This window comes from Heterocephalus glaber, unplaced genomic scaffold (genome assembly GCF_053883595.1).
Source record: "Heterocephalus glaber isolate CG9 unplaced genomic scaffold, H.glaber_assembly_v1.0 deba00001444, whole genome shotgun sequence".
NCBI classification, from domain to species: domain Eukaryota; kingdom Metazoa; phylum Chordata; class Mammalia; order Rodentia; family Bathyergidae; genus Heterocephalus; species Heterocephalus glaber.
The window spans coordinates 2,587,628-2,731,806 of NW_028258297.1; the positions used below are offsets into that span (position 1 = coordinate 2,587,628).

General features: G+C 48.0%; 1 pseudogene; it reads left to right on the forward strand.

Moving 5' to 3' along the window:
• The first annotated feature begins 43,470 nt into the window (after window positions 1-43,470).
• Window positions 43,471-114,912, forward strand: LOC101714485 (sodium-dependent phosphate transport protein 2B-like; annotated as a pseudogene).
• Window positions 114,913-144,179: the final 29,267 nt, after the last annotated feature.

Consider the following 144,179-nt stretch of genomic DNA (forward strand, 5'->3'; position numbering starts at 1 on the left):
CTTCCTCAAAGAGAAAAATAAAAACCAAAAACCAAGCCTAAAAATCTCCACAGGAAACTTACTCCAAACTTTCAAAAATCCTGTCTTGAACCTGATATTCCAGGAGGAGAAAGAAGAGAGAGAGGGAGGGAGCCGAGGACAATTTCATTAATTTTAAATGTCTACAATTCCCTTGGCTCCAAAGCAGGTCAAAAACTCTTCCAAAAGAATCAGATCTTTTCACTTATGAATAGTCTCACATGTATATTCTCTAACTGACTTTAACATTGTTTTAAAATAATATATCATTATCAATCAAGTTTATCAAATTAATGACAATTTAAATCAAAAACCTATAAATAGATTCACTCCTTTAAACTCCTACACTAACCTCAAGAAAGAGATATTGACTTGATGAGCTCTGGCCAAAAAGAAAGCAGTTGACAATATCTAACATATTTCAAATAAAATTATGCATGTCCAGAAAACTGGAAATCAAGGAGCGCTTTCTTTACCTGAAAAATAACTATGCTCCAGTGGAATCCAGTGGTCGTCTCCGGGGTCCCATAGTCCTGGTTAACCAACCCCATAGTTAAGCAACACCACAGTGACTCATCTCTTTAGAACAGACTCCAACCCTAACCACACATCCAGCCAGGAGCTCATCAATGGACTAATGCCCTGACAGGAACAGCATCCCAGATCCGGTCGCCTTCCAAAGCCCCGCCTCTCAACATGGGACCTGTGGGAGATTTTTTTAGAGCTAAATCATAGTGCACACAATGGTGCTTTATCACACCAGCAATTTCTAACTAAGATATATAATAATAAAACAATACAATGTTCATAGTCACAAGAAAAACTATGGTGTATCCAAAGACATCTAATTTTTTCGGGAATGAATTTTGAAGACCTCAGTGATGCTATTCTAACATTCATATGAAAGTAAATGTTTGTGAAAAAGTAAACAATTTCAGAAAAGGGGAGAAGAATGCAGGAGGAACTGTCATAAAATAAGGAAAAATTTTACAACATACTAGTTTTTGAAAAGAAAGTATTGTTTTGGAACAGAAATATAAAATACATAAGTGGAAGAAGACAGAGAGCTCAACGCCAGACTCATGTGTGCTTGGGGACCAGTTTTGTGTGAGAGGTGACCCACTCTGCAGTGAGATTGTTTTAATAGCTGTTATTGAGTACAGCTGCTTCACCCCATGGGCAGAGCTCAACTTAGAGCTCTCTCTCACAGCCTAAAGAAAATGGTCTAGACAGAGATCAGCTAAGAACCTCAGTGCAAAAGGCATGACAATAAACCTAATAGGGTAAATTGTTGGAGAAACGTTTATCTTGAACCAGTTGTGCACTTCTTAAATGCTTTCTAAAAGTGCAGAGTCTGTGGTGAACAACAAATGGATTTCATCCTAACACCACTCCTGATTTGGGATCAGGGAAAGGTGGGATCAATAGACAGTCCAGGCACAGATTGGATGAAACCAATCGGCTTCTTAAAAAAATAATAAAATTGACATGTGGAACATTGAGGTGTTATTAAAAGTTTAAAAGATAAAGAGCACAGATTTTAAAAACTGGTTTAGGTATATTAAAAAGTCTTTCTAGAAAGGAAATGTAAAAGCTAGCATGTGATAAAGAAAGACACAATTTCCTTAGGAATCACATAGATGCGGATTAAAACTATGACATGATTACTCTTTACACTTATCCATTTGACTCACCAAACTTCTAAAGGGTAGAGACATTGGGGGAGATGTAGCCAAATGAAAACCTAGTATACTGCTGATAGGAATGCAGTCTACCACACCAGTCAGGCAAATCGGCTGTACAGAATGAAATTAAGATCCAGCAGTCCCTAGGGACTGGGGATTTAGCTCAGTGGTTCCAGCACCTGCCTCAAAAGTGCAAGGTCCAGAGTTTGATCCCAGGTACAAAAAAAAAAAACAAAAAAAATGTCCAGCAGTCCCAATCCTGGGTAAAAATCCAGGAGCATTCGTGTTATGGTTTAGATTTTAAAAGTACCTCAAAACTCTCATGTGTTCCTAGTTTTTTTGAAGATGATTGGATCACAAAGATACACTTATCAGTGGATTCATCCATTGAAGATTTTGTAGCTGAATGTTTTATTAGGAGGTAGTAACTGGGGCTGTGACCCTGAAGGATGCGTTTTTATGACTGGCTCCTCCTTTTCCTCTCTCTGCTTTCTGGTGAGCAGCTTTCCTCTGCCACTCCCTTCCACCATCCCATTTCTTCTTTGGAGCCACACAACTATGAACTGAACCCTCTGAAACTGTAAGCAAAATCAATCTCTCCTCCTTTAAATTGTAAGTGTTGAAGATTTTGTCTCACTGATGGGAAAGCAGATTAATATAATCTGAAGGTCCCAAGTGTGAGGGAATCACCATGTTTGTGCTGGGACAGCCCCTGAGGTAAGCCAGGTGTCTGAGACAAGGTTAGAGGAGGAAAGATTTGGTTGCCACCTGCCACCATGCAAAGGCTGTGGGCTCGTACAGAGATACAAAGGCTGTGGGCTCATACAGAGATGCTGGTGCTTTTCTAAAAACATTGATGAAAAAATAAGACACAAATGAGGTCTATGACACAATTACATGTATGGAAATTTAAGAGAATACATGACCCTTGCAAATCAGATTTTTTGAAGTTACATAAATATTTGACACATACAAGTGTGTTAGAAAGAATAGCTCTGTCAGATGGAAGGATGGGAGTGAGTTAGGAGCCAAGATGAAGGGAAAACCAAATAAAACAGAAGCGATCATGTAAGGAACAATGATGCTGACAGGCCAAGGAGGTTCTTCATGCTAACAGGAATGAGGGGCCACTTCTTACAAATCTGTCAATCGAAGGTGCTGCAATAATACTAATATCAACCATGGTGTGCGAGCCAATGCACAGACTCTGGAAAGCTGACTAATAATAATAGTAATACTCACTACTACTACTAATAATAATAATAATAACACTCAGTAATACTTAACTGTGGTGTGCAAGCCAAAGCACAAACTTGGGAAAGCTCAATAATAATACTAATATTCAATAATACTCAAAAATACAATAATAATAATATTCAATAATAATAATACTCAGTAATATTCAACCATGGTGTGCAAGTCAGAGCGTAGACTCTGGAAAGCTCAATAGTAATAATACTAATACTCAATACTACTACTACTACTAATAATAATAATAATACTCACCCATGGTGTGCAAGCCAATGCACAGACTCTGGAAAGCTCTAAGTTAAAAACTCACTCGCCACATGGTAAACGCTGGACCCTGGGAGAGCTGCTCACCTGTCTGAGCCTCAGTTTTTTCAAGAATGTAATGCAAATGAGAAATTTCTCCACATCTTTTGAATCAAGTCTACATAAAAATCCAAATTCAAGAAAAGACAACACTGGTTGCTCTAGGGTCATGGCAATAAGTCACTGCCAAGGCTGATTTTAAGCTTGTTCTTCTGGTCTGTTGAGGATGGATTCCCACCAGTAGCCATATTTCCAAGTGACAGCCACCCTTGGCAGCCTCCTTCCCTATCCAGCACCCATGGCCAATGTCATGTAGGCCCTGAGTTCTCCTCTTTCAAACCCTAGCCAGTCTGTGCCCTCCATGCTTCCCCAAGCCCTGTCCGGGATGAGCGGTGTACTTGGGTCAGGTTGACAATGTCCCAGGAGCACAGATCTCCCTTACCTAGCAAGAAACACAGTCAGCTTTTTTGGCTTCAGCATTTTGAGTGGTACTTTCTTGCTTGTACAAGGATGATTAAGCTCATAGTCTGGAGACAATGTGAGGATTAAATGACACCACTCATTAAGAGCTACACAGGAGGAGGCACACCCGGGGGTGCCAGCGCTGCAGGAGGGGTGGGCAGGTCTGCAGCCCCATCTGCAGCCCACAGACAGGAAGAGAGAAGCAGAGAAAAGAATTGATGATTCAGTGAGCTGTGGGGGCTTCCGGTGCCAGACCAAGTCAGGTCAGGTCTGTGCACAGTCACGGATGTGGTCAAAGTCCTAGCTCAAAACAAGTTTTCCGATGTGTTAAACCCAGTGTAATCAGTGACAGATCAATAAGGAATGTGTCTCTAAAACCATACAGGTAGGAATAGGAATAATGATAATCATTTGATTCTCATGATGACATATCCAAAAGAATGTGAAAAGTGAAAATAGGAGACAAAGAATAAGTGGAATAAATAGAAAATAAGTGGTAACATGTAGCTAAGTTTTAAAACACACCAGCAAAAAACAAAACACAAAACAAAACAAAACAAAAGGCCTGGGATTTAGCTCAGTGGTTCTGGTGCCTGCCTTGCAAGTGCAAGTTCCCGAGTTCCATCCCTGGTACCAAAAAAAAAAAAAAAAAAAAACACCAGCAATTATATTAAATGTAATGGGACTGTGTCCTCAAAGTAAGTGGCAAAATTATCAGGCTGAATGATAAACTAGACTGCACTGTGTGTTACTTAAGAAAGATGCATGTTAAAGACAAAGGATATATGACTGGATAAAAATGTTGGGACCAGATAGACCATGTAAGAGCATTAACCAATACAAATCGGGTATATTCATATTAAAGTAGAATTCAAGAAAGGAACTATTTAATAAAGAGTAATGCTTCATAATAACAGTGGAATTTAATTAATAGAAGTATTTAACAGCATGAGCAAGAAGGAAAACATTCAAATGAAAAGGAAATACCACGGTAGACTACACAAAAATTGAACTTTAAAATTCCTTTCAAAGCACAGCTTCCTAAAATTACACAAGAACAACTATAAAATCTGGCCAATGATTTTTTTAGTTAATTTTATTGGTACATTTTAGGTATACAATATAATGACATTTATCATTAGAAATTTGCACCTTTACATAATCTCTCTTGGTTCTTATTTTTTCCCCTTCCCCTGCCCTCCCTTCAACCCCTCCATCCCTCCCTATTTACAAAGACTTTGTTCCCAATTTTTCATTTTCTCATGTTAATTCCATTCCCTTCTTTCCTTTCCCCTACCCCTCCCACTTCCCCTTCCCTTTTCTTCCTATTTCACATTACCTATTATACCTTTAGTCCTTATTTACACTTTTAGTTTCTCACATCAGAGAAACTATTTGGTATTTATACATGTGTGTCCTATTTATTTCACTTAAGAGTATCACCTCAATGGGCATCCACTTAGCTATAAATGTCTCTAATTTCTCATTTTTTATGGCTGAGTAGTACTCCATTTTATAAAAAAATCCCACATGTTCTTTATCCAGTCTCCAGTTGATGGGCAATTGGGCTGCTTCCAAGTTTTAGCTATTACAAACTGTGCTGCTATGAACATGGGTGCACATATATCACTGTGGTATGATTCTTTTAATTCTTTGGGAAAGATCCCCAGCAGGGGAATAGCTGGGTCAAATGGGACTTCCAGTCCTAGTTCTTTGAGGTATCTCCATACTGGCTTCCACAGTGGTTGCACCAGTCTACACTCTCACCAGTAATGGAGCAGTGTTCCTCTTTCCCCACAGCCCCATCAGCATTTGTTATTGGTTGATTTCATGATAGCAGCCATTCTTTCTGGGGTGAGGTGGAATCTCAGTGTTGTTTTCATTTGCATCTCATGAATGATGTTGAACATTTTTTCATGTGCTTATTTGCTATTTCTACATCTTTATGTGAGAAATGTCTGTTCATTTCAGATGCCCATTTTTGGATTGGGTCTTTAAATTTGGGAGGTCTGATTTTTTTAAAAATTATTTTATTGGTACATTTTAGGTATACAATACTTTTACATTTATCATTGGGTGCTTGTACCCGTACATGATGTATCTTAGTTCTTATTTTTCCCCCATTACCTGTGTGCCCTTCACCCCCTCCACCCTTCCCTATTTACATAGATTTCATTTCCATTTTTTTCTTTTCTCATAATTTTTCCTTTCCCTTCTTCTCTTTCCCCTTCCTCTCCTACCACTCCTACACCTTTTGACCTTTTCCTATTTCAAATTATCAATGATTCATTTTAATCATTTTAATCCTTGTTTACACTTTCAATTTCTCACACTAGAGAAACTATTTGGTATTTACACATGTGTGTCCTATTTATTTCACTTAAGAGGATGGCCTCAATATGCATCCATTTAGCTATAAATGTCTCTAGTTTCTAGATTTGAGATAGTAGACCTTTGTCTGAGTAACAGGGGGTGAAAATTTTTTCCCAAATTGTGGGTTGTCTCTTCACACCATTGGTGGTTTCTTTTGCTGTGCAGAAGCTTTCTAGTAAGAAGAGATCCCACTTGTTGATTGTTTGTGCTAGTTCACGGGCAGCTGAGGTTTTGTTCATAAAATCTTTTCCTACACCAATGTCTTCAAGAGTTCTACCTAACCTGTGTTCCAGCCAGTTCAGCGTTTCTATTTTAATATTTAGATCTTTAATTCATTTCAATTTTAGTTTAGTGCATGGTAAGCTAATCCCACCACCCAGGAGGAGGCTCCCCGCTGCCACTCCACCACTCCTAGGGCAGAGGAGGTCAGCCAATCCCAGTGCCCAGGAGGAGGCTCTCCCACCACCACTCCACCACTCCTAGGACAGAGGAGGTGAGCCAATCCCAGAGCACAGGAGGAGGATCCCCTGCCACCATTTCACCCCTCCTAGGAGAGAGGAGGTGAGCCAATCCCAGTGCCCAGGAGAAGACTCCCCTCTGCCACTCCACTTCTCCTAGGGCAGAGGAGGTGAGCCAATCCCAGAGCCCAGGAGGAGGCTCCCCACCGCCACTCCACTGCTCCTAGGGCAGAGGAGGTAAGCCGCATGGGCACCAGCAGCACCCCCCTCCCCGCACCGTGGAAATGAGAAGACATATAAACAAGCCTCAAAAACAGACTTCCAGATCACCTATAGCAACCCCAAAGGGAAACAAGATGGAACAATCTGGTACTCAACCATCTGGACTCCCTGAACTGGCAACAAAAGAGGATCTGGAAAAAATGAAATCAGAAATAATTTCTCAGATAACAGCAAAGATTGTGCCCATAGTGCAAGACATGATTGATGAATCTAGAGAGGACACAGATAAAAAAAAAATAGGGGATCTGAGGAACATGATGGAATCCCAACACAGGAAACAAAAGGAATCCATAAAACAGATGCAAACAGATTTCCAGGAGATTAAAAACTCCATCGAAAGTCTAAGCAGCAGGATGAACCAATGTGAGGACACAATTTCAGATATAGAAGATAAGATTGCGATTAGTGACCAGGAAAAGAAAAATTGCTTTAAAATTGTAAAGGACCATGAGAAATCAATCCAGCAGCTGCTAGATGATGCAAAGAAGAATAACATAAGACTGATCAGAGTCAATGAAGAAACAGGAGAGTGCAGACGACATAAAAAACTGTTCACAGAAGTGATAGCAGAAAACTTCCCAAGCAGGGGAAAAGAACTTGACATAAAGACAAGTGAGGCATATAGGACTCCAACTAGCTTTGATCAAAAAAAATCTACACATAGGCATATTATAGTTAAGATTCCAGAAACCCAACAGAAGAACAAAATTCTACAAGCAGTGAGAGGAAATAAACAAATCACATACAAAAGAAAGCCCATCAGAATCACAGCAGACTTCTCAATGCAAACCCTCAAGGCAAGAAGAGCTTGGAGTGATGTATTTCAAGTCCTAAAGGAAAACAGTCTCCAACCCAGACTGATGTACACTGCAAAACTATCTTTCAAAATTGGTGGAGAAATAAGATACTTTCATGATATAGAGAACCTTAGGAACTTCATGAGTACCAAACCAGCACTCCAAAAAGTTTTAGACAATATCCTCGGAAAAGACAATGAGAATCACAACCCAAGGAAGCACAGCAGAATGAATCCATTGTGCATGACAAATTAAATGCAAAGGGGGAGAATCCAACATCAAAAAAAAGTCATGATAAGGCTTTGAAAACTTTTAACTTCATCTCCCTAATGAGTGTATAATTCAATCTTGTTACTGTACTGATTAGTATTTTTCTGATTCTAGTGTTGCACACCTTTCCTTGTGCTGTCCTGGCTATTTGTCGTCTTGTGTCTACTTTTAAATTGGGTTGTCCATTAATGAGCTGTAAGAGTTCTTCATATATTCTGGTCATAGGTTACATGCATTGTAAATATGGTCTGTTTCAGGACTACTTCTCATTTTAATGATGTCATTTAAAGTTCTAAATTTTGATGGACTCTCATCAATTTTTTTCTTTTATACATCATGTTTTTTGTATCCTAGGAAGTTCTAGCCTACCCTACATTCATAAACATTTTCCCTTATAATTTCTTCTTAAAGTTTTATAGTTTTAGTCTTTCATATTTAGGTTCATAGATCCTTTCAAGTTATTTTTATGTATGGAAATAAAAGATTGAGGTTAATTTTTTACATACAGATACCAGGTGTTCTACTGCCATTTGCTGAAAACACTATTTTTTCCTTGGCTCTTGAATTGAGTTTATAATCTATAAAATGTTAATGATAAATAATCTTTCAAAAGTCAGTGGACCATATATGTGTGGTTCTATTTCTAGATTCTCTTTTATTACAATGATCTATATGTCTTTCCTTACACCAACACTGCCTTGATTACTGTAGCTTTAGAGGAAGTCTTAAAATTAGGTACTATCGACTTCCAACATTATTTTTTTCTTTTCTAGATCCATTATACTACTACATAACTTTTAAATTTCAATATCCAATTCTTCATTTATAGCAAGTATACATAGAACTGAATTTTTATATATACCTTGTGTTTGCTAATCCTGCTAAATTCAAATACAAGTTCTAGGAGTTCCTAGAGATTTCTTGGTATTTTCTCTGTAGATGATCATTTCATCTCCATATGAAGATTTTGCTTTTACCTTGCCAATCCTATCCTAATTGTGTCATTTTATTACCAGACTATTTTGATTTGGGCCTAGGTTTCAAAGTTTAATGGACAGATGAAGAGTAGGCATATCTGTCCTTATTCCCCACCTTAGGGAAAAAACATTGTATCTTCTCCATCCATACAAGGCATTTTTGCTGGAAGTATGGAATGCATGTCTTTAATCTGTTGAGAAGGTTCTGCTCTACTTCTAGTCTCCTGATAGCTTTTACCATGAACAGCTGTAGAATTTAGTCTGATACTTTTCTCCCAACTAGTGACAGGATCATATGCCTTTTTCCTTTCCTCTGTTAAAATGATGACTTCTAGGGGTGGGTCTTCCAATGCTGAGCTAACACTGCCATCCCTATAATAAAACCACTTTCTACATACTGCCAGATCTGACTTCTAATTGTTTTGTTAAACAAATTTCTATCTATGTTCATACTTTTTTCTTCTATTACCTTTATCCAGTTTTAGGATTAGCAAATTGTTGATTTCCTAAAATGAGGGGAGAAGTGTTCCTTTTTTTTCCTGCTTTAAATGTTTGATATAATGTATCAGTTAAAATGTATATGATCCTGTTGTTGTCATATAGGTAGGTTTTCAAACTAGGAATATACTTTCTTTAATAGGTGCTATTCAAATTTTATTTTTCCTCCAGAGTCAATTACATTAATTTGTCTTCCAAGGTATTTCTTAGAAGTTGTCAAATTTATTTCAAAACAGATTTTTGTAATATGCTTTCTATATCCTTTTAAATTATGTGAAATCTTTGGTAATGTCGCCTAGATTTTGATATTGTAATTTTAAAAATGTATAATTGATATTGTGTAACAGGAAGAAAAGGTCTAAAGGAGCAGGGGAAGTTGGAGGGGTAGGGGAAAGGAAAGAAGGGAAAAGAAAAAATATGAGAAAAGGAAAAAAATGGAAACAAAGTCTTTGCAAATAGGGAAGGGTGGAGGGGGTGAAGAGAGGCCAGGGGAAGGGGAAAAAAATAAGACCCAAGATACTCATGTAAGGGTACAAGATCCCAATGATGTATGTAACTGCATTTTATACCTAAAATGTATAAATAAACTTAACGGGAAAAAAAAAAAGAGTTCTACCTAACCTCTCTTCCAGCTGGTTCAGCATTTCTGTTTTAATATTTAGGTCTTTAATCCATTTTGATTTTAGTTAAGTGAATGGTGAGAGGTATAGGTCTAGTTTTAGTCTTTGGCAAGTTGAAACCCAATTTGTCCAGCACCATTTATTAAAGAGGCTATCTTTCCTCCAGTGAGGGTGTTTGCCTCCTTTGTCAAAGACGAGGTGGCTGAGTGTGTCTGGAGTTGTTTCTGCATCTTCTAATCTGTTCCACGGCTCCTCAGGTCTGTTTCTTTGCCAGTACTGGGCTGTTTTTATCACAGTAGCTTTATGATATAGTTTCAAGTTGGGAGTTGTAATACCTCCTGCCATGTCTCTGTTACCTAGAATTGCTTTTGCTATTCTGGTTCTCTTCTTGTTCCAAATATTTTTGGATTGTTTTCTCAAGGTCCATGAAGTATGCTTCTGGGATTTCAATTGGGATTGCATTTAATCTATATAGCAGTTTTAGAAGTATGGCCATTTACATTATGTTGATTCTTTCTAACAAGGAGCAAGGGATGTCTTTCCATTTTCTGATAACCTCTTCAATCTCTTTTTTCAAAGTGCTATAATTTTCAGAGAAGAGGTCTTTGATTTCTTTTGTTAGGTTGATTCTTAGGTATTTCAGTTTTTTGGATGCTATTGTGAAAGGAATTGTTTACCCTATTTCTTCTCAGTGAGTCTGTTGTTCGTGTAGAGGAAATCTATTGATTTTTGCATGTTGACCTTGTATTCAGCTACTTTACTGAATTTGGTTATTAAGTCTAGAAGACTTTCGGTGGAGTTCTTGGGGTCTTTGATATAGAGTATCACGCCATCTGCAAATAATGACAATTTGAGTTCTTCGTTTCCTACCTTTATTTCTTTTATTTCTTTCTCTTGTCTAATTGCTGTGGCTAATGTATTCAAAACTATTTTGAACAAGAGTGATGATAGTGGACATCCTTGTCTTGTTCCTGATTTTAGTGTGAAGGATTTCTGTTTTTGACCATTTAGTATGATATTGGCTGTTGGTCTTTCATAGATGGCTTTTATCAGATTGAGGTAGAGACTGTCTACTCCATTTTGTAGGGTTTTTATCATAAATGCGTGTTGGATTTTGACAAATGCTTTTTCTTCATCTATTGAGATGATCATATGGCTTTTGTCCTTGGCTCTATTGATATAGTGTGTTACATTGATTGATTTGCACATGTTGAACCATCTCTGTATCCCTGGGATGAATCCCACTTGGTCAGGGTGTATGATCTTCTTGATGATCTTCTGCATTCTATTTGCCAGTATCTTATTAAAGATTTTTGCATCTATGTTCATTAGTGAGATTGGCCTTTAGTTCTCTTTTTCAGTTGGGACTTTCTCTGCTTTTGGGATCAAGGTGATGCTTGCTTCCAGGAATGTATTTGGGAGTATTGCTTCCCTTTCAAATTCACTGAAGAGTTTAAACAGTAGTGGCAGTAGTTCCTCTCTAAATGGCTTGTAGAATTCAGCAGTGAAGCCATCAGGACCCGGGCTTTTCTTGGTTGGTAAGTTTTCTATTACATTTTCAATTTCATTGATTGATATGGAGTTGTTTAGAATTTTTAGGTCTTCTTCGTTCAACTTTGGTAATTCATATGAATCTAGGAATGTGTCCATTTCTTCCTTGTTTTCCATCTTACTGGAGTATAGGTTCTGGAAGTAGGTATTGATGATCTTCTGGATTTCTGCTGGGTCCATTGTAATTTCACCCTTTACATTCCTAATTGCATGGATTTGGGTCTTTTCTTTCCTTTTTCTGATATGGTTGGCTAAGGGTTTGTCAATTTTCTTTATTCGTTCAAAGAACCAACTCTTGGCTTCATTGATTTTTTTTGTATCCTCTTATTCTCCATTCCATTGATTTCTGCTCTGATCATTATAATTTCCTCCCTTGTATGAGCTTTGGGTTTGTCCTGCTCTTCTTTTTCTAGAAGCTTGAAGTTCAGCATCAGGTGGTTTAATTGGCTCACTCTGTTTTCCTAATATGAGTATTCACTGCTATGAATTTCCCTCACAAGGCTGCTTTCATTGTATCCCATACATTCCAATATGTTGTATTGTCATTGTCATTTAATTGTAGGAACTCATTTCTTCTTTAATTTCCTCTGTGATCCATTGTTTATTCAGAAAAGTTTTGTTCAATTTCCATGTTTTTATGAAATTTTTGCATTTTCTTTTGCTACTGATCTCCAATTTCATCACACTATTGTCTGATAATATACAAGGGATAACTTCAATTCCTTTACACTTACTTAAACATGTTCTATGAGTGAGTATGTGGTCTATTTTGGAGAATGACTCGTGTGCAGCTGAAAAGAATAGGTATTCTGATTTTGTGGGGTGGAACACGGTAAACATCTCTTAAGCTCATTTGTTCAAGAGTTTGATTGAGTTCTAGTATTTTGTTGCTTAATTTTTGTTTAGTTCACCTATCTACTTGTGACAGTTGGGTATTGAGGTCTGCTCACTACTATTGTATTAGTGCTTATTTGATTTTTCATGTCTGTCAGTACTTATTTTATATAGTTGGGCACATTAGTGTTTGGTGCATCTATGTTTGTGATGTCATCTCTTCCTGTTGGATTGTTCCCTTTACAAGGATGTAGTGTCCTTTTTAGTCTCTCTTACTCAGTGTTGCTTTGAAATCCACTTGATCTACAAAGAGGATAGCTACTCCTGCCTTTTTGGGGTGTTCTTGTCACATGGGGTATTGTTTTCCATCCTTTAACTGTCAGCCTATGAGTTTCTTTTTGAATTAAGTGTATTTCTCATATGCAGCATATTGTTGGATCTTGCTTCTTGACCCATTTTGCCAATCTGTCTCTTTTGACTGGTGAATTGGGACCATTAACATTGATAGTTACAACTGAAACATATTGACTTATCATTGTCATGACCTTTTCTTTCTGTTGGATTTTCCCTCTTTGAGCTTAATGTCCTCTCATGACTGACAGATTCATTCTTCTGGGTTTCCTGGGCTTGTGAACCTTGTTATCTTTTCATAGGCTATTGTCTCAAATTTTTTGGAGTGCTGGTTTGATATTCATGAAGTTCCTGAGGTGCTCTTTGTCATGAAAGTTTCTTATTTCTCCATCAATTTTGAAAGATAGTTTTGCAGGTTTCATCACTCTGGTTTGGAAGCTGTTTTCCTTTAGGGCTTGGAATATGTCACTCCAAGCTCTTCTTGCCTTGAGGGTTTGCATTGAGAAGTCTGCTGTGATTCTGATGGGCTTTCCTTTGTATGTGATTTGTTTCTTTTCTCTAACTGCTTGTAGAATTTTGTTCTTCTCTCGGGTTTCTGGAATCCTAACTATTATATGCCTATGTGTAGATGTTTTTTGATCAAGGCTAGTTGGAGTCCTATATGCCTCCCTTATCTGTATGTCAAGTTCTTTTCCCCTGCTTGGGAAGTTTTCTGCCATCACTTCTGTGAACAGTTTTTTTATGTCATCTGCACTCTCTCCTGTTTCTTCATTGACTCTGATCAGTCTTATGTTATTCTTCTTTGCATCATCTAGCAGCTGCTGGATTAATTTCTCATGGTCCCTTACTTTTTTAAAGAAATTTTTCTTTCCCTGGCCACTAATTGCAATCTTATATTCTATATCTGAAATTCTGTCTTCACGTTGGCTCATTCTGCTGTGTAAACTTTCAGTGGAGTTTTTAATCTCCTGGAAATTTGTTTGCACCTGTTTTATGGATTCCATTTGTTTCCTATGTTGGGATTTCCTCATGTTCCTCAGCTCCTCCATTTTTTATCTAGGTCCTCTCTAGACTTATTAATCATGTCTTGCACTATGCGCACAATCTCTGCTGTTATCTGAGAAATTATTTCTGATTTCATTTTTTCCAGATCCTCTTTTGTTGCCAGTTCAGGGAGTCCAGATGGTTGATTATCAGATTGTTCCATCTTGTTTCCCTTTGGGTTGCCTTAGGTGATCTGGGAGTCTGTTTTTGAGACTTGTTTAAGTGTCTTCTCATTTCCACAGCCAGGGGGGTGAAGGGGATTTATGGTGCTGGGGCCTACTTGGCTCACTTTCTTGGCTGTGGGGGCAGTGCCCTGGCTGCCTGGAAGGTTCACCTCCTCTGCCATGGGGGCAGATCTGCTCCTCAGCACTGGGGGCAGTGGTACAGCAGCCTGGGAAGTTAATCTCCTCTGTGTTGGGGACAGCTCTGCTCCTCTGGCCACTGACTTATTGAAAAACTTTATGGTCTCTAATTTTAAAAGCACCACACACACTTATCAATTCCAGCAGCTTCATGGTAAGTTCTTCAAAACACCTACAGAGGATTAAACACTTCAAGGTATAGAAAGTACAAAGAATAAACAGTAACAGCAATTCATGACACAGCTAGTACCCACTCAAGAGTAGAATGAAACTTACTTATTCTGCAAAAGGATCTCTTTTAAAAGGAAAAAGAACTTCACAGCAAACATCATAGTTTCTAGGCAAATATTGAAAATTTTCTCCTAAGGTCAGAAAGAGAAAATAATTTCTAATATTTTCTGTAATAAAGAAAGAAGTTAAATGCCACAATAACTGGAAAAGAAAAATTAAAAGCATAATATTATGTATGAAAGAAAATCCAAAATAATCAGCAGAAAATGTAGGAGCATTATTAGAATTAATAAAGACCTTAGCAAAAGTCCTTGATTTAGTTCAAACTACCAGTTTTTTTATCCCAACAACAGTAACTAGAAAATAAATTTTTTTTAAAAATCACCATTTATAGTAATGTCAAAAGCTAAAATTCAATACTGTCTCAATCATTTTCTTGTCACTGAGATATAATTTTAGCAAATTAAGGAAGGTGAAGCTTATCTTGGCTCATGCTTCAGTGGATGGTGGACTGGCTTCACTGCAGAATGGCAGAGAGGAGGGTTCTGGCGGTGGATCAGGTGCTCACCTCATGGCGAACAGAAAGCAGAGAGGGCCAGGGAGGAGCCAGGAAGGTAAACACTCAGAGATTTGAAGGGAGTGATGGCTAGGTCAAGTAAAGAGATTGTTCAAGGCAGAGAAGGTGTCTTGTGTGTCCACACGACACACGACATTATGCATTAGCTAAAATCTACAGAGTACATAACAGAAGCATGGACCCTAATGTTAACCGTGGACTTCAGTTAATGACAGTGCATCAAAAGGAATAAGTAAACAAAGAAACAATAAAAGACTGTGGAATAGGCCTAGGCAAAATGGAGATCAGCAGAATAGACCTGAGAGGCCAGAGACTGTCCCTAACCAGGTGTTCTCAGGAAGTCACCTCTGGCCACAGGTCCAAGGTGCTGTCCACCTGTATAAAAGACTGGAAATGTCCTCTAAGGTCACATTTGGTTTCAGATAAGGCCTCCAGAGAAACTCCAGAGATAGCCCAAATCATGGAGACATGCTGCCCTGCTCCTTTTGGTGGGCTAGAGTAAATACTAATTAATTCATTACTACTGGGTTCTCCACTCACAGGCATTCCGCCCATCATTACGGCAGAGGTGATGAAGGAAAACACATGATGTCAGAATGAGCATGCTCAGATGAGATCGAGCATGTTTAGGGTGGTACGGCCGTAGTAGACTGAGCATGCTCGGGAATGTGCCCACTTCCTGAATGAATATGTCCATAGGAATGTTCCCAGTGAACACCCCTTACTCTGTTTGCTCCTGGGAAGGCATTGCTTTGGGAATTATGTCTGGTGCTTTCGTTGTCTGCTGTAGGTGAGAAGCCTCCCTTCACTCTTTCATCTCCTGGGTGAGATTTGTGGCTGGCTTTGCACTTCCAAAAGGGGAAACTCATTGTGCCTGGTTACAGCACCACACAGTTGATCACATAATTGACACAGGTAAAGTGGCACTGCAGTGACAAAATAACTTCCTCTCTGTGAACTTCGATGATCAGTGGGATAAAGAGGCTTGACATTTACCTCACTCCAAGCACAAACGTCAGCTTAGATGGTTCCCAAACCAACATGTGAATGCAAAACACTAAATCTAGAAGATGAGATAAAATATGTCATCATGCCCCAATCCTACTTTATTAAAGACCTTAAGCATTAAATCAGAGCATCTTGCCCCAACAGGTAACATGAAAAGAGTGACACAGTGAGCCAGGGGCAAGGAGGACATTTTTGCCATCTGTTTGCAATATAGATGGCTAACATGCAAAAACAGCATTCACTGTTTTCTTAGTACGAGACAAGAGAATGGAAAATAGGCATAAGACTTGAACAAGTACTTCAAAAAATAATAAAATAAGCTAAATAGGATATCAAAATGGCCCGTAACTACAAAGGTGTCCGGCATTAGTCATCAGGTAAGTGCAGCTTAAAGCCCCGAAGAACCACAGCTGTGCTCTCCCTTAAGCGGCTGCGATTTTAGAAGCCACTGACCCAAGGCCATGGAAAGGCCAAGTAGCAGCAGAGATGCGAGCCAGAGCTGCGGGGAGGAGCCCACAGTGTCAGGACACTGCAGATACCTTCCGGCCAAAACAAAGCCTCCAGTAGGAGCAAGTTCCCTCCCTGGTCACACTCCCACATCCTCCAAGCAGGGATCTAATGAGCAGATGCAGGAAACAACCAACAGACCAATGCTCTTGCTTCCTGCAAGCAGCCCAAGTATCCATTGGAAGGACAAATCAGTGCCTTGCAGTGGGTACTTCCTTTGGGACACTATCTGGTGATGGGTAGACTGGAGGACAGACGAAAGCCCCAGACACCCTTTTCCAATTCGGGGGGCTCAGATGGACATAGGTAGCCACCTTCCCTGGCAACTTCCCTGCTTTGATCTGATTCACAGCAAAGACAAATCTCAGGCACCATCTGATGTTCAGCTGGATCATTCGGGAAGCTCTTCCAAGACTGACCAGAGCAGACCCAGACACAGGCTGGGTCCCTTGCCACCTGGCCCAAAGGCTGGAGCTCAGAAACGTGCTCTGAGTTGGGACAATCTTTTCCCCACCACAAAGCCAAGGTCCTTTCACATGGGAGCTTAAACTATTCTTGAAAGGGGGGCTTTAAGGTTCAGGAAACTTGAAACTTGGCCTCTGTGTTGAGTGGCCTTGTTTCTAGGGCAACCAGGGGTTGTCATGGAGACTGGGTAATCCCTAGGCCAGGGATGGAAATCCCCGGGCCAGGGTACATCATACTGCTAAGTGACACATATTGCAGGGTGAGTGGGCTGTATGGCTCTCGTTAACCTTAGAGCCACGCTCTGTCCCTTATGGCGTACAGCACAGGGCTGTCTGAGACGGCCTCCTCTGAAGGAGTCCTGAGCATGTGGTCCCGTGTTTACAGACGTGTAGAGAAGAAAGTCAATGGAGCTAGAAGTAAGGGCAGCAGAACATTCACGAAAGGGTGGGAGGAAACATGTGGGCAGCCTCTGGGTTATTTTTATCTTGGTAGCCGAGCTCTGCTAGCACACAGCACATTCATTCACTTGAGCTCCACACTTTGAACACTGCTCTTTTAGCCTCTGATTGTTTAAAAGAAAGGTTCTCCTGAGAGGAACAAGATACTGTTACTAAGTTCACAAAGCGAATTGAAACGCAGAGAATTAAAGATGCTCTGTATTTGTTAGCTTAACTTATTAGATTTACAAGCACTGTGGAAATGCTCAGAAGGTCTGTTTGCTAGTCTGACGATTGGAAAGAAACTCAAATATATTACGTATATTGATACCACTTAAATACTTAAGAGAATTTAATCATCTGTGTTAATAAAATGGATCAAACATTAATCAAAGTTGACTCTAAAAGGATAAAGAAGGTTTGCATTTTGTTTTGTTTTGCTTTGTTTGCAGGGCTGGGGCTCAAACCCAGACCGCACTGTTAGGCAGATGCTCCCCACTGAGCTGCACCGCACTCCCAGAAATAGTTTTCTATGTGTGATTCTAGTAAATCGAATTATTGTAAAAGTCAAGGCTCCTCAGTGCCTCCTGAGTCACCTTTTATGTGATGAGAGTGGATTCTCCGGGATCTTGACAGCATCCCATTGGCACTGTGTGACATGACCAGCACAGACCGGCAGGAGGGACACGAGGAACGCAGAGGTCTCCGTCTGCCCATCCAGCTCTGCATGCCCTTCCCATGACCCTGTTGCTTGTCCCTGCTGTCCGCTGCCATCTGCACTGCAGACTCTTTTCTGTGGGTCCTGTCTCTCCTCCCCTGGCTGCCCATTGCAGCCCACAGTACAGACCCTGAGGAGTCATGCACCTGGGGACAGGCAAGGGCACTGTGCCAGGACTCCGGATCCTGGGGGAGGACAAACCCCCACTGGCCTTGGGACAGGCATGTGACATGGCCACATCCACAGACGGCAGTGCTTGGGGAGCCACAGTGGGCCCCTTCCTCACCAGGCCAGTGTCACAGTCAGGGCCACCCCTGTGTCCTTGGGCAGTCATGGGGCAAAACTGGTCTCCTCTACAATGGGGTCTCTTCCCACTCGGCCCCTGCAGGAGTGGGCTGGACCCGACCCTCTCTGAATCCCACAATCCCTGGTGATAGAGGAAATGAAAACCAAAAAGAATGAAAGAATATGGCAGGTAACGTGGGGCTGGCCACACTCAGACAAGATGCATCCCACTCAGGGTGCAGGGAGGATGGGGAGGCTGGACATCCACTCTGGCCTCATCCACTCCCTGGCTGCTGGCAGTACCAGAGACCCCTGTTCCCCGAGCTCTCCTGGATGGAGGGCCTTCCTCCACACCTTTGGACCAGGGTCTCCCTCATGCAGGCTGTGTCCAGGGTGTGGGGTGAGTACTGGCAGGTTCTGCAGACCCGCTGTGGACAGGAGTCCAGGAACCAAGGGGCAGGAAAGTGGAGAGCAGGTGGTCGGCCATGCCTGTGTCTGCTCCTTCCAGGAGAGAATCTGAAGATGGCAGACCCAGGGGTGGAAGCTGACAGCAGTTTCCCTGGATCAGGGACCCAGGAGAGGAGCAGCCCATGTGCCATCCCTGGGAGAGACACATCCCGAGGGCTGTCACCCAGGAGGCCACACAGGGCAGAAGCAGCACTGGCCTCAGGAGCCTCTTTGATAAAGCAGAGACCAGTCCTCCTTGTGTCAAGGAGCCTTGGGGGTGAGTACCAGGGAGCTGGGCTCTGATCTGCTGGCAGGAGTCTGTAGTGAAACAGACATTGGGACATCCCCATGTGTCCCCATACATCCCCACATGTCCCCAGGGCCCTCTGCCTAGTGCTGCTGCTGCAGGCAGTGCTTCCCCCAAAATCCTTTCCAGCATCCTGTTCCATAAACAGTCACGGGATTTGTGCAACAGGAGGATGCCGGTGGTGTTGCTCACCTGCTGGTAAGGGCTCTTTGCCAGGATGGGCCCGCTGTCCTTTGCTGTGTGGAGTCCTCAGAGCCACCAGGCTGAGCTATGCAGGGACACAGACAAGGGGGCAGTAACTATAGGAGCCGGCAAGGAGACCAGACACCTGCTGGAGAATGGATCCCTTGATGAAACCCTCGGCCCTGAGCCCCTCAGGCATGGGGTGTGGGTGTGCTTCATGGAGACCTGGGGTCCAGCAAAGCCCACCAGCAGATGTGGGTGGGGGATAACAGACATCCTGGTTCAGATGCTCCTGCCTCTGCCTCTTGGTCCTGTCTGAGCCTCAGTGGGCTGGTGATGCCCACCCATATTGTGAGACAGCATCCTTACTCAGGCTGAGGATCAAATGCTAGTCCCTCCCAAAAATGCTGGCCTGCACACTCCCAGGAAGTGTTTGGCCATCCGTCTTCGCACCATGCACAGCTGGCTGGGGATGGTAACCCTGCACATCTCCCAGCACCTGTGTCCTCTCTGGAAGAAGCCTCTGCTCTGGAGAAGCCCTAGTCAGGACTTGGCATCCACCACAGGAAGCTTCAGAATGCAACTGGGAGGACAGCAAATAGACAAACGCCATGTTGTATTTCTGGAAAAGGGAGACTGTCCTGCTAAACTCGTGGACTGAGGGCTTCAGAGAAATGTGGGTTCATGGCTGCTCTGGGAAGCAACAGCCACCTGGCTTCAAATGGCTTGAGCCCTGCTGTCCTTGTCTCATAGCAGATGGAGACCCAGAGGCTGGTGTGCACTCCTGTCCACCTGCCTTCCTGTCCTGTGGGGACAAGGACACTGCTGCTCCTCTCGCTGACCCACACAGCTTAATTGCCATGTGCTCTTGGAGTTGTTAGCTGTGGGGGAACAGAGCAATTTTCCTGCAGAATGACTCTCTTAGGGTGGAAAATCTGAAGTGGTTTTTGCTTTTCTTTTTTGTAATAAGTCTAGAGTTACTGTCCCACCCTAAGTGATCAGTAACTTCTTTGCCCTGCTCCCAAGTCCATGCAGTAACCCTTTCCCTACAGCCATCTCAGGGGACCCAGATTGCCTGTGTCTCAGGCTGCCCAGTGTGACACACCTAAGTTGTTCTTTTAATGGTATTTTCCACCATTGAAAAACAAAAATCCCTGATGGCAGACCCCTTCCCTTTAAGCATGAACCTTATGACATCCTATAAACTGGCTCTGTATTGATTAGGCTTCTTAGGGGAACAGGATCAATAGAAAATATATGGGTAATTACGCAAGGGGATTGTTGTGCTTTATATTTAGCTGTCTCCCCAAAGCCCCATGCCCTCATAGGCGGGGCTTTGGGATTGTGACTGGATCATGGGGGCCTGATCTCACCAGTGGATTAGTTCCCTGATGAGTTTATAGCTAACTGTGACATTGGGAGGTGAAGCCTGGTGGTGGAGGTGGCCACTGGGGGCGTGGCTTGGAAGAGTCTATCTCCTCGCTCCTGCCTTGATCTCTCTCTCCTTCCTGTCTGCCTGCCATGAGCTGTTTCTCCTCTGCCATGCCTTCTTGTCTTGGAGTCAGCCAACTATGTTCTGAAACCTCTACAAATTGTGAGCCAAAAAATAAACCTCTCCTCCTTTCAGTTGTGAGTGTTGGGTATTGTGTTCCAGCAATGAGAAAGTAACTAAGACAAGGATTTATTAGTTAGCTCATGGAATTAGAGGAAGGAGAGTCCACAATGGCAGTCTGCCTGCTAAAGAGCCCAATGACCCAGCAGTGGCTGCTCAGCCAAGAAGACAGAAGACACAGAATGAGAAGGGTCAAGGACATAGCATGGGTCTAAGGTTGAAGGCCTGGAAGCTTCCTGGAGAGTCTCCGGTGCAAATCTTCATTCGAAGGCTGAAGAAACTTCATATTGATGTCCAAAGGTGATGGCAAATGCTGAGCTCTTCCCAAACAGGGATGCTCCATTCTTCTTTCCCCTGTTATACCACCCAGGCTAAAAGCCTATTGATTGATGCCACCCACATCCAGTCTGGGTCCCCCCACCTTGTTTGCTGACTTATATGTCAATCATTCAAAGACACACCCAGGACTGTGTCCACTCATCTACTAGGCCTATCTTAACCCATTCAAGTCCATGTGTCATAAGCAGGGGTCACAGCTCCTCCCTGGTCCTGGACAGAATAAAGGCCATGAGGAGATGACCACATGCTCATCCTCAGAATCTGGGACTATTACCTTTCGTGGCAAAAGGGACTTTGAGCGTGTGGTTAAGGATTTTGACATGGGGGGGACTACCCAGGTCATCTGGGCAGCCCTAATGTAGCCACAGGAGTCCTTGTGGGAGGGCAGCAGGGGGTGAGAGAGGGACGTGGGGTGATGGAGGTGTAGGTCAGACCCAGAGCGACCTGACCATGCCATGCTGCTGGCTGTGAAGACAGAGGTGTGACAAGCCACCAAATACAGGTGCCCTCCAGGAACCTTAACGCCGTGGAATGGACTGTCCTCTGAAGCCTGGAAAAGGACCATGACCAAGGACTCTGCACTGTAAGTTAATAAATCCATGTGGTTTTAAACCATGAGGCATGTAGCAATTTCCTACAGCAACAACTGAAATTTAAGGCAACCTTCAGCCACCTTGCCCGTCTCTGCTTCTCAGCCCTGGCCCTGATTCTACCTTCCCTTTGTCCTCACTCTTTGTCTGACTCACTGCTGCCCTGAGAATCCTGTCTGGGAGAGCCCAGCACACTCTCCTGTCTTCTCCATCGGGAACACCACCAGGCCTTGTGTGGCGATGACCAGTGGCTCCATTTGGAACAGTGTCTCTCAGCTGGGGCAACCAGCGTGACAGCTCCCGATCTCACAACCAAGGAAAGGACTGGCAACTCAGCTCCTCCTCTGCAGGGGGCTTCCTGGAATCTTCCAATTAAAGGGATGTTAATCACTCCTGGTCCCAGGCTCCTCAGTCTCCTGCCTCCTGATAAGGCTGCTTGGAGAGCACTCAGGTGGGATTTGTCCTGGACAGGCTCTCGGAGACCTACCTGAGCGCATGTGCTGTGGCTCCCTTCAGAGACCACTGTGATTATGCTGTGCTCCTCGTGACACTTTACATCCAAGCAGGAAATTGTATAATCCCTTTAGTGACAATTAAAAGGAAGGATTTGCCTGCGGGTCATCAGAGAGCACTGGAAACATCCCAGGCTGTTGTTGCCTTTTTCACTTTAATCCCGCTATCTGGCTTCCTCGGGGCCCTTTCTTTATTACTTTCAAAACCTTATCAAGGAGGAAGGAAAACAATCAGAACACCTGCGTGATGGGTATCTGGCGAGAGCTGGGATCCAGCTGAGCTGCGCAGGGAGCTCTACACCCAGAAGGTCCTCCCGTGAAGGACCAGAGGACGTGCCCACCACTGCCTGGCCCTGCAGCAGAGTGGAAATGGTCCCTAATCGATGGATGACATTTGTCAAGGGCAGGGTGGAGAACACCTGGTGCCCAGCCCTCTGGATTCCCAGAGGCCAGGAGAAGCAGCCCAGCTCCCAGACCACAGCAGCTTCAGCATGCTCAGGTAGCCCATTTGAAGGTGTAGGTGTGCTTTACAGAATGCATGGGAAGAGAATTTGGGGGGAGTGGCAGAACATAATTTCCTAAAAGGACAGTTCCAGGGCTGTTCAGAGGACTGGAAGGGGCAGGTATCTGCCTGGGTTCAGAATGAGGATGATGCGTGCTGAGTGGGCACAGTGCCTGCTGTGTGCCTTGAGCACGTCTCTGAGTGACTCCTTTCTCCCTCCCTGCTGGATCAAATGTGCACACTGGTGAGCGCAGCCGCTCCCCAGGGGCCTTGTCCATAAAGTATGGGTGTCAGAGTCATGGTGTCCAAGAGCCCATGAGAGGACCAGGCAGGTGCCCACCTCAGTCTACAGAAAAAGGCCAGGCCTCCCAGGCGGTGGATCCCACTTCCTCCTGCATGCCAGGGTCTGCCCTCTGCACGCCTGCCTTGGGGAGGAGACACTTTCTCACTGGGGCCTGGAGAGAGGAGTGCGAAACCTGGCCCAGCCCCCTCCCTCCTCCAGGGACAGAGCAGCCCCTGCATCCAGCATCCTACAGAGCAGCACCAGAGGGGATGCAGGGCACTGCCCACTGTGAGCATGAGACCCCACGATAGGCTGATGGGAGACTAACCTCAGCTCCTTTCTGGGTCCAACCATTCCTTTGAGATTTCCTATCTCCTGGTGTCTTTTCACTTGAAGTCCAGTGTCATTTGTAAGCCCTGTCAAAGTCCACCTCCAAGGCTTGGTGAGGCCCCTAACACTGGGGCACATCCAGTTTATGGAACCTCAGACCTGGAAGCAGTCAGGCCTCCGGCCTCTCCTGGGCTTGACTGTGGTCTGTCCCCTTTGAAGCTAGTGATGAAATCTACATCACTGTGAGCCAGCAGTAGGCCTTGAACCTGCAAGTAGATGGTGGGGTCAGAGGTTCCTGCAGGTTGAGCCCAGGCATTACCAGTGAGGCCGCTTCTCTGCTTCACCTCCTCCACCAATTCCACCCTGATGTACTCTGATGGGCCCAGGCCTCTCCCTGACACAGCCACCTAAGCCCGGACTTCCAGGCTGCAGAACTGGAGCTAAACAGACCTCTCTCCTTTAGATGTCTGGTTATTCCAGCAGAACATGGATGAAGACACTACTGCTAATGCCTGTTTGGCAGAGGACAGGCTGCCATCACCCAGCCCCGCCCGAACACCTCTTGGTGACCTCACTGGTGGCCATGGGGGCTGGGGCTCCTCCAGGGCTCAGTGAGGCCACATGCACGCTGCTCACCTCCCAAACCCTGCCTCTTGCAGGATCCTATCACCAAGCACCCAGCAGAAAATGAGCAGGTGCCGATGCTGACTCCAGCCAGAGCTTGGTGTGGAAAGAGGCTGGTGGGAATGGTCAGGTCCAGCCCTGAATGGTCAGCAGTTAAGCCCAGTCCTCCCCACAGAGGGCTGAACATGCTGCCTTCCGGAGCCCTTGGGGTTGCCTGGTGACTGTGGGTACAATGATGGGCCCTGAGGGCCCTGTCTCCTTGGTGATGGGGCTGCTGCCCTCCCACAGCTCAGCCCATCACACACAGGGACAGCACGAGGGACACACCTTGGGGGCCTCAGCTTGGTGCCTCAAGGGCAGCCCAGGGGCCACAGATCTGGGAGAGGTGAGAGAGACCTGAGAAAATACCAGTGAATGGTAGAGTTTGTGAAGATAAATCCCTGGGCAGAGGCAGGTAGGCAGGCGAGGAAGAGAGAGGCAGACTGGACATGAGGCGGCTGCATTGTGGGAGGGAGACTGAACTCAACCCATGGAAGCAAAGTGGGGCATTTGCTGTCGGGGTGAGCTGGGGAACAGGTACCAAGAACCTCAGGGGTGAGGCAGTGTGAGGGATCTGTGCTTGCTGCTGCCCTTCCTCAGTGAGAGGCTCCTGCACCTCCAGGGGACAGGGCCCCAGCAGCAGCTTCCTTCCAGTCACAGCACCAGGGACAGCTCCCAAGGTTGGAAGTGATTTGCTGCTCAAGGGGCTGGCACAGAATCTACAATCACCGTCTCTTCCGGTGTCTGCTCTGAGAAAATGGAGATGAGAGCCTCGAGGGAGAAGAACACCTTTGTCAGGGGCCACAAGGACACTCCCCTCTGGGGAGTCACAGGGTCATTAGAAGGGAGGAGACGGAGGCCCAGAGCAAAGGAAGACTGCAACAAGGAGCAGGTGCACTTGAGCACTCAGACTCCATCCCCAAGGCAGATGGAGTGGCTGAGCAGGGCCCTGGGATGAATGGGCCAGGAGGCCATGAAGCCACAGGACACTTCCCCAGGAGGTTCTGTTACTGGGTGGACATGTGGAGCCCTCAGCCTGCTGACCAGGATTGTTGAGCCAGGCTGTTGAGCCATCCAAAAATACAGTGCAGTACAGCAAGATGCAGTGTCGTACTATTACAGCCAGCTAAGTTAGATAGAAATACTATAGGCAGTCAGACAGAGTGAGGTCTTTGAGGGAGGTGGTGCAGAGCATGAGAACACATCACAACTGTGGCCGGAGGTGCATCTGTCAAAGGCCAGGCCTCAAGATAAAGACGGAATGACCAGGCCTACATACTTCCCTGGGGATAAGATAATTGATATCACCTGATCCAATAAAGTCTAGATAGACATCAGTCACCCTGGTGGGTGACCAGGATCTCCTGACCCATCCCTTCCTTAAAATCTCCTTGTTCTTTCCATGTACACCTGCTGCATCACCTGCTTCCCCATTAGATCAATATGACCTAAATGGCTACCTTGTAATCTTATTGGTTGATCATAGTTTTGACCCACATTGTATCTACCTGGTGGTTTTGTAGCCACCTCGTGAGTTTTGCTCTATAAAACTTCCTCTGTGAAGCGTGCTCTTTGGCAACCCTCTTTTGAATCATCTCCTGTCTCTCAGGAGCTATCACTCTCAATACATTCTTCCTACTCTTAACCTCCATTGTTCCTTAGAATTCATTCTTTGATTTCAGGGAACATGAGCTCAGAGTATCTGACACCTAGCAGGTTGGGAGTTCAATTGTTTCCCTATCTAAGTACCATAGGTATTTTCAGAGGAAGAGACCATATTCCCACCACTTTTACTGTAGTCCGTTATTATAATTGTCCTGTTTTATTATTCACTGTTATTATTTTCTTGCTGTGCCTTCTTACATGTTAAGCTGCTCCTCCTGCCTATAAAATACTCCCTACACATGGGCCTCGCCGGTCCCACATCTCCTACCTGCCACCATCATAACACTGCTTCTTCCTCATTATTTCCCACACTCTCCATGCAAAATCCAACAAACAAGTTGCAGATGTCTCATTTAGAGGGGAAGATGGTGGCCCTGCAAGGGTAAGTGACCCATCTACAGTCACACATGGACACATGGCCAAGATAGAATTCAGCTCTGGCCCACCTGCCTCTCAACTCCCAGGTATCCCTGCATTGGGCTGGAGCAGAAGAAAGGGCCATGCATTCCATTCCCACCAGGAAATGCAGCAAGTTGGAGGTGAGGTGTCCCAAGCTTTGCCTAGGAAGGGAATGATGTGCTCCTGGCTCCTCCCTGCAGCCAGGGTTGGGGACCAGGGACTGTCAGTAGGGGATCCTGAGCCATTGGGCCTGGGGGCCTTGGGCATCTGGAGCTGTCAGGACCCCTGGCCCACCCCACTGTCTGAGACTCCAGGGACACAGGATGGAGGAGGCTGGAGCAGCTCCCACCTTGACGGGGCTAAGCCATGGCTGAGACTGGATTTTTGAGCCCGGCCCTCCAGGAAGCCCCCAAGTACGAACCACTCACCAGCCCTCTAGCCCTGTCCAAATCTCATCCCCTCCATGCTTAGAGCAGGTGTGGGGTCCTGACATCAGCAGATGTTGGTCCTGAAGCCACAGCCATTGGCCATCCTACCTGTTGTGTCCCTCCATCCCTAAATTGTGTCACCATAACATGGGTGTCAGGGAGACTGAAAAGGGCTCTCCCAGTCTGGGCTCCAGCCACCCTGGGGGTTAGACATTCTCTCTGAGGGGCTACCCATGACTACCCATGCATGTGTCCCCAGGGCCAGAGTGTGAGCTCAGGAACTAAGTCAGCACCAGGCTTCTCAGACCTCCCTGTGGGTCAGAATTGCCAGGCACATATGTCCCTCAGGACTGAGGGCAGGGACCTGGCCTCTGTGCCATCCCCCTTTCTCTGGATCCCTGAGAGCTAGGGTCTCATTGGACAGAGGCTGGGTCCAGTTTGCTCACAGGGTGAAAGCCAACCCCACTGGGACCCCATGGGCAGGGGCGGCCTTCTGTCTTCAGCATCGTAGAGGTGGATGGACAATGCCAACTAGAGGGACAACAACAGGGAGGGTGGGAGGCGGCCTGAAAGGCAGAGCCATTGACGAACCCCAGACCTGTTCACAACCCCCCTGCAGCCTCAGCAGCCCCAGGTCCCTGGGGTAGAGGCTCAGGCTTTGTCACAAGCCTGCCCTGAGAGCACATCAACTCAGTCAGCAGACACGAGCGCACACCCTCAGCAGCCGCTAGCTCATCCTGTCCTCTCTGTAGTTTCTGCTCTAATTGAACAGATGGATGCATGGATGGAGGGATGGACGGACGGCTGAAGGAGCAGAACCCCGATAGATCAGGACTTGCTCGATCCTCATGTGTACAGCTTTACAAAGCTGTGACTTAGCCTCTAAGTCCCTAAGTAAACTCGAGAGACCTCAGTTTCCCTGGCTGTCAATGGAGAAATAAGCCTGGGTGATGCTCAGTGCCTCTCCCAGCACTCCAAGTCACTGATTCTAATGTACACACTAGACAGACAAATTCATGACCATTTATACACTCCACGGCACTAACCTTAGAAGGGAAAAAAATATTAATGATGTGAAATTCAAAAACAAAGCAAAAACCCCACTGTCAAAATCAGAGTTAGTTCTGTCAGGAAGCAGCAGAAGCCTGGACGGCTGATGGGATGAAATCATCTTTGGGCTCATATTTATTCATAGGGCTGGTTTGGCAGCATAGGAATTCTCTCCCCATCAGCCTGGCTGGAAAGGCCTGGGAGGGGCAGCTTTCAGTGACCTGAGCAGAACTTGACCTTCTGCCTGCTCCTTCCTGGAAGGTATGTGGTGGCCTCAGCCAGCCTGGGCTTCTGTCCTGCAGGGCCAGCCCAAGAGCAGTGCACAAGTGTGCAAGAACCAGAGCATCACACTGACTGCTCCCTGCAAAACCAGGGGAGCCAAGTACTAATATGCCTGCAACTCCATTTGGGAGAGGAGTTACAGTCTTGCTAGAGGAGGGAATTGTTAGGGTGGAGCTAGGGAACCTGCTTCCTAATCCCCGAACATGGCATCTATTCCTTTTTCAATGTGACTGATTTCCAGCCTCTGGGACTCCTGCAGTTCTTTTCTATGGAATTTGCATTGCAATGATTAGAGACTGCAGGGGATTGGAAGCCAATTTTTCAGCTGAGCTTATCATTGCAGAAGTCTACCCAGAATGAACTTCATCTTGTCCCAGGGAAACCTCATTCCACCCTCCCCATGCCAACCTGATACCCACTTCAAAATGAAAAGAAGAAAAGTTAATAAAAATCAAGAGGATCGCCAGAGCCATCACTTAGCATCACTGTGGCAATCAAAAACATGTAAGAATATCTCACAGAAAAGCTCAGATTAAGGAATTACGTCCCTGGGAAAAGGCAGCTTTCTTCTTCAAAGCCTGCTCTATCAAAGTCTCCTGGGAAAGGAAAGAGGGTGGGAGCTGGAAATTGGGGGGTGATGGCGTGGGGAAAAGTCTGGGAAGACAAAGATGTCCTCGCAGTGATGAGGACTCTCCAAGCAAGGCAAGGACGCGTTGAGGTCTGTTCAGAGGCTGCAGCGGGTGGAGAGCAGGGGTGTCCAGCCATCACTGAGTCTCTATGAGGAAACTGAGGCACTGCAGGGAAGGGGAACCAGGGCCAGAGTGAGATCTGCCCAGGTGCCACCTGGTATAAAACTTGCCAAGGCATTAATTTGCTGACGTGACAATTCCACTTGTTAAATGTCACTGAGCTTCAAAGCAAAAGGGAAATCGGTCCACGCGGTCTGTGAAGAACGGTGACTTGCCTGAAGCCTGGCCAGGGTGGATTCCAGGCCATCACACAAGGGGTACGCAGGCTGTGCTACAGGGTCAGGCCCAGCACACCAGGAGACAGAGGGGACCATGAACAAGGTGTCCTCTGAAATGTCTGTGAGATGCCAGCCATCTCACGGGGCCAATGAGGGCTTCGTCGGCCTTCCCCTGCCAGCTTCCTTACGGGACTAGCTTCCCACATACTCATGAAGCACAGAGGAGCTGATGAACTGAGAGTGAGCCCCACATCGACTGCCCTCTGGCACCCTGGTCCCCTCACCCCTCCTCGGCCCAGCACAGCCAACTTTGAAGGAAGCCAGATCAGCTCAATGAGAAGGAGGCTGTGCGGTGCCCTGCTGTTCCCTGGCAGCCATGCTGCACAGGGAGGCCTTCCGTGCTCTCTGGACAGAGACAGGGCCAGCAACTCCATGCTGCAGTGCTCTCCCCAGGCCAGTGTGCACACCCCATCACTGTCACCAAAGTCTCCCTGGGACATTTCTGCAGTGTAGCAGAAGGATACTCACGTCTACCTGGGAAAAGAAACTACCAAGAACAGCCAAGAAATCTCACAAAAAAGGGGAAAAAATGGAAAGGAGATGTTCCATGCCAAACACAAGGTTAGATTTTTGTTTAAAACAATGATGGGAATCTGGCAGGATGGGAGATAGGGTAGTGTTAAGAGGAATGAGACTTAAAACAGATGTAATCCCCATAGAATTCCAAGGGAGGGAAATGGTTTGTGTGATAAATGACCAAGAAAATTTGATGCATGACCATTCAGATAGAAATGAAGCCTAACTCTTACTGCACAACATGTGCCAAAATAAACTTAGAAAGCTTAAAACTTTTAATAGAAAAATCTAAAATAAAATCATGAAACTTCTAGCAGAATAAAATGTATGAGTTCATTTACTTCATCTCAACATGAGTGAGGTCTTTAAGAACCAAAAAGAAGCAAATTTATAGAAAAAGTATACACTGTATACTAAAGTGCATAAAAATACTACAGAATCAACACAAACAGAATTCAGAGGAAAAACAACAAAAGTAAAAATTTCACCATAATCTGTGGTAGTTAAGGTCCTTGATGTGTAAAGTCCTCTTAGAAAATACCAAAAGAGTAAAATAATCACCCAAATTGCACACGATCAAAGAGGGTCTGAAAATTCATAAAATGAAAAGTAAAAATTGCCAAAGCAAACATGTTAAAATACGTTAATAGCCACTGATTTCAAGCAATATGCCACAATGAGCTCATTTTTTTTTATTTTCTTAAAAATGATCACATGCCTTTAAGGAAGCTTCTAGGAGATGCATGTGACTGGTGCCTGAGGGAGAGCCGCAGGGAGGAGGAGCGTCTCCTGCTGGAACAGAGCTGTCATTGCCAGCAGCCCTGCCTGACAATCACTACTTGACTCCGGGTGCGGGTGCTATTTACGCTAAGAACACTGGTGGCAGCTCTGAGGTTCCTGTCCGTGGGCGTCTTCTGCTCCCACTGGCAACCTCCATGTAGGCTCCTGCTCTGCAGTGGCTTCTGCCTGCCACTCCTCCGGGGAGAGAGGCCTCCTTTCTGTTCCAACAAGGGGGCAGAGCTGGGTCTGCAGATTCCAGGGCCAACCAGGACCCACTTACATCCTGGTCCCATCCGGGATCTCAGAGTCCCACCTTCCCTATGGGGGCGCGGCTTGGTGTGAGACTGACAGTGAGACCAGTCTGACGCTCTGGTCTCCTTCCTGCTCTGTTTTGGTAACTTAGTCCCAACCCGCTCTTTTGCCTTTCCTGCCACATAGGCACAGCGTCTTTCAGGGCTTTGGGCATGCATGCTGCCCTAAATGGGTGCCTGATGGACTCCAGTCTGCCTTCTGTCTTCTGCACAGTTCTGTTACTTATATTTCTTTCTTCTCGGAAAGTGACAAAGGTAATACAGGCATTGCTGTGGACCCTTCCCCGATTCCCACCCCTGCTCATGCAGGTGGAATTTTCACCACTGGCAGCTCCTGAACTCCAGGGACTGAGGATTCTCCCTGCCTATGAGGTGGGGTCCTTACGGCCTACCAGCTAGAGAATGATGCCAACTCGGGAACCCACCTTCAACTCTGCTTCCTGGGGCAGCATCAGAAACAGAGGGCTGCGTTCCAGCCAGAGGAGCTGTGGGCTCTGAGTCACACAGCTGGGGCAAGCAGGTGGACCACTAAAAAAGACTTGTGTGGCCCTACTGACCCCACCTACAACCACCTGGGTGACCAGACTCTGCAGCAAGGGAGGCATGTGGTGACAGCCATGCAGGTGTCCACCGACTATGATGGTCCAGGTCATGTTTTGTTTTTCTGAGTGAGAGCAGTGTCATGATTGCTCTGGTTTGAATGATTATGTCCCCCTAAATTCATATGCAGAGCCCCACTCCCCAGTGTGATGGTGTCAGGAGGCGATGGTGTCTGTAAACCAGGAAGTGGACAGTGAATTTGCTGGCCTGGGCGTTGGATTTCCAGCCTTGAGAATTGTGAGACAGAAGCTTCTCTAGTGCAGACAGCTATTAAGCAGGGATGCTGTGTGTCCTTGTCCTTTGCCTTCTGGGTGTTCAAGCGACTGGACTCCAGCCTTATCCTTGAACATCTTCGAAAGCTGGAGAGCAACTTCCTCACACACGCCGATGTCTGAGGTTGCCCCTGTGTGGACACCCACCCCTCATACTGCCCGGTCTCCTATCTGTGCCCAGCAGGGGCTAGAAGCCACCCTTCCCAGATGTGCCACGCATCCTGAGGGGCTCTGGGGATTCTGCCAGTGAGAGCACTCCTGTGAACTTGGGAAGCAGACAGGAAGGGTCTTCCGTGGAGAAAGGCAGTAGGCATGTGGGTAGCGGGAGACTCACTGTCTATGGTGGGCACAGTGGCTTCTGGGAATACCCTCCTGGGCACTCAGCACTCCTGGGAGCCAGAAGATTCTCCCTCGAGCTACAGAACCCCACCCTTCTACCAACTGAGAAGCATCTGGCCCCTGATTTTAAGCATCCTTCTCCAAACTTTCTTAGAAGATTCTGTTTTCTTTCCCGGACCCTGAGAGATATGAGCCCCAACACTCCTCATCATGCCTCCAAAACAATAAGGACACTTAGATGGGTTCAAAGTGGAGACTCTACATCTAAACAAACACTGGTGCCAGCAATATTGGTAGAAAGTGGCCCACCAGAGGTAGCGTGTCATCTATCAAGGGTGGGCCTGTCCCCCCACTAAGGAGCGCAGTCTCAATGTGTTAATTTGAGAGTCACACTCAAACATGGTCCTTGAGGGAGAAGCCCTTTTGGAGTTTGGGGCAAACTAAAAATTATCAGTTACATTGTCAGGGTACAGATACCCAAGATGGTGGCCCTGGCTGCAGCCAGTCCACTCCCCTGAGGAGCTGAAGAATCTGCTCCAGCCCAGACCATATCATTACAAGACTGGAACTACACTCTGCTGAGGTCACTCAGAGTGTAAGTTTTGTAGCATTGCTGGAAAGGGACATGGAGTACTCTCTTTGGGAACTGTGGCAATAGGTCACTGTGGCTCATTGTGGTCCCCAGGTCCCTTCCCCAGCTATAACCCCCATCCACAATGCCTGTGGAGCTCCATGAACCCACCACACAGACAGGGCCAGTAGGGGACAGCACAGGTGGGACCAGACTTCCCTGGCCTATCTGGGTTCCTCGCCATGACAGACAGGTGTGTCTGCTCTGCTGCCTGCCAGAACCACAGATCTGTCTCCCCCAGGCATCAAAAATCCCATGATAGGCTCCCCAGCATGCACTATCACCACCGTTAGTGTCATTTCCTGGAGATAATTTGCCTGGGGGCTCTGTTTCCCCCTGTGAAGTCAGGCAGAGCTGGAAATATGCTCACTGAAAACAGAGGCGCCATAACCTGCACTTTCTAGAGACCAGGAGGGCCAGGGCCGCTACTCCTCCCTCTCCCCATACCCACCCAGCCCTGAGCTAGTCTGCAGCATTCATTTGCTTTTGTCTTTATGTGACCACCAGTTGTGTTCCCTGAGGATCTGAGCCCCAGCCCAAGCACCCTCAGCTCATGCCCTGGTCCTGCCAACCCCCTTCGCTCAGACCCCCATGGGGTTACCGCCCCCGCCCCAGCACCTAGGACAGCAACACAAACCCTAGGAAGCCCTGCACTGCCCCTGGGGAGGAGAAACGGGAACCCCACTGTCTGGATCCCTGTACCTCATCTGCATTTCCAGGGCAATGCACCTGCACATAAATCGCTGTAAAGCAGGAAGCCAATATTTTATAAGGCTCCTGACCTTTCTCCTGGCACAAAACAGACATTAGGTTTATGATGCTGGCATGGCCTGGGTTTTGTTGTCCCCCATTCCCAGGTGACCCTGGCTGGGTTAGGCCCTCTGATCACAGAGCAGATGGTGTGTTTCTCTCATGCTGTGGTCTTTATCCTCAAATTCCATTGCATTCCTGGAAGACAGCACTGAGCATCACCAGCACCATGGTCAACCTCCCACACCACTCATGTTAGGATGCACGAGCCCATGTGAGTGTGTGGCGGGCCACCCAGGAGCTGGCAGAGAACAGAAGGTCTGCATCTGGGTCCTGGAGGTGACAACCCACAGCCAGAGTGTCAAGGACACCACAGAGCATGGCAGTGTTCCCATCTCAGCTCCCCCATCCTCATGGCTGGTTACAAAAGAAAAACAAACCAATTAACCTTCTGAAAACATTCCCCTGATCAATCACTTACTCTACGGCTTCATTAGCTAAGGGGCCAAACTCAACCGGGCGATCACACTTAATCCCTCACAGCTCCTGCTCATTAGCAGCTTGAGGTGGGCTTCCCGCCACAGGCACGTCCTTCCCCTAATGAAGCCACATCCAGACACCAGAGATAGCAGAGAGCCCGGATGTCCTGGGATGGTTTGAGGCCTGCTTTCTCAGCTCCTGTCCTGAGCCATTGCCGGAGGGTCCTCAGAGCTGGCTTCCTCCAGTTGTTTGACTTCATCGGGCTGCAGTGTAGACTTTCAAAGCGGCATGGTTGAGGGTCTCGAAAACGCTTTCACAGATCAGCAAAGTTTCACTGAGGGTGAAGCATGGCTTCAGGGCCACGTGGGACTTAACTCTTCCCAACCTTGACATCCATCACCCGTCGTCGCTGCCATCTGGAGACGCCTGCCCCCGTGACGTTGTCAGCCCCATGCGGCAGTGCACCACTTCTCCTCGCCTCTGAGAGCACAGTCCCCTCTCCCCCTGGCCATCTGCCCTCCAACCCTCCTCACTACAACAGGCAGCAAGCAGGAGTGGTCAGAACTTGAACTGTTAACCAAAGCTTCCCTTGGGCCAGTGTCCCTCAGCTGACCTTCCGTGTCCTGTCAGAGGACACCCACTCAGCAGGAAGTGTTAGCGACTATTTTTAAAAAATGACAAATCATAGTAAATATAAAACATCAAGAGAGTGCCTTTTGGAGTTACAAGAACCGGCTTATTTTAAGTACCAAAAATGTTGGAAAGCATGTGGATGTTGTTAATTTAGAAAGGTAGATAGGTGCTGTAAAAATTAGTTTTCCTACCAAAAAAGAAAATTTATCAACTTAGCAGAAGAAAGAGGAGAAACAAACAGGTAAGAATTGGGGCTCAGAAGCCTGTGAGTCCCTAAGAAAAGGCAGGGCCCCAACTTCCTGTCCCCTTCCCTGGCCCGCTCCACCCCTCCCTGGAGGCTCTCTGGGTGGAGGCAGCATGTCCTGTCCTGGGATGGCCAGCCTTCGGTCTGCCCAGGAGTGAGGGTCTCACAGCTCCAAGATATCTCTGGGCAAATCAGCATGAGAGGAAGCAAAGGGCAGGGGAGAAAGTATCCCTAAGACATCAGGATCCTAGGCAGACCTCTCACCCTAGAACCCCATAGGGGTGAAATGGAGCCGTGAGAGGTGTCAGAGCTGGGTCAGTCCAGGAGAGGAGTGGAGGCAGCTCAAGGGGGAAGGGACCTGTGCTGGTGTTAGGGCAGGAGCTGGGGAGGAAAGGAACATTCATGACCAGAGCCAGCCAGTGCCACTGCAGATGCAGCAAAAGGCACCTGAACATGGGGAGAAGGAAGGCAGGAAAAATCTGAGTGTGAGAGCAACAGAGCTAAGCGGGGTGTGCAGGGTGATTGGAGAGGTAGCAATACATGCAAAGAATAGAAACGACCAGACAGGGATTTAGCTCAGTGGTTCCCACACCTGCCTCGCAAGGGCAAGGTCCTGAGTTCAATCCCTGGTACAAAAAAAAAAAAAACTGTTAACACACACACACACACACACACACACACAGGGTTCTATTTTCACAAATAGAACAAACTTGAATCAAAGGACAAAAAGTCTTGTCACATTCCAGAGAAAGGGATGATCCAGAGCAGGCCACGCCTAGGGAGAGCCTGGCAAAATCACCAGTTAGCACCAAAGAGGCCTCTGAGCATGCAGGGGAAAATAGCAAATATTTATAAACAAAAACCTCAAATCCTACCTAGCCTCAGCCATCTCCAAATTCAATCCCGGGAGACAGAGAAGCCTTGCCCACAAAATCTTCAAAGAGTGCCTGTTTTCCCAGCTGTACTAGCACTTAGCTATCAGATTAAGAGACAAATATGTTTTCTGATTTTTTGGGGGGGTACCAGGGATTGAACACAGGACCTTGTGCTTGCCAGGCAAGTATGGTGCCACTGAGCTAAATCCCCAGCCCATGAGACAAATATGTTTTGATCATGGAAAGACTCAAGGAATAGAGTTTTGCTGCAGAGGGAAAGAAAAAATAAAGATCCAGGTGAGAATGGACTTTTCCACTGCTGTTTTAAGACCAAAATAAGTATAGGAGGGCAGGGGATTTAGCTCAGTGTTTCCTGAGCCTGCCTCACAAGTGCAAGGTCCAGAGTTCGATCCCTGATACCCAAAGAAAAAAATTAGTATAGGAGTTATGGCTGTATAATAGGAGGCAAATATTGTAAATCACACCAACAGAGAAATAATATAACCAATAAAGCTGATAGAGGAACAGACTGAAAAGCCAGAGGGTGGAAATAGCATATTCTAGTGTTTCCATATTACACCGATGGGCTCAAAAGATAACATTTAAACTGACGATAGAAGTAAATATTATAATTAAGGATACGAAATAACAAAGCAACTGAGAAAAGAAAGAAAGAGAGAGAGAGGAAGGAAGGAAGAAAAGAATCAGCTACAGATTATTTCAGAGATGAATTCCAAGCTGGCTCACTGCTATAGTGAATAAAGAAAATGAAGAAAGCATCTAGATTATTTTAGGAAGGTGGAATTATAGTGACATGAAAACACTGTAAACAATATTCACAAACAGAGATATTGACCTTGCTTATGAGTATAGTATTGATATAAAAGGTACTAGGGAATCCCTACATATCAGAAGACAGCATCCAGTGACAAAATAAGAGAACTACTCAACATGAAAACGTGGCACTTACTCCAAGAATTCGGGGATGGTTCAATATTTGGAGAATCAAAAAACATAATTCATCATGTTAATCAAAGAAAATTGAAAACGTTGTATGATTAATTCCAAAAATGCTGACAAACCATTGAAGTTCATTTAATTCCATTTTGGTAAGTAAAACTCCAAATAACACAGAAGTTAATGAATGCTTCTTTGCTTTGCCATGGTTTTTTCCTTTATGTATGTGAACTGACAAAGCATTGAAGGAAAAAGAATACAGAAGAGCTTAGGGAGTATGAGAGAGAAAAACGGTGGAGTGTGTGTGTGTGTGTCTGTGTGTGTGTGTGTCAGCATTGCTGTATTTGCATCAACAGCCTTTGTACATAAACGAGAAACAGGTAGCAAGAGGTGCATGTGAGAACAGAGTTGAGAAACAGGAGTCTGTTAGCTTTTCTGACACTGAGACACGATACCTGACACCAACAGTTTTAAGGAAGAGAGGTTTAACTTGCCTACAGTTTCAGCCCTACAGGATTCAGTCCATCGTCTACTGGGTCTAGGGCAGAAACTTCATGGTGGAAGGGCATGGCACAGCTTAAACTGCTTATTTCACACATTTGCACCCACGTGGTCTACCTCCAGGCCCATCTGTGAATCGAAGCTCGATGCCTTCTCCTCTGGAATACCACAGGAACACAACTATCCCAGAGAGACACATCTGGCCCCAGCGCCCCAGCCAGTGCCCAGCCCCACTGTCCCCCCTACCCATAATTCTCCCTGCCTGGTGCTGGTATCTGCCCTGCCACTGCACCCCGCCTGGCCTCTACTCTGCAGTGCCAGTAGGATTCCTGGTGATGCCCCTAAGCAACTGCTTTGCCTCTGCCAGGTCTTCAAAGGCAACTTTGATGACTCAACAAGGCCTTAGTGGAACAGGCTGAGTGTGGACTGATGTTGCACACAGGGTTTCTGAAACTGCAGGCACTGAAGGGACTGACAGACCAGCATGGCAAGGGAAGGGCAGAGCAAGCCAGGAGCCTTCACAGACAGCACTGTGACTGCCAATCCCTCGGGATGCATGGCACCCTCTGAATGGAGCCAATCACATTTAAACTGCTGGGAAAAAGCTTCTGGGAGCCATGTCATTCTTTATCTCCCTTCACAGTCTCCTCCGACTGGGCAGAGAGAAGAAAGAGAGCAGCCTACATGGGAAAGGTGGAGATGCTGACTTCAGGCAGGACCAAATCCCCAGCCTCAAGGGAAGGAGGGGCTGAGTGCCTACCTTGGCCATTCCCAAGGTCTGTTTAGCACATAAACAGTGACTACTTTTCCAGTAAGAGGGAGAAAAACATGTGGGTTTTAGTTAAATGAAGCAGCTGAAATGTAGGTTTGTGCCCATCAAATTGGTAGCTAGGCAATTATTATTCTTAAAACATATTCTTATAGTTGTTTTTAAATGCTCTGTAAACCCCCATATAATTTTTCATATTCCTGGAAGGCAAGACATAGAAATAAATATCCTGGAGTCCAGACATCTCTGTCTAGAGATACAGTGATATGTCACCATAGCAGGGCAATGATTTGGCACCAATGGATTTTGAAGATACAGAGTGCTACTTTGTGGGACATGGATATTGTTTAGGTGATTACCATTCTCTGTGACCTTGGAACAAGCCCACAAAGCCACCAGGTCCTCTTTGTCTGATTCCTGTCAAGTATGGAAACTTCCTGTGTCAAAGCTAGTGACTGTTTGGCAGTATCAGAGCCCCTTCTGTGACCTAAAAGCAGATGCTGTGTTCAGCATTCAGACTCCACACTGTGTAGTGCGACCCCTGAAAGTACCTGCAGATGTAATATCGGAAGACACTTACCGTTAAAGTACACACAATAAAGTCAGTGAAGAATATAGAGGCCATCTAGACATCTTCATCAGACAGTGAAATTAAATTAGATCTCCCTGATAAGCAGTGTTAGCAAGCCCATTTACATTGTGAGTGTGAGACTAGAAATGGAACAATTTGGTGGTGAAGTCACTCTCAGAACCTCTGAGAGTGAATTTGGGCTACACGAAGTCTCCCTTCTCAATTTGGAATCCTAAAACTTGAGCTACGTGGTGGACTTGGAAGTCGTGCCATCCAAATCACCAGGCTTCTTCCAAATGCCACCCAGTCAGGGTCTTCCAAAGCAGCCCACCTGGCCCCTGGGATAGGAAGCCTACAGTCTCAGTCACTTCCTCCTTGCTGGGACTCAACACCCAACACCTGCAACCTAGAGGAGGAGAGAGTTATTTGGGGGCATGCTTTTTGTCTACAGTTGGTGGCTCTGAGGCAGGAAGGCATGGTAGAAGGGCCTAGTAGAGGAAAGCTGCTCACACTGTGGCAGACAGGAAGCAGAGAGAGAAGGGAGGAGAAGGAAGGGAGCTGCACCCTTCCAGGTCACTCCCTAGTGACCTACCTCTAGCCAGATCCCACCTCCTACCAGCAAGTCAGCTGTAGCACCCCCAGGATTCAGTCACCTTTCAAAAGCCCCATCCATGTGCATGCGAGGCTCTTGAGGGGGACATCTAGACACCAACCATATTGCCCACCATGGCCCAAAGCACCCTATCCCACATGAGGTGAACCCCAAGAGGTGAAATACATACTGATCCCTGTGTCGAGGCAAAATCCACGAAAGCAACTTCTCCTTGTCTTGCTTTCGTTCTTCACAAAACTAATCCATCTGCCACCTGACAGCACCATAAACTCTTGAAGGTTCCACCCTCCCCCTGGACTTCTAAACCTTCCAGTTCCCACTAGCTGACTTCCACCTGCTTTGGAGTAGCCTGACCTCAATGAATGGGAGCAGACAGGTTTGTTCTATCCTGGATTCAAGACTGCACATCAGGTCAGGGTGGAGAAACTTCTAATAATGGTGCTTATCCACAGGCTGATGCGGGGACTAGACAGAGTGGAGAGCAACAGCCAAGAGCACAAACTAAGGTCAGAATACTCGAGTCAAATCACATCTTGCGGCTGAGTTTGGCAGCAAGTCTAGAATTAAAATGAGTTCTGTGACTGTGGCAATGTGGATGGGGATGCAGCAGGCCCACGGCCATGTCCCAGATCTGGCAGTCCCGGGGCCTCAGTCCGTCCCTGCCACATCCCTAGGGACAGGAGCCCTCCATTGACTCTCCTCACCTCCGCTGGACAACTGCCACCACTCCCTACCAACTTTCTCCTGATACTTCTGTCACCAGTTAATCACGTGGATCTTGCTGAAGTGCTCTCCTGTGCATAACCAAAGGGAGGAGGACAGGGAGGCAGACCGTGGGGAAGATAGGAGGGAGGAAGAAGAGACGAAGGCACTGAAGAAGATGAAGATGAAGGGGGAAAGAAAGGAAATAAAGACAAAGAGAAAAAGGATATAAAGGATGAGATGGAGGAAGTGAAGAGAATCATTAGAAGAGGAAGAGTCCACATCCAACCACCCTTACTCAGGGGACACTGAGTGGCCACAGCAGTTCACCCATATCCTGAGTGATCCCTGATGGAAAAAGGTGGAGAATAGGGGGCCAGGCCTTTGTGGTCCACTGGAGTGCAGCAGGGCAAATGCCTCCATCCAGACTACATTCGCCAGCGAGCTGCACCCTAGAGCTCCTCCTGCTCAGAGCAGGACAAGCAGTGCCCCGACGTCCAGAGTGCAGCTCTGGCCAGCAGAACCAGCGAGAAAATGAGCTTGGGAGGATCTTCTCTCTTCAAATAGGCACACCTTCTGCACACACGGAAGAGACAGGCTCAGCATGCATTCAGTAGAGAAGATAAATGCAAAACTCAGCCAGAACGGAGTCCCAAGTCACAACCTCGACATCGTCATAGCAGTCAATTAGGACCCACCAGACGATGGACGATCACAGCCTGTGCAGATAAGTGTGCTCTCTGGACCCACTGCTGCTCTTTTTTGTGCTGATCCTTTTTGTGCCAGCCCAGTGCTAATTCCCTAAGGGAGGATGAGGACTGGACTATGCAGCTCTTCTGGGGTCATCGCTCCTCCTGACCGGTGCCATGGTGACTGTGAGACACCCAGATGCCCTGATTTCAGGGACAAAGGACAGAGGGCTGCTGGGGTCCAGACAGAAGCATCTGTGTAGCTGTGGGGTTTATCCATGCTGCGGAGCAATCTCAGGAGCTGGGACACAGAGCATTTATAAATGACAATGGCAGCCATGGACATTGTTGCCAGCGCCCAGCCCCGGGTTCAGGTGCTGTCCCAGCTCCCAGTGCTCAGTCTCCTAGAGTCCTGACAGCCCTGAGAGTCTGTGACAGGAACAGTGACCACTTCTGCCCACAGATGTGTGGATGTGGAATCTAAGGAGACCTTCCCAAAGGAGCAGACAGTGGCTGTGCACAGGGCTGAAGCCATGACCAGCAGAGGGGCAGCCTGCTTGTAGGCCTACAGATGTCAGTAAGGAACCCACTCAGCCTGAACTGATGCAGCCCCAACCTGTGTGCCACCTTGGGCCTAGACTGCCAGGCCCTACCCCTGGCATCACCACAGAGATCATGGCTATATGACTGTGTCCACTAGGCAGGGAGTAGAAATAATGCACATCAGCATCTGTCAGAGTAGGCACAGTTCATACGCTCCGTAGAGGTGTTTCCAGCTACATTGTTCTGCCCACCCAGGATGGGAGAAACAACCAAGGTGTAGACATCTTCAAGGAGCTGAGGCAGCCGTGTTCGTGTGAATCTGTGCAGTCATCGTTAGTAGCAGCCTCGCCCTCTGACCAATGTCCTCCCCTCTGTCTGATATTGTACACAGTGGCAAAGGTGCATGTTGTCCTTATGGAGTGGGCAGGAGACCAGGGCAGGAGGGGCTCCTGTGGACAGATTAATTTCCTGTCCAGACACTGTGCTCCACTTAGAAGTCGTCATGTGTCTACAGGTAGAAGCACCCTTTAAATATAGCCAGTAAACAGAGAGGATGCTGTGCCTGGATATTAATAGCCAGCCTCAGTTTATTGCCAGAAAAGACAGAGACAATCACAAAAAGAGAAGAAAGGACTCACAGGCAGCATCCTGCCCTGCATCTGTTTTTCCAGGATCCCAGCCTTGGTCCTTCACTCCCTCTGCCTCCTTCTTACCCTTTTTCACCCAGGCCTCCAGCAGAAAGCCATGTCTCCCTCCTCAAGACCCCAGGACAGCCACTTTGGGTGGGATATGGGTTGTTTCCTGCTGTCCTTCCCAGTGTAGCTGTGTGGAACCAGACAGCTCAGACAGCTCAAAGGTAGGACTTCTGCTCAGCCTGGGTTGCTCCAGTGAAAGATCTCCAGGATGAAGGATTTCCAGCTATAAAACCAAGAAAGCCACAGCAGACTCAGCCCCCAGGCATGGTGTGTCCACTGGGACTCAGATCACGGACACTCTCCTACCCCTTCCCCTCAGACTCCCCTGAACTCTCTTCTGTGACCTCTGCCAGACTCAACCTGCAGAGAGCTGAGTGTTATCTCTCTGCTCTGTTCAAATCTGTCCTGGCAATAGCAGAGGAGTGCTCTGCTATTCAATTCAGTGAGAAAAACAAAAATCTGAGAAAGCCTTTGTTTTGCAATGAGGAGGTTAAAGCTCTAAATGATTCTCTGACTCAGCCTCCTACCCACTGCATCCCACCTGGACCATTGCAGCCAGCCAACCAGCCACACCTGGTCTCAGCCACAGTCGCCTCCCTGCCCCACTCACTCACCCCATTTCCTTAACTCTGGGCACTCAGCACTTCACAGGCCACTCTTCTCTGAGGTCCTGTGGCACAGACAGTCCATATACACATGCGGGTGTGTTAGCATGTCAATTTTCCATGTGAACGTACTTGGTTTTGGTTAGATAGTGATGACAATGATTATGATGTTGCTCATGACGGCGATGGTGATGATGACAATAATAATAATGTAATAATGGTGATAAATAAACTCTACAGAGTTATGTGCGGTCACTATTCAGAGCTCTACTTACATATCTTATTTAAGAACATAGATTTGATTTTCACTTTCAAGGGTTCTTCATTTAAAATTTTATTTGAAAAAATATGTTGAAAAGCATGAATAACTTTTTATGAGAATTTAAAATATCATTGGAAAACCAGGCATCATCAGAGACCCATTAGAGATCTGTCCCCATTGCCTGGGTATCTTGAAAAACCAAGTTAGTACATTGCAGAATGTGCTTTCACTTATCCAGGGGTGTGTGCCTGTGTGTGCATGTGTGTGTGTGTGTGTGTGTGTGTGTTCTCAAGTGTGAGCACCAAGCCACACACCTGCACTCAGATCTGGGCACAAGTGCCTCTTTTGGGTGGGTGGCTCAGAGCCCTGATCTGCCTGGAAGCCCTTCTTTCATCAACTTTTCTCCTCTTCCTGGCAAGGAGGGAGGGATGGGGCCTTTTTCTGCTCTGGAAGGACAATTTGAAACAGTGCTGGCAGAACAAAACCCGGGCCTAATACCTTTCCAAAAAGCATATTGCTTTTTGTAGCTGTAGCAGCTGGGAGTCCAACAGTTATTCCCAAGACAGCCCAGCCAGAGCTGACTATTTTTAGACTGTATCACACCTAAGAATCTGTGCAGAAGAGATAGTGCCAAGCCAACATGTTCTTGCTTCCTCCACAGCCACTTAGCCTCATGCAGAAGTAGCAGCCCGCCGGCATGTTTTCTTCATGTATCAGATTCCAGCAACAATATGCCATTCTCTCTGAATTCTTTTCAAGTGTCTGGTACACATTCGTGCCTCTTGATAGCTATTATTACAGTGCCCAATGCAGTCCAATGCCAGATGACAGAATGAAAACTGGAAAAAAAATCACCATCCCATATACTTAACTTCGTGGGCAGAATAACACTGCATCTGGATGTCTGAATGTGTTCCGTTGTTTGACTGAATTTTCAGTTTTCACTGAGATGTTTGGCATCAAGGAGAATAGTCACACTCAAAATAACATTAACATGGGCAAGCTCTTATATTATAAAGTAAAAAGCACTAGCACTTTTGAAATGTAACCACTCTACAGTTTTCCTAGGGCTAAGGTACACTTGCCAACGAGTTTGTTTGGGTTAGCTTTATCACCTTCATCACTATCATCATCATCACTGCTATCACCATGACCATCACCATCACAGCCACCATCATCATCATCGTCAACATCATCATCACCATCACTGCCACCATCACTACCACCGTGACCATGATGACGACCGACTATCACTATCAACATCACCACCACCACTGTCACCATCGTCACCATCATGACCAGCAGATGACCATCATCATCACTGTCTGCAACCATCTGTAACTAGACACACAATTCTATGCCCAGCGTGTTCTACAGATTACCTTTAATTTCTGCAAACTTGTGTCCCAAGCACTAGATTGTTTTATTTATTTATTTCAAATAAGTCTTGGAGATGTAAGTGACTTTTCAAAACTAAATAGCAGTAAACTGTAGGGTTGGACCCAGATATCTGAAACACTCCAGCCCTTTCCATCGCGCCAATGCCCTCCTCTGTGTGCTCAAGTGCCTGAAAATTGTGACCTGCTGCAGTGACAAAGGAACCTAGCAGCCAGCTCCCTGCCCTCTTGGATGGCTGAGAAAACTGCTTGTGCTCTGAGTTCTTCTTCCAGCCTTGTTGGTGTCTCCCCTCCATGAGACGACCTCCTATGAATAGCCCTGCAAAGGCCACACCTCCATCTGAGACCTTGAGCTGAGACCTCCCCAGCTCCCCATGTGCTCCTGCTCCCTTTTGGGGACCCAAGAAGTGTTTACAGTCATGGGCACTGTGTGGACCTCACCTCAAGAAGAGACATGCTTTGTATGAGGAAAGAGGGGCTCAGAGCCACCAACAACCTATGCCCAGGCCATACTCCACCACCCAGCCACCAGGGGGCCTCAGAAAGGCCTCAGAGCCCGAGACATCCTGGGAGTTAGTCTGCCTCTCTACTTCCTTTCTGACCTGCACTCAACACCTCCCAACCCTACTGGATTTGCCATCAAAACATTTCTTTACTTCCTCTCTCCTTCTCCCCATCCAACCCTGCCACCCGGGTGCACTTAGCTTTCCCTCTATGGGATGGTCTTGCTGAGGCCCCAAGGGCTCAGAGGATCAAACACATGAGACCCTGCAGTTGCCCTTGACTCCCGCCACTTTCCAGAGCCCTGTGCCCAGGATCCACCAGGTACCATACCCTGTGGAGTCACTGCTTCTCTTACCTTCACCTGCTGTAGTAGTCTGGGCCTCCCTACCCCTTGGGCCTCTGCAGTAGATGTCAGACCAGCTGCCAGTCCTGCATCCGCATTTCCACTAGCACAACATTCATGCTTGAAACCTTCAGTGCATCCCTACTGTGTGTCGTGTTTTGTCCATGACAGTGAGTGTGGCCTCCATGGTCCCTCCAAGTCCAGCTGTTTGGTCTTCTCCAGGTTCACCTTGGCCACACTCCCCTCCCACCTGCTGCAAACCCCAATGTACAACTCAGGCCCTAAACATTCTTTCCCAGTCACACTGCTTCCTGGCCTCACCCCTAGGGTGCCTAGCTTCTTCAGAAGAGCTTGTCAGGCTCCTCCTTCCCCTATCTGGCTGAGTACCCCGTGGGCCGTTGGCAACGCCTGTGTCCTGCAGGAAGCACCAGCATCTACAGAGCTGAAATCAGGTTGTTCACTTTCCTGTCTCCTCCTCCCCCTCCACCCCCAGTGGAAGGTTCCCTGGCCCCCAGTCAAGTGTCCTCTCTGTGGCAGCACTCAGCACCCAGCAGTGCCCAGCAGCATCCAAATGTGCTGACTTCATGGCACAGGACTGCAGGCTCTGAGGCCCACACAGCAGGTGGGCACAGCTGTTTCTTGGTTTCAATGGGAGGTGCTGAGCCGCAGGCATCAACACAAGAGGCATGGACGGATCCTCCCACCGAGTTAAAGAGGGGAACTGAAATCTGCCATACACCAGGAATCAGTTACCTGACTTAATGCTCTCAGCAGCATCTGAGAGGCCTTTGTACCAGTGTACAGGTGGGACAGTGAGGCTGGGTGACAGTGTGCCTGGGATGACGTCCAACAGGATTTCTGGAGGTGCAGTCCTCAACCCCTGCCACACTCACCATGTACCATGCTCTTCCCAAACTGTCTCCTTCAGCACGCAGAGAAACAGCCTCCCATGGCCCCAGCCCCCATCACAACAAGAACCTGATGACCAACAGCACGCAGAAACCCAGTGGCTTCACTGTGACATCACTGCAGCTTAGCAGCCACCCCATTAAGGCAGCTCTGTCCCCTCTCACTCACTTCCCTGCCTCACTGGAGCTGGACGGTTCTGTTTGAGGGGCTCCCAGTCTGCCCCTCCCCACTCCACCCAGCTGCCAGGCCCTACAGCCACTGTGTCTGCTGAGGGACAGTGCCTGTGCATCACCCAGGATCCTCCAGTTGGAGTTGGACAGCTTTCAGGCAGACGGCTCTTCCCTGTGGCCGTTCCCTTGGCAAGACAGGGAGACGAGCAAAGGGGTGGCATAGAGTGGATGATGGACGGGCCCTTGTCAGCCCACACTTCCTGCTCCACAGACGCAGCCTGTGTGTAGAGCAGGGCTGCCACTGAGGAGGAAGCCAGGGGCTCAGGGTCTGCCCTTTGCCCACAGTGACAGACAGCTAGGGGTCCCACACGCTGCTTCTTCCAGCTCCTCTTGGGGCCACTACATCAGGCGCTGCACTCAGTGACTTCTTTAAGTGCATTTTAGGGAGTGAGAGCGCAAACATGTATGTAAGAAGTTAAGAAGTATAGGGGCAGGCATGGTGTGGGAACATCACTTACAAACACAGTGGCGCCTCTTAATTCTGGAAGCCCAGGTCCTGGAGTGTGGGCTTGGCCCAGAGTGTGCGGGAGAGGATAAAGAGGGTGCTGGTGGTGCTAATGGTGATGATGGTGAGGACTTCAGCTCTGGGCTTTGCTTGCAAATTGTAAGATAGCAATAGTGTAAGTACTGGCCTCAAGGGAGGTTTCAGAGACTGCAGGGAAGCGTATGAACACAAAGAAAGAACCCAATATACATTAGCTGTGAATATTTTCTCCTGAAAGACAAAGACTCTTGCTCCCAGAGAGGTTTAAAATGCATGGCCTGGGCCTGAGCTCTTAACAGAGGAAGGATGTGATGGATGAGCTGTTTCCTCCCATCTGTCCTCCACTTATGACCGAAGACCCAAGCACACAGTTTCCAAAGCATCCACACACAAACTCCTATCAGAACTTGGAAAATAGAATGTGATGATGGGTGGAAGAATAGGATTGGGGAGGACCCACTTCCAGACTATGGTCCCTGCCATGGAAGAGGGACGTCCAGGCACATTTGCTAATGGTAGGAGGCAGGGTGGATAACAGCAGTGACCCCACAAACTCCAAGCGTGCCTGGTTCCAATGTCCAGGGCCATGGCGGGTGCACTGAAGGTCTCCAGGATCCTCAGTCCCTGCTTATCATCCCACAGGGTCCCCTCCAGTGCATGTGAGCTGGCCTGACCCTCCCCCTGCCTCTGATGTGACCTAGCAGGACAGGAAGCCATGATCCAATACTGCCTGGCTGTGCCCTCTAACCCGCAGCACCAACCAGCCTCTGCTGCCCCTACAGAGGACACTACACTCTGCTATCTTGCTCCAGTTCTTCTGCATCTGGGAGAGATCGATTTCGTAGCACATTCTGCCTCCCATCCCAAATTCAAGGGCAAGGGCACATTCACCACTCTGGTGAGCATCAGCATCGAAGCAGGCTACTCCAGTGCCCTTTCTCAGTGTCAGCTCCAGCCTAGCCCTCCATGGAGCAGCAGGTGCTGCCAGAGAGCCACACACCTGCCCCTGTGCACGAGGACCAGCGCTCAGGTGGCACTGGGGACCTGGCACCTTGGATTCTGAGGCAGGTATCCTCAAGCTAGAAGAAGCAAGTGCTTGTCTTTGAGCCTTTTTTCGAATCACTCCATTTAAATACACAGAAAAGTGATTGGCTGATAGAGAAGACAGAAGCCAGGTGTGACGGTGCATACTTATAATCATAGCAATTTTGGAGGCTGAGGCAGGAGGATCCAAATTTGAGTCTCATCTGGGTAATTTAAAGACTTAATGAGACCGTATCTCAAAATATAAAGTAAAAAAAAGAGCTGGGATGTAGGTTACTTGGTTTCAATGCCCCTAAAAAGGAGATAGATGAATAGATAGATAGATAGATGATAGAACAAATGTAAGTCATTAAGATAGGTAGACAAATGTGATTGATCAACAAATCAATATGAATAGTGACTAGTGAATAGACAGGTTGATACATAGACAGGCAGGCCGTCCACACACCACTAGACTAGCCCACCACTCCCACCCCTCCCAGCAGCCCTGACCCCCGAGCCTGCTCCCCATCCTCAGTCCCTTCTCCCCCAGCTCACACTGGACACTGCCACCCCCCACCACCCCATTGCTCCCCTGAAGTCCCTGCTGTGAAGCCCCACGGCCTCTGGATTTCCTTCCTTGGTCTCTTGCTCCTCAGGCACGGGCTCTGGCAGGCTCCTCACAGAGACCCTGCCTGCTGGACCTGGGCCCCGGCCCCACCCTGGGTCACTGTGTTCCCTGCTCCTCCACATGGACAGGAATGGATTTCAGTGGATGCTCACTGAAGATGTTCAAGATTTCTTCCTCCAATTTCTTGTAAGAAGTCCAGAAAACCATCTCAGGAGACTAAAACTGTGGTGAGACAGGAAAGATGTGGCTAGTTCTCTGCAGAAACAGCTGTGAGCGATGTCATCGGCAACACCAGTCACCGTGACATGGTATCATCAGTGACCCCAGCATTCCATCCAGTGCTGTTATTACAGCCAGCAAGGAGGTGCCAGACAAAGGCCCAGAGTGGTCAAAGGTGTTGCCACGATCACACAGAACCTGTCTCAGACTGCAGTGCCCACTGTGCTGGGTCACTGGCCTTCACCAGCTCCTGGTCTTCACCCTCGGGAGTGGTGAGTCTGTCTGAACACAGCATCCCTCTGCCACACTCACCGTTGAGCTCTGGGCAGCCAGTGCCACCTCCTTCCTTCTGCCCAGCACAGAGAGCCCTGCCTGCAAGGCCAGTGGGGTCTCAGAGCAGGGGCAGAGATGGCTCGGGTCACCAGAGCCCGGGACCTAGGTCTGGGGCAGAGAGTCGGACTGGAGAAGGTGGATAGGGCTCCTCCTTTCTTCCTTTACTCCTTTCTTTCTTGTTTCTTTTCTCCTCTTCTAAAGCAGCACTTAGTAAACTATGTCAAGTGTAGATTGTATCTAGAAGCATTTATCTGTGAAGATTTTGGTATGCATCTCCAAAGGAAGCCTGTTTTAAGCATATCCACAATTTCAACAAATATCCAAAAATACTAAGCTTTGCCAACTAAATTTTTAATTTTTGTTAGTTTGAATGTGAATCCAAGTAAAACTCATATTTTAAAACTGGTTTTTGTCTCCAAAAACTTTTTTTAAGTCTCCAAGTCTTAACCCTCACCTCCTCTTCCTGTGCAGCATGTAGTATCCCAGAAAGAACTGAGTTGTTCTCCCAGTGCTCCAGAATCTGCGGTTTGCACGGTCCGGCCCTCACGGTGTCTGCAGATTTGAGGTCTCTGGCTGAACTTGATCAGATTTCATTGTTTGGGTGTGGACTCTGCGCTCTGCTTCCAGCAGGGACACATGACAGCTGGAGATGTGATGTCCCCGTCTCTGAAGGTCACTCTAAGCCTGTTAGCACAGTAAGGTGGCTCATGGTGACACTCCAATCCTGACACTAGGTCGTCATTTAGCAGCTGGACTATTTATGTGAGAAGGAACCTCTTGTTTCCAAGATCCATTTACCCGGAAGTAAGGTTCTTATATGCAGAGCCAGAATAGCTGCTTATTTCTTTCCCTGTCCTAATTTTCAAAATAATTAGAAAAATACATAGATTCACTAACAGTCTGTAGTATAATAGTGATCTTTTTGTCTCACTTTTACTTTTAATACAAACTTAAGGATTTAAACAAATTCAGTGGCTTGTATCTGTTGAAGAGTCTAATGATGCTAATTTTGCCTGTCTCTGGTTGTAAGAACCTTTTCAAGTTTGACTGAATCTTCACACCCTTGTTTATTGCCTTCTTCCTCTTTCTTTAGGATTTTTATGACTGTAGCAAAGTACACACAATGTACATTGCACACTGTCTCATGGTGTACAATTCCGTGGCATTAAGCACATTCACAGGTCTTGAAACCAGCACTAGTACCAGTTTCACAATTTTTCATCACCTCCCAGGAAACTCTGCACACACCTGTCCACAGAAGCATTATTCACTGTAGTCACAAGTGGGCACAGCCCCACTGCCCATCAGCAGATGTGTGGATACACAGCATGTGACACAGCTGCGCACTAGAGCATTATTCAAACCTGAAGAGAGAACTTCTGACCCAGGCCCCACTGTGGGTGAGCACTGAGGACACACCAGGAAGTGGAAGGAGCTGTGTGGTCTCTGTGTCCTTCAATGTGGCCCCCATACCAGAGTCAACCAACCACAGAGTGGAAATATTTGGAAAAACAATTGTGTCTTCTGCAGCACACACAGACGGTTTCCCCTAAAGCATAAAGTACAACTACTTACAGCACGTGTGGGTTGCAGTGAGTATCTTAAGTCATCTAGAGATGATTTAAAGTATACAGGAGGAGATACATTGGACATAGGCAACCCTAACCTTTTACACCAGGGCCCCGAGCACCCATACACTTAGTGTCCATGGAGGACCCTCAGGGACAGCGTACTGAGGTCACCCCAATAAAGAGTGTGCTGCTCATTCTGTCCTCGATGTGTTCCCCCGTCTCCATTCAGTCAACCAGCCTTTCCCTAAAGCCACTTAAGAGGGTGACTTTGCATCTCTTTGTCACCACTTGACACACAGCTAAGTTCCTATGTTTGTTTCATGTTGCCTCTACATTTAGAAATTCCCCTTTTACATTTATTTTCATGTTAAATTAGGTAAAATTTCAACGTCAAATCTATATTCAAAGCTGTTCAATTTCTTCCCTGTCTCTTTCACCCTATCCTTTTGGAACTCTCTATTTATATATGGTTTCAGTTTATGGTTCATAATTCTATTATTTTAATATATGCATTTACCAATAAAATACCTAGAAATACTATGTATTTTATGTAATATCAGCGACATGACATAGACAACCCAGGTTTATGGAATTCAAAATTTATGCAATTTGAGGTTTCTTCTTCAAGCAAAAAAATAAAGGCAAAAGATTTCTCTTTGGAGAACTTTGTGAAGCAGAGGGCCACGTCTGGTAGGAAGGGCCCTGGAGCTCAGCACCTTTGGCTTCATGGCATTTCCCGGGTCTGCAACTTTCTGTCCTTACCTTCAGCACTGCATCTATGAGTGGACCCCTGGAAGTGTGGTCCCAGGTCCAGCTGTGCTAGACGTCATCAAATCCTCTCCTTCAGAAGCCATTTTGCATTCACAGCATTGACACTTGTAGTGTCTGTGCTGCCCTTCTCTGGGCCTGGCTAGTCCCGTGGTGTCTCTCATGAGGAGTGAGGTTGTGCCTCTTCACTTCTCCACTTCTTTTCAATTGAATTATCCATTCCCATCTCTACCCCCTTTTCCCCCTTTTATCAGATCAGTTTACTGCTGTCTCTCTTGGAAGAAGATAGATGGTACCATTTCATGCAGCCAACTTTCCGTCATTCTTGTTCAAGGTTAGATATTATTCTGAGCTACACTTGCCAATTTGTTCCTCCTAATGAGACATATGACCAGGTAATTCAGATCCAGGGAAAAGGTGCATTTTGATTAAGGTAATTTTTTTCACAGTGCTGGGATCTGAACCCAGGGCCTTTGCACTGAGCTATAACCCTTCCCTGTGTCCTGAAGTTCTCTATTTTTATTTTTGATTTTGAGACCAAGTCTAGATTCTAAACTGCTAAATCACCCAGGTTAGGCTGGAACTTGCCATCCTCCTGCCTTAGCGTCCCAGAGTACTGGAATTACAGGCACGCACCACCATGCCTGGCCAATTGAGATCATTTTAAATTTGTGAAACATTTTAGGGAGATGAATTTACATATTCCTATCTAAAACACAGAGCTTCTTTTCCTTTGTTCAAGTTCATTTTATTGTCTTTAAAAGAGTTTTATAGTTTACTCCATATAACTTATGAATGGTTCTTTTTAAGCTTATTCTTTGGAGATGTGTGTGCATGTGTGTGTGTGTGTGTGTGTGTGTGTGTGTGTGTTTGTGTGGTGTGAGTGAAGATGTGGATTGGCTGGGGATTTAGCTCACTGGTTCTGTCACCTGCCTTGCAAGTGCAAGGTCCCAAGTTTGATCCCTGGTGCCAACAAAAAAAAAAGATGAGGATGGGGCATTTGTATATAAATATGTGTGGTTCTTGTGTGGTATGTTACAAGTGTGTATATTGGGTGTGTGGGTATTGTATGTGGGTGTGTGAGTGTGTGATGTGTGGTATTATAAAGTATAACACTTAGAATATAGGTAACCACATGTTCAAAATGCAGGGTTTCTCCATTACTCAAGGGCTCCTCAAATGACCCACAGTGGCCATAATTCTGGCTTCCTTCAATCTATGCCTTCCTGTGAGCTGGCAACCATTAATCTGCCCTCCACCTTTACAGCTTTGTCAGCTCAGTAATGTTCCATAAGCAGAGTCTTAAGAGTGTGGCACCCCGAGAGAGACTTCGGTCACTTACTCATCTCCCTAACGCTTCACCTAATTGCTACACTATCAATAGTTCCTTCCCTTCCTTTGCTGAGCAGGATTTCGAGGTATGGGCACGAAGTACTGCTGTTATGTCACAGGTCCCCATGCAAGGCTTGTGTGTGGGTCTAGGACTAATAAATAAAGTGGCTTCCACAGGCCTGCATGGGTTCACAGAGGGTGAAACTGCTGGACCTCGTAGCAGTCACAGGTTCGCTGTTGAAAGCCGGACAAGCTGTTCCCCAGAGTGGCTGCGTGTCCTGCCAGCAACATCTGGGTGACTCTGTTGGCCCCCTGCTCACTGGCATTTCTTGTCCTTGGCATTTGTATTTTACCCACTGGTGGATGTGTGGTGATTCCTTTTCGCATGTGTAACTGGCATCCTCCGTGGGGAGCAATGCCGAGCGCCCCTCCTGTGTTTATTTGCCGTCTCTATACCCTCTCTGGTAAAATCTCTCCTCGTATCTCTGGCCCATTTTGGATTTTATGCTAAATCCGGAGAGGCCTTAATATATTTTCCATAATAGTTCTCTGTCAGATACGGGGCTGGCATGTATTTTACCCATTTGATATCTTTTTTCACACTTAGGAAAAGTCTCCCACAAAGCAAAAGTTCTTAATTTAATGAGATTAAACTTATCAATTTTGACCTACAATGGATTGTATTTCCAGTGCTAAGTTAAGAACTCTCTGTCCAGTCTTATATTTTCTCTGCAAGTTTTACAGTTTTACATTCAAGTCCATGATCCATTGTAAGTTAATTTTTATATAAAATGCAAGAATTAGTTCAGGCACTTTGTTTTAATGTGTTTTTTTAATTTTGCCTACAGATATAGAATTGTTTTGGTATAAATTGTTGCGAAGAGTATACTTCTTCCACTACATTGCTTTTGAAGTTTTGGCAAGAATGAGTCTGGCATATTTATAAAGACCTATGCATGGATTTTGGCCCATTGACTTATATAAGTGCCTGCTGATGCTCCACAGCCTTGGTTACAATAGATATATGAAATTCTGAAGACTAGGTAGAGTGCACCAAAAGGCACAATCAGCAGAGTGGGAGACAATCATGGAAAGGGAGAAAATATCTCAAATCGTATAACCAGTAAAGGTTTAGTATGCATAACATATAGAAAACTCCTATAATTTAAACAACAATTAATGAGCTTTTAGAAAATGAGCAAAGGACCTCAGTAGACATCTTCCCAAGATATGCGAAAGACCAATGATCACATGAAAAAAGACCCAACACTAACAGTAAGGAAAATGAAAATTCAAACTGAAAGGAGATACTGCCTGTGCCTCTTGGGGTGACCACTCGACCAATGGAACGGAAGGGCTGGTGCAGACAGGAGGAGTTGGACACCTGTGCAAAACAACACAGCTGCTGTGGACAACAGGATGACAACTCCCCAGAAGTAAAGATAAAATTTCCACAGGATCCAGGATGCCACTTCTAGCTATATACTGAAAAGCACTGAGAAAAATCTCAAAGACTTGTATATTGCCATGTCCGTGGCCACACCAGTCCCCACATTAAGAGGTGAAAGCAGCCCATGTGTGGATTATCAAAGTGGACAAAGCAAACAGGGTCTGTACTCACCATGGCATTCGCTGCATCAGGAGTGAACCTCATGGACATTATTTGAAGTGAAACAATTCAGTCACAAAAGGCAAATGTTATATGGGGTCCCTGAAGTAGTCAGACCCATAAACACAAAAACAGAACAGAGGTTGCCAGGGGCTGGGAAGAGGGGATTGGGTGTTGTTTTTTTTATAGCAACAGAGTTCAGTTTGCAGATTAATTATACAACAATGTGAAAATACTCACCGCTATTGAACTATACACTCAAAATTGGTTAGTCTAGTCAATTTTACATGTATTTACCCCAAATAAAATTTTAAAGTTAGATGTACTGATACTCTCCATTGTATTATCCCTTTCCAAAATCCATGGAGCTATTTTAGTATCCTTTCCTTTCGTATAAACCACGTGACAATCTTGCCTATTGCTCTAAAAATCTTGCTGACTTTGGCAGGCATTGTATTAAACCTATACATCCATTTGGGTAAAACTGGCACTTTACTACAGTCCAGTTTTTAAATTTATGCTCTTGTCTTTATTACTTCCTTCCTTCTGCTTGCTGTGGGCTTATTTGTTGTTCTGTTTTCAGGGTCTTGAGGGGGAAGTTTAGATTCTTGATTTGAGACTTTTCCCCTTCAATAACACATGCATTCAGTGATACAAATTTCCCTCTCAGAGCTGCTTTGGCTGTGTCCCATGTTATGTTTGCATTTTCATTCTGTTCAAAGTACTTTTTAAAACTTCCCCTGAGACTTCTTCGTTAACCCATAGAGTACTTAGAAGCATGCTGTTTTGTTTCCAAGTGTTTAGAGGTTTTTCTGCTATTATTCTATGACTCGCTTCTTGTTAGATTCCGCTGTGATTAGAAAACACACAGTATGGCTTCAGTTCTTGAGTTTATGATTTGTTTCACGGAGAGGATGTGTCCTATCTTGGTACATTTCCATGGACACTCAGAAAGAAATTGGGAGGCAGCCTTGGGTGAGCGCCAATTGGGTCCCACAGGTTGGTGGAGTTTAGGGGTTTCCTCAGCTGTCAAGCGAAGAAAGCTGAGCCCTTCACCTCTAACCGAGGATTTGTCTATTTCTCTTTCATTTTTGCCAATTTTGCAGCTGATTGGTGGGCAAATGTAAATGTAAGATTTCTAAGTCTCCATGATAGATTGACTCTATTACTGTTACATAATTGCCCCTTGCTGTCCCCAGAAGCTTTCTTTAGTCTGAAGTCTATTTTATCTGGCATTAATGCAGCCACTCCTGCTTTCTTTGATCAATGTCTGCATGACACACCTTTCCTCATCCTTTTACTTTCAGTCTGCATATAATATTGCAGATGGAGTAAGTTTCTTAAAGACAAAATATTCTTGAGGCCACTATGCAACCCTCTGCATCTTATGCATCTTAATTGGTGTATTTAGGTCATGTGCATTTATCAGTAAGAGCTTCAGCATTTCAACTTCGTTTCTCTCCCTCTCTCTCTCTCTCTCCTTCCTTCCCATGGGTTATTTGAACATTTCTCAGAATTCTGTTTTGTTTCACCAGTAATGTTTTTGTTATTCATTTTTTTTGTTAGTATGTGTGTCCAGTACATAATGATTACATTCCTCTTGTAGAGTTGGTACAAGCACATGCCACATCTTAATTCCCTTTCTCATACCCATTTCCTTCCCTCCCTCTTTCAGCCCAAAGTATAAATGAAGAACAAGGGCTGGGGATTTAGCTCAGTGGTTTCACCGCCTGCTGCGCAAGGCAAAGGACCCAAGTTCGATCCCCGGTACCAAATAAATAAATGAATAAATAGCAAAATAAAAGATAGATAACAGGAAGTGGGGAGGTAGAGCTTTCTCAGAGGGGTAGGGGATCATCAGGGGTGTTTGGAAGCTCATCTCTGCATAGCACCTTCAGCAGCCATCCTAGGTAAGCACTACAGAGCACATGTGAGCCTGATCACAGACACAGGTGACATCCTTTGCTCACTGCAGTGAGGTATGGGAGCGCCACCTGGCATTATGACTCCCAATCTCCCCAGTTAAGGATTCCCTTAAATATTCCCTCTGTGTATGTCGAGAAGCACTTCAATACACATTGCTTCAAGCTTTCCATGTGAGTGCTGAGGTGGCCAAGGGCCTGGTCAGCACTCTCTGAATGTTCACATGCTTACCTTCATTCCGCTTTGATGCCCTGTGACTCCTTCTTTTCTTGTTGCAAGAATTTCCTTTAGCCATTCTTTTCAGCCAGCTGCGCTAGTGACAGATTCTCCTGGTTTTCTTTCATCTGAGAATGTCTTCATTTCCCCATCACTTGTTTTGTTTTGTTTTGTTTTGTTTTTGGTACTGGGGATCCAACTCGGGACCTTGCACTTTCAAGGCAGGCGGTGGCACCACTGAGCTAAATCTCCAGCTCTCTTTCATTTGTAAAGGGTATTTTCCTGGGTGTAGGATTTTAAATTGACAGATTTTTTTTTTTTTTTTTTTTTTTTTGCTAGTAGCTGAAAAATATTGTGTCATTTCCTCCTGGTCTCCCTGGTTTCTGATGACAAATTCACTGTCATTCAAACTATTTTTCCCCTCTAGGTTACGTGTAGTTTTTCTCTGGCAGCTTTCAATTTTTTTTTCCTTTTTTTTTTTTCCACCTTGCAAAAGTTTAATTATGATGCATCTTGGCATGGATTTCCTTAAGTTTATTCTGTTTGTGATTTTTTTTCCCCAGCTTCTTGAATCTGCAGATTTATATATCTTGCCAAATTGGACAGTTTTCACCCGTGACTTCTCCAGGTCCCTTTCATCCTGACTCTTTGTCTTTTCCTTCAGGGACAAAAGGACACACTGACCAGACCTTCACTGTAATCTCTCAAGCCCCTGGGCTCTGCTTGTCTTCTTCTGTCAGTCTGTCTCCTCTATGTTACCCTGGCTGGGTCATTCCCAACATTCCATCCTCGGCTCCTTGATGCTGCTCTGGGTCCCTCCATCTTCTGTGGGGTCTCATCCACTGTGCTTTCTAATTTCTGCTGCATTTTTCAGTTTGGAAATGCCTGTTTCTCTTTGCCTCTCTCTTTCATTGCTGAAGCTTCCTCTGCTTTCTCCTCTTTCCCATAATTGCTCCCAGAGCCTGGATGCTTCTGCAGAGTCCTGACATCCACCATCTCCCGTGGGTGACCACTGTGTCTTTTGCATGTGGCACAGATACCCTGGTCCTGATCTTGGCCAGGGACGGTCTGCAAAATCCTGGAAGCCTGTATGAGCTTATGGTATGTTGGGTCCTCTGTTTCAGTTACAAAATAGGCTGCTGGTGCAATTACTGTCATTGTCCTTTGGCACTGATGTGGGAGGGACAAGGATTGGACCCTGTCCTGCCCATGTCACTGCCAAATGGAGAGGGGTTTAGGCCTCCAGTGACCATTTTACTACCCACACTCAGGCTCCAGTGTGGGCTGTGCTATTCCTGAGGGAAGGGTTGGTAGTGCTTCTTGCTGCAGGGTCTGTGGTCTTTGCTGGTGTGGCTGGGTGTGGCCATGGGCTCCTGCATGGACTGAGCTATCTGGAAGGTTTGTATCTCTGTGGACCCCCCTCCCTGTTCCTTTGGCTCAAGAGAGCAGGCCTTGGAGTTATTTGTTGGAATACACTGACACCCCAGGTTGTCACTTCCCCAGTTCTGAATTTGGGAACTAAAAAGCAAAAACAGACCCCAGGAGATTCACTGTCTTGTCACCCTTGGGTCCCAGCAACAGCATGTTGTTCCATCCTCACCGTTTACAGAGTCACACAGGGAGCAATCAACAGACCAGAGACAGCCTACAAAATAGGCAGGAATGTTTGCAAACCGTACAGCAGAGGAGGGTTAATATGCAAAATACAGAGTCCACCAAAAAAATGCATACAAACTTCAGGAAAAGAAAAACTTGGATAAATATTTTAATACTAAATTTATTGAGAGATCATGAGGTTAATACGTTTTACCTTTGGCCTCCACAATGACAAGAGGTGGTCAAAGTGGTGGCCGTTCGCTTCCAGACAGTTATTAGTACAGCGAGCTGCTGCTTGGGTGGCCTTGGTCCATTGTGATTGCTGCATTTCCAATTTCTTCTCTAAGGGCCGGCCGTGTAGTGGGTTTTCTGGGATCTACAACAACCTCTAGGGTCCCCCATGCGAGGTTAACACCATCTGTTGAAGAAGTGTGGCATTATTTTTCTTTTTCTGAAGTGTATATATATCTATTCGGTGGACTCTGTGTATAAGGAATTCAGGCAACTCAACAGCAAGAAAACACTCACTTAAAAATGGGGGAAACCTGAAACAGATATTTCTGAAAAGAAGACATACAAGAAAGAACCTGACAGGTGTATGAAAAATGCTCAACATTACCAATTCTCACACAAATGCTAAGTCAACTTCCACGAGCTCTCTCTTTACACCTGTTAGAATAGAACCGCCTTCAAAAGAACAGAACATAACCAGTGCTGGCAAACATGGGGGAAAGGGAAGCCTTGCATGATGTTGATAGGAGTGTTCATACAGCCATTAGAGTGGAAATTCTTCAAAACAGTTAAAAATAGAACTAGCACCATATGACCCACAATCCCACCACTAACTGTATTCCAAAGGCAGTGGCATTGCTGTGCAAAAAAAACAGCTTCACATCACATTCAGAGCATCATCATCCACAGAAGTCAGGGTATGGAGCCAACCTCGGTGCCCGTCAGGGGATGAAAGATTGAGACTTCTTATATTTGCTTCCTATGAAATGTCCAAGAGGCTTAGTTATCCTATGTGGGATAAATAGGATCAAGTATTCCATTTCCCGGAAGTAGAAGTCCTTACTGATTTCTAAATGTTAATTTTATAATATGCCACTTCTGTAAATTCTTATGCCTCCTTATTTTTTGGTAATGATTTCTTCTATTACTTGGAGACTTTTCTCAAGATATACAATTTTCTGATCTATGAACAGATGACTTTATTTTATTTTTCCTGCTTTTCCAGCCCTGTATTAGTCTGTTTTCTGTTACTATAACCAAATACACAAGGCTGCGTACTTTGTAAAGAAGGGTTTCTCGAGCTCACCATTCTGAAAGTTGAATAACATGGTGCTGGCATCTGCTTGGGTCTGCCGAAGGATTCATGCAGATAGCACCATGGTAGGAGCTCACAGGAGTGGTCAAGAGCAGTCAGGCAGTAAGACAAGAAGCAAGGGGAACTCATAACAACTTACTCTCATGGGAACCAACTGGGTCTTGCAAGAACCACATGAATCCCTTCCAAAGGTGGTACCCCAATGACCTAACTTCCTCCTACTAAGCCCCTCCTCTTAAAAGTTCTACCACCTCCTGACACTACTGGCTGGAGAACCAAGCCTGCAACACAGGAATTGGGGGCACACTCAAGCTCTGTCTAAACCATCACAGAGCCTCTGCTCTGCTCCTTCTCTCTCCTCCAATCACATATCTGAAACTCTTCCCACAATTGTGAATTCTGGGAGTGCTGCAGCATCTGTTTCCTTCCTGCCCTTAGTTGGAAGAACACTGTGTCTACCACTGAGTACCATGCTAACTCTTGGATACCTCGATTGCTGTTTTTACTGAGTGTTTTTAACATGTGTCTGTTTAATTATGCAAAATGTCTCTTCTGATTGAAATGATCAGATTATATTTCTGCTCAGCTGTGCTCATTTGATGGATTATATTAATATATTTTCTAATATTGAACACCCTCCTGTTTGTGGCAAAACAGCTACTTGGCCATGATGCATTGTATTGGTGTGCACTGTTCGCTCTTTTTAATGATGTTTTATCTAAGATTTTTGTGCATCTATATTCATCAGTGAGATTGGTCAGTGCTCTTATTTTTCAGTGAAATATCTGTCATGCTGTAGGAGCTTTATGTGCTTCACAGGAAGAATTTGGAAGGTCTCCATCTTTCACTGGACTCTGGACTCATTTAAGTACACTGTTATGAATTGATCTAATTAAACTTGGTGTGCATTCCCTGGAGATATGGGGCTTGGAAGGAGTTAGGCACTGGCCTTCTTGGCCTTTTTCTCTTCAATGGGGTTCAATTTTGTTACCTTAAACTGTTCTAGAAATATTCCCTCATAACAGCATTTGAATTTACTTGTGTATAATTTCACAAAGTAACCTTATACTGAAAAGAATAAGTCCTTCTAGATTGAATGTCTATTTACCTTTTGTCATGTCTAATTGTGTGTATTTGTGCTTTCTTTCTCCCAGTCCCATAGAGCCTTTTATCAGATCCCCTCACAGCTGGGCCATGAACCAGATTTCCGATGCATTTCCTATTTATGCCACTTTTTGCTAACTCCTTAGGGCCCATTCACACTGTTTCTTCTGTTCCCAGCTCTCCTTGGGATTACCTTGTTGTTCCTTTTCTATTTTGGGGTCTGTAGAATATTAATCCATTTGTTTTTGTCTTTTCCTTTTTAATAATACACATTAACTGTATTCTATAGATTTTTGTATTTTTGGTTTTCATGAAATTCTGTAATACTGTCCTTTATTTTGTTTTGTTTCCAAAATTTATTTACTAGCACATTTGGTGGGCAAGTCTTTCTGTTTGTTAGCGCCAATAATTAACTTCTAGTTTTATTGCTTGTGGTAAGAGAATTCCGGTTATATTATTTCTATGCTTTGGATTTAATGAGATTCTCCTTGTAGCATAAGATATGGTCGATTTGGGAGATGTTTCATATACTTTTAAAAAGAAGATGCATTGTCAATTACCAGAGTTCAGAGATCAATATATTATTTGTGAGCTCTGCCTCATTGGTCTTGTCATGGCAGCCTTCTATCTCCTTACTAATAATAGTTTGTCTTGGATGGAGAGTGGTGTGGAGAATTCTCTCATGGTGAGTGTATTGCTGTCTATTTCTCTTACAATTTCCACCATTTGAAAATAGCCTTTGTTATTAGTATGTCTGGGTGCAAATACACTAATGTCCATGGTACCTGCACTGTGAATTCAAGCCCCCGCCCTGCCACAAGGCTTAATTTCAAATCTCTTCTGATGCTAGCTGGTCTCACATAGCCTAGTCAAAGAGCAAGAGTCCTACATGCTTTATTTTCCTTTTCATTTTCCTCGGAATAAGTTTATTTGTACTTGCCTTTCATCTTTTATAATCTGTTTATTTTGGGCAAGTCTTAGGCATACAGCATCACACTGGGCTTTACCTGCTTAGCCAGTCTGAACATTATATGTCTTAGTGGCATGTAGCCTATCTCTCTATATTGTTTATCCATCGAATCAATATCTCTGTCCATATTCTGCCACACTATACGACTATTGCATACATGTGTCAGGTATGTCACACACACACACACACACACACACACACACACACCCCTTCATCCCTGCACATCAGGCTTACTTTGTTCTTTCTGTGTCTGATTTATCTCTAGGCACTCAGCTGGGCTTGAGTCCTTGTCCTAATGGATGCTTATACTCACATTTTATCTTCCACCTGTGCCTCTTCCTAGACCCTGATTCCTGGCCCCATTGCCTCTCTATCTCCTTCTTCTTCTCCCAAAGCAACTTACTTGAAGTTAAAGCTCTTTTCCTCTGTTACTACCTGCAATGCATCAGATTGCTGTACTTTTTACATCTTCTCTCTTCTCCCGCCCCCAGCTAGACAGCCCCCAGATGGTAAGTGGTTAGCACTTGCAGCATCTATGCAGTGCTGCCTCTGTACAGTCACCCTGGCACTGGCACAGCCTGAAACCGCATCCCACCACACCTCTCCATGTCCTTGTCCTACCACCCTGATCCTCCACTATATGCCAGGGTGGGATGGACCAGGAACAGTGTCTCCTGAGTCTTACCTGAATGTCGTCTATCTGATGTCTGGCCGTCTGGCTCATGTCATCTTTTCCTGAATGTTTTCAATGTGTTCCTGCATCTTCTTTGGGTGTAAAGACTTGTCAGATATGATCTTGGCCTGCTTTCCTTCTTCTGGAAGATTCCTGGCCTTCTTGTGTAGATGCTCAGTAAATTTTCTTTCTGCTTAAAGCCCCACAGTTTGACTAGAATTGGTTTTTGGTGTGGACCACTCTGAGTAAATTTTCTAAAACATGGAGTCTGTTGTTTTTCAGTATGTAAATCTCCTTTTATTTCAGCAAGTTGTGTTTCATTTTGTTTTAATATTGATTTTAGAATCTTTTCTGTCTCATGCTTTCATTGCTGACCCTGTGTCTCCAATTGTACATGTATTGAGTCTTCTTTTCCAGTCTTCTATATGTATTACATTCAAGGACTTTTAAGGTCTTTCTTAATTTTCTTTCCTTTGAAACATTTCCTCCTTTACCCTTCTTATTTCTCTGATGATATTACCTATAACAGTGTTTTATTCTTGTAATCCTTCTAAATTCATCTTTTTTCTGAAATTTTTTCTCTTTATGTCTAATTATTTACTAAGTCCTACAAGCTGTGTTTATCTTCTATTCATCCAATCATCTCATTCATGTCATTTTAATTCTGATAAATACTGTTCTTGCACAAATTCTGTTGTTTGCAAAATATTTTAGATTGTTTTGAAATATTAAAATTTTTCATTTTTGTGACCACATCTTACTATTATATTATTGTCTGTAGAATTACGATTTGTGTTCATTGTTCCCTTTGTTCTTATACTAACTTTGCATGTAATTCAAACCCAATCTTTTACTGCCACTAATGTCTAAGTGAAATCATTTTTCAGTTTTGCTACCAGGGAAGTGTGGACTGGAACAGTGTTTGTGGCTCCCCAAGTCCAGGGCCTCCTCTTGTGGTGTTGACAGACAGTCTTCTTCCTCTGAGATCTGACTCCCTCCCTCCCTTAGCCACTTTCCTCTGGACTTTGTCTTTGCTTTTCCCCCAGAGTTTTTTCTCTGTCCCACAAGGCTGCCAGGACAGGACACCCTGGACCAGTGGTAGAACTTATGGCACATGCATTGCTATGGGCTGTTTGTTATCACTGAAAGCTCATTCACTATCACTGCCCTAGACTGAGGGACTTTAGCAACAGAGACTTATTTCTAGCAATTCTGGAGGCTGGAGTCCAAGATCAGGGTGGCACTGGATGCATTCTCTCTCCCTGGTTGTCTTCCTGTTGTACCCTCATACAATGTAGAGGATCCTCTGTTCTTATTGTTCCCTGATGAGGCCACTGATCCCCTCACAGGACTCCATCCTCACAACCTCATCTAAGTCTCACTCTCTCCCTCTGAGGCCCCTCCTATACACAGTCATCCTTGGAGCAGGACCTCAGAGTGTGCATGCAGTGGGGACAGAGGCACAGCAGCTGTCTATGTAAGTGCCGTTATCAGCCAGCTTAGATTCCTCTGTCTTGGTCAGCCCTGAAGCTGCAGCAGGCCACTCCAGCTTTGCTTAAATAACAACTGTTTGTTTCTCACAGTTCAGAAGCCAGAAATCTGAAATGAAAATGCCACAGGACTCCATGTCCAGGGAGGGCCTAGGTCCTGGTCACAGGTGGCTGTCCTCTTGCTGTGTCCTCATACAACAGAAGGAGGCCATTATGGCTTGTGTTTAGATGTCCGCCCAAAACCTCATGCTTTTCCAGAGGTAATTAAATCTAGATCCTGTGTTTGACTCATGATGGGGTTAGCCCCAAGGGCACTAGGATTAAGGATATGTGTGCTATCTGTCCTAAGTAGTCCAAAAAATATAAAAGGGGGAGAAAGATGCTGTTAAGGTCTCTCTCTCTTGTTGCCCTTGTTACCTTTGCTACCTTGTGGGCACCATGTTGTTTCTCCTCTGGGACACCTATCTGCCAACCATCCTGTTTTGAAACCAGCCAATTATGGACTGAAACCTCTATGAACTGTAAGCCAAATAAATCTCTTCCCCTCTCACTTTGGGTGTTGGGTATTTTGTCTCAGTAATGCGAGGAAAGTAACCAACCCAGAGGACAAGAGAGCTCTTGGGGTCTGACTCACCAAGGTTCGATACCATTCCTTGGGACCCACCTTCAGGATGTAATTACCTCCACAGGCCCTATCTTCTCCCACCACCACTATGGGATTGAGGACAACATGTGCTCTCCAGCCAGGAGAGACATGAATACTCAGGCCCAGGCACCTACCAGCAGCCAATCCAAGGCAGAGCCTTCCTTGAGGCTGGCAGGGGGATCAGTATCCTTGCAAGTTTGCCTCTGTTCATCATGCATCTCTCCAGGAGTAAGAAGTCCAGAGGGCAGGGGGACTATGCCACCCAGAACCCCTGTGCCCCGCCCCCCCACCCAGGCCACACTCACACTTCCCTAGACCCTCCCTCCCCTGCCCAGCAAATCCAGGTCCGGCTCTACCACCAGGGAACATGAGCTCAGCTCATGGCACAGATGGGTCACACTGGTGATGCCTCTCAGAGTGTGATGTCCACAGATGCACTCTAGGCTCTGACCTTGAGCCCTTGGCTCACTGCCTCAAATCTACTCCCCAAAGATTGTCTCCTCAGAAGACCTACATCTGAGTAGAGGCTGGGGAAGCCCAGGCCACAAGCTCTGTGACCATTCCTCCCTCCCTCCCCGGGGGTGCCCAAGCTCAGTGGCAATTGACAGGAGGGAGAGGAAAGTGTGTGACACAGCAGGAAATTAACCAAGTACAAATGTGTCCATAAAAGAACCTCTTCTGAGGGGCCAGTGCTTTAGAGGGTGCAGGCAGGGCCCTCTGATCATAACTGGTGGGTCATGCACTCAGTGTTGACCACACATCTGGCCATTCATGAGCATCAGGAGCTGATTGAGTGCTGAGCCATCTGGTAAGGAGGGAAGAAACCTTGTGTTCATGTGGAGAACACCACAGGGAGCAAGTGTCCACCCATGGGACTGACCTGACCCTACCACCTCCGAGCCATGTTGACTCTGGGCAACAGCTGGCTCTCTACAATCAGAATAACTCATTTATTTCCATCAATTTCAGCAGAAATTGAACTGAGCACCCCCTATGTGCCAGGTTCCAGGAGCAGATGTTTGTCTCAGAGATACAAACAAAAGCAATTTAACCAGCGCTGTGGGTTGAATGTGTCCCTTTTGGGGAACTTTTTGTTCAGGTGCTGAAGAGCTGACCCCAAATTCATACACTAATGATACTTGGAGGTGGGAGCTTTGGAAGAGAATTAGGATTAGATAAACTCATAGGGATGGAGCCCCAGGATGGCATTGGTGGCTTTATAAAACATGCAAGAGAGAGCTGAACAGGCACATGCTTGAATCACAACCTAAAGCCAAAAAGGTTTATTTTGGCTCACAGTACCAGAGGTTTCAGTCCATGGTCAGGTGACTCAATTGTTGTGGGCCTGAGTCACAGCAGGGACATCATGGCAGAAGGGATGGCAGAGGAAAACTGCTCACCTCATGGCAGCCAGGAAGCAGAGAGAAGGGGGAAAGGGTTGAAGACAAGATATACATGCCAAAGGCCTCCTCAGTGATCACCTTCTCCTAACGCATTCTACAAACTCATTGATGAATCAATTCACTGGTAATTTAGAACCCTCCTGACCCAGTCACCTCTCCAGGCCATACCTCTGATCTTTTTCCCATGGGGGACCAAGCCCTGAATACATGATCCTTCAGGGACACCTGAGCCAAACCTTAACACTGTGTCATCCAGCAATGCCCTGCATGTCATGATGCCCCATAGGGAGGACAGAGCCCTCTTTCAGAAGGGGCCAAGCAGATCCAGAGCCACACTCTTGGGCTCCGAGGCTCCAGAGCCATGAGCCTGTGACTTCTATTTTTATAAATGACCCGTTTTCCAGTGTGTTATAGCAATAGAACATGAACTGAGATGGCCTGGAGATGCATCCTATTAGAGAGATGGGGAAGGCAGGGCCCGGATGGTGAAGCCTCCACTGAGAGCTTTCCAAACAGCTGTGGCAGATGTGGAGAAAACCTGGGGTAAAGGGCACAGTAAGAATTGCTTCCCATTATTTTATTTTCCCTTCTGGGTCTTCTGTCCTGTGTGGCCTTCAGCGGATGCATAAAATGCTATTCCTTCCAGCTGCCCAATCACAAACACTTCAGCTGACACTACATATTTTTCATTCCTATTTGTCCATGAGTGTGAGTCAGCGTGTTGATCCCATGCCGCCATGGAGGGCAGGGTCCCTGGTAAATGTAGCATGTGCATTTAGCATGCTGTGCACTGTGTCAGCTACATTTGTTTAGTTGGGGATCTCCAGAGAAACAGTACCACAGGATGTGTGTAGGGAGGAATTGGCTAGGGAGATTGCAGAGCTGGACAAGTCCTATGTCTGCAGGACTGGTCAGCAGGTTGCAAATGCCAGCAGGAGTCGCTGTGACAGTTTTGAGTCTGGAAGTAGAGGTCCTTCCTCTTTGCAACCTTAGTCTGTCTTTTCCCTTGGAATCTTCATTGCCTGCTTGACCCAAAGTCTACCACCTTCAATGTCAATCACATCTAAAACAAACAAACAAACTAAAAATATCCCAAGCAGGGTGTGGTGACATATGCCTATAATCCCAGAGCTCTGGGAGGCTGAGGCAGGACTGTGAATTTGAGCCAAGCCTGAGGAGCATAGCAACTTAGCAAGACAGTGTTTCAGAATAAAGCGATGTGGATGTAACCCGGTGAGAGGACCCTATTCCATTCCCACTACTTGGGGCAGGTTGTGGGAGGAGGGCCTTCCCTCCCACAACCAGACTGGTGTTTGACCAGCACCACAGCCCAACCCCACTGACACATCACATTAATCATCACGGCATTTAAAAGGGCTGCAGTCTGAAGCTGGAATGGCATCTAAGTAAGGGGTGAATACAAAGCCAGGCTGCTCACCTGGCTAACATTACACAATCATCTCTCCCCGACTGCAGAATGAGGTCACTCCTGCACTGACAGAGCTGGCATTTGAAGATGTCACTGATCTTACTGGCTGTCCCTACCCCAGCCAGTCTGGGCCAGGTGGGCCACCTCCCAGGCTCTGCAGCAGGCACAGGGACCTATACTTAGAGGCAGAGGCGTGGGAGGAGGTGATTCTCATCCTAAATGTCACAGTGATTTATAGACTATATTTCCTGGGAAAAGTGCAAAGATTTATTTCCCAGAGACAGGCCGTTTGTAAACACACAGCTCACAGGTGCAGCTCCATGGGCTGGCACGTCCCCAGGGCATCAGCCTTCCATAGGGAAGAGGACAGCATCAGGCCCTAGAGATCAGGTCAAAGCCTGGGGTCCACAGAACTGGGGTCCCCAGATGATAGCTCATTTTCTTTAAGTGCCCAGAGAAGTTGAGATCCAGACAACTTGTACCATATAATCACCTTACTGGACAAAAAGTGAAAGAATATTAAATAGGTGAGATAGATATGTATATATAGATACACTTGATGTAATGGTTCTACGGTGTCTACATGGGTCAAAGATCATATTGTACCCCACAAATATATCCCATATTGTCTGTCAACTGAAAATAAAAATTTGAAAAAGTGTTTCACTTAAGTAAAAGGATGAAAAGAATAAGCTTTGTGCTGGGGAGATATAAAAATCATCAATTTGTATGCTCATAATAATCTAGTTTAAAAATATATAAAACAATAATCAACATAAAGGAAGAAGAAACTTACAAATCTACACTTGATCGGGGATATAGGAATGCTCCTCTCCTTAGCTGGAAATTACCCTACAGGAAGCCTGGACTCAGAAGGGCCAGGGAGGGAACTGGAGGTTTGGGAGGACAGAAGGGACACTTCTACAGAGGCCAGCAGTGATGACAAGAGTCTTTCTCAGTACTGGACCTTGGGAGAAGAGAAACTCTACCCAAGGATTTGAGATCCCTGAGTCCCCAATAGACACCAACTAGCCTGACTCATAAGTAAACATCCCACATCATAGAAATGAGCGAGCCAGACAGAGCTCAACTCAGCAGAAACAGAAAACAAATCAAGAAGAAAAGTGGACATATCTGAGTTGTCAGAGACAGAATATAAAATAAAGCAAATGCATGGGGAAGAAAAGAGGGACTCAAAGACATAGGATCCAAGCCTTGCTGGCCACAGATGGATAGATCCAAACAGCCTCTCATGGATCTTCAGTGAATGCAAAAGGCCATCTCTGATGTTAGTCCTCCTGGTTATCTGCAAAGGTTTTGGATCCCTGCATCATCCCACTGCTGATATATGAGGTCACAGGTGGAACTCAAGCTGCCAACCAGGCTCTTTCTGCCTCTCTGGGATCTGGGGAGACTTTGCTCCAGCCCCCACATTCCCAACTGCCTCTGCATACTCACACTCACGTTCAGGGTGTGATGTCCACACAGCCAGCTCTGCGCAAAGCCACAAGTTTCTCCTGGTTCCTCTGCAAACCCAAGCAGGCAGTCTCAGTGGCCTCACAGGCACCAGGAACCACGGGAGGGTGGCACTGTGGGGCTCCAAGCTCTCCCTGCCTCCGCCACCCTCCAGGGGGATGAGTGAGTCTGGTTCTCTTCCCTTCACACCGTGATCTGCAGCATCTGTTCCTGCCTGGGCCCTTCGCGTTCCCAGGCTCTGTCCCCATCAGACTTGCCAACAAACTGGGCAAAAGTGTCACTGCTCCCTCAGCGCCACTGAAAAGCACTTGGGTACTGCACAGAACAGAAGAAAACTCTCTCTGCCTCCTTTCAACAGCTGCCCCAGTGATCCAGGGCTCCCTGCTGTGTCCCCTAGAGGTGTGACCAGAGGCTGGTTTCCCTGTCTGTTGACATGTCCTTCTCCCTGTGACAGGGGCTCCAGGGCCAGGTCTGTGTTCCACTCGCTGCCCATCCACAGGACGACAGAGGTAGTACCAGCTAAAGGAGGGGCAGCTGAGGCTCTCCCTCACTGGCAGAATCTTGGCCTTGGCAAATCGGCTATGCTACCTGCTGGCATTACCCTGCCAGGCTTCAGGGAGGGCAAAGCTCTCCCTTGGTACCATCACACTCCATGAGCAGTTCATCATGTGTATGTAAAATAGTTGCTTTTAAAATCTTTTATGTGCCCATCATATTCAAAGCAATCCTTTGGAAATTACCAAGACATGATACACACCTGCCTGCAATTTATAGTTTCTTTTTTCACAAGCGAAGAAGGGAAAATACTCAAAACAGAGCCTGCTCTTTTCCTTCTGTAATGGTCCTGTAGCTTGCCCAGACTCCATCTTCTAGCCTCTTCCCATCTGCAAGACACTGTCCCCGCTTGAGGCCTCTGTGGCATCCCTGGGTTCATGCTAGGGTTTTCTTCTGCTCAGGTGCTGTAGCTGGCCACTGGCCCTTCTGGTCTTTCTTGCATTGGCCACCAGAAATGAATTCCTCAAGGTCAGCCTTGTGGTGTTGCAGCTCCTGTGTCCTTAGTGCCGCCCAAAGCCAGCCAGCCTGCCACCTGGGCATCCTGTAGACAACAAACAACATCACTCCTTCTTCCAGGCCCTGCCCTCAGCAGCCCTGCAGGCTAAACAGCAGCCCAGAAGGGCCCAGGAGAAGTCTGATGCAGCAGGCAGCCTACAATGCTCCTCTAGGTATTGGCTGCCCTGGAGACATGGAGACTCTTATGCACACACCTCATTTCCAGATCAGACCACACCTTAACTTCTAAGAAGCCGGTGTCAGCTGTAGCCCTGTCCTTTGCCCCATCTGCCTAAGTAACCTGTACCAGAATGGCTCCTCCTGCCTGTGATGCTCCTGACCTCCAGCCACAGAAACCCTGAGGTCTACGCCACAGGTACCCTGCCCTCCTGGGTCCCTAGCCCCCAGGCAGCAGGTGGCCAGGTGGCAGAACTTTGCAGTCTCCACAACTGCAGGAGCATCAGATTCCTCTTCCTGGGTATGGAGATGTGGATGCAGACACTACCTACCAATCACTGTTATCCCAACTAAACCCAGCCCTGGTCCTCCCCACTATGACCCTCCCACAGAGTCCTCCCTCCCCAGCAGTGCTCTGGGTGCTCCTGTCTCCTGCATATTCACCTGCCCTGTTCCAAGGTCTCCTCCTCCTAAAATCAGAACCTTCAGCTCACTCTGCACTCCCTGCACTCACACGCATGCTCACACACACACAAGGCCATCTGTCCCCCAGCCCTGGGGGACCTGACCTCCCCAGGGACCCTGCTCAAAAGACCTCTCATTCAAGACAACCCTCAGGCCCTTTGGGGTTCACAGAAGCAACCAGCTTCTTCCTTTCTTCTCCCAAGCCTCGCAATCCCCAGCCCACCCCAGAGAAGCCCTGCTACATCCCTTTGATTTATGGGTTGAGCTCACATCCTGGAACCCCAACAGGAACATGATGATCCACCCTATCGGGCAGCCTGTCCCAGTCTGTGTTGTCCAGAACCTTCAATGCCAGTGCCGTATGATTGGGGCAAGATAATCTGTGCCCTCTGCTGAAAAATCAAGCACATGACTCAAATCACCATCCCAAGCTAGAGAGAGCCTGGCTGACCTTCCTCCAGGGCTGGAAACAGCTATTATGCCCAGTGGGCACAAGGGAAGCCACCACTCTGCAGGGCCCAGGAGCCTAGGAAGCACCCAAGGACCCAGCCAGTCCTGACTAAGGCCCACAACCTGGCCCATGAGTGACTGTTTCCTGGAGGAAGGCTCAGCAGGCAGGTATAGCTGGAGTTACACAGAAGAGGGTGAACGTGGCCTCCTCAGTCTGCCGGACTATGGTGTAGGCAGCAGGTGCTACTCCGCAGTCCAGCTACTCATGACAAATCCTGGCTGCTCCCTAGCACAGGCGGTGGGATGTACTGGACCAGAGGAGTGAGACCTGCAAGTGAGATCAGGCTTCAGGTACAGCTTGATGGGGCATGTTTCCACTCTCAAGATCAGGGTCCTAAGGGTGTTCCGCCCATTGCTGATGCAATGGCAGCCGACAGCCTGAGGCCGCACATCCTCTCGGTGACATGCTCAGAAGGAAAGCCAGCTCCTGGCATAGGTCTCCATGTGTCCCACAGTGTCCCCTGTCCTCATGGCCATCTCACTGTCATACCTGGAGCCGCTTAGTCTAAAGGACGCCTACCTTCCTCTCCGGGAGACGGAATGTCCCCAACCTCAGGGCTGTGCTGGAGACGGCTGCTCTGGGAACAGAGGGTGTTTGCCGGGTGAGGGGCAACAGGATGCCAGGTGACAGAGACACAGAGCTCCCCGGGCAGGTATCTCTGTGGGACTGGGAGGAACAGGAGGGAAGAGCCAGGTGGCTCTCAAGATTCAGAGGGGCCTGGAGCAGGCAGTAGAAGGGACGGAAAGTGATTCAGGGGATGGGAGGTGAGCACGTCTGAGGGTGACAGCCTGGAGCAGAGGACCAGATGGCAGCCTTGTCCCTCCTGGGGCTTCATGGGCCCGGATGCAGCAGGGGATACAGGCACCATGAGGACTCAGAGGGTGGGGACAGTGTCTTCAGTCCTCTTTCAGGGCCTGCTGCCAGAGGGCTCCAGGAAGCTGCCCCCGAGTCCATGCTGTGTGGCTGTAGAGCACACCTCTCTGCTTCAGTCCTATTTCCCTCCATCCTCAAAATCCAATTTCTTCAGGTCTCAGCCAATCTTTCTCTCTCACCTGTTTTTATTTCTCACAAAGAGCCAATGCAGAATCAGGTCCATCAATGGGTGAGAAATCATGGTGCCTCAGGCTCAAGTTTCTCAGCAACAAGTCATTACTCTGTGCCTGCAGCCATTTCTCAGATCCTACTGCTTGCATTTATCAATCAATACTTAACTGATGGCCATAACGCAGCTCAAAGGCTCAGGTGAGAGACACTCCCAGGTGCTCTCTGCATCTGCATCCCAGCAGCAGGGACAAGCAGCCCAGCCCTGACAGCACCATCTGCATGTGTCCTGCACCGGCCTGCTGCTCCCTGCATCCCAGAGCTGCTGTCTGACTTCCAGCTGTACAGAGCACTCTGGAGCATGCAGCAGCTGAGCAGGCTGAGGATGGCCTAGAAGGAAGGGTTGGCTACCAGTCCAAGAGGAGGCCACGACTGGCATCTCAGATTCACCACCTGGCACAGGTGTGGCCGCAGACAGGTGACCCTCCTTCTTTAGCAGGTGGAAGAGTGGCTTCAGGCCGCAGTCACCATGAGCTCTCCAGGGAACAGGTGGTCCCCTGTGAGCACTGGTGCCAGGCACAGCTCCCTCCCCACTGCCCCATGAGCACCTTGAGAGGCTCAGCCTCAGTGGGTGCCACTGTCCAGGCTGAGGACAGCAGTGCATGTGGACTTTGCCACCTAGGACAGCCCACAGGAAGGCCCAAGGGCCTGGGGAGAGGAGCAATGGGCTCTGTACACACAGCCCACATGATTGTATGCTTCCTGGGCACCGTCCATCTCCGAAATGCCTGCCCTAAGCCTGGCCCTTCCTCAAGCCAGCCGCACTGTGCCCATGACAGATGGGGATGTGGCTGCTATCCCTGCCTTTCCAGCAGCCGGAATGTTGATGGAATGGTCATTTCACTCTCTCCAACAAGCAAGCAACAGTGTAAACCAAGGTCTAATTTATCAAAGGCAGTCGCCAGTATTCTGCACAGCCCGTGTTCCAGCTGAAATATGGCTCCTGCCCAGCTCCCAGCCCACGTGTGTACGATTTTATGATGTTTCAGTTTTATGGGGGACATCTCCCTGATGAATGTCTCTTAGTGAGCGATCATTCTGGAATCTATTTTGCCTTCACAGAGGCTTCTCCTGGAAAGGCCTGAGAGGCCTGGGCCTGGGTTGTGCATAAAGCGTTGCCAGGAGCTCTGAGCAGGGGTGGGAGGCTGCCTGGCCCACAGGAGCCCAGGATAGAACAAGTCTGCAGCCAGGCTGTCCTTGCTGTTTCTGTCCAGCAATTGCTGGGGCAGTGGGTGTGGGTGGGCGGTTGGGGCCTGGCTGCCTGGAGTGACACCCAGCTCTAGCACCGCCTGGGCACCTGCTCCCTCCACACCTCCACATCTTGTGGGGCAACAGTATTTACACAGCCCTGCATTGTTCCATCTTATTCTGGAGCATCACAAGACCCCAGGAAGGTCTGGGAGCAAGGCCAAGCTCCACAATCACAAGGTGACAGCGATAGAGTTGCAGGGCTCCCCAAGGACAAACGTAAGCTCTGTGTCCTGTGAGGCATAGCCCAGACTTCCTAGACCATGGTGTCCTAAGACTAGGGCTACCTGCATCCTCTCCAGGATCCTGACAAAGTCCCTGGAATAGGAGACTGCAGCTCCGGCGCCTCTGCCTATCCATGGGCCCTGGCAAGTCACCACCAGGCTCAGGGCCTGGGCTCAGGGCCGTCAGGAAGCCAGGGAAGGAGATGTCCTGGCAAGGCTCTCTGGCACCTGAGGGACTGAGTGCCCTGCCAGGCTTGGGGGCAGCTGATGCTAGGGCACTGATTCTCCCATTCCCTCAGGGCAGAGCTTTTCCAAGCGGGTCCTCAGAGCAAGAACAACAGTGGACTGGCTAAGATGGGGTGCCCGGCCTCTCTCCAGTGGTGGTGCCTAATCTGTATTTACAAAGCTGTCTTCACCTCCTTGGCTGCAAGAATGATCACCGCACACTCGATGACACCTACCCATAGACGTGGTGGCTTCCCAAGCTGGGGACCTGGCTTCTCCCACCGGTCTGGGATCCAGGTGTTGAGGGCTGGATTTCCTTCTCTAGGGGAGAATCCACAACCCTGAATTTCCCAGGTTCTAGAATCACACACACAACCTCCATGGTTAAGGCCAGCAGCTTGGGGTCTCCTTGGGACCCACGTAAGGACCCACTGGGGAACTGGGGCTACCCTGGGAACCTCCTACCCCAGTGTCCTTAACCCAATCCCACCTGCACAGCCTCCCTCGTGCCATGAGGTCACAGGTCACATGTAGGCCACAGCAGCCCTCCAGGAATCCTGCAACACCATGAGATAGGAGCTGGCTGGTGGTGAGTTCTCAGAACCCTGCAGTGTCCACACGCAGGGGCTAGTCCTGAGCTGCCCACCCTCACCCAGCCTTCCAGTCCTGGAACAAGGTAGATGCTGGGACTGCATGATGCCAGGCAGGATGGCCAGGTCAGTGAAAGCTGTGTGTCAGATAAACAACAGGAAGTTTCAGTTAAGTAAGCCTCTTGCAATACGTCAGCTACAAAAAAGTAATCTGCACTTCCAGTTGATCTGACATGCTGTGTTTTTAATTGCCAAAGCTGTTGCCCCCACCATGAGTCTGACCGTACTCTACACCATGGCACTAGGAATTCATTGGTATCTCCTGAGCCAGGGTCCCTGTCTGATGATATAGCATGTCCTCTTCTCTTGTCCGGTCCATCCACCTGGTCTCCCCAGCGGTGAGAAGCCTCTTTCTTCCTCCCATCCTAAATGAATCTATGCTGCCCACCGGGACTTGGGAGTGTCCTCCTTGGAGAAGGTGACACAGAGGTGACTGGACAGCCCAGACGGTGAGGGACTGAAGGGCAACCTGGAATTCTGTCAAGGACACTGATTGGCTGGTCTCAAGGTCCTGCAGGGCTTCAGATCCACCAGAGAAGCCCTGGTACCCAGGCTGGGGTCAGAACTGCACAGAACAGAGAGGAAGAGCCCAAGGTCACATGCCTGCTCCATGCACAGGGCTGTCACTGCTGCTCTGGTCCCTCCATCCTGAATGACTCGGGATCACTGACACCACTGATATGGATCGTCATGGCCAGGACCAGCATTATTCACCTAATCAGCAAGCTCTGGAAGGCAGGAAGTTACCCCCAAACACCTGTGAACCACATTAAATACAGGGATTAGAGGCTCTTACAGGTTCTAGAAACTTGTACATAGACAGGTACACTTAAGACGAAAAATCTTGATCTCATCTTTGGAGCCATAAATGGAAGAGAAGGCACATAAAAGAGAATCCACTTACCACGTGATCCACTCAAAGGAAGAGAAACCACCCACACACAGACTCATCTGGAGGGTTCTGGAGGACCCACCCTCTCCATTCTTTCCTTGGAGCCTTATTATCCTTTAATCTTCCTAATCATGTATTTCTTTCCTGGTAATAGGTTTTTATCATCCTCCTAGTCTATTGATCAGAAACTTTTTCCTGGGTTTTTAGATACTGGGTAAAATAAGGGACCAAATAATTCAGTGTTGGGTGATGTTTCAAAGGAGGCCTGCTAAACACAATGTCCTTTCCTGGTAGGAGACGATGGCATAGAGAAAGTAGAGGAGCCTGGGAGGAGGCACCACGCCCCCCTGGGGTTGCTTTTCCTCCATCTTCCTGTCTTGGGGAGCAGTGAGACAGCTGTAGGACCAAGCTGGACCTGAGCAGCCCAAGGATCAGGCGAGCTCAAGGAAACAGCAGTGTGGTGGGCATCTCCTCAGTGAGCTTGAGGTGCTGGGGGTGACAGCTGGCACCCTAAGTCCAGGGACACAAGGACGCAGGATCACACATCCCACAGGAAGGAACTTCTGTCCCATACTGTCTTGTCCCATTTCTAGTCCCATCACCACGGGCAACAGACAGAGTGGCACTCACTCCTCACAGTTCTAGAGGCACCAGCCCAAGGTCAAGGCCGGTTCTGTGCATGGGGAATGCTGCATCCTTGTTAACAGCTGTGCCTCTCACTGTGTCCTCGCCAGGCAGAAGGTGCCAGGAGCTGTGAGGCCTCTTCTATGAGGACTCTGATCCCATCCCTGAGGCTCCAACCTCATGGCCAACCATCTCCCAAGGCCCTACATCCCCACACTATCGCCTTGGAGGTTAGGATTTCAACGTACACTTTTCTGGAGGAATAAACATTTGTACCACACAGAGGGGTGAGGTGGTAGTGAGCAGTAGGGGTTGAGAGTGCCAGCTGTGCATAGAGTGTCAGGGATGGCCTGGAAGGTTCTAGAAGAAGGGCCGAGAAGGGCATATGTGACCTGAAGAGCATGAGGCACAGGAGGGAAGGCAGAGGGGCTGTGGGCTGCAGTGGGTCACAAGGCAGATTGGAGACTGGCAGAGGAGCTGGGGTTTAGTCCCTGGTGTTGGGCAATCCATAAGCACAGGCCGGCCATGGCATCCGGGGTTCATGTGTGAGGATGTGCAGCTGCTGAGAGGTGCACGCATGAGGTGAGGGGCAACAAGAACGGACTCTGTGTGGATCTGGGCTGGCCCTGAGGACCACGGCAGCCTTACTTCCTCAGCTCCAGGCAGCCATGGAGCACTGCCTTCCCACAGACACACAGGTGAGCAGCAGGCACTGAGCACAGAAGGGGAAGCCACACTTCCCTCCCTGCAGGTGGCCAACACCAGCCTCCAACCATAAGGCAAATTTGGTCCTTGAGGATACCACATGCGTAACTTTAGAGACCCTGTTTCACGATATTTGGTGAGAGGACACTTGGCCACTACAGCCGAGCACAGGACACGCCGTGCTGCAGCTTCCTTGGGGCGGCCATCCATCACCTTCAGAGGCGCGATGAAACTGTCACAAGTGCAATCAATCACCTTCTTATTGCATTAAGACAAGTGGCTGGTTATTAATAGGCGAGGACTTAATGAAGGAAATGGAGAACGCAGCACAGCAGGAAGGCAGGGAAACAAGTGCAGAGCTTTGGTGCTCTCCGCAGAAACATCTGGAAGGGAATTTTCCATGAGGAGAGCCTGGCTGGACCACCCTGGACACACACCGAGGACTTGGGCCTGGAGCTCAGGAACGGAAACTCCTGTTTTGTCCCCTTCTCCAGAGATCTTTGCAGAGCACTTGGTGCTTGCCCCCTCTGACCTCTGTCTCCTCTGGTGAGGGCATATGGAGCATGCGTGGCTGAGATGGTGCTGGGCACCCTGGGCACAGGATGGGGGCACATTGTCTTGACCTCTGACACTACCTTCTACAGGGGACAATGGCATTCACCACCCCTTCCTAGGGAGCAAGCAGAGGCCACAGCAGGCATCAGGTACAGAGCCAGGGAGGCCACTATGGGGCCCTCTCCAGGAATCTGAAATGAGCTGGGGATGGTTTGGTATCCGGAGTGTGTCCAGGACTAGGCTTGGGAAGCCCGGGGTCTGTTTAGGGCAGCGTTTCTGGAGAACAGACTGTGTTTATATCAGGAAGAGGAGAACACATTTGGGGGCCATCACTGCAGCTGGTTAGATCAAATCCATGCCCGGACCCCAGCAGGGCACCTCATCCCTGGAGCCCATAACCTGAGCCTGGTAGCTGTCACAATCCAGGATGGGAGCCATGCCCAGTCCAAGCGCAGTGAACAGTGGTTTTCCCCTGAAGCAGGTGTCAGGTCCCCCGTGTGGGCTCCCTGGCCCCTGCAGCAAGGTGCAGACAGTCAGTCAGGACACAAAGCAAGGAGCTCCTGGCTCCCAGTATCCAGGGCCGGGTGCAAAGTACACAGGGACTGGGAGCGGAGCGCTGCAGCTAGGCTGGGGCTTGGCAGGGAGAACTCTGGGAGAGAAGCAGAGAGTGGGGGAGGAAAAGACCTCAGAGGGACCCAGTGCTGGTCTGAGGGTCACCAGAGACCTTGGCTTCCTGTGAGTTGGCCCAGTGAGGCCACACAGCGCTACCTCCCTGCCTGTGGCCAGTGCGGTCATGTTGACCAGGTGCTAGGCAGTGAGCCCCCTCTCCCTTGGTGCTGCTCTCTCAGGTTTGCTGCCACATTCCTGGCCATTCGCTTTGGACTCTTCTTCCTGCCCCATCCTGCAGGGCCCATTGGTCCATGCTCAGCCCTCTTCCTGCCCATGCTGCTCTCGGGGGCTCCCACCTGGCTCCCCGTTTCTCTGCATTCATCTGGCTTAAATCCTGCTGTCTGGTCTGCTCAAGGTCTGGGGCGGCAGTGGCCCCACTCTCAGGGAGGTGACAGCCAGGCAGGGAGACTGAAGCCTCATTGTGTGGAAGTCAGACACTCTCAAGCCATGCGGCTCATCTGCGTGGGTCACCCACACCAATACTTCAAGCCCAGATTCCAGCTGCCTGTGGGCCTCCCCTCACCCCCAGGGGGCCCCAACTTCAACCCACCCTGCACATCGAGCCTCAGTGAGCAGAAACCCCTTCCCACTTGCCTCCCCCAAGCCCCTGAAGAATCCACAGAGCCTGCTTCCTGGGTCCCACAGGTGCCCAAGGCTGCTCCTTGTTGCACCGTGCAAGGCAAGTACATTTCAGAAGCTCTGTGTGCCAATGCCAGGCAGAGTGGTGAAGGCCCCTCCCAGGCATCAGGGTCTGGATGGTATGGGTCAGGTGGGATTCCACCTTGTCCAAGTGCATAGCTGAAGGATGATGCTCTGAAGAGAGGACAGAGCCTGGGGAGGTGACTGAGCCCATGTTGTGGAGTGAGACACCAAGGACCTAAGCCACTGAACAGCCTCAAAGAGTGGGGAGACCAGGTCACTCTAACTAGGTCATCCACCGGCTATTACCTGTGCACTGACCTGGAAGATCCTTCCACCTGCACTGTGCACAGGATAAGATGCTGACGCCCCAGCATAGCCTTCGGTCCCTCCTGTGAACCCTGCCTCTCATATCTGTGACCAAATGTGTCCACACCCACCCTGTTGCTGCCCGGCTCCCTGGAAGCCCCTACTGCAACCAAGCTGCTGCCTCCTCAGGGGCAGCTCGGGTCACCCTGTCCGGAGTGGGCAACTGGGAGGCTGTGCCCCAGGCCCTTGACACTCCTCTGGAAAATATTTCTGCACGCCAGGGACCTCTGGCCACAGGGGAGCCCTGCTGAATCTTCCAGGTGCTCCCTCCCACTCCAGACGCAGCAGTCCCAGTGAAAAGAAAGGTTCACCCACAGTAGTGCCACAGATTCTGAAGGGTGAATCCACCCTCTATGAAGAAAACACTTTTGGAGACTACTTGACAATGGGGAGAAATTCTCATCACATGGGAAAAATAAGAGCAAACAGAATACCTTCATGCTGGGCAAAATTGTTATGGATGGTTATCTGGGAAGAGTTACAGGCACTCATGTTTTTCTCCATGTTTGAAAAAAAAATATTCTGAGCTCTACAAGGTAAATGAGTGTTAGAACGCCTAAGGAAAACTGGTCCATTCTATATGGGCTGGATTTTATCTCCCAAAGAAGACATTTTTGGGTCCTGGAGTCCCCAAGGAAGACTGTGGACCTATTTGGAATCAGGGTCATGATGGAGGTCATTAGTTAGTGAAGAAGATGAGGTCACACTGGAGCGGGGACCCCAATCCCAGGTGGCAGGTATGCTCCCTTATAAGAGGAAGGGCCACGTGAAGATACACAGGGAACACACTAGGACAGAGATGGGAGCAACGCAGCCTCAAGCCAAGGAACACGGAGGAGCAAGGCGTGGCCAGGAACGTGCTGATCGATCTTGGGGAGCTGATTGGACCACAAAGACTCTGACTTCACCCTAGATGGATCCATTGATGGATTTATAACCGGACGGCATTATTAGAAGGTGCTGGAAACTGGAATGGGATCCAGTTGAAGGGAGTAGTTTTTAAGGCCATGAGCTTGGGGCTGCATCTTCCCTCAGCCCCTTCCTCTCTGGATCCTTTCCTCTCTCTGCTTCCCAGCTGCCAGGAGGTGAGTGGCTTTCCTCCACCCTGCCCTTTCACCATGATGTTCCTGCTTCCCCACAGGCCTGAAGCCGATGGAGCCAGCATCCAGGCACTGGGACCTCTGAACTCGGCGGCAGCAGCGGTGAACCTTTCCTTGTTGAAGTCGATTTTTTCAGGTATCTGGTCACAGTGCTGGAGCACTGATTTACACAGACACACCCTTGCACGAAAGAACCCTCTTTATTAACTGAGTGACTCTATGAGTGTGCTGGAAATATACACATGGTCAAAACAGACCTCAACTCTCCTCCAATTCGCCTGCTCCTCTACTCACAGCTGGGCCACTTTCCCACAGAACCACTGCCAGCTGAAAGTACCACAAGTCAAAGTGCATTGAATATGCCTGACTGATCCCCCGCATCCCTAAGTTGAGGGCCTTCTGTGCTGTGATAGGGGAGCCTGTGTCCCCTCCCACCCATGCCTGCCCCTCACGTGGCTCTGAGTGGCTCCACCCACCACATTTTGAAAACTACCGCTCCACCTAGGAGCACATGCCAGGGCCCCTTCCCCGGGGCCATAGCAGCTCAATGAGGGCTCCAAGCACCACCCCTCTGACCTCCATGTGTTGACTAAGACCCTGACCCCGCCATACCCTCATCTCATCGGAAGCCAAGTGCCCCATGCACAGAGGGGCCTCCTCACGCTCCTCCCAAGCACTGGGCCCGGCGAACAGAGATGGATGCTGGAGATGCAGATGGATGAATGCCTCAGCCCTTCCCCACAGCCACTGCGACATGTCCTTGTCTCCAGTGAGCCGGAGACCACGGAAGAAATTAGCTCTTTGCGTCTCCCTGGAATGTCTTTCCGGAGGCAGGTCATATTAAGGCAATGCGTTTCCTCCAAACCATTAAATATTGCCCCAGAAATGCAGGCTGGCAGTGAGCAAGCACAGGCTTTAGCCCTGGGTGGGGCGGGGCCATCTTCCATTCCCCTCCAAGCTGATTGGTCAAGGCCTCCATCCACAGAGGGGCTTATTCGTGACTCTTGCCCCTGTCCTGAGGCATGCAGGTCCCCATCCTCCCAGACAGCCCTGGCAAACATCGCAGCGGATCCTGCCCACCCCTGCCCTGCCCTATGGCATCAGAAACCTGCAGCCCGAGTGGGGGCCTTGCCGCTTCCCAGGCTGCACTCCCAGACAGGCGGCTCCCGCTGCCCCAAGCAGGCTTTTTCAGAGCCCACTAACAAGGAGTCTTGGGCTGGATGTGGGAAGCAACAGAACAGTGCTCTCATGTGCCACTTATTCATTTTAGTGCCACTCCGAGAGACCAGATAAATACTTAAAATCCAAATGATCCTGAGAGTGTTTTACAACACAACTGGTATTTAATTAGCCTCAATTCGGGGTGAGGAAGACAAGAGAAATACACCATTAAAGCATGTATGTACCCAGATGACTCCTCCTACAGCAGCCTACCTGCAAGCCTCCCTGCCTGGTGTCCTGGTGGGGAAGGGGGAGGGGCGGAGATGCAGGTGGAGCCAGTGGGTCAAAAGGGCACTGAACCGTCCAGGTCTCTCCCCTCAGGGGCACCAGCAGGTCCTGGGAATCAGCTCCCAAGGCCTGCAGAGGAAGAGCCTGGATCCCCAGAGTCCTTCCCTGCCCGGCTGTCACCCAGGGCCGCGGGGAGCCATGGAAGGTGTTGTCAGGAGCCTTCTGCCTCCATGTGGGGACTCACCACGGCTAGGCTGGCAGCCACGCCCTGTGCCTGCCACTTACCCCACTCACGCCCAGGGGCACAGGAGGCTCTGTCCTCCCTCTTCCCCCGCCCCCGGGGCCTGCAGCTCAGGGAGCTGACTCCAGGTTGACTTCGAGGCCTGGATTATCAGCAGTGTAGACACAGCTTCCACACAAACATCTTCACCTTGGAACTGAGCTGCCATGCAGATCCAGCACCACCCCAGCTCTGTAACTGCCCCTCTGAGCTGCAGCCTGGGGCTCTGCAGAGGGTCAAGAGGGGCCTGGCAGTGCCACTCTTAGTCCAGCCAAAGTTTCCTGTGGGTGTTGTCTGGTCTGAGCACTGCTCAAGTGCCAATGAGAGGAGACCAGAGAGTCAGACTATGGCATGGTATCTAAGAAAGGGGAGAGTTGGGTCAATGGGACATTGTAGTTTTAGGTGCATGCATACCCTTGTTTATAGCAGCAAAACTTGTGATAGCTAAAGTTGGAAGCAGCCTAGATGTCCATCAAAAGATGAATGGATAAAGAAAATGTGTATTTACACACAATGGAGTACTACTCTGCCCTAAAGAAGGGTAACCTTGAGTCATTTGTAGGAAAATGGATGTACCTTGAGACCATCATCATGTTAAGGGAAGTGAATCAGACACACAAACTTAAATATCACTTGGATTCTCTTATATCAGAAACTCAAATTAAAAATAAAGAACAAATTTTAGTTTAGGTTAGTTTAATTGATCAGCGCCTGTGTGTAGCATGCAAGGTTCACATTCCTGAGTGGGGCTGGTGCGTGCTCACAAGACATCTTCATTCCTCTTCCCATCCCCTTTCTCTCCCTTCTCTACCTGCCCCACCTATGTGTTGATCCCTTTTCCTTTGCGGGGGGTGGGGGGTGGGGGGGTACACATTTGCAATATATGATGTTAAACCGAAATTTATGCTGGAATATAAATGTCAACCAATCAGTAAATAGCAAAGTAAAGGACAGGTAGTAGGAAGTGAGGAGAGAAATCTTTCTCAAAGGGAAAGGGATGGAGAGATGGGGGAAGGAAGGCAATGAGAAAAGGGATGTTATGTAGGTGCAGGAGGCCTCAGATTCAGGGCCGTGCTACCCAGTGTCCCCCGCGGTGCCCCACACACGGTGGCCTCCACGTTGGGACTCCCCAAGTTTGCCGACGTTTGCTTTTCTGCTCCCTGCAGATCAGAAGCTCCACGAGACCCAGGACGTGGCTTCCGTCTCTACTAACTCCTCAGCCTCCTGCTGGGCACCCATGGGCACCAGTGTGTGCACGTCGGCTGTTAGAAGGTGAGGAGACCGCCAGTCCCTCCACAAGTCCCCCAAGCCTGTCCCCCGAATCTCTCTTCTGGCTGTCCCCTGGCCAGCCCCCTCCTCCCAGGATCACCCCACAGTGGAGGCCCGTGAACCCTCTGTCCTCGCGATGCCCCTGCTGCTTCTCCGGGGCAGGGCTGTCCAGCGGAGATGGCAGGCCCTTCTTGATTCATGGTTTCCATTTCCTGTGGTCAGCTATGTCAGACATGGCCTGAAAGGGTTAAGTGGGAAATTCCAGAAATGAATTAATCCAGGAATTTTAAATCTCCTCCTTTAAACGATGGGCGTCAGGAATTATGTCCAGTGATGGGTCCTCGCCCATGGTGCGACCTGACCAGGTTCAGAGGCCATGGGGCTCTGACCCCATGAGGGACCCATGATCAAGGCCCGAGCAGCCCTCCTGAGGCCTCCCCATCCACCACGCCCGCTCTGTGGGAGAGCAAACTCAGTCGCAGCTTGGACTCCAGGCCATTCCTGCCCATCACTGGCAACGGCACACGGACTTGGGTACAGAGGAATATCCGGCCCCATCCTACTCACAGAAGGGGGGAGACAGCCCTCCTGTCCCCTGGGTGCCCCCCTACATGACCCCTCCCAGGGTTCCAGGGGCACTGCCTCCCGCAGAGCTGGCTCCTCCCGGCCGCAGGACAGTGGCTTTCAATTGTGCAGGTCCTCTCTTCCCTGACCTTGGCCCTGCCCCAGCAGACAGCCAGAAACCGGAGCTGGAGAGGAGGAGGCAGCCTTCACCCCGCCTGGAGTTAGGGACCTGTGGAGGGTCACACAGCAGAAACCAACCGTAGAGGCGGTGTGAGAACCTGGCTCTCCCGGGGCGCAGCAGGAGGGCTTGTGCCTGTCTCCTGTTAAGATGGGAAGCCCACGGGGGACATGGGGATGCCGGCTGCACACACACGCACAGACTGTCACTGGACGGATGGGAGCGGGCAGAATGAACAAACCCACCGTCCACAGAGCTACAGGCACAGAAAGGCCTTTTCCTGACCTCCCCCATGTAGCAAGTGGCAATTTCTATAGAAAGCCAAGCGTCCCCTGACTCCAGGCCCCTCACGGACAAACCTTATTACTTGAAAGCGTTTGGATTATTGACTTGACTGAGTTCTCACCTTCTCACTCTCAGGAGCTCCACACACAGGGGCAAGTATGCTCCACAGGGAGGCTACAGTCACTCAGGGGAGCGCTGGCCTGGGCCCCTCCTCCCCTCTCCACATCCTCCTTAGTCCAAGTGCCAAGGGTTGGGCCCAGAAGCTGAGTGCTCCATAAACATCTTTCTGCGTTCGGCTGGAAGAGAGTGAGCTCGGTGGAGGTGCTGGCCACACGGCAGGGACACAGCACTGGTACAGAGAGGGGCAGGTGTCCTAATACCCGAAACCTCTGACTATCTACCATCCTTCCTCTCCTCTCTGTGGCCTCCCTGGGCAGCAGTTCGAAGGGACTTGCATACCCAGGTCCCCAAGGGGCTTGTCATCCTCCGTGCGCACCAGGACTCTGGATTCCATGGGGCAGCACTGGGCTCCATGCCCAGCACCGCTGCCTGCCCCGTTGCCCTCCCCAGAGAACCTGCTCTCTCTCCTCTCATTCGAGCTCCAGGGGTTCCTCCTCAGAAGCACCTGGTCTGATCCCCGAAAAGGGCATGACGGGAGGCAACGCCAGCCTGGATCGAGACCTCAGCACCTGCCCAGGGAGGGGGCAGGCAGGGCTGAAGGTAGTCAGGACAGGGGCAAAGCAAGCCAGTGTCTGGGGAGTGCAGAGATTCATCACTATACAGCCACAAGCTGGGCTCTATGAAAGTGCCGGGTGGGCAAGGGGACGGCCCGGCCCCTCCAACTACAGCCTGCTGTAAGCAGACCAGTGGACGCGGCTCAGTGGGAAAGTGACGAGGTGGGGAGTGGCAGCACCCAGGGAGACCAGGAGCCAGACTGCCAGTCTTCCTCAGGGCATGGTCAAGCACCGCACAGGCTGCAGAGGGAGAGGGGAATCCAGGGTCCTCTGGCCGCCACCCCAGTGTGGGTGTGCAGGAGGGGCCACAGCGTGAGGCAGGGTGGGTGAATCAGGTCTCACTGCAGGGCTTGGGAAGCCACCTGAACCTGGGCTGCACACTCTTACAATGGGAAAATGAGGTGGCCTCTAACCTCGCCGTAGCCTGCTTTCTGCGAGAGGCCACGCACGCCATGGGCACCCCATGCATGGCACTGGGCTGCTCCCTCCTGCCTTGGGCGCCTCCTCATACATCCCCACCCTTGGGGGAGCTGACCCAGCAGCTCCTGGGCATGCTTTCCCCACCCTGTGGCTCAGGCCATGTCCCCCAGTGTCCGGGGGGGGGGCAGAGCGGCCCTCAGACCCCAGGGATCAACCTGCATCCTGACTGGCTCCCTTTGACCCTCTGCATCTCAGCTTATTCATCCCTTTCCTTCCCTGAAGGCTCCACCAGAGGGGCTCCTGACCCCTGGACCACCTGTCCTGTGGACATCGCTGCACATGTGGGAGCCCTGGAGTCCTCTGGCTCCTGTGTCTGGAACACACGTGACCTGGTGGGGCTCTGTAATCCTCTGGGTGACAAACGCCCAACAGGAGGCCTGTACCTGTGCCTGGGTGAAGACTGGTTCCCCGCAGACCAAGCCTTGTGTGCCAGAGAGCATGAGCCCTCTGCCTTGCACATGGTGGTGAAAGACGTGTCTGCATCAGTGGGTGCTGGGCAGTGGAGCCATCCATGCCACTGGGTGTGTCTGTTTCCCCTTCATTCCAGTCAGTTCAGGCAGGGCCAATTCCCTGGGCAGAGCGCTGATCATTAATGCAGATTGCATTGTCCCCGGGCCACACCATGAATATTTATTTCCTGCACAAACTCTGCGCTTGCATGTCATTTTCTCATCGGTTTAATTTTGTCAGAGCACCGGTCCTGGTGTTGGTATACGAGGCCTCAGAAGTGGCTGATTCAAGCTCCTGGTTCAGCATGGGGCCTGGGGCCACCTCCCCCCATCATGCTCAACCCTCTGTGCCCCCCACCCCGACTTCTGCCAGACAGTGCAGGGCACAGATTCAGCCCCACCCCATCCCATCCTCTAGGTGGTTCTTAAGGAAAACACCTAGGAGGATTGCTTAGTCACAAGGAATGCCTTTAACTAATATTTATCAATTTCTCCCTGTCTTTATGAGGTACGCCTAGCTTGAGACATCACAGAACTGAGAGAAATAAACAGAACTCAAATCTCACACTAGGGGCCTCCTGAAGTCACTTCTGCTGGCGTGTTAGCAGACTGCTCGTCTTTTTCCATATTCCCACCTCACACGCTTGTGGATTCCCCAGGGCTGTGTACCACATCCTCTTCTCCTAGCCTCTGCCCCAGCCAAGGGAGCAGAGGAGGAGGGAGGGCAACTCAGACCTCAGTCACCTGCAGGGGTGTGGGCGCTCTGCATGGGCAGCTCTGAGGACCTGCAGCCCAGGACCGTGTCCACCCAAGGAGCCCAGGGGAGGGAGGCCTGGCTGTGCCACTCCAGCCACACAGTCACCGGCAGCTGGATTTGGTGCACCCGCCGGTGTGGGCCCAGCGGCAGCTCCTGAAGGCCTCTGCAGTTTGCCCCCCAGCAGCCCCAGGCTATCCCTGGCCTTGTCTTCATCTTCAAAGCTGAGTGCCACCCCTGGATTCTCCTGGGTCCCTGTAGCTGGGTGTCCAGCTAACATGCTTCCTCTGACCTGCCTTGCTTGCTGATTTGGGGTCCAGGGACTGCTATGACCAGTGACCACTGGCAGCTGAAACACTGACATTTCTTCTCTTTCAGGCCGGAGGTCAGGGGTGAGATCCAGGTGTCTGCTGGGCCGGCTCCGTCCAAAGGCTCCAGGCTGCCCCCCTCCCTCCCACAGCTCCTCGTGGCCCAGGCGCTCTGGGCTTGCAGTCAAATCTCTATCCCTGCTCTTGCTGTCACATCACTTCTCCTCTCTCAGAGGAGCCTTGTCACAGTTCAGATCCAGATGTCCCCCAAGTCTCAGAATGGGGCTTTGGGAGGCAACTGGATCATGCGGGGCTCTGCCTACCAGTGGCTTCATCCATGGATGAGTGCGTGGCTGACTGCGCCATGAGAAGGTGGGGCCTGGGTGGAGGAGGTCACTGAGTGTGACCTGGAAGGGTGTGTTCTTGTCCGTGGCTCCCTCTTCATTGCTCTCTGCTTTCTGACCACCATGATGGGAGCAGCTCTCCTCCACCAGGCCCTTCTGCCATACTGTTTCTGCCTTGGAGCCAGCTAACCATGGACTTAACCCACTGAAAGTGTGAGCCAGATAAACTTCTCTTCCCTTACGTTGCAGGTGTCAGGTATTTTGTACCAGTGATGGGAAGCTACTAATACAAAATCTCCTCTTGGGCCAGGGATTTAGCTCAGTGGTTTCACTACCTGCTACACAAGCGCAAAGACCCGAGTTCGATCCCTGGTGCCAAAAAAAAAAAATATCTCCTCTGCCTCCTTCTTACAAGCACCCATGGGATTATTTTTAGGGCCCACACAGGTAATCAGTCACCACATCACCCCAAAACCCATAATTCCAGCATGTCTGCAAAGACCTATTTTGCCATGAAAAAGAACACTCAGAGGTTCCTGGGACAAGGGAGTTGGTATCTTTGAGGGAGGGGATAATTTTTCCCATTAAGTTTCTTGGTACATTTTAGGTATACAATACAGTTACTTTCATCACTGGAAACTTGCACCTTTACATGATAATTTTGGTTCTTATTTTTTCCCCATTGCCCTGCCCTCCCTTCAACCTCTCTACTCCTCCCTCTCTCCAAAGACTTTGTTTCCATTTTTTTTCCTTTTCTCATATTTTTTTCCTTTCCCTTCTTTCTTTTACGGAGGGGACATTTTTGAGCCAATGGCACCAGGAAGCTTTGGGGAACCCCTTCCCTCTGGAGTCTCCTGGATCCCAGGTCCCACAGTGCCTGCAGTGGCCCTTGCAGATGTACACCATGCAGCTGGGACGCTGGGTGGAAATGTGCCCAGAGACCCTCAACCATGTCCTTGCTCTTGTTTATCCCAGGACCCCAGAACTGGGCCTGTGTGGGCCTATGCAGTGGACAGGATTGACTCCCACTCTGGTCAGGAGTGACAAGCAGGCAGATGCCTTGCATGGAGGGGACATGATTACTCACCATCAATACCATAGGAGCCATTGAATGCCTGTGAGTTGTTTGCTGTTTTGACTTAATTTCCAAACAGCAGAGAGTCTCCATGTATTCTTGCTCCCTCAAGACAGCCAGTGCCTTCTCCTGAGTGAAGTTTGTAGGAAAACTCAGAAGAAAGGCTCTACTTCTGGCGAAAAGCCAAGAGAAAGGGCCTGAGCAGTAGCATTACAGGGAGTCACCTGGAACTTCCTCCAGCCAGAGACTCAGAGAGGAAGCTGCCCACAGCTGGACAGAAGGAGGGTACGATTCCCAGCCCTGCCGCTATCCAAGGGAGTATGCTCTGCTCAGAAGTAGATCCTCTGCCTGTGAGAGATCACCTGCCCCTGCCTCTGCTGGGCTCCACACCACAGGCCATCAGCACCCAGAAGTCCCCATTTGTGGGTCCTGGGACACCCACTCAGCTGCCCAAGAGTGAACTTGCAGAGACTGACCTCTGGGCAGCCCCTAGGTCCAAGCTGTTGGTAGCCTTCCTACCTAGAGGATTTCTTCCAACTCAGGGTCTCCCAAGTGGTAAACTGTCACCTGCTGGGACCTGGGGACAGAGGGAAGGGGAAGAAAGCTGTGTACATAAATGCATCCATTTTCACAACAGGATGCTCAGGATGTTAAAGCATTAAACTGTCTTTGAATCTGCATAATTGTACTTAGCATCAAAGTAAGCTGAGCATGTTCATCCGTGAATAGAGCTCTGCTGGCATCACACTGGGGACCCGGGCCTGTGGTCTCTGGGGCTGTGGACAGGAGGTGTGTGTCCCTGCTCCTTACAGCTGTCCAGGCCCCAACCTCCACAGTGAAGGGAATGGGGATGAGGAATGAGGCCCTCGGGGTGTCTGGGCGGCTGAGTGGTGAGGGCCATGTCCTTCCCATGGGACTAATGAGCTCATGCAAAGGGGAAGAAGCTACTGAGCTGAGCGCTTCCCACCAAGTGAGCCCATCTGTGAGCCACGAAGAGAAACTCCCCCAAGCGCTAGCCCCACCTGACCCTGCCTTGGAATTCCAGCCTCCAGAAGAGCCAGAAATGAATTTCCCTGCTCAGCCTCCAGTCCACGGGATGTGGTTATAGCAGTCCAAGTCGACCGAGAAAATTGGTGAGCTATTTTCTTCCTGTTACAAGAAAAAAATAGCTACAAAGCACAGTGACATGAGCAAAGGGGGATATTGCTTTCTCCTGAATGAGTGACAGGTTCACAGACAGGTGGTGGCTAACACTGGATTAGCCACTGTGAGATCTCAAGACTTTTCCCTCCAGGCCTCAAGGGGGTGACTGTGGCTCCAATCATCCCATCTACACTCCAACAGGAGCAAAAGAGAAAACTAAGAGTGCAAAGAAAATTCCTGGAATCCTCCAACGTTATATACTTAACTCTCGTGGGTATGTGTCATGGGGTCATCTCTATCTAGAAATGAAGTCAGGAAGTATATAATCATGCCCAATGGCACACTGCTTCCCCAATATCAAAGTTCTTTTATTAAGAAAGGATAGGAATATGGATATTTGGTAGAAAACTAATAGTATTTCCCACAACGGGTGGATATCCTCAGAAGCTAAATGCAATTCATTGATGGAAAAAATATTTTTCAATATATTTATATACCACATACATTTTGTAAGACATATCAGTATGCATACTTATGGATCTTTACATGCATCTATACATGGATACACATTATGTATAGGTGCTCTTCTTCCTCTTAGGATCAACTGCAAGATCTGATTCCACATGATAAATTCTGCAGCATTTAAGAACTTCTTAATGATTGGCACCATAAGAAAATATATTCAGTGTCTCCCTCCCAAGCCTTGGTACTGAGTAGCACGATTAAGTGTCCCTGTTCAGGAATTTTTTCCAACATATAAATTATTAATTGACAATGAGAAATACCTTTACTTTGCCTGGCTTATAAAATATCTGCTCTACTACAGGGTTTCCTCATTCTAAATACTGATGTCTAATTCTTTTCCTATAGACAGCATTAGAGTTAAAGGCAGGAAGATGAAATTAGGAAAAACCCTCAAACATCATTGGCCACCACATCCTACCAGAAAGACTGGTCAAGACCACAGTGTAGGGAACCTGGAAGCTCCTGGGCCTCGAGAGACATCTGTTGCCTGAATCAGATTCTCTGTTTGACCCAGCGGCTCCTGAGGCCCAGTGGAGCCTAGGGGCATGTGCTGAGCTGCTCACCTGACTAGAATGGAGGAGGAGGCCAGAGGAGGAGCTAGGCCACCCCACAAGGGGCACCATGTGTGCAGGGCCTGGGGCCGAGGGAGACTGGGCCTCCTCACTGAACCCACCACAGCCTCACCATATGCTCCAGCAACCACGCTCTGTGTGTTTTACCCACTTTAGTTGCAAACTTATGTCCACACGGAAAACAGCACACAGATGTTGTAGCAGCTGCATCCACCATGGTGAGAATGCAGGAGGAATCAAGCCATCCTCTGCGGGTGGATAAACAAACTGTGGTCCATCCAGACCATGCAGTGCAGTGTGGTTCAGTAGCTTTAAAGCATGTGCTATTGAGCCCTGAAGACACGGAGGGGCCCAAGATACAGGTCATCAAGGGCAGGGAGCCAATATGCACAGGCTGCATACATCCTGGGCACTGCCACTCAGCAGCACCCTGACGGAGGCACAGCTATAGAGACAGTGGTGACAGACCACGGGGCTGGGGCTGGGGTAAAGAGGCAGAGCGCAGAGGACTTTCAGGCCATGAGCCCACTGTGCATGAGTCCACCATGGTGGACTCTTGTCACTGTTCACCTGTTGGATCCACAGGGTGCACGCAGCAGCAATGGCCCAGTGTAGACCATGGACTGTGGTGACAGTGACGGTCCATGCAGGTTTGTTAGGAAGAACCACCGGATGCGGGTGTCTTTGGGGAGGGGCTGTTCATGCACAGGGACAGCAGGCACATGTGAAATCTCTCTGCCCTACACTCAAGTTTGCAGCAAACCTAAAACTGCTTTACAAAACAAAGTCTTTAAGAAAAAAAGACACAGGAAGCCCATGGCTGTGAAACATGTGAAGTTAATGTTTCCCCACCTGAGCATGGGAGGACCAAGCCATGCTTCCCTCTGAGAAGGCCTCTGCCTGGCAGGCACCAGTGCTGTACATGGGTTGGAGCCTCATGGGGGCATCTCACTCTCTCTCTCCCTGCTAGAGACAAACGGACCTTTCTGTCTTTGGCATCCTTGCAGAGTGGGCTGCAAGGGGCATGAGTTAAAACCCACTTTGTTAGGAGGTGGCGTTTGAGGCCTTGGAGCCCTGGAGCTGAGCTTCAGAGTGTTTTACACTCACATAGGTCTGTCAGTCACAGCGTAACCATGGGAACCAGGAAGCCAGCAAGTCCTAGAGAGTCTGAGAGAAAGGACCCTGGGGAACCAGAGGGGAGAAAGCTGCAGGGCGGTCTTCTTCGGTGACAACAGCTTGACTTGGAGCCTCGCTTGTAGACAAATTTCCTGCAGAGTGAAACATCTTGCTGAAGGACCTAGAGAATTGCAACCAGGAACCATTTAGAGCTAGAAGTGTTTCCCCCAGCACCTGTCTTCCTGGAGCCACAGACTGCCTGGGCTCCTGCTGAGCCGCGAGTCCCCGTGGGTGACCCTGAGACCAGAGTGAGGTCATGAAACCACCCGGGGAGTCCAGGACAGGAGGTCCGAGGCCCAACATTGCCCACAGCCAGCCCCGGGCCAGGGCTGGGCACACAGGTTGTCTTTACGCCTGGCCACCAAAGCTGCAGAAGGGCCTGTGGAGCCCCGAGGCCCCGAAGGGACATGGCAGACGGGGGACAGGGCCCCTGTGTGTCACCGTGAGGGCCTGACTCTCCAGGAGACGAGGTTGCTGAGTGCCCCACCATCATCTGCCCACCCCCATCACCATCCTGGAAACTCAGTGCGCTTTAGAGCCAGGAGGGAAAACTTCCCTGGGCAATGAACAGTGACTCCATCTTCCCCTGATTTTTGCAACAATGCATATTTCCATTATAAAGATAATGCATTGTCAGTACAAAATAGTAATGTCCAAAAATTTTAATGAGGGTAGACATCACCCCAGCACCCAGCAGCAACCTTGGCCTGTGTGATCTGAACCGGGACCCGTGTTTGAAGATCTCAGCTTCCTCCACCACATGATTGGAAGGGGCCGGTACACCTGTGGCTGCGCCATCCTGGGCACTGTAGGATTCCCAGCAGCTCGAAGCATCCCTGGTCTCCACCCACCAGAGAACAGGGCAGAAGGAGCCTCCCCACACACTGAGTCCCCTGGCGCCTGGATCTCGGGCTTCCAGCCTCTAGAACTTGAGAAATAAATTCTTGTTTCTAAGCCACCACGGTATTTTGTCTTAGCAGTCCAAAAGGACTAAGGCAGTGATGGTTAATTTCATGCATCACCTTGCTCAGACTATGGTCATTGTTCTGCATGTGTCTAAGTTTCTAGATGGATGAACATTTGGATCAATGGACGGAGTAAAGTGGATGGCCAGCCCTGATGTGAGTGGCCTCTTCCAGTCCACCTGTGTTAGTCAGATTTTCATTGCCTGAACAAAATTCCTAACACCCACAGCCTAAAGCATGTGAGGTTTATTCCAGCTCATGGTTGCTGGCTTCCAGGCAGAAACAGCATGGCAGAAGGGTGACGTGGAGGAAAGATGCTTCATTCATGGCATCCAGAAAGCAGAGAGCAGGGGAAGAGGTGAGAGGAAGGAGCCAGGAACCAGACGCAGCCCCAAGGCCACACCTTCTGACCCTAGCTGCAACCCAGCCCCAACTTCTACCCACCCATTCGGCCCTGCAGTCACCAATGGGTTACCCCATCCGTGAGGCTGGAGTCCCCATGTTCTAGTCACCTTTCCAGGTGTCTCTTAATCCCGTCAAGGTGGCAATCAAGATTAAGTATCTCATCACTGGAGGCCTGACCAGAACAGAAAGGACGAACAGAGAACCTTTCTGCCCACTGTTTTTGATCTGAGATGTGATCTTCTCCTACCCTCGCATAGGAGCCTGAACCCCACAGTGTTCTGAGTCTGTCTTTGGCCTCAGCCTGGCGCCCACACCCCTGCCTCTCCTGTGCCACCAGTTTGCTGAGGGCAGACTGTGGGGTCCCTTGGCCTCCAGGGTCAAGTGGGCCAATACCTAGGAACATATCCTGTATCGATCCATCCACCCATCTCTCTATATCCATCCATGGCGATGAGTGGTCAGGCGAAGTTAGGGCACACAGCGGCCTCATCCCCTGGAGAGTCAGGACCCCCAGATAGATAGGCAGATCCACCTATCTATACTATCCACCCACCCACTCTGTTTCTCTATCAATCTATCCATCCATCCTATCTATCCATCCATTCATCGTATCTGTCTATCTATCCACCCGTTCATCCATTTATCCATCCCATCCATCCATGTGTCTACCTATCTCCCACTGGTTCTCCTTTCTTAGAGAATGCAGGGAGGTTTGGTAGACACTGGCAGAGGCAGTCCCAGGTGTACTCAAGAAGCCACTGGCGCAGAGCAGATACCACAGCGGTGCAGGTGAGAATGAGGGTCATTTGTCAGTCCCCTGTGCCTGTGCCCCTGCTGTGAGGTGGCAGTGAGGAGCCCCAGTGTCTGCATCCCGGTCTCCAGCCTGGAGGGTGACACTGGGTGCCGGAAGAAAGACAATGCTGACCCTCAGGGATAAGCAGGGGCTGGGGCTCTCCAGGAGCATGGAGCCCAGTACTAGCCCTGAGGCTCTGGGAGGTGCCTCCCAGGGCTCCTTCATCAGCTGGATCCAGCCATCCTCTCCACTCTTGCGCCTGCTGTCACCCAGCCACTAGGGCTGGGTTCACCTGGGCACCCTGGCCTAATGAACATATGGAACGTCCCTGGGGCTGTGCAGGAAGAGGAGCTGGAAATAGGGGATATGGACAGGTGCCCACTGCTGCTCTGTCAAGGGAACAGGAAGCAGGAAGTGAATGCAGACAGTTAATGGAAAATGACAAGGACAGATTTGGGAGCAGATGGCTTGGACCGTCTGGATGCTGCCATGCAGCAGCCTGGTATGTCATGAGCTCACACTGAATGGGAGGGCGTGAGCAGCAAATTAACCAAAGGCTGGCAATCGGGGTTGCTGTGTGGAAGCATGAGCCTTGGAGTCTGGCAGAGTCCTGCATGAGCCTCCTCCGTGCGACCTGGGGTAGCCATGCACCTGACCTTGGAGGACCCTGTCCTTCTCACCTGTAAATAGCTTCTCCTTCAAGGTCATTGTAAGTATTACAAGACAGGAAGCAAAGTGCCCATGCCAGGGTCTGGTGCACAGCGAAAGTGGTGGGCATCGCCATTGAGATGGTTACCAGCGAGGTTGCTGTCAGTTTCTGGTGACCCTAGGATAATGTGGGGAGCCCCGAAGCACCCCACAGCTCTGTTGGTTCTGTAACTATGACTTCTGTGAACGGGGGAGTCAGAGGTCCCTTCTGTGCCCTGGGAACAGTTGGGTCAAAGTCAACAGTGAATATTCTAGGAAGTGATCGTGTCTGCAAAGAAAGGAGAAATGCTGCCCGTGGCTGGAGTTCCACCCCAAAGAAGCAGAGCACTCCCTGCCACAGCCGCTTCAGGAGGTCCCAGGGCTGGTCTGATGGTGAGCAGATGTGGGTAACTTCACCTCTGGGAATCATGCTCTTCGGAGGGCCTGGAGGCTGGGCTGGTCTGCACAGAGAGCCACAGGCAGACTTTGTCCCCAGGTGCCTGAGACAACACCAGAGCCGCAGCCCTTCGGAGGGGTGGGGATGGCTCTGCACCTGCTCTGGACACCAGCTCTCCATGGTCCCCTCAGAGTGTGGCCCCACCTAACATGTCACCATGTGGCCTCCCTGACTTGTCACCCCTGCAACAGAGTGTCACCAGACCGCTGCTACAGACGGAGCAGCCTGCAGAGTAGAGACTTCCTGTCTCATAGCTAGGTGAGCACAGCTCTTTAGCCACCTCTGTAGGTCATGGGATGGCAGTTGGGGGTGAGAGCAGGGACTCCTGATGATAGAGGCTTCTGTACAACATGAGCTGAGCATGGCTTTATTTCCACTGGACCTGACTCAGCTTGAGCGCTTCTGAGGATTAATCTGGAACTTGAATTTCATCACAGGTCCATTGATGGGCAATCCTGTCTACTGCAAATGGTTCCTGGTGGCTACCACAATGTAACATTGGCAAGAGGTCACCAGTATTTGTCCACACACCTCCCAGAGTGGGCTGGAGAACCCAGGCAGCATCCACGCCACAGTGGCAAACCTGTCATTCCTACAGCATGGGTACGACAAAGGCAGAGCGAGGTTCCCCCTCATGTGTGGGCACAGGAGAGGCATCTCAGGACCACTTTCCCCAACTGCTGTAGGGGAACCATCTACATAAGCACAGGGATCCCACCTTGTATAAGGCACCATAGGCCAAGATGTTCCCAAAGGGAAGCTGGAGCCTTTACTGTACATCAGCCGAGCTAGATTCCCCATCACTGTTCAGGCTCCCCCTGGGACACAGGCGTCCTTCCTGGGGGCAGAGGTGGTGCTGATCTGGGATCCAGTGCCTCTCCCTGGCCGGACTGAGGGTGGATCCAGCCCAGCCCACCAGGCCACTGTGACTGGGCTCTGCAATTTCCAGTGATGCCTCCAAGGGCCAGGAAATCCCAGAGTGTGTCTCTCCCATTCCTGCAGCCCCTCGGGGCCCCCATCTGCTCACCCAGCAAGCATGACTGGGCTCAGGGAGATGAGCGGGAACCAGCAGGAGAGAGGAGGAAGCCAGAGAGGGATGCCAGGAAAGAGCCGCAGGGCCCCAGTGCCTAGCTAACAGGGCTCTCAAGATGCCTGGACCTCAACTGTACCTAGGTGTGGCATTCCTCTACACTCTCACCACTGTCTTGCTATGTAGTCCAGATTGGTCTCAAACTCCTGATCCTCCTGCCTCAGCCCCTTGAGTGCTAGACTTACCAGCCTGCACCGCAATGCCTGGCACTTCACCACCTTTTAACATGGGTGTTTAAAGCCTAACTGACTTTGCTTTATCACCTTGGGACCACAGAGGGAGAAGTGTTCTATAATGCTGACTAATTTCCTGGGTCAGGGTGGCCTTGGACAGGTCACCTCCGGTCCCTGACCTACACTTACCCACAGGAAGACCCCCTAGGGCCACCTGCCAGGCTTCTGTGACCCAGCAGGAGACGATCATCCTTGTCAGTTGTGAAACCCTTTTCAGACTTGAGCTGTTCCCATCCTATTCTCCGCGCCCCTCCCCGCTCCCTGGGGAGAAAGGCCTTGCAGAAACTGAAAGAGAAGCTGGAATAAATTGGGCATCGTCTGCTCCTCTACATGTGGAAGTATGGCTGCGTTTCGACAGGAACAGTGGAGCCCTCCTGTGCCCCTTCATTGTTTGGGAAGCACATGACCAGCAGTGCTTCCTGGTCTGCAGAGGTTTGGTGCAGGAAGCCTTGCCCGGCACCGTGCTGGGAGTCTTTGTGCATCCTGAGGGTAAGTATGGTGCCAACTCCAAAGTGGTCAGGACGCTGAGGGAGTCCAGGAGGACACTTAGTTCGGGAGCTACTGGGGTGGGGTCTCTTTGTGCAAGATGCAGGGGCCGCAGAGACACAGGCCCAGGGGCAGGAAGACATCACAGCACCCAAGGGCTTTCTCTTCTCCAAGCTGAGGCCAGAGTGGGGGGCACCTTGAAGCAGCCACTTTCCTTGCATCTCCCAGACCCTGGATGTCCCAGGGCAGCTTGAGAGCCAAGAGCATTGTCTGCAGGGTGTGGAGCCTTGGCTACAGGCCTTGGGGACAGGCACCCTGGTGAGTTGGAGCTGTGGGTGCTGCAGGCGTCTCCAGGTTTCAGCTGCCACTCAGCACCAGGTGGGACTAGAATTTCCCTGGAGAGGGAAGGTGCAGGCTCTAGGACGCCCTCAGGAGAGCAGAAAAGCAACAGGGTTAACCGCACATTTCCAGGCTGTCCTAGAGAAGAGAATAACAAGGGTCACAGGGCTTCAAGATGATCTGGGTCCTTCCTGTACTGCTCGGTGCAGCTGGGGTCACTTTCCCGGCAGGGCACCTTCCTCCCACCTTCTACCACCAACTGGAATTTAAGGAAAACTCAGAAAGAACGTGAGCCCCAGGATTACGTGCAGGATGCAGTGTGCACCTATTCTGCCAAGAAAGCAAAGCTATCAGAGGAGACCAGCGAGGGCTGGGGGATGGAGCAACTTTCTAAAACATGGCTTGGGCAAATGGCTGGCGGCCTATCAAGGTGACTTATTTGCGGCTGGATATTCCCCACTGGCCATCTCTCATGCAACCGAGGGAGGAGTGTGCTGGCGGCCGCCCAGGGCTCCCTCCAGCAGTCTCCCTATCGATCTCTGGAGCTGGGGGCTAATGGGGCCATTTGGCCGTAGGATCCTGGGGGATGGAAGGGATCTCAGGTCCAGTGTTGACTGTGGAGCTGGACCGTGGCTGCCAGAGGAGGATGGGAAGATGGATGTCTTCTCCTCTATGGAAAACCGCTCAGTCCAGGCTGGTGCCTCAGTTTACAGCAGGTGTATTTGTCACAGGAACATTCTAGAAATGTCTGCCTGGGCCATATTAAAAATCTATACACCGGCTGGATCCCTGGCTCCTGGCAGAACTCAGAAAATACCTGGATTTCCTGAGTGGTGGGAATGTCTTATATTTGTGATGAGCCCCTTCCACTGCACCTGAACCCATGCCAGCTGGGTGACTCTGGTTGGTCCCCTGGGGAGGTGACTAAGACGGAGGTGGTCACCTGAACCCCAGTGACTGCAGGATGCAAGCCTGGGACTTTCCGGCCTTCAAGGTGGCAGCAAGGCTGGACAATGTGCCCTGTAAGATGTCTGCCTTTTTTCTTTTGTAGTTGGCAGAAATGGCGTGTGTTTGTGGTGTACACTATGATGTTTTGCAGTAGTATATGTGTGGGGTGGCCACAGTGAGCTCATTTTCATATGTGTTGCAGCACCTGCTTATCATTAAGGCCACAGTGGTCAAAGTCATGGAGGCCCTGTCAGGAGCCTCTCGTAAGAAAGAGGAGAGACAGCAAGTACAGGTGAGGGCATGGGGCAAGGCAGCCTTGCCCACTGTGGGTGGGAATATACCCCAAGATAGCCAGCATGGAAAACTGAAGGGTCTCCAAAAAACTAAAAGTAGAGCTACTATATAATCCAGCTACCCCATTTCTAGGTTCATGGCCAAGGAAATTAATAAGCACCTCAGGGAGACACCTGTATCCCCATGTCCATGGCAGCATTAATCACAGTAGCAGGAAGTGAAAGCAGCCTAAATGTTAGGCCCTTCTGGTGCCAGTGGGTCAACGTTGACTTGGGAACTGTACACTCCAATAGGGCATGGGTCAGCCCAGGAAGAGGCTAGATGGATTTAAAAAGTGTGGTATAACCAGGTATGGTGCTGCACGTCTGTAATCCTAGCACTCAGGAGGCTGAGGCAGGAGGATCACTGTGAGTTGGAGACCAGCTTGAGCCACATAGTGAGTTCAAGGTCAGCCTGAACTACTGAGACCTTGTCTCAAAAAAAAAAAAAAGTGGTATAAAGAATGAGTGGAGTACTACTCAGCCATAAACAAGAAGGGAATCTCATCACCTAGGGCAAGATAGTTGAACCTGGAGGACATTATGTTGAGGGAAATGAACCCAGAACAGAGAAACAAATACTGTGTGACCTCACCAATGTGTAGAATGCAAAATGGGAGCTCATAGCATAGGCATGCTTACCAAGGCTGGGGGAGGATACAAGGAGAGGGCAAACTTTCATCTGCACAGGAGGAAGCCTATAGAAATCTATTGCAGAACATGGTGACTGCAGTTAAAACAAAGTATCCTAGCATAAAAGATTTGAACCAGGAGATCCCATGAGCTGTGACAGCACCATCCAGGGCCTGGGAAGAGCAAGAAGCCATACCTCGTGCACACCTGGCAATACTCACCTCCTCCACATGCCTGGTCCCTGGCTGACCCTCATGGTAACATGGTAGCAGTCGTCAGGGCACACTTGGCCGTCTGCCAGTCCCAGCTAACTACAGAGCCTGCCGAGGTGTCGGGAACCCTGCAGACTGCAGGCACTGGGCGGGGGGGGGGGGCAGATCTCCACTGGGCACTGGGGTGTGAAGTGCAGGAGCCCCTGCCAGTGGGGTCCACAAGTCAGAGCTGGAGTGGGCCAGTGGGGTTGGTAAATCAGAGCTGTGGGGGTCAGTCAGAGAGCTCCGGGGGAGGGGGAGTGGAGACACACGCACACTCACGCATTGCACAGGCACGTGCACCCTGCACATGCATGCACATTCATGCATACCATCACACGAGCATGCAAATATGCACACACATGCGTGCACACTATGTACACCCATACACACCATACAGATGTTCACATACCATAAGTGTGTCTGTGCACACGTTCACATGCACAGAGTCACCCTCGATTTCTGATTGGGCCTGTCTCAGGACTCTGCATGGACCCTCAAGCCCCTCATGAAATTCACCATAGTGTTTCCATGCAATCTACACACTTCTGCCTGTGAACTTTAATCTCCATGTTACTTATAACAACTAATACAGTGCAAAGGCCGTGTAAGGAGTCATTGTTCGGCAGTGTTCAGGGTACATCAACTGGGAGAAGAGTCTGTACATAGTCAGCACAGAAGCAATTCTTTTTAAGTATTTTCAATCTGCAGTTGGAGCCCATGCATATGAGGGCCCACTCTTCACACACATACCACACCCGCAGTCTAACAACACACACATTCAGACACACCGCTCCCCAGCTACCACCAGTCACAACTGCAGCCCATGACTTGGATGCAGAATGTGGACAGGAAAGTAGAGTGTGTGACACCTCCCTCATTGTTAGATTCAGACTCCTTGGCCAGCTGCCAGGGGCACTGACAGGTCTCAGACAAGATCCATTTTTTTTGTCCAAAGTTTCATTTCCAAACTCAGAATTAGAAAATTGAAGTTGGTCCAAAGTGCCTCATCCCTATAAGAAACATGCAAAACTATTCTAAATGTAAAAACATAAGCTGAGAACACACACAACATAACACATTCTGGGGATTAAATAAAGATACGTGGGAGAAAGAGAGCCAGGAAATAAAAATATTTCACACACTTTATATTCATGAGGGACGTCACAGTGGGTCCACACAGACGGAATGGAGTGGGTGGACGGAGAGGTCAGGTGACAGCTGCTGGGGACAGGGTGGACAATGCGAGGGCTACTCTGGGGCTCATAGGAACAGGAGCTGGGATGGGACTTGGGGAGTCCAGTGCATTTGAAAGAAAATGGAAATCTGTGTGGCACAATGCGGAAAACTGTCCCTTGTTAACTAAAAGCACAACTGAACATTCTCTATATTCTGAAGGTGGATGCTCAGCTTTGGAAAGGTAAATTATCACCGATAGCCATGCCAGAATGTGTAAAATATTTCAAAAATAACCTCCCAACATCTAGCCACTTCAGTATTTGGGGCTGCCAGGAAGCCAGAGCAGTCACCGAAGTGAGGTGACAGCCCCATCCTGCATGGCCTGGTGTGGACAGTCCTAGCCAAAGAAACAGGTCTGGGAGCATGCAGTTCCCATGTGAAGAGCAAAGCTGTGCAGGCTAAGGGATGGGTGCTGCCCAAGCTCCAGGATAAGGGCACCACCATGCTGGGTCTGATGGGGGTTGGGGACTTGAGAAAACAGAGGCACTGTGGGGCCAGCAACCCGCTACTTTGACAGGACCCAGCTCCGGGGTCCCATTGTTAGAGGGATAGTTGGGAGATCATTCTGCCACAGTTCTGAAGCAGGGAGTGAGCGTGTTGGAGCCTGGGGAGCAAAAGGAATAAATTCTCAGATCCTTACAGATTGAATCAAGCCATCCCCATAATCAGGGCATCCAAGCACATGGGAGACTCGTGGCACTGACTGGCATCGGGGGCTGGTGGGAACTTTGCATCAGCCACACAAGGACAAGGAGAGGAACATATTGCGGTCCATATAAACAATTATTTTCTCATAAAACAATTAGGGAAATGAACTGGAAGCAGGATGGGAAGATGGACTTTTTATCACATCCAATTATGCTCTGTGCGGGGACAGGGTGGCTGCACGGAGGTTGCCTGGACTTGAATTCAGTCTTGCCATGATGCTGGCAGCCAGGCCTTTTTCCTGATGTAGCAGGAGGGTGGTGGCCAGAGACAGGGGCAGGTTCCAGGCTGAGTATGAGGGCAGTTGGAGTCACCACATAAGGGACACCTGGGACTGGCTGGAATTGGAAGCTGCACAAGCACCCAGCCTACCTCCTGTTCTTCCTTGCAGGGGCAGGCTGAGCCAGGCATATGCAGACACATGGTAGGGCTGCAGGTATCAAGCTGCAGGTTTCTGCTCCTGAACCTCTGCAGAAGGATCTGTGCAGAGCATGGTAGTGGCCAGGCTATGCCATCAGCCCTGCAATGGGTGGCCAGTCCCACCATGGCCCAGCACACCTGCTGTTCTCCTGTGATTGACACTGCAGCCATCAGCTCCTTCCAAGGGGAGAGGAGACACCTCTGGTTCCATCTGGCTTGCAGTGAAGTCACCCAGACAGTCATCTTGGAACAGCCCAACCCCAAGGGCCCAAGAGAAGTCCTCTATTCAAGCATGAAAGAAAAGGAAGAAGCAGGCAGATCCAGGGAGCACAGGAAGTGACGAGAAGGGAGAGGTTGGTCCCTAGCACCTGGAGAGATACAGGTGGAAGTCCACAGGTGCATGAAGGATCTGCACTGGGCATGGTTCCCAGCCATGGCTGATGGCCTCCTGCAAGGACACGTCTGTCACTCCTGGCCCATCATGAGTCCCAGAACACACCAGGGGTCACAGCGGCTGGTGATTTCTTACAGCCACAGAATAGGCAAGAACCATAACCAGAGTGTACACCCAAGTCCTCGAGTTCTAAAGCCAACTTTCTTGAGAGCACCACATAGGGGAGAATGAGTCACACCTTCTCTGGGGCCACAGGGGGGCTGGAAAGGGAAGCAGTGAGAAATGGGGGAATGGCACCAGGCCTTTGGGGCTCGCAGGAGGCTCCCTATAGGAGAGCGTGTGTTGTACACAGAAGGGCTTGCACATGGGGACAGAGAGGGGACTGAAAGTTCCCAGACACGTCTAGTCCAATGACAAAGGTGGACACAGATGGTGGACACTGGAATGATGAAGGTTGCAGGCCTAGACAGCAGGAGGATGTGCAGATAAGGTAACCAGGCCATGTGAGCTGGGCCGGAGACCCCCAGGAGAATAGTGGGGGTGTGCTTCCCCTGAGCTGAATGTTTCCTCATCTGCAGAGCAAGAGGGGCTGGACAAGGAGCACATGTACGACATTTCTGTAATCATTCTGTAATCACTTGAATGGGAGTTTTAGTAACTCCCAAAACAGCGCAAGAGTCATGTGGGCAGCTGTGAAGATGGAGGAGGCCATGAGGACAAAGACCACCACGTGGAGTCATGACCAGCAACAAAGCCACCCAGGGAGCCTGGTGTCTGGCTGGTGGCCACAGCCGGGCCTCTCCTAGCTGTGTGCTCTTTGTGGCACAGGTAAAGTAAAGTGTGGCCACTCTAGCACCAGAAGTTTTCCAGAAGTTCTCAGCTACCCTGTGTCCACCTGGTCCTAGTCTCTGGCTTCTCCTAAGACACCTGTCGTGGCCGCAGTGCCAAGCAGCTGCTGTGTGCTCACTGGGAATCCCACAGCAGTGCTTCCTAGTGCGAGATGACATTTCTTGATGTGGCTTTTCTTGATGTGGCACACTGTTTTTATGACAGCTTCTGATGGAAGGAATCATTCCACAGACATTATTGGTGGCTCATGTGAATCTGCATTAAATGTGTCTGTGATCTGGAAAATGTAATGTGGGAGCTGAGGGGCACCAGGGAGGAGTAAAACACACCTGGATCCAGGCATGGTGGTGCACACCTGTAATCCCAGAGCTCTAGAAAGCTGAGGCAGGGGGATCCCAAGTTGGAGCCCAGCCTGGGGAACTTAGAGACTTAGAAAGATCCTGTCTCCAAATTAAAAATAAAAGGGCTGGGAATGCAGCTCAGTGCAAAGGCCCTGGGTTCAAGCCCCATTATCAAATTTTTAAAAAGATACATACCCTTCTTTATTCCCCACCAACCTCCTCTTCCTGGCCCAGGCTCTGACTCGGGGCACCCACTGTCTTGAGTTGTCTCATCTCTCTGGGTGCTCAGCACCAGGTTGGACTCAATGTGTCTGAGCTTGGTGTGACCATGACAGTTTTAAGTGGTACGGAGCAGGTGTCCTGCAGAATGCTTCACGGGGCCACTACCACCTAGGACCTGTCCTGGTCCTCTCCTTTTAACCCTAATTTGCCTGTAGGCTTGCCTGATGCTTCACCCATGATTCAGCTGCCCAGGGGTCTGGGAATGGAGATCAGGAGGTGAGACCATACCTCAGGGCACCTGGTGTCCAGGATGGCATGGCCCATAGTGACCTTCACCACTCGGCTGAGTGGGAGCTGCTGTTTCTCCTTCTCCATGCCCTGTGCTTGGGAGGCAGGTCTACTCAGCCAGCTGGTCCTCAAGGGAGACAGAAGAAACAGAGCTTCACCTCTTAAAGAGAGAGCATGGACTTCTGTCACCAGGAATTGATGACAGTCACTGGGGACCCAGATCTAGCCACTCCAGATATTCTACTCTACACTTCTGCACTGCATGAGTTGATGTTTTCTTTATCTTAAAAATAAACCAGTACTTTAGGATGCATTACCACAGCCCGTAACTGTGTCATTATAAATACACTTGGATTCCTGATAGCTGTCTCTAGGTCCTTGTATTTGTTAGGACACAGAGTGACTAAAATGCCTAAAAGACACAATATAGGTACCTTACATAAGATAAACCTTTTATCTATTTTCACATAAAAGTGTGAGCTGGTGTTTTGGGGCTGACTTCATGAATTTACTGTCATCAAGTTCCCAGTTCCTTCTGTCTTGGTGAGTAAAAACCATCAACGTGTGGCTTCCAACTCAGGACCTAAGGCAGCTGCCACAGCTCCTGCAAATGCACCCGCTTTCGAGTTCCCAGGACCAAAGCCATAGAAACAGAGAGTGCCATTTGAGAGTTATACATACAGCTTCTCACATCCCACTTTCTAAAACTTGATTGTGGGGTAATGTTTAGTGCCAAAGCCATTTGGTAAGTGGAGTCTTTTAGGAAAGCCATGTGCCTATCCACAAACACCACTGTGATTCCAAGGGTCCCTTCCTGACTCATCCAGTCCCTGCTTCCCTTGCCCTTCCTCAGTCCTCCCAGCATGCAATGTTGTCTCCAGCCCACAGCTTGGCTCACTCCAGGGTTCATCCCCAAAGGTAGGTCCTCGCTGGCAGTGCAAACTGCCCTGCTCTGTGGGTGGCACCCATCTTACTGACCATGAGGCCCCCTAATTGTGGGTGCATCTAGTAAGTCACCACTGGGTCCACCCAAGTGTCCCACCTGCTTCTCAAATTCCATGAGCAATTGATTACCTGCCACCCCAGCTCCCTCAGCCTTCATCCCAAAGTCAGTCATCAAACTGCTGACACAGTCTCTCTGCCTCTACCTCCCCTTCCTGCTGTCCCCAACACTGGCTCCTTTCTCTAGCCCAAGCTGAAGCCCCTGGGCATGATTTCTACCTTAGAATCAGCAGGTTCCCTCTGAAATCCCCAAAGCCATAGCTGAAATGACTGTAGATGTCCTGGGTCTGCCCCAGGCAAGCCTCATGACCTGGGCACTTTCTCTAACCTCTGTACCTCATCTTCCTCATCTGCAAAGTGGGAACCATGGCAGCATCTCCCTGGCAGGCTCCCAAGGTTAACATACTGAATCCATGTGAACCCATGCAGAAGCTGCCAGTGGAAGGAACCAGTACTCATTAGGTTCAGTGGTAACAGTGATTGTTGGTAATTACTGCCGTTCTATGAAACCCTGAGGAGCCCCTCCCTACATGGCCAGCCTCATCTCTCAGCCTTTGAATTTCACTCTCTACCTCAGCCTGGGTGCTCACACTTATGTCCAGGGAGAGTGAGCTACCAGCCAGCTCTCCTCTGTCATCGGTATTCAGGTCACGCCAACCCATGCATCTGTTCTGTGCAAATTCACACATGTGCTCCAACATGCACCAATCTACACACATGGGTGTTCACAGAGCAACCCATCCATGCAGGGAGGGGAGGGATTGGCAAATGGGCTGTACTCTGCAGCCATGGTGCAGACAGCATCAGCCCAGCTATACGCTAGTGGGGGTTCAACAGCAAGTTTCCTGGGAATGGCTTGTAGAGTCTGTGTGAATACTTCCACCAGGACACCGAGCATGCTACCAACATGATGCCCATCAGAGCACCACAGGAGCATGAGTCAGCTCCTGCACAATTGGATGAATGGACCTAGTGACAGGAACCACCTTAAAGGCATGTCACTGAGTACAAAGGGCAAGCTGTGGAACTGTCCATTTGACACAATCATCTTTCCCATCACCGGGACAAAACACCCACACACACACAACTCAAAGGAGAAGAGGTTTAATTTGGCTCATGGTTTCAGAAGGTTCAGTCCATGGTAAGCTGGCTCCAAGGTAGAAACAAAATGGTAAAAGGGCCTGGCAGAGGAAAGCTGCTCATGTCATGGCGGCCAGGAAGCAAAGAGAAAATGGAGGAGCTGGAGATGAAAATATACCCGTCCTGGCCACTCCACCAGGGACCTGCATCTTTCACCCAGGCCCTGTCTTCTAATGGCACATTCAGCCATGAGCTCATCAATGGATGAATCCACTAGTGAGTATAGCACCTCCTTGATCCAGTCACCCTCCAAGGCCCCATCTCTGAACACAGGAGATTTGGGGGGAAAATTCTAGATCTGAACCTTAACAATGATCTCATGAGTGTTTGATCTCAGTTGGGTGGAAATGAGTGAGATGGGGCTTCCATGACAATGAGCAGAGCTTCCTCATTTCGTGCACATCTACTAAGATGACACAGACTCTGGCTCAGGAAGCTCTCTGGGCTCCCACAGAGACCTCTATTTACCTAAATTACCTTTGTCTTTCACCCTCTAGGTCTGCAGGCTTCCTGAGGGCAGGTCTGGGTGGGGTGGGCTGTTTTCTTTCTTACTACTGGATTTCAAAACTACCCAGGGCACAGAGGCATCATAAAATGCTCATGAGACTAGCAGCACTAAACTTACCAACTAGCATCCATTCCCATGGAAAAACAGCATCCACTCACAGCACCAACCCATGGTCAGCTCCCTGCGCTCTCTCTCTCTCTCTCTCTCTCTCTCTCTCTCTCTCTCTCTCTCTCTCTCTCTCTCTCTCTCCTCTCTCCTCTCTTGCCCAGCTTGGCCAACTCCTCTCCCCAGCTGCCTCTACAGCTGCCTGCAAGAGGAAGCCCCACCCCCTAGGGAAACACATCAACACCCCGCCTTCTTTGGTAGCCAATAGGAAACTGTTTTATTGCCACAGTGACCACAGCCCAGCCAATAATAAAATACCAGAAGCCCCGGCCCACAGAAGCCACAGGGTCCCACAGATGTGTCTCTGGCCCTCTCTCCTGGCTGCTTTCTGACAGGATATGGGACACGTGGGGACAGAGAAGGGGATTTGGGGATTGGGAGACTGGCAAACCAGAAACACTGCCTGTGAGACTCACAGGTTGGATACTCCGATGTTGTCACATCTTTGACAGATCACGTCTAATAAGTCATTTTGTCTTCTAAATGAGGACCTGGGGTTGGCTCACAAAACACAGCAGGGGAGTGAACATCCAGAATCCCAGCAGAATTTGGGACCAGTCAGAAGGCAGGCAGGGACCATGCAGCCCCTCACTTGTAGACCAGGACATGGGCTGGGGGGTCGCCGTTCCTCAGATTAGGACCCAGAGGCAGCAGGACACAGTGTGATGCAGAGCAGGGGTGAAGGGAGCTCTACAGGCTTCAAATTCCATGCACTTTGTGCAGACCCTTGCCCAAGCGCTAGCATGACTCCCCAAGCAAAGGATTCTGCGTGTATATTAGTACTCCCAAAACCCGAGACAGGCACGTCCTGGGGTTATTTCCATGTTTTCCGGGCCCAGAGAAGTGAGCCTGAGCTTGGAACTGCAGCCCGGATGCACGCTGGGCTGTGGGGTGCAGGCCTGGCTGTGTGCCTGTCCTGAGCCCTGGGGAGCTCATTTCCCACAGGCCCAACCCCGCAGAGGCAGGGACAGCCGCTTCCTGCAAGCGCCCATCCTTCCTCCGAAGAGCCCTTTTATTCATCATCCCGTGTCGGGATTATTTTGACAGGATAATTTGAAAGATAACTTATTGAATCCTGAGTCACATTTGTCAAATAAACAATGGCAAACAGTCTGCTTCCTCTGTCACTGCGAGGCCGCCCGCAGACAAGGGATCCTGGCAGGCAGAACCGATGCGCTTGCGCGGCCTCCTCAGCGCGCAGGGAGGGAGACGGGTCTGGAGCAAGCACAGTCCTGCGAAGGAGGAGTTTGGGCTGCCCAACATTGGACCCTCTGCAGACGGGAAGGGGAGCATCCACGCCCCTGCCCTCGTCTGTAAGCCCAGCCCCTGGGTCCCTCACCTTCCGCCCAGCTAAGGGACACCCTGGCCTGCCTGTCCCTGGAGTTCAGAGAGGAGCTCATCCCCTGAAGCTCCCTGTGCAGGAAGGGGCTGTCACATTCCCATCCCGGTCCCATCTGCCATCTGCTTCGGCCTCTCTCCCACACTTGTCAGGTGACCCTTGGCCTCTGTGCTGCCCCAGCCCTCACTCTCCCTGCTGAAGCCCATCCCACCTGCACCCTGCAAGTCCTCCCTTGCCTGGTTTCCAGGCCTCTGCTCTCGCTGGTCACTCCTGCCCAGCGTTCACCTCCTCTCCCCTTCACACTGGCCGGTGAGCTGTCCCCTCCCTGCCTGGCGTCCTCTGCTCTGGGCACACTCGCCCTGCAGGCGTGTGCCGGAGGTGCCACAGGGCCAAGGAGTCAGCGGCCCCTGAACTGACACTCACACACGCATGGCCTATCAACCGGGTCCTCACTCTCTTCCTCGGGAAACAGCAGCCCTGCTGCTCCTCTCCACACCGAACTCCCCATCCTCTGTCATGCAGCAAACTGAGGCCTCTGCTTTCCATGCAAGTGAAGAACCTGATCTGTGATCACCCAACCCAACCCAGTCACTGAAGCTTCCAGGGCTCCAGACCGCTCAGCCCTGTCCCAGCATGGAGAGCCCCACAGTGATTCCTGCTCGTGCTCCTGCTCCTATGGGACAGCAGTGTCCCCACGCTGGCCACCCTGACCCTGTCCTGGCTCGGCTGGGCTCCTCAGCTCCCAGAGCCTTGCTGCTTCTCAGACATGCTGGACACTCTCGGGGTCTTCAACATCCTGTCCCCGCCAGCACCACACCCACCTCCCAACGTCAGCTCCTGCACATCTCTGCCCAGTGTCTCCCCTTTAAAATGGTCACCACACCCCAGCAGCCCACCCTCTATGCTTTCTCTTCCTGGAATCCATTGTCCCACAAACACTGCACAATTCATTTACTCTTCTTGTACATAAAGGCAAATGTTTCCTAATCAGTGCCAGACACCTGTTTGTTGAATGAACCACAGAGGGCACGGCCGGGGACCCTGTGGTGACACATTCAGAGAGCAGCTGAGGCAAAGGGTGCTTTGAGGGAGCATGAGGGTGTGACAAGAGAGAACAGGTGACAGCATATGATGCTAGTGCTGGTGAGGGGCCTGAGCTGCATTCTTAGAGCCCAGGGGAACTATGTACCTCCACATTGAGAAAAAGTGGCAATTTGGGCTGTAGTCCCTCTGTGGCAGCACGACACCCTGAAGAAAGAGGAAGAGGCCATTAGGTGTTCAGTAGAACAGCAGAAGAAGACAGAGGAAGGGCAGGGCCAGGGACAGGGACACCAGAGACACCCCTGGGTACCTCAGCCAACGAAGACTGAGTCCTCATCTGCCCATCTCCCCTTCTTCCTCATCAGTAACACAGCCCACCCATTCCATTCCAGTTCCATCCAGCACTAAGTCACTTTCATATTCCCTTTAATATTCTACATCCTGTTCCTCAGAGTGGGAAGAACTCTCCCTTGTCAAGCTTCATGCCTGTGCTTTTGCCGAGATTGATGGTCCATTTCCCTTCAACAACAATGGAGAAGCAGTGGAGCCAGTTTCTTTAGTGCTCCCTCCCTTGGGTTCCCAAAAACACTTTGGACCAACCTCTGCTGTAGCACTTAGCAGGAATTGCAGTGGATTTGTCTGGCTGCTTTCCAGGCCAGGCGTTCACCAGGGGTGGGGCCGTATCCCTGTGTCTAGATGCCCAGTAGCTCGCTCAGACCCTGGCACATTGTAGGAACTTACTGTGTGTTGAGTAAATAAATGATGGATGGATGGATAGATAGAGGGATGGATGGATGGATAGGTGGGTGAGTGAATGGATGGATGGATAGATCGAGGGATTCATGGATGGGTGGATGGATGGATGGATGGATGGATGAAATGATGATGGCTGGCTGGATGCGTAGAAGAGTAAATGAATGGATAGACAGGTGGGTATGTGGATGGATAAATAGATGGGTGGATAGACAGATGGAGGGACAGATGGATAAATGGATTGCGTGGATATTATTCTCATTTTGGATAAATTGTATGCGTATTCTATTCCTGGACCATGAGTCAGATCAAAACAATAGATGGCACAACCTTCCCTGGCTCCATGGAGAAGACATCCAAGTCTGCAGTGATATAGTTCACAGGAAGGGGGAATATAGATTACCCTGAAAATTAATGAAACATATGCAAAAAATTAATGATATGAAAAATGGCTTATGAAAGCAGCAACTAGCTCCTATTGACCGTATGCTATGTAATTCTCTGCCTCCTAAATCAGAATAAACCACTGTGTGAAACATTATATGCCTTTGGTAGGGACCAATTTTGTGCTCCCTGTCTGCCCTGACTCTGCTGCAAGCCCGGCACGCTCTGCCTGAGAGAGTGCTGCAACTTTGCCCCGCACACGGACAGTGCTGGTCTCCAGGGCCACCTTGAAGATGAGGCAAGTAGTACCTTAAATAAGCTGAATGGCCATAGAGATGTAAATTACAATTTTTAGACTCTACAAATTCAATATTTAATTCAGAGGTGAACTAAAACTCACTCAGAATGGGTTTGGCAAAGCTATCTCAAAAGCCACAATCTTCCCGTGACTGTAGACATTCTCCTTAACCCAGGTTCCCTAATTGGGGAAACACAATTCATATCAAATCTTCAACAGCAATCTTTAAATATAATAGGCTAACGACAGAAGATCCTTACCTGGTAAGAACTTTCCATGACTTGACTTGATTTGGAATAATGAAGTTCTTAGTTTAAAAAGTAACAATTTAGATTTATCCTGGACCTTTAGTCCTCCCAAGACACACACACAGACACACACACACACACACACACACACACACACACGCGCACGTTCTCTAGTCCAGGTGGGCAAGAGCAGCAGCTGGAAATCCCTGAGCTCTCCTGAGCAGATCTGTGTCAGTGGCAGCTCTCAGCTTGAAGCTCTAGCTTCCCCTCTGCCTCCTGATCATCACTCCCTGTCTGGGTACTTCAGGGGTCCAGGTGAATTCAGGGGAGGGAGATGATGGCAAACACACAGTGTGATTGTCCCCCTCCCACTGTGGAGCCACAGGTCAGTGCCTGGGCTTAGTTGGTGCCCTTCCTCCCCATTTGCTGGGTAGTGTGAATGTCCCAGGCTGCTCAGGCCCTGCCCCTGGCTCTTCCCAGACACTCAGGAAAGGAAGCTGCATCCTGGGTGATTCCACATAGGCCCCCACTCCCCTTGTCCCAGATGGTGCCCCACCTTCTTTGCTCACAGGGGAAGGAGGCTCAGAGCCACTCCTTTGCCTACCCCACTGCCCTCAGGTCCCCTCAGAGGTGGACATCAACGCTGGTGCTCCCGTGCATGGCTGGCACACCTGCCCCAGGTAGGTGGATTCCTCACATCCGCACCAGGTTAGTGATAATATAGCCAGCCCTGCCCTAAGAGAAATCTGGAGGCGTCTGAACCTGCTTCTCTCTGTCCTACCCACAGAATCCATGGCCAGGTCTGGTGATTGAACACCTTACTTTTGTTGATATTGATTCTCTCGCTCTTGCTCTCTCAAGATTAAGCTTAATTGTCAACTTGATTGGCTGGAGAGCTGCTCACAGGACTAGTAAATTGCACAATTGGGTGTGTCTGGGGATTATGGAGGTGCAACTATGGGTACTGTATCTGCTCCCTGGCCCCTTCCCCTCTGGCTCTGTTTCTCTGCTCTGGTTCCTGGCCCCCACAAACTGAGCATTTTTGCTCCACCACAGCTTTCTATCCTGCCATTTCCGCAGAGCCAGGTAAGCACGGACTGAACCCTCTGACACTGTGAACCTAATTAAACCTCTCCTCCTTTAACTTCTGGTATTTGGTCCCAGCAAGCAGACTAATACAGACTCTCTAGTGTCTCTCTCTCTGTCTCCCTGTCTCTTTCTGCATGTCTTTGTCTCTCTCTGTCTCTCTCTGTGTATCTCTGTCTGTGTCTCTGTGTTTATTTCTGCCTCTCTCTCTCTCTCCCTCCCTCCTCTTTTCTAGCCACTGCTTCTCTCTCTCTCTCTCTCTCTCTCTCTCTCTCTCTCTCTCTCTCTGGACAACTCCAAACACCTCTGTGTGGCTTCATGAGTGTCTCTTCAGGCCTCTCCATCAGGTCATCAGAGTGGCTTTGCTAAAAGGCAGTGACCTCACTACCTACAGGAACCCTTTGACAAATGGACAAATATCAAAACCCTAAGATACTTCCCCTGGCATCGGACACACCTCCACCCGGGCTGCCCTGGCTTCATTCACACACTCCCCAAATTGAGCACCAGCAAACTCAGCTATCCAGGCCATTATCAGGAATGTGCCTCTGAATCCTCACGCTGTCCCCTCTCCCCCAACTGCCCTTTCCTTCCTTATTCACCAGGCTAATTTCTACTCTGGCCTAAAATATTATTTTTTCAAATATCATATCCTGCAGGAAGACTTTGTGTTCTAACAATTTGTTTTCTTAAATGCTTACGCTTACAGGTACACAAACATAATCATTGCATTATTAAGATGTAAAATGAAACTAGAGACTGTAAAAATGCTCACTATTTGTGAGCTGATGGGAAGAAAAATATATACAGTGCATGCAAGTACTGGAATAGTATGCAGCCATTACAAGGGATGAAAAGGAATACTTTACATAGTACATCAATTAAATCTGAATTAAAAAATAATCCCCCAAAAGCATACACAAAAGCAAAATGAAACCACGAATTTAACTATGTACCAGCTGGTATTTAGTCCCAAGAGAAAAATTATTTCAAATTTCAAATTATTTAACACAGGATCTCTCCTGTCCTCCCCCTGTAAGATAAAGTAGGCTCATTATACCTGAAATATTTAACAGTGATTTCTTAAGATGTTCAAATAGACAAGGTTCAAATTGCCCTGGCTAGATGCATCCTAAAGACAAAAGAAAAAATGACAAATTAATCTTAACTATCTCAGAAATCACATTTAATAACATCACTATTATTGTCATTTTGAAGCAGTTACAACACATAAGATAAAGCAAATATGTAATTAGGATAACATCATTAGAAAAGCAGGTCATTGGCATAAGAGAAAAGAGAAACAAATATAAAAGCAAAGATGTTAAATAGTAAAAACTAAATTTGCAAATCTCAATTTGAATTGGAAAGGTCAATATAAATGTACAATATATTTTCTCCTAGAAAAACCCACTCCCTGGCTCTTTGCACTGAAAAGCTTTAGGATCAATGACTGACATAGCATCAAGGAGCTTGAGTCCCAGAAGGACACCCCAATGTCCTGGTCTCCTTCCGTAGAAATGAGAGAGCAGAGAAATGGCTGGGCAGGGAAATGTAACACAAATATCAGAGGACACGGGGAAGCTGACAGGGCTCCCCCAGCCAAAGATGGGGTGACTTGAGCATAAACTTAAAAGTAGTAAGGGATAAAAGGAATATAACACACAAAGAAAAACAGAAATGCAGGTGTATTTTCATGTGAGTGGATGGATGGGTAGATGGATGGATGGGTGGTTGGGAGCAGCTTTTCTCCTCTTGACCCTTCTGCCATCATATTCATGCCTTGGAGCCAACCAACCACGGACTGAATCTCGTGAGACAAACCTCCTTGAGTTGCAGGTGTCAAATATTTTGTCTCATCCATAGAAAGATTGACTGATACAAAAAATTGATGCCCAGAAATAGGGTTGTTGCTTAAGGATAGCTGACCACGTGGTTCAGAAGCCCTTTGAACTGGTTTGCAGCAGCAGTTTAGGAGTGTCTTTATACTGGGCCAGAGAAGCCCTAGAATGCTGCAAGCATACCTCGAGAGTGATTTTGGTTGGAGCTCAGGAGATCGGAATGCTGATCAAAATGTGAGACAGTAAAAGCTGAGCTGTGTCCCGGCACAGATGCCAAAGGCAGACACAGACCAAAATGCCGGTGGGACCTCAGTGGCCAAGATTAGGCTACTGCCTCCTACTCCCCCGTGGCACTGATACAGGAGCCCCCTGAGGAGGACCCCTGGGACCTGCCTGAGCTCTGGGACACTGCCATCAAGTGGTCAGAGAGAGATACCAAAGGGAAGATTCGCTGCATCTTCAAAGGGATTGGGAAGCTCATCTGGCTCCTGGGATTCCTCTACTTTTTCGTGTGCCCCCTGGATGTCCTCGGCCGTGCCTTCCAGCTGGTTGGAGGAAAGATGGCCAGGCAGCTTTTCAGCAACAACTCCATTTTCTCCACCCTCGTGGCGGGGCTGATGACTGGCTTGCTGGTGACCGTCATGGTGCAGAGCTCCAGCACCTCCTTGTCCATCGTCATGAGCATGGTGGCCTCCTCACTGCTGACAGTGAAGGCTGCCTACCCATCATCATGGGGCCAACATTGGGACCTCCATCACCAACACCACTGTGGTGCTCATCCAGGCAGGGACCAGAACAAGTTTAGAAGAGCTTTCGTGGGGGCCGCTGTCCACAACTTCTTCAACTGGCTGTCTGTCTTGGTGCTGCTGCCCTTGGAGGCCATCACCCACTACCTGGAGAGGCTGACCGGGCTCATGGTGAATACCTTCAACTTCCAGAATGGAGAAGATGCCCTGGCCCTTCTGAAAGTCATCACAGACCCCTTCACTAAGCTCACTGTCCAGCTGGACAAAAATGTATCCACCAGATTGCAATGAGTGACCCAGCAGCCCAAAACAAGAGCCTGATCAAGATTTGGTGCAAGTCTGTTACCTACGTGACACAGAAGAATGTAGCTGTCCCCTTAAATGAGAATTGGAACTCCTCTTCATTCTGTTGGACAGATGGTGCCTTCACCTGGACCTTGAAGAATGTGACCCAGCAGGAGGACATTGCTAAGTGCAAGTACATCTTCGTGAATGCCCAGCTCCTGGAACTTGTTGTGGGCATCATTCTGCTCATCATCTCCCTGCTGGTCCTCTGGGGCTGCCTGATCATGATCATCAGGCTCCTGGGCTCCGTGCCCAAGGGCCAGGTGGTGACCATCATCAAGAAGACCATCAACACTGACTTCCCCTTCCCCTTTTCCTGGGTGACCAGCTACCTGGCCATCCTTGTGGGGGCCAGCATGACCTTCATCATGCAGAGCAGCTCCGTGTTCACATCTGCCTTGACTCTGCTGATTGGTATCAGTGTGATAACCATCGAGAGGGTGTATCCACTCATGCTGGGATCCAACATCGGTATCACCACCACCACCATCATGGCCTTCTTGGCCAGCTCAGGCCACACCTTAATGAGCTCACTCCAGATCACCCTGTGCCACTTTTTCTTCAACATCTCTGGCATCTTGCTGTGGTACCCAATCCCATTCACCTGTCTGCCCATCCGCCTTGCCAAGGGCCTGGGCAACATCTCCTCGAAGTACCGCTGGTTTGCCATCATCCACCTCATTATCTTATTCCTCCTGACCCTGCTGGTGGTGTTTGGCCTCTCACTGGCCAGCTGGCTGGTGCTATTGGGGGTGGTGCTCCTGGTGCTGTGCCTGTGGCTGCTGCAGTCCGCTGCCCGAGAGTCCTGCCTCAGAAGCTGCTCTCCTGGAGCTTCCTGCCCTTGTAGCTGTGCTCGCTGGAGCCCTGGGACTGCATCATCTCCCTGCTCACCAGCTGCTGCCAGCAGCACTGGTGCTGCTCCTGCCACATGTGCTGCCGTGTGTGCTACCTCATGTGTGGCTGCACCACGTGCTGCCACTGCAGCAGATGCTGTGAGGACCTGGGGGAGAAGGAGGAGCCAGGGGTCCCCATCAAGAGGCTGGAGACCTTCAGCATAGCCAAGACCCAAGAGGTCAGGGTGAGGGTAAGGCCTACCCCAATGTGATGCCCTGGACACAAAGAGCACCTTCACCGTCACAGCCTTCTAGTGGCAGCCTGAGGCTGGGGACCCCAGGGTCCAGGGCTCCCCCCTTCTGCTCCTGCAGCCTTCCACTGCCTCGTAGCAATGTGTTCCCCATCTGGAAACAGTCACAGGTGTGTCCCAGCTCCTCCCCCGACAGGGTGACACAGGGAGAATTAGAGTGTGACCATGGCCACTCACACACACAGCTACAATAGCACCTGTTTCTAGGCCCAGCCAAGCCTTCCAACTGGGGAGTCGCGCGGAGGGGTCAGGGAAGGCTCCCAGTGAGGCATCTGTCCAGTGTGCGCCCCTGCACATCCCAGATGTCTTCCCTGAGTTTTCCAGAGCCCTTGTTCTGTTCATACCTCGGCTCCTACTCAACTCCTCCCTGGCAAGTGAACTTCAGCCTTATCTAGGAAACCGGAGGGTGCAGCTGTGCCCCAAGACCCTGTCTCCCAGCATCCTCTCCATCCTACCAGGTTGGGGCACCAAACCGAACCCTCCCTGACCCTCCCCAAGTAGATACCAAGCCCCAAACAGCCTTTTATACTCTATATTTATAGTCATGCACTTGTACAGCATTTTTCAAAAGTTATGTAGTGAATAGTCTGGTTTTGGTTTTCAGTGTCTCATTAGGAAATGAGGCAGGGTTCTTCCGTGAAATGTAAAGGCAGAATGAGGACCTTCGTATATTTTGTGATACGACCTTTTAAGCACACCTCCCGGCCATGCCACCCCACACAGTGTGCATGTATAAGTAAAACCTGGGCAGTGGCTGTGGCCATCTTTGTGCTCTTGATTTTTTAAAACTAGGACCCTTGTACATGCATGGATTGTATTTTTTTTATACCAGTTGAGGGAAGGAAGAAATAAAAGGGACAATCAAAAAAAAAAAAAAGCTGGGCTGTGAAGTTCCCAATGGGAACTGAGAATTGGACTAGAGGCCACTCATGTTATATTCTGGCAAAGAACTTGTCTACATTTTGCTTCTGTTCTAAGATTTTGTATAAGGCTAATTTAAAGATGGAAGACTGATCTGGTAAAAGAAATTTAAAAGTGGCCCAATGTTTGGGCTGTGACATGGATCTTTCTGGCCACTTTTAGCCAGATCTACAGTAAGAATCAAGAGCAAAGGACAGAGGTGAAAGATTTGAAAATTTTGCCATTTGGCCTTAAAGGAAGCCATATAAAGCATGGTCACAGAAGATGTGGTTGCTGAACAGATCAGTGTCACTAAATACATGCTGAATACTTTGCACCTGGACCATAGGAAAGTGCCTTGAGGGCATCTCCGGGATTGGCCTGACCCTACCTATCAGAGACTCAAGGGTATGTAAATGCCTTTGAAAGATTTTGCTTTGAGAGGAAATCCCCAGAGTGTCCTGCTTACTCAGGGCCACTGAGAGAACGTTTCCCCAAGCTCACTCACATAAACATTCAGACACTGCTGAAGTTGTGGCTCAAGTGGGTCCAGTTACTGCTCCAGCTAGCAACAGACCTTGGCATCATCCACAAGGTGCTGGTTTTAGAGAATGCAAGCGATGTGGAATCACAGAAGCTCCCACCCAGATTTCACAGGAATGCCCGGAAGATCAAGAGACATGATATGACAGGGTCACAATCCCTGCCAAGGGTTCCTGAGAGGGGAATGGATAAAGCTCTGAGAATGAAACCAAAGTTTTCATGGAGAGCCCAGGAAGCTACAGATGCTAGGAACATGGAACATTTGCTGAGGAAAGCCACCGTGAGTAGAGCCAGCTTGAGAGAGATCGTGTGGGCTGCAACCAGCAAGGTCACAGGAGTGGGGCTGCCTCTGGAGCTCACATCTCACCACCAATTGCCCCAGAAGCTGGTCATGGAGCTACAGGATTTAATGTTCACTGTGCTGGCAAATCACAGCTAAGAATTTGCCTTGACTCTCAGTGAAGACTTTGGACTTGGATTTTTTAATAATGCCAGAATTGTTGAGACTTTGGCAACTCTTGGAGATGAACTGAATATGTTCTCATTATGAGACCTTTTGGGCACCAGGGACAGAATATTTTGGATCTAAAATGTTCCCCAAAAGTCTCATGTGTTCAGAAGTTGAACTTTTCAGTAGCTGTTTGGATAATGGAGACATTGTACACATCAGTAGATTAGTGCATTGATGAGTTCCGAGATAAATGTGTTAGGAGGTGGGGCTCACTTGGAGGGGTGGGTCCCAAGGGCATGTCTTTTAAGAATATCTCTTTCACCCTGGCTCTGCCTGCTCTCTCTGCTTCCTAGCTGCCATAGATTGAGCAGTTTTATGCTACCATGCCTTTCCATCATGCCATTTCTACCTGGGAGCCAGCTGACCATGTACTAAACCTCTGAAAACATGAGCCAAATTAAATGTCTCCTCCTCTAGATTGTGAGTGTTCCATATTTTGTCCTAACTACAAAAAAGTGTCTAATACATACACAGAGATACTTGCACACATATAATGCTATGGATGCACAGAAAATTTCTAGAGAGGTATCGTATGTTAGCAGTTGTTGCTTCTAAAGACCAGAGGTGAAGGGAGAGGTGACTGGTTTTTGTGTACATCTTTCTGCACTATTTGTAATGTTTCCATGACAGGTAATAATTTCACAATTTAAAGTGGATTTACATTTCAAAATAATGATCATATTTTAGAAAGTAGGAAAGCATAAATATCCTACAATAGGAGACTGATTAAGTAAATTAAAATGAAATTAGACAGCTCAACACTCTGACTCAGCCACTTAAAGAGTGATGTGGATCTGGCTTCCTTGTTACTGAACAATGTTAATGAAGATGCAAACAAAGAGATACATTGCAAAATGACCTGGATCTCTAGGTCCCCATCCTTACATGCATCTGAACCTGCATCCACAAAATAATTGTTTCCAGGTAGAGGGCTTACGAGTGACAGCTCTTTTCTTTTTGCCTTCTTCTTTGCTTTTGCCTGTATTTTCAAAACTGTACTCCATGCATACAAGTGAGTTGTCAAATTAAAGAAAATAAAGCTCATCAAATTCTGTTGGCGTGTCTTTTCCCTTGCTCCCTAAGAATAAGAATTAGCTGTAAGTCCCAATCCCTTGTACTATGCTTGGCAGAATTAGGGCTTGGCGAATGATGGCTGGTCTGAATTGGAATGGTTTGTACAAATTAGTGAGGTTTGGACATTTCCAAAGTCTGACAGACACATGGCATGTTCCTAATGAACAGGGCCCATCTGCTTCTTTAGCACAAGCCACACGAATGCAGCCAGCCAGCCCTTCAATGCTGAACACTGCATAGGGGAACTTGGCTGCATTAGGAGATAAAGCACTGCAAAGACAGTAACACTCTGAAGCAGACATGAAACATGGGACAAACACAATAAAGAGAAAACTCCTCCTCATACAGAAACAGCAAGAGCAAGCCTCTAGGAGAACCACAGAGCTGACTACCTGGGGAAAGCAGCGGTGCAGATCTGGGTTGCTGGTCTACCAAGCACAGTGCACTTGGAATGGAACAGATACATATCAGGCAGCTGGAAAAAGCAATGGTAATGATACACATAAGCAATATTTCAAGTGTCTTATTGTCCTAGGGCTGCAATGCTAATCACCAGATACTTGTGGCTTAAAAACAACAGGGAGTTCTTCTCTCATGGTTCTAGAGGCCAGAAGTCTGACCACTAGGTGTGGGCAGGGCCATATTCTTTCTAAGAGATCCAGGGAAGGATCCATTCCTTGCCTCTTTCAGCTCCTGGGGACTCCAGGTGTTCCTTGGCTTGTGGCAGCACCAGCTCCATCTATGCCTCCATTGTCGTATGACTTTGTACCTTCTATAAGTAAAATCTTTTTGCATTTGGACCTCATCCTAATTTCAGTAGAGCTTATCCCTGCCTAATACATCCCAAGCACCTTATTTCCTGACACCCTCACACTGGAGCTTTGAGGACACTACTCAGCCCATCCCATCAGGCCTATGTGCCATGCTGTGGATACCCTCTGGGCACGACCACAATGCCCAGGCCATGGGTGGGCACAGCTATCCTGGAGACAAAGCATGAGAAGCTCGTAGGTGTGGAGTCCCAGAGAGTCCCAGAGACAGGAGATGAGGAAGAGCACATAGGGCCTGTGTACTGGCAAGGGCAACGAGGGCAGTTGGAGTGGAGCACGCAGGATGCCCAGCCTCTGCTGAGGGTGGTTTGGGATGGAACTGGCTGGAAGGAGTTAGAGAGCCCTGCAGCAGCTGAAGAGCCACACGGAGCAGACAGGGAGGGATGCTGGGTGCTGACTCCATAGAGTCTGCCTGGAGGACACCACCGATGGTTCTTCTCCAAACCAGATTAGCCTGGCCTGATAGTGCATCTGTGCTGTGCACCTTTGCAGTGAAGAACTCCTGGGCCTCAGTTTCCTCAATCACAAAATAGAGACAAACCTGACCTCAGTCACCTTCTAGTGCTCTCATGTGAACTGAATAACTGAACTTTGGAAATCTTACAAACATATACCCCTAATCAAACACAAGGAGGCTTTCTCCTAATTATTATTCTTTTCTCTCATCCAGGACAGGAGTGGACCATTTGTTCAATCAGGAAACTGTAAATTCTAAGCAGTTTTTGGAGGATAATACAGACTCAAAATGACTGTGTTGGTTTGGATTGAGGGAACCATAAGTAAGCAAAACAGGGCTCACTGGTGAGGCTCCAGGAGTGTGCAGAGCCCCTGTCCCACACCACCGGGAATCAGGACGCTCTGAGAAGGCAGAGCGGCTAGAAAGCACCCACAGGGCACAGCCACAGCCACAGCTGGACACCCCATAGTGACTCCAAGACACGGTCATCACAGCCAGTCCCTGCCCAGACCCTTCCCTGCCCCCTTCCGAGCCTCAGCCTCGGTGAGGACGGCCCCAGGGCCTCCCCAGAGCCATTCACCTTGAGATGTTTATAAGCCAGTTCAACTGGTAGGTTGGTGTCAACACTCCCTGTTTGCCTCTGTGTATTTCAGCAATCACAAGGTGTTACTGATTGGCAAATTCAAACACATATTGTCCTTAATTTGAGGTTAATTATATATAACATTTCAAAGGAGGTAATCTCATTAATTTTGATTTGCTCCTCACAGTATTAAAGCACGCCATGGAAGACTGCTTCTATTAAAGTACAGCGCAGGTGGGGGAATCAGCTCTTCCAACATTGTGACACCCATTTTATTAGCCATGATGAGCCAAGAAGGATGCTGCTGGACCAGACCTAGGAGCAGCAGTGTGCACATCCCTGAGGCCACCCAGCACACCAAGCGCCCTGTCCTGGGCTAGGTGCACCCTAGAAGTTCTGCAGACATTTGCCGGGCGAATAAGTGAATGAGCTGAAGATGAGCAGGGAAGATGCAGCAGAGTTTGTTTGTTTTTTTAAGGGAGTTGAGGAGCTTCGTGGCTCTTCTAAGTGGAATTGGAGCAGAAGGGATGCTTACTTGCTGGGTGCTGCTTGGGGAAGCCACAGTCACCTGGAACAGGAGAACAGACCAGGGCTCACCCAGAGGGGAGGGTGAGTACCAGAGGCTGCACCCAGCGTGGGTAGGGAGCTTAGCAGGCCTCTCCCATCCTCCCAGCCCTGACACGCTGATGCTGACAGCAAACATACCAGCTTGGTCCTAGCAGGAGGATCTAGGTGTGGCAGAAGAACTCTGTTGCAAGCTGTCCTGACAGGCACCACTGCAGGACAGGAGAGAGGGTCTGGCCATTGAAGAGGACAGCGTCAGCAAAGGCCACAGAGAACTGGGCACCAATCAGGAATGGTGAATGGCCAGGCACGTGGTAGGGCCAGACCTATCCTGGCCCGGGGCTATGAGCTGTGGCCACAGCTTCATCCTGAGCGTCATGAGAGGCCCTGGTCCGGGAGTCCCTGAGGGTACCCTGAGCACATGCTCCTGTGGAGGTTCCCTGCCAGCTGCAGGGGAGCTGGCCACATGCCAAGAAGCTCTAGGCAACACCAAATGGAGCAGCTCAGACAGGGCAGCACCCAGCTTTCCTCGAAAGCTTGACCAGTCTCTGTTGAGGCCCTGACTGCAAAGTGCCCCATCCTACCTACTCCCTAGTAGAGCAGGGGATCTCGGGCAGAGGAACTGGGACACACGTGAAAAGACAGAGGGGAGATATGCCCCCCACACCTGGCTCCCCCAGGCACAGAGGATGGAGGAGCAGGCACTGAAGGGCCCAGCACAGGGAGCAAGGAGCCCAAGGACAGCATGGAGCCCCTGGAGCAAAGCCCAGCCTACCCCGGGGTAGCTGGCCACATAGAAGACAGGCCTGCATCCCCCAGCCTGGCATATGGGAGCACAGGTGGGAGAGGGGCTAGCAGCTACCCCTGCAGGGAGTTGCAGAGGCTTGGAGGGGAACAGAGACCTTCTCCCAACAAGACGGCCCTGACACAGGGGCTCAGGTCCAGCGGTAGAGGGCCCCAAGGCGATGGTTACTGCCCACTCAGGGTATTTGAGGGCCCCGGGGTATTTGAGGCTGGACAATGCTTCCCACAGGCAGAAGCTGGGGTGTTGGGGCTCCTCATGAAGCCAAACACATGGAGGAAGGGACTATGCCCTAGGAAGGGACCTGCCCTGATCCATCAATGAGCACTTGGTCAGTGCTCTGCCATGATCGATGGCAAAGCTTTTCTCTCCTGTGACCCAGTGGATTCTGCTGCCCATGAATCCAGGAGTCCCCTGAGGAAGCCACTCCACGCTGGGCTCAGGCAGGACATCCATTGGCCCAGCCTGACACCTCGGAAGAGGGCCAAGGGAGGAGAGGCCAGGAACACAGGGCTGGGCAGAGCACAGTCTCCCATACCCAGAGGGGCCAGCAGGTCCCCATCCAGAGGCTCCGAGCAGGCAGTCGTGAGCCACACACCACACGGTCACATCCACCTCCTCGCTCTGCCTTTTCCCACCACACAGATGCCGAGAGTGGCAGGCCTTCGGGCCAGGCTAGGACTTCAGATATTTTCGGTAGGCACTGGATGTTCCAGTTTCAATCTAGAAGGTCCCCCACCAGTCTCACGTGCTCTGAGGTGAGGCTTCTGGGAGGTGATTAAATCATGGGGCGCTGTACTCATCAGCAGATTCATCCATGGATGAGTTTATGGCTGAATGTGCTGTTAGGAAGTGGGCCATGGTAGGAAGATGTGAGTCACTGGGAGTGTGTTTTTGGAGGGTCTGTCTCCCTCCCCGGGCCCTGTCTTCATTCTCTGCTTCCTGGCCACCATGAACTGAACACCTTTCCTCCAACAACCCCTTCTGCCCATGCTGTTTCTGCCTTGGAGTCAGCCAACCAAGGACTGAATGTCCTGAAACCTTGAGCCAAAGTAAACCTCTCTCCCTTTAAGTTGAGTGTTGGGTATTGTGTCCAGCAGCAGGAAAGCTGGTACAGTGGAGAAAGTGAGGTTTTCTCCCGTTGTTTTAAAAACACATTACTTGGGCTTGCTGATTGAAAGACCTGCAGAAAGATCTCTGGGATTGCTCCATACCAGTTCCTGCTTTTGGTTGTTAGTCTCCCCATCTGTAAGAAATGCTGAGCAATGGTCTGAGCTTTTAATGTAGTCACATTGCCTTCATGATTGAAATCCGGATTTTCTCGCTAAGGAAGAAGGAAAGAGAGGAGGTCAGGGGTGTTTGCTCCCAGAGCACTTACTGAGCATTTACTGATAAAAACACCTAATTTTTTTTCTTTTTTGTGGAGACAGGGGTCTCACTATGCTTCATAGGGTGGTCTAGAGCTCAAGCAATTCTTGTGTCTCAGCTTCCTGAGTAACTGAATCTACACACCACCATCCAGGCTCTGTATTTTTAATCTCCACGGTGACCTGGCAGTGTAGCCCTGCTGATCTTAGGCTCCAGATAGCAGTAATGAGTGCTGGGCCCCCCGGCACAGAGCATGCCAAAATGAGCTGCAGAACCAGGACCAATACCCACCAGAGGGTGACCACCAGCCCCTCCTCTTGTATCCTGCAGCCCCAGGCCCTGCTTGTGCTGGCACAGGTGGGCCGCAAATCTCCCTCACCTTGCAGGAAGAGTCCTGGTTGGAGTCGCTGCTGAGGGCAGCTGGGTCCAGGGTGGGGACTCAACAGGGTGATGGCCTGGCCCAGTGGCTTCCAAGCTCTGTCTCAGAGAGCAAACCCAGCCATGAACAGAGCCAATTCCTGACAGCCTGAGGAAGAGAGATCGGGTCTCAGAAATTAAGCACCAATCAAGTTATTTGATATGGGGATATATTTGCAACAATAGAAGTAAATCATGCATTGATCTCAAAAGAGAGAAAGTGTATGTGTGTGTGTGTGTGTGTGTGTGTGTGTGTGTGTGTGTGTTTTAAGGTGCAAAATACTCTCTGCCCCAACCAGAAGGAAAAGCCACCAAGAGAAGAGGCCCTAATTGTAGATGGCATGAGAGGCCCTCATGTTGGATCCAGTATTTTCCACTTGGTTTCAACAATGACAGAATCCTTTTCTGCATTATTCTGTTTGCCTCCATGGAACCCAGAGGATTTGGGGTCCAAGGGCCTCATCCAGCGGCCTCCACAGTGGCTCATGGGAACTTGCTGGCCATCTAGGTCCCTTCTGGCTGCTATAACAAATGCTGTGGACTGGGGGCTTATAAACAGGACATTTACCTGACAGTACCAGTCAAGGCCAGCTTGTCCAGGTCCCAGCTGACAGATGGAGGTGTCCTCTCCTTGTGCTCCCTGGGAAGGGTGGGGAGGTCCCTCTGTCCCCACCACAGGGCCCCTGCCCACAACCTCCACACCTCCTGATGCCACCACCTCTGAGCTGAGGGCCCAACACCACATCCGGGAACATGGATGTTCAAACCACAGTGAAGGGAACCATTCTGCTCCACCTGCAGCTTTCTGCTCTTCTTGCTCTCAGCTCTGCTGAGGAGACATGGAGAGTGTCCCCCAAGAAGATGTGGGCTGGAGGGATCACAGCAGGGGGACAGCATGAGTGGAGGGGCGGCTTGGGGATGAGGTGGAGAGAAAGACAGGGCTCTGAGAAGAGGTGCAGAGAGGGAGGTGCTGTGGCTTGTGTCTAGATGTCCCCCCAAAGCCTCATACGATCACACATGGGGCCTTTTGAAGGTGGCTGCATCTGGAGTGTGTGATTGATTCAAGGGGCAATGCTAGGGTCCAAGGGCGCTAAGATGAATGGTCTGAGTGCTACCTGCCCTAAGCACTCTGGATAAGATAAAAGGGGCAGAAAGCCTGTTAAATTCCCTGTTGCTTTTGTTACCCTGTGGATGCCATAAACTGTTTCTCCTCCGCAATGCCCCTCTGCCGTGTGCCACTCTGCCTTGGAGCCAGCTGATTATGGACTGAAATCTTTATGAACTGTAAGCTAAAGAAACCTTTCCCCTTTAACTTTGAGTGTCAGGTACTTGGTCTCAGCAGTGAGAAGAAAGTAACTAAGACAGACATTTGCTACCAGAGAAGTGGGGTCATTCATGGGACATTACCTGGCCACGTGGCTCCAAGAGCTTTTGGAACTGGCTCATGGGAAGGGGAAGAGTTAGGAAAAATTCTGAGGTGCAGGCTGAAAAAGTAGAGCTGGAATTCCTTGGGCTGTTCTGTATGGGAGATTCTGGTTAGAGCTCAGAAAACCGGAAAGCCTATAAAGACCAAGCTCAGGAGGTTTCTGCTGGGAAGAAGGACTGCGTCGGCTGCTGGACTGCAGATGATGTGTGTTATAGCTTGGCGAAAGTTTCTCTGCATTTTTATCATACCCAGAGACTTTGCCTGAGACAGAGATTAAGGATGGCAGACTAATCTTTCAGAAGAAATTTCAAGGTAGGCTAATGTTCAGGTGGTGGCATGGCGACTATTGGGGGATTTTAGACAGAACTATGTTGAGAATCAAAAGCAAAGAGCCCGGCAGAATGATGTAAAATGTTCTGAGTTGAGCCAGAAACGATTCCAGTAAAAGTGTACCCTGAAAAGATATAGAAGAGGAGAACTTGATTGCTGAGAAAGAACAGAAGAGTAGAAAATATAGCCTGAGAGAATCACAAGAAGCAACAAGACTTTGACCCTTTGCAGGCTCAAAATTGTAAAAGTGAAAAACTTTGCTTTGAGAAGAGAGCCCCAGAGCACCATGTTCCAGAGTGGCAGCAGCCTAGGGAAGTTGTTCCTCGGGATTTGGTTTATAGGCATTGGACCCCTACAGCCAAGAGAGAAGGAAACCTGCCTACTGCTCCAACTGGCAGCAGACCTGGGCATCATCCACATGGTGCTTGTGCAAGAGCTGAGAGGTCAGGAAGGCTCCCACCCAGATTTCAGAAAAAGGCCTGGGAGGCCAAGCAGTGTGGCCCTGAGAGGGTGGAGTGTGAAGCTAGGAGCGTAAAGCCAAAGGTGCAGTATAGATCCTAGAAGTTTGGAGAAGCCAGGGCCGTGGATTGTCAGAGGAAAATAGCAAAGAGGGAGGAGACCCAGGCCTAAAGAGAAGCTATGGGAACAACAATCACGGGCAGTGCTGTAGCGAGTGGAACCACAGATTGCCTCCAATGCTGCACATGAAACTGTGGGATTTAATGTTTCCCCTGTTGGATTTTAGGCTTGCTTTGGTCCTATTCCTTTCTATCCCCCTATTTATACCTTTTGGAATAAAAATGTCTATCTTGTGCCATTGAATGTTGGAAGTGTTTAACTTTCCTTTCACTTGTGCAGGGGCTTGCAGCTAAGAGTTTGCCTTAAATCTCAGAGGAGACCAGGGACTTGGACTTTTCTTTTTTTTTAATTAAGTTTATTGGTACATTTTAGGTATACAATATAATGACATTCATCATTAGAGATTTGTACATTTACATAATGTCTCTTGATTCTTATTTTTTTCCCCATTCCCCTGTCATCCCTTTAACCCCTCCACCCCTCTCTATTTACAAAGACTGTTTCCATTTTTCCATTTTCTCATGTTAATCCCATTCCCTTCTTCCCTTTCCCCTACCCCTCCCACTTCCCCCTCCCCTTTGCCCCTTTTCTTCCTATTTCACATTATCTATTATGCCTTTTACTCCTTATTTACACTTTCAGTTTCTCACACTAAGAAACTATTCGGTATTTACACGTGTGTGTCTTATTTATTTCACTTAAGAGTATGGCCTCAATATGCATCCACTTAGCTATAAATGTCTCTAATTTCTCATTCTTTATGGCTGAGTAGTACTCCATTTTATAGAAAAACCACATTTTCTTTATCCAGTCTCCAGTTGATGGGCAACTGGGCTGTTTCCAAGTTTTATCTATTAAAAACCATGCCGTGCCAGGGATTTAGTTCAGTAGTTTAGCCACCTGCTGCACCAGCACAAGGACCCAAGTTCGATCCCCAGTACCAAAAAAAAAAAAAAACCATGTCACTATGAACATGGGTGCACATATATCGCTGTGATATGATTCTTTTAATTCTTTTGAGAAGATACCCAGCAGGGGAAAAGCTGGGTCAAATGAGACCTCTAATCCTAGTTCTTTGAGGTATCTCCATACTGATTTCCACACTGGTTGCACCAGTCTACACTCCCACCAGCAGTAGACAAGTTTCCTCTTTCCCCACAGCCCCACCAGCATTTGTTATTGGTTGATTTCATGATAGCAGCCATTCTTTCTGGGGTGAGGTGGAATCTCAGCATTGTTTTCATTTGCATCTCTCAAATTGACCAGTGATATTGAACATTTTTTCATATGTTTATTTGCTATTTCTACTTCTTTGTCTGAGAAATGTCTGTTCATTTCAGATGCCCATTTTTGGATTGGATCTTTAAATTTGGGAGGTCTGAATTTTTTAAGTTCTTTATATATTCTAGATAGTGGACCTTTGTCTGAGGAATAGCTGGTAAAAAAATTTTCCCACACTGTGGGTTGCCTCTTGACACTGTTGGTTGTTTCTCTTGCTGTGCAGAAGCTTTTTAATAAGACGAGATCCCACTTGTTGATTCATTGTGCTAGTTCACTTGCAACTGAGGTTTTGTTCATGAAATCTTTTCCTACACCAATGCCTTCAAGAGTTCTACCTAACCTCTCTTCCAGCTGGTTTAGTGTTTCTGTTTTAATATTTAGATCTTTAATCCATTTTGATTTTAGTTTACTGTATGGTGAGAGATATAGGTCTAGTTTTAATCTTTGGCAAGTTGAAACCCATTTTTCCAGCACCATTTATTAAAGAGGCTATCTTTCCTCCAGTGAGGCTGTTTGGCTCCTTTATTGAAGATGAGATGGCTGAGTGTGTCTGGCGTTGTTTCTGCATCTTCTAATTGGTTCCACTGATCCTTGGGTTTGTTTCTTTGCCAGTACCATGCTGTTTTTATCACAGTAACTTTGTAGTATAGTTTCAAATTGGAAATTGTGATACCCCCTACCTTGTCTTTGTTGCCTAGAATTGCTTTTGCTATTCTAGATCTCTTCTTGTTCCAAATGAATATTTGTATTGTGTTCCCAAGGTCTGTGAAATATATTGCTGGAATTTCAATTGGGATTCCATTGAATCTATAATCTATATAGCAGTTTTGGAAGTATGGCCATTTTCACTATATTAATCCTTCCTACCCAGGCACAAGGGATGTCTTTCCATTTTCAAATATCCTCTTTGATCACTTTTTGCAGAATGCTATAGTTTTCAGAGTAGAGTTCTTTGATTTCTTTGTTAGGTTGATTTCTAGGTATTTCATTTTTTTGAATGCTATTGTGAAGGGAGTTGTTTCTTCAGTTCTTTTTCAGTGAGACTATTGTTTGTGTACAAAAAAGCTACTGATTTTTGTGTGTTGACCTTGTATCCACCTACTCTACTGAACTTGGTTATTAAATCTAGGACTTTTGGTGGAGTTCTTGGTGTCATCTATATACAGTATCATGTCATCTGCAAATAATGACAATTTGACTTCTTCATTTAGTATCTTTTTTTTTTTTTTTTTGGTACCAGGGATCAAACTCGGGTCCTTGCACTTGTGTAGCAGGCGGCAAAACCACTGAGCTAAATCCCCGGCCCTTCGTTTCCTATCCTTATTCCTTTTATTTCTTTCTCTTGTCTAATTGCTGTGGCTAATGTTTCCAAAACTATATTGAACAGGAGTGGTGATAGTGGACATCCTTGCCTTGTTCCTGATTTTAGTGTGAAGAATTTCAGTTTTTGACCATTTAGGATGATATTGGCTGTTGATTTTTCATAGATGGGTTCTATCAGTTTGAGGTAGAGACAATCTATTCCAATTTTTTGTAGGGTTTTTATCATAAATGCATGTTGGATTTTGTCAAATGCTTTTTCTGCATCTATGGAGATAACCATATGGTTTTTGTCCTTGGATCTATTGATATACTGTATTACATTGATTGATTTTCGTATATTGAACCATCCCTGCATCCCTGGGATGAATCCCACTTGGTCAGGGTGTATGATCTTCTTGATGATCTTCTGCGTTCTGTTTGCCATTATCTTATTAAGGATTTTTACATCTAAGTTCATTAGAGATTGGCCTATAGTTCTCTTTTTCATTGAGTCTTTCTCTGCTTTTGGGATCAAGGTGATGCTTGCTTCTGAGAATGGATTTGGGAGTATTGCTTCCCTTTCAATTTCATTGAAGAGTTTAGACAGCAGTGGCAATAGTTCTTCTCTAAATATCTTGTAGAATTCAGCACTGAAGCTATCAGGGCCCAGGCTTTTCTTAGTTGGTAAATTTTTAATTGCATTGATTGATATTGGGTTGTTTATAATTTTTAGGTCTTCCTTCAACTTTGGTAATTCATACATATCTAGGGATCTGTCCATTTCTTCTGAGTTTTCCATCTTATTGGCATATAGGTTCTAGAAATAGGTATTGATGAACTTCTGGATTTCTGCTGGGTCCTTTATAATCTCACCATTTTCATTCCTAATTGGATGAATTTGAGCCTTTTCTTTCCCTTTTTCTAAGATTGGCTAAGGGTTTGTCAATTTTGTTTATTCTTTCAAAGAACCAACTCTTTGCTTCATTGATTTTTTGTATCATTCTCTTAGTCTCCAGTGCATTGATTTGTACTCTGATATTTATAATTTCCTTCCTTGTATGAGCTTGAGATTTGTCCTGCTCTTCTTTTTGTAGAAGTTTGAGGTTCAGCATCAGGTTGTTTGTTTGAGCTCACTCTATTTTCCCAATATGAGTATTCAGTGCTATGAATTTCCCTCATAAGACTGCTTTCATTGTGTCCCATAGATTCTGATATGTTGTATTGATATTGTCATTTAGTTGTAGAAACTGTCTGATTTCTTCTTTAATTTCCTCTGTGACCCATTGGTTATTCAGAAATGTGTTATTCAATTTCCATATGTTTATAAAATTCTTGCAGTGTCTTTTGCTATTGATCTCCAATTTCATCACACTATCATCTGGTAATACACAGGGGATAACTGCAATTCCTTTGCACTTACTTAAACATGTTCTATAAGCAAGTATGGGGTCTATTTTGGAGAATGGTCCGTGTGCAGGTGAAAAGAATGTGTATTTTGATTTTGTGGGGTAGAACACTCTTCAAACTTCTGTTAAGTTCATTTGATCAAGAGTTTGATTGAGTTCTAGTATTTCTTTGTTGATTTTCTGTCTAGTTGATCTATCTATTTGTGACAGTGGAGTATTGAGTTCCCCCACTACTACTGTATTAGTGCTTATTTGATTTTTCATGTCATTAGTATTTGTTTTATATAGTTGAGTGCATTAATATTTGGTGCATATATGTTTATGATTGTCATCTCTTACTCTTGGATTTTTCCCTTTACAAGGATGTAGTGTTCTTCTTTGTCCCTCTTAATCAGTGTTGGTTTCAAATCCATTTGATCTGCAAATAGAACAGCTACTCCTGCTTTTTTTCAGGTTTCCATCTCATGGAGTATTGTTTTCCACACTTTAACTTTCAGTCTATGAGTTTCCTTTTGAATTAAGTGTGTTTCTTGTATGCAGCATATTGTTGGATCTTGCTTCTTGACCCATTCTGCCAGTCTATTTCTTTTGATTTGTGGATTGAGACCATTAACATTGACGGTTATAAGTGATATGTATTGACTTATCATTTTCATGACATTTTCTTTTTGTTGGATTCTCTCATTTTGCATTTCATTTCTTGTTGTGCCTGACAGATTCATTCTGCTGGGCTTCCTGGTGTTGTGTCCCTCATTGTCTATTCCTAGGATGTTGTTTAAAATTTTTTGGAGTGCTGGTTTGGTATTCATGAAGTATTCAGGTATTGGTATTCAGGTACCCTTCATCATGGAAGTACCTTATTTCTCCATCAATTTTGAAAGATAATTTTGCAGGGTACATCAATCTGGGTTGGAGGTTGTTTTCCTTTTGGACTTGAAATACGTCACTCCAAGCTCTTCTTGTCTTAAGGGTTTGTGTTGAGAAGTCTGCTTTGATTCTGATGGGCTTTCCTTTGTATGTGATTTGTTTCTTTTCTCTAACTCCATGTAGAATTTTATTCTTCTGTTGGGTTTCTGGAATCTTAACTATTATATGCCTAGGTGTAGATTTTTTTTTTGATTATGGTTAGTTGGAGTCCTATATGCCTCACTTATTTATATGTCAAGTTTTTTTCCCCTGCTTGGAAAGTTTTTTGCCATTACTTCTCTGAAAAGGATTTTTATGTCATTTTCACTCTCTTTTGTTCCTTCATTGACTCTGATCAGTCTTACATTATTCTTCTTTATATCATCTAGCAGCTGCTGGATTGATTTTTCATGGTCCCTTACTATTTTTAAGAAATTTTTCTTTTCCTGGTCACTAATTGCAATCCTGTCTTTCATATCTGAAATGCTGTCCTCATATTGGCTCATTCTGCTCCATAAACTTTCAATGGAGTTTTTAATCTCCTGGAAATCTATTTGCATCTGTTTTATGGATTCCATTTGTTCCCTAGGTTGGGATTCCATCATGTTCCTCAGCTCCTCCATTTTTTTTATCTGAATCTGCTCTAGATTTATTAATTATGTCTTGCACTATGGGCACAATCTCTGTTGTTATCTGAGAAATTATTTCTGATTTTATTTTTTCCAGATCCTCTTTTATTGCCAGTTCAGGGAGTTCAGGTGGTTATCAGATTGCTCCATCTCATTGCCCTTTGGGTTTGCCTCAGGTGATGTGGAAGTCTGGTTTTGAGACTCCTTGACATGTCTTCTCATTTCAACAGATGCAGCCTCCTGTGCCTTTATTGAGGGAAATTTTTGCTCACCCAGTGGTCTTCAATTCTCAGCAACCCACTGAGCAGCCTTTTCTCTGCTGTTCACCACTGCATCTATTCCTGGGTTCAGAATTGTAGCTTTCTAGATCCCTGAGCTGTCCTGTTGTGTGGGCAGGGTTCTGGGTGGGGCCTGTGCGGGCTTGGAATTATATCTAGGCATGCCTCTGGCTGGGTTCTGCCCTCCTACAAAGGTGTTGCCTGGGAGGGCCTTTGGCTGGGATCTGTGCACCCCTGTCACTGGTGTCTGGGCAGGCTTCTAGATAGGGCCTGTGCCCACTTACCAATGGTATCAGGGTAGGCCTCTAGCTGTTGCTTGTGTGCCTGTACAGCTCTTTTCCAGGTCGTTCTTTGTCTGGGGCCTGTGGGCCCAAGTGGTCAGGGTCAGGGTGGGGCCCTGGCTGGACCTGCCTGCACCTGCACCACTCTAGACCACACCAGCTTCTCACTGGGATCTGTGCATACCTACCAATTGTATCAGGGTGGGCCTCTGGCTCTTGAACTTTTCAGCAATGCTGAAACTGTCAGGACCTAGCAACTCTTGGAGATGGGCTAAATGCTTTTGTGTAAAGGAATGTGCATAAGTCCTTGGGGGCCTAGAGGTGGACTGTTATAGCTTATGTTTAGGTGCTCCCCCAAAGCCTCATGTAGTCATAGGTGGAGCTTTTTCAGAGGTGAGTGAATCTACAGTGTGTGATTGATACATGGTGCAATGCTAGGTCCAAGATCACTAGGATTAATGGTAGTACCCACCTTAAGTAGTCTGGGTGGGGCAGAAAGGCTATTAAGTTTCTTCATTGCTTTTGCTACCATGTAGGCACCATGAACTGTGTCTCCTCAGCAAAGCCCCTCTGCCATGTGCAACTCTGCCTTGGAGCCAGCCTATTATGGATGAAAATCTCGATGAACTGTAAGCTAAATAAACCTTTTCCCTTTAACTTTGGGTGTTGGGTACTTTATGTCAGTAACAAGAGAAAAGTGACTAAGACAAGAGGCCAGGTGGTCAGTAGGACTTGGACCCATCACTCACCACAAAACCCTCAGTGAATGTTCACTTTGTGCTGAAGGCAGGGTGTGCACCAAGGCTGCCTCATGCATGTCTGTAATAATGAGTTGTGCAAGAGCCATGAAAGGGAAAGCTGATGCCATGGGATAAAGGGTCAGAGCTCACCTGGTCTGCAGTCAGGCAGCACTCTCTGGGGAGGATGAAAGGGGAGTCACACACAGGAGTAAGCCACAGACAGGGAGGCAGGGTGGTGTCTCCACAGCCTTGCCCAGGGCATAGAGGGCAGAGCAGACTGGGCTGAACTGAAAGGAGGTGCTATCCCCACAGATGGTGGGCCAGGGGAAGGAGGCAGAGCCGGGGACTGCACCCACTCTTCAGGGGGAGGGAACTTCTCTCAAAGCCACGATTGCTGAAAGAATGTGACATTAACTTCAGCATGGAAAAGAGAGACAGAGAAAGGGGAGATTATGAGAGAGGCGATATTTCAAATCAAAGGGGAAAGAGAGGAATTATTTCAATCAATATAATTAGTCTAATTAACCATTCGCAAAAACACTGAGACAGGTCGATCTTTTACACTGACACCAAAATAAGCCCCAGATGAATAGAAGATCTGAAATATTTTTCCAAGCTTAATCTGTGAGGCAATATTTACTTTTATAATGTAAAGCAATCATACTTTTACAGTCTTTGGTGAGGAAGGTGTGTCTGTTCCTTTCTACCCTAGCGAGTTTCTAAAGTAGCACAAGAGAGACCCAACCATGGGGTGATAACAACTACGTAAGGAAAATCAAGACCATTAACAAAGCTGAAAGGCAAATAATCAGATGGGTAAAGGGTTCATCTTCTTAATATTGGAAGAGCTTTTACAAATCATTCGTAACAGAAGAAAAATTTTTCTGTAGAAAAACAGAGGCACTGATTTGAATATATGTGTGTGTGTGTGTGTGTGTGTGTGAAGACAAAGTATTATCATGAAAAGGATGTGTGTAGACATCATTTGAAGGTGAGAAGGAAAGTGCAAAATTAAAATGTAGTTTTCATATAGTTTAGTCTACAGGTGTGTTAATTACTTGTCCAGACTCAGGAAAATGTCTCTTTGTGAGCCTGGCTACACATGCTGGTAATCCCAGCACTCAGGAGGCTGAGGCAGGAGGATTGCTGTGAGTTTGAGACCAGCCTGGGCTACATAGCCAGACCCTATCTCAGAAAAACAATTATTTCTTTGTAGGTTTTTAACAGACTCATTTTATGATAAAAGTATAGTTATACCTAAATTTCTTTTACTTCAAAAAGGAAGCATTGTGGCAAAGTCCAAGAGCCAGGCTGGCTCCTAGGTGGAAAGGGAACACACAGCCTGGGAAGGGGACAGTCCAGGACAACAAGGCCACCTGCTCAGAGTCATCTATCATGGGAATCCCATAGAACAGCTGCTGGGCTCCCAGGACACCTCTGAGCCTTCAGCGCAGTCTCCACAGTGACCCCACCTTGCCTACCCTCCCTGCCTCTCCCCTCTCTCTAGCTCTGCAGGAGCCACCTGCCTCCCAGCCCCTCACAATCTGCTCCAGGGCACCCTGCAGGAAGCCGCAGCCTGGCCAGGGCCCAAGGATACTGGCATCCATGCCATCCTTAGGCAGCCCTCAATGAGACCCTCGGAGGAGACTGGCGGTCAGAGCAGCGACAGGTCCAGCACGTCATGTCTGGTCAGTCCTGAGTCCTGGTGAAGGCCCTGCTGGTGTCTGTGCCTGCGGAGGTGGCATGGGCTGCACTGTGTTCCTAAAACTTCAGATGCTGAAGTTAAAACTCCATGACCCCAAACGTAAATATTTGGAAATGGGGTTACTGCAGATATACTAAGTTTAACAGAGGTCACTGCCGAATAGTGTGCACCCCTAATTCAGTATAACAAGTGTCCTTACAGAAAGAAATTTAGACAGGCACAGAAAGGAACAGCAGGAGAATAACATGTGAAGAAGGAGGCAGAGGCGGGGGACACATCTGCAGGCCAAGGGACACTGAGGACCACTGACTCATACCAGAAGCTGGAGAGAGAGAAGACCCCAATTCACAAACAGACTAGCCCTGCCCATGCCTTCTCAGCTTCTGGCCTCTGGAATTGTGTGTCTGCTGTTTGAGCTGCCCAGTTTGTGTGGCTGCTATGAAGCCAGGAAACTGCAGCACAGAGCCACCATCTAATGGCAGAGAAGCTTGGAGCAGAGAGTGCAGTGCCAGCTCCCCAGGAGGGACCCCAGACACAACACCCTTCCCACCCAGGAGAGGGCTCCATTCCTGCCTCCTGCTGAGGACTTGGAGGGGGGGGGGCTGTGAATGAAGCACAGATGGCAGAGACCTCTGAGGTGGCCTTGCCACTCAGGAGGCCCACATGTCCCTAAGAGAAAAATGCTGGACGCGACCCTAGGGAGACATTTTCACCCTGTCTGCAGCCAGCAGCTTACAAAGTTTCATAAGCTGGGAACTCTGGAAACCATAACCCAGCTTCTTGTGCATTGTAAGATTCTTTACATATGCCAGTGTTCTTTCCCCAGCCTGTCTCAGGGAGATGATCCTGTCAACTTCCCTCTCCTCTCCTTGTGACAGCACTGAAAAAGGTCTGAACCTAATCGTCTCCTGTCTTTTCCTCCAGCTCCCCACCCCTGCTGTTGCATGAAAGCAGAGGCATCAGGCATCACGTGTGAGGGACCAGGAGGCTGAGACACCCCGCCCACCTCCGAGGCTCTGCCTGGAGACCTCCTTACAATCTGCTGCTCTTAGAGATGATGAAGGAACAGATAGAGAGCTCCAGCACCCAGGAACTCACCAGACACTCACTGCTGGACAGGACTGGTGATCTCTCTGCTCTTGGCCTGTGCTGAGTGCTGAGCTCAAATGCAACCCCTCAACCACCTGTCACCTTGCTGAATACAGCCTGCTCAGAAACACCAGGTACTGGGACCCTGGAGGGCAGAGGCTCCGTGAGCAGAGGCTGCATGGACAGAGGACTTGTGAGCATGGCAAGGCTGCCAGAAGGCACTTGGACGTGTTCCTTGGGAAGAAGGAAGGTGGAGCTGCTCTCCAGCCCACCACACTGCCACACTCTGGACAGCACTGGCACTTGCTTGGCTGGTGGAGCTGTCTCACTCTCTGTTCACAACCCTCATCTCGCTCGTCCCCTCCAACAGTGCTTCTGCAATCTCCTTGTCACAAGCTAGGACCGGCAAAATGCCACCTTCCATAATGAACATGAAGACCCAGTCCCCCAAAGGCTGCCACTGAGCAGAGTCTCCCGGTGCAGCTGGTTGGTAGCCTGCGGTTCTGATGCACCTTGGGTCCAGCCCCTGCTGGGCCCTCATAGTCTCTGCCACCCATGCAGTGACCTCCAAAGATGGCAAGACCTAGGCCAGTGCAGCCTGGACTCACCCCTGTGGAGAGGATGAGCAAAGGCATTTGCATCTACTGTGACGACCAGCAGACTTGCAAGGAAGGCAGACTGCCTTCCTGTTTTATTCTGACCCCTACATTTATTTCCTTCCTTTAATGTCTTTTTTTACTTCCTCTTACTTAGATGAAAATTTATTTTTTTTCTATCCCTTTAACACTATGCATTAAATTCTTTAAAAAGGGCCACAGTTCTTGTAAATATGCATAATTAAATGTGTACATTTCCTAATGATGCCAAAGATATGCAATAGTTCTTTCCTCTACCTATATTCAATGGTGTTGAGCTCATTTTCCTACTGAACCCATCCTACCTTCCTACACCATAGTCTGGTTATTGTAGCCTGGTGTTTTTAACTTCCAATTTTTCTAGCACAAAAAAGAGTAATTTTATTGATGATGGTTAAATTTGATGACTTATTTTATCCATCTATTTTGCTTTTATGTCTGGCTGCAGGACCTCAGTGTATGGAATTGGGCTCATCCAAGCCCCTAGCTCCTGTCAGGGCCAGATATCATTTTACAAAGGTAACAGCAGGACATATCCCCTCCCCAGGCTTCTACATGTCCTCAGGGTCCCCAACCATGGCTCCTGCTGCAGCCCAGTGGTGAACCTGGTAACTGTGTCACCCACAGGTGATGTGAGGAGCATCCAGGCCTTCAAAGACAACCCAACCCCTCTGTCTTGCTTACTCTTGGATGATGTCTTGGAAGCCCCAGGATCCACCTGTAAGACTCTGCTCAGCGTGGGGTCACCATGCTGGAGGCCACCTGGAGAGTTTGTCCCCACAGGGCCAACCCTGGTTGCCTCCCAGACAAGGCCCCAAGCACTGAGGAAGAAGGGCATGGCCACACTCACTGCCCTTTGTGGCCTAAGACCCACAAACTCAATGAGGATCTAAAACGGCTGTTGGCAGAGGTCACCTAGCAGCCCCCTCTCCTTTCAGGGAGGAGCAGCAGTCCCACCTGGCCCTCACCGTTTAGTTACCTGATCAGTTATCTGTACAGATATGACAGCCTCCTGCATGGTCCCTCCAGAACAAGGCCAGAACTTGACAGCAACTGGCATCTGTGTGGTCCACACACCAGCCAAATTCCTACCAGTTTCAGCACTGCTGAAAAGTCCAAGTCCCTGGTCTCCTCTGAGATTGAAGGCAAACTCTTAGCTGCAGGCCCCTGCACAAGTGAATGGAAAGTCAAACACTTCCAACATTCAATGGCACAGGATAAATATTTCCATTCCAAAAGGTACAAATGGGGATACAAAGGAATGGGAACAAAGCAAGTTCAAAATGCACCAAGGCAAACATTAAGTCCCACAGTTCTACTTCCAGCATCCCCGGCAATGTGTGGCAAGTTCTGGCAATTTATGAACTCAAAATGGCTTATGTGGCTCCTCCCGTATGGTACTGCCAGTGGTTGTAGCCCCCGTAGCTTCTCTCTGGGTCCAGCTCTGCTCCGACCTTGCAGTTTTCCTCAGAAGATCCACGTTCCTGGCTCCTCTAAACTTCTGGAGTCTCCAGTTCACCTTTGGCTTCACACTCACAGCTTTAGACACCACCCTCTCAGGGCCACACTGCTTGGCCTCCTAGGCCTTCTTCTAAAATCTGGATGGAAGCCCTCCTGACCCCACAACGCTTGCATTCTGCATGCACCTAAAACCAGCACCACGTGGATAACACCAAGGTCTGCTTTCAGCTGGAGAAGTAGCCAGGCTCCTTCTCTCTTGGTTGTAGAGGTCAAGTGCCTATGAAGCAAATGTAGAGGAACAACTTCCCTAGGCTGCTACCATTCTGGAACATGGTGCTCTGGGGCTCTCTTCTCAAAGCAAAGTCTTTCACCTTTAAGCCCCCCAAAAAGGTGGAGTCCTGCTGGTTCTTGTGATGCCCTCAGGCCATCTATTCTGTTGTCTTCCGAAATACTTGGCATTTTCTTGCTAGTCTTTTCAGTGACCAATTTCTCCTCTGGTCCATCTTTGCAGGCCACAACTTTACTGGAGCTTCTTTTCTGACCAAACTCAAAACCTTTTAAATCATTCTGACAGCCACTTTGCTCTTGATTCTCAACATAAATCTGGCTAAAAGCCCTCAACAGCAGCCATGCCACAGCCTCAGCATTAGACTGCCTTGAAATTTCTTCTGCCAGATTAATTAGTCCACTGCCCTTTATCTCAGTCTCAAGTAAAGTCTCTGGACATGAGCAAAATGCAGACAAACTTTCTGCCAAGCCATAACATGCATCATCTGGAATCTAGCAGCCAATGCAGTCCTTCTTCCCAGCAGAGACCTCCTGAGCCTGGTCTTTACTGGCAACATTTCTATTAACATTCTGGCCTTCTGAGCTCTGACCAGATTCTTCCATCAAGTACAGCCTAAGGCTTTCTAGGGCTACTTTTTCAGCCATCATCTCCAAACCTTTCCAAACTCTTCCCATAAGCCATTCCCAAAGGCTCCTGAATCACGTGGTCAAGTGTAGTCACAGCAATGACCCCACTTCTCTGGTACCAAATTCTGTTTTTGTTTCTCTTCTTATTGCTGAGAAAAAATACCTGGCACCCAAAGTTAAAGGGGAAAAAGTTTCACTTAGCCTACAGTTTGTCCAGGCTCCAAGACAGGGTGGCATGGCTTGTAGAGGAGAAAGCTCATGGTGAGAAGAAGGTAGCAAAAGCAACAAAGGTGATCACAGCCCTTTCTATCCCTTACATCTTATCCAGACTACTTAGGGCAGGTAGCACTCACGCCCTTCCTCCTAGTGCCCTTGAGCCTAGCACTGTACCATGAATCAATCTGAGCATCACATATTCTAGATCCAGTCATCTCTGAAAAAGCCCCACCTATTACAACATGAAGATTGTGGGGGACATCTAGCCACAAGCCATAATAAGCACCCTCCTTGTGGGCACAGGGAACACCATCATGGGGACCCTGGACCCCTCCTGACATTGCCCCTCTACAAGCGATGCTGTATCCATAGCTGCCCATCATGGGCCTAGGCTTTGCTTTGGGTTGTGTTCAAGTTTATGAAATAACGGCATTCAGTGTGAAATACTTAGGGCCTTTTTTCTTTTACTGTAACAGTAAGATCACCTACATTGCTATTTACTGTAGCTCATTTGTTCTGGCTGCTGTGTGATATTTCATCTCTGAAGAGATCTTGATATATTAATTCACTTTCCAGTGACTGGGGCTGTGGTTTGTTTCCAGGTTTTCCAATAGTGAGCACACGAGTAGTTGTCAGTATTTCTCCCATCACGCCACAATAAAAATGCTCTGGCATTGCACCTAGAAGTCAAATTTCTGGGATGCAGAGTACATGAATATGAATATTCATTCTATACATGTTCTCGCTCTCTCTCTCTCTCTTTTATGCACATATTTGATTCTAATGTTTTATAAATTTTATATAGTAGAAGTATCTCCCAATTTGTAAATTGCTTTTTCATTTTTTAAAAGGGACTTTTTGTAGACAAAGTCCTTAATCTCAATATCATCAAATTGATCCTTCTTTTCCTTCACAGATCTGGTGGGGGTGTATGTTCCAAGTTCCCAGTGGATGCCTGAGACTGCGAATTGTACTAAGCCTGACAAATATACCATGAGGTGCTAACCGTGGGACCCACCTGGGCCACATTCGGTGAAGAAGAATTGTTGTGGGCTGAGTATAAAATATATAATAAAGATAACTTGATTCTTTAATATGACATTCCAGCATTACTGATGCTGTATATACAATTATAACAATATTATAAGCAAAAATATGATGTATGCTTTTACTTCTTGCACCATGGCTGCTAAAATTCTATTTTAGTTTATTAAATTATTTTATAAAATAACACAAGCAGCCCAAGTTTAATACTTAAATAAGAAACCTACATGTCTGTTTAATAACAATAAACACCTGTCTTCCCAGGAACTCACACGTATAAGTAGGTTGAGGGATTGTTATTAATAATCCCTACGTTTTTCTAGGCAAGGTGCACAAGCACGTCTAACACCTGATGCACACACTTTTCAAGCCATTGACTGTGTGCGGCAGATGTCCAAGGCAGAGTCGGCAGGGCACCGTGTCCTCCCCTCCACAGTGTGCTGGTATCACCCATGCAGTCCACGCCAAAGTGCCACACATGGGAGTCAAGGAAATCACATCATAGGATGGAACGCCGCCATCCTGTGGGCCAATGTTGTAGCTGTTGGGGGCCCCAGGGCCCTCAGGCTATACCTGGGACAAGCCTGTCACATACACATTCTTCCCCTGCTCCCTGCGGTGTAGCCACTGGTACCAAAGCTGGTCTGTCCCTCCGTGTGTATGCCTGGGAGTCTCCTCTCCATTGCACTCATGTGGTGTGCTTCACGTTGTTATTAAGTAAAATCAAGGTTATGGGAGATGAGCACAGTGATTCCGTCATAGTCGAGAGGGCCACCGAGGGACCGATGGGAGAGTAGAGTATATGAGGTATGATTGAAATACATGGTGAATGTTTAAGTTTTTCAAAATGTATCATAGTAGGGGCAGACTGCCATGAATCCCTCAAACTCGTCCCCTCACCTTGAACACTCTGCCCACCATTCTTGCTACTTTCTGAAGCAGCTCTGGAGTCCTCTTTCTTGAGTGTCGTAGTTATGCTTTCATGGCTGCCTCAATATCCTGAATCAGTTCAAAATGTTTTCCTTTCATGGCCATTCTGACTTCGAGGAAGAGCCAGAAGTCACAGGGTGCCAGATGCAGTAAACAAGGATCTAGTGAATAAGGGTTACGTGCATGACTGTTTATAGCAGCACAATTCACCATCAAGAAGGTATAGGACCAGCCAAAGTGACCATCCATGCATGAATGGATAAAGAAAATATGGTATATATAGATGATGGAGTATTATTGAGCCATGAAGAAGAATAAAATTATATTATTTGCAACTGAAGACCATCCTGTTTAACAAAGTCAGACTCAGAAAGACAAGTCACACGTTTATCTTAATATGCGAAATCTAAAAGTGTGGCATAAAAGTAGAAGGGAGACTACGATCAGACAAAAGGAAGCGAATACAGCCAAGGGGAGGTGTCGGGGACATAGGAGGGGCTATGATAAAATATAGCCTATACATGTGTGGAAATACCACACTGGAGCCTACTATTTTATAAAATTAATAGGCACTAATAATGTATTTTAAAAACAAAAGGAATAGGGGGTGAAGGGAGGGTAGGGAAATGGGGAAAAAATAAGAACTAAGATACATCATGTAAAGGTACAAGATCCCAATGATGAATATAACTGCATTTTATACCTAAAATATACCAATGAACTTAATGAAAAAAATAAAAATAAAGAAATAAAAGCAATAGTTGAATTGTATCAAGTGCACTTGTGGTATCTATTGAGAAGATGTGTTTTATTTAATCTGGCAATTGACTAAATTATTTTATAAATTTCTCCTATTAAGCCAATTTGCACACCTAGCAAGTCCCCAGCTTGACTGAGGTATGATATCTGTTTAGTCCTTGAGTGCATTTGAATTTCTAATATTTTAAGTCCAACCCATAAATTTTATTTACTTGTAATATCCTAATCTGGTTGTAATATCAGACTTAGATGGATAGCATAAAATAGAATAAGGAATACTCTTTATTCTTTCTCAATTTTAAAATTATGTAAGCCAATTTATTTGTTTCTTTTGGTTTTTGTAGGAAAATTTTTCAGTACTTCAATTTCTTCAATAGTTATATGACTGTTTAAGCTTTTTGTTTTTATTTAGTTGGCTCTGATAAATTAAAATTTTCTATGAATTCATTCATTTTGTCAAAATTATAAAACTAATCACAAAATTATTGAGGGTATTCTTTTTAAAATTTCTATCTATCTGTATTAATTTCTTCTTTATTCTCATGTGATGGTTTACTTGTTCCTTACTCCTTTTGTTAAGTCATAAGAAAATTTTGACTAACTTTTTTTCCTCAAAAAGTGGACAAACTAAAAAAAAAAAAAGTGGACAAACTGTGTATTTCCTCTACAGTATCATTATTTTTTTTTACTTTATTGATTTGCACTCTTATCTCTTTATACCCTACATTTATCCTGCTCTTTTACTTACTTGTTAGTATGCACACAGTTTTTAGATTTTAGAGCTTTCTAATTCTCTGATATAAGGCAATAAACTTCACTGAGAAAAGCACAGAATGTGTAGCTGTAGATACTTTTAATTCTATTGTCAGTTCTTTGGTTCATTAGTTATTTGGCAGTTTATGTGGGTTTTTTATTTAGTCATAGCATCCATATAGAAATATACATAGAATAAATGGCTTACAGTTCAATTAATTATTACAAAATGAGCATACCCAAGTCACCATGCTCAGGTAAACGGAACATTAACATTGCTTCTTAGCCCCCTCACCCCTCATCACAGGGGTTATATTCCTCTCTAAAGGTAAATATTACCTGGCTGCATATCCTATGGGTTAATCATGACTACTCTTCAATGTCACAGGAATGGAACTGTGTGGCACATTTTCTCATGGGCTTGGGTTTCGTCATTCACCATCAGGCGTAGACTTAACTTCATGGAACATTGTGGCTGCAGTTTACATTACTATATTACATTACATTATATTTCTGCTGTGACATCATTCTGTGTGCTTCCACTCTACAGTCAATGAACATTTGTGCTTTTTATGTGTTTTTTGGTAACATATAGATGCGCTTTGGTAGACTATACTTCTAAGAAGAGAGACTCTGGAGCATAGGACACACAGAAATGCCAAGAGTTCAAGAGCCTCAAATCCTTATCCTTAAAGAATTTCATCTTTCACAATTGTAACCATTGCAGTGAGACCAGGATAGCATGTCACTGTAGTGTGAATGATATTTTCCTGATGACAGAAGGCATTGAATTTTTTAAAGCTGAAATGTTTTCTCAAGGCTTTTGTCTATATTCTCATTGGGTTGTTGCTTTTCTTATTTACTTTAGTTAGTTAATTAAGTGGATGTGAGAGCTTTGTTTGAAGTATGTGCTGCAGATGTTTTCCTGATGTGAGACCTGGCTTTTCACTCTCTTCACAATTTCTGGCGATAACAAGAACTTCTTAGCTCTAACTTGGTGTGGCCAATCAGTCTATTCCATTTGTGACTAGTATCTAGGTTAAGAAAACTTTCCCTAACTCAAAGTCAGGATGATTTTCATTTATGTTTACTATCTAAATTTTATTATTTTACCATTCAGAATTGATTTTGTAATAGACCAGTATGGTGCACAGGAAAAATTAATCTTTCCATGTACTATTCGATAGATGATCAATAAGTGAAGGGCCAACACATGTGGGGCCTATTTCTGGACTCTCTGTTTCGTTCATTGGTCTCTTTGTCTCTCATTGATCCAATACCCTATTATTATAATCACTGCTGCTTCATAATGACCCCTAATAAGCAGTTGCTTGTCTTGCAAGACTTTCCTTCTTATTCAGTATTACCTTAGTATTACCTTGATTATTCTTGGTCCTCTGGATTTCCATGTAAGTTTTTAAGGCATTTACAAATGTTTTCAAAAGCTTGCTGAAACCTTTACAGAGATTACATCGGAACTATAGAAGGAAATGCATAAAGTAGATATTTAGATTTTCCATGCATGTGCATGATAGAGTCATGGATGTGCTGCTATGTGGTGAACAACTGTTTCTCCAAAGGAAAATACTGGATGTATCTTGCAGCATTTGCCAAGATCTGTGCTATGGTGTCAATTGATCACTGCAGCCTATTTCAAGCTGCAGCGTGGGTGGCCCTGCCCACGGACCTGGGATGGGCCACAGAGAGCCAGCCCCCGTGGGAAGCTCTGAGCATACAGCTGGAGCCCTCATTTCCTTAGGCCTTTATTATCCCAGTCAAGAATATCTTGTCCTTCTGTCTGCTGAGAGCTGCATGTTTATCCTAGGTTTAGGGTGCTCTCGCAAATGTTATTTGAAGTGGTATTTTTAATTTTAAATTTTATTTTCTAACTTTGTGGCACATATAAGGAGCGATATACAAATACCTGATTCCCTGATATTGAATTACAATACAGGAGAAAATGATGTTATCTATGTTTCCGAGCTTTGGGGACATCCCAGAGAAATATAATTGATTTTTGTATATTGACTTGTTTCCCTAAACCATGGCCAAGCATACTTGTTAATTCTAATAGCTTATTTGTATTTTCTTGTGGATTCTTTATGTGTTTAATCATTTTGCATTCAAGTAATGACAGTTCCATTTCATGCTTTCCAGTTACTCTACATTCAGTTCCTTTCTTGTTCTTTTTTCTCGGGTTAAAACTTCAAGTAAAATATTGACCAGAAGTGGTAATGATAGGCACTCTTGTCTCTTTCCAGATGTCAGAAAAAGATTTTTGATGTTTCAGCCTTACATGTGATGTTTTCAGTAGGGGTTTTCCTTTGTGAATATTTTTTTTACAGATGAAGTAATTAGCACACTTCTATTTCTAAGGTTCTAAAACTTCTGTGTTACTATTTTGTTGACATTTATCAAGTATTTTTGCTTTATCTATGGGATCATGCAGTTGTTCTCTTTCATTCTGTTTTTGCCACATCTTACACAGGATAGTTTCCAAATGTGAAATTCACTGGGATTTTGGAAGGACACCAAATTCACCGTCCTCTGCTACTACATATTTCTATATCCTGTTCAATGCGTTTTGTGATATCTTTAGTGGATTTGCATCCATAATCCTGAAGGAGGCTGT